Source organism: Triturus cristatus, chromosome 2_2, assembly GCF_964204655.1.
Source record: "Triturus cristatus chromosome 2_2, aTriCri1.1, whole genome shotgun sequence".
Classification (NCBI taxonomy): domain Eukaryota; kingdom Metazoa; phylum Chordata; class Amphibia; order Caudata; family Salamandridae; genus Triturus; species Triturus cristatus.
The window spans coordinates 1,262,120,272-1,262,264,450 of record NC_140582.1 but is presented as its reverse complement, the minus strand read 5'-3'; the positions used below and the strand labels follow the sequence as shown (position 1 = coordinate 1,262,264,450).

Sequence of the window (144,179 nt, the reverse complement as noted above, 5' to 3'; positions counted from 1 at the left end):
CTCATTTTAGGAATTGTGGTATGTTCTAAGGTGATTTCACCATGTGAAAAAGCCTTCTGCTGGGATATCATGATTGAGAGAAAAATATTTTCTCATGCTTTTACCACAGAGGTTTGGAAGGTGATCTATAAGCTAAACTGAGAGCTTATTTTCTGTAAATTCACATTATCTTTCTCAGTCATGTGAGAATGAAGTCTGACATTCTCAGTAAAACATGTACATCCAACAAGGGCAGAGACTGTCAGTTGATTCCTTTGTGTTCTACTGCAGCTTTCCAGAGTGTTCCAAAGAACTACTAGAGCGCTAACCGTCCTACTTATGATAAATGTATGGCACACCTGAAGCCATCTTGCTTGGATTAAAGTGGTAACTCTTAAAACATTTAATTTAAAAAGGAACAAAATGAGGGGGTTCATTTTTCCATAAAAAGTATGATTAGTGCTGCAGAAAGAAAAATTAGGGCACATTTTGAGTGACTTCTCAAATCCTCTTCTATTTCATTAAAAAATTCTGACATGCAGACTGAAACATGCACTTTCAATACCAGCAGCAGTTTTCCCTGGTGAGCAGTAGCTTTACTACAGTGATCTAATGAGCAAAAGAGTGCTAACATTCTGATTTTATGGCAAATGTGTGACACATTTGAATGCCTTCTTGATGGAATCAAAGTAAAAAACTGAAAGTATTTCCTACTGAGGAGACTGCAGTAAATGAGGAAATTAGGAAACTTCATAACAAATAAGTCTCCCAAGATGGCCACCAGAGACAAAAGAGCCCAAATGTAGCCCAAATATCACCCAGATGTAGCCCAAGTATAGCCCAATGACAGAATGTCCAAGAATGTTCTTAAAAACAACTAGAGCACTTACTGTCTTCATTATGACAAAAGTATGGCACACCTGAAGCCATCTTGATTGGAATAAACTGGTAACACTTAAAACATTTAATTTAAAAAGGAACACAATGAGGGGGTTCATTTTGCCATAGAAATTATGATTAATGCTGAAGAAAGAAAATGAGGGCACATTTTGAGTGACTTCTCAAATCCTCTTCTATCTCATTAAAAAATTCTGACATGCAGACTGAAACATGCACTTTTAATACCAGGAGTAGACTTCCATGGTGAACAGTAGTTTTACTACAGTGATCTAATGAGCAACTAGAGTGCTAACATTCAGAATTTATTGCAAATGTGTGACATATCTGAATACCTTCATGATGGAATCAAAGTAAAAAACTGAAAGCATTTCCGACTGAGGAGACTGCAGTACATGAGGAAATTAGGAAACTTCATAACAAATAAATCTCCCAAGATGGCCACCGGAGACAAAAGAGCCCAAATGTAGCCCAAAATCACCCAGATATAGCCCAAATATAGCCCAATGACAGAAGTGTGCAAAACACTTATTATTTTGTGTTTTTGCAGTGTTATATAGTGCAGACTTGTCAGGTATTGGAGTGCTTTACATGAGCATTGGTTACATCACACAAGAACAAATTCATTTTGGTTGTAGACATGGGGAGACTAAGTGATTTGACCAGAATCACAGAATGTCGAGCTGAAGCAGAAACTTCAACCTGGTTCCCCAGTTGCAAAGTCTGCAGTTCTGGAAGTAACACCACATCCTCTCCCCTAAGTGCAACATTTAATCAAGTTGTCAACTAGATAAAAAAACATAAAGATAACAAATAATTTAAAAGTGCTTTGTCGCTATTTGAAAACTCAGAAAATATGTCCTTATTTTAGTCTTTTAGAGCACTAACCATAATTTTGAAGCCAATAAGACCCTCTCATATATGTAATTTCTAAAGGAATGCTCTAGGTATTACAGTTTTGATTACATTAAGATGATGTCAGGTGTTCCACACTTTTGTAATAAATATAGAATGTTAGCAATCTAGTTGTTCATTAGGATACTGTTGAGAGGCAGAGGCCAGGGGCACGGACTCTGAAAATTGAAGGCAGGTAGGAGGGTGCAAAGGCAACAATTTAACCACACTGAGCAGGCAGGAAGGGCCGTGGAAGCACAACAGACTATGGAGGGCAGTGGAAAGGGGGGCAGGGGCAACAAACCAACAATACAGGACTTGCAAGAGAGGCTGTTGGAGGGAAGATCTATTACGGGTCAAGGAAGCTAGGGGCGGTCCCCAGAGCCCCGGGAGCCACCACAGAACTGAGCAGGAGAGTGAGTCAGGGACAAAAGGGGCACCTTAATTTGAGCCGGGGTGCCTAGGAACGCTTGCTCCAAAAATGAAGAAAACAGACATATGAGACATGGAATTGGAGGCAGAATACAATGGCAGTTTAATGAGAAGATGCAACTTCAAAGAAACCGCAGAATAGAGACATAAAGTACAAAATACAGAATCCAGATAATCATACAGCTGTCATGATATTCTCTGTATCTCAATTAATGGACTGACAGAGAGAGAGAGAAAACACATCTATAAATGCATCATGAGAAACAAGTTACACCAAGGAAAATGTTACCTAGGGACACTCACATTTACTCTTAGAGCAAGCATTCCTGCAATTACAATACAACATCTTTTAAATGCAAAAGTAAAGAGAACAATGGTTAAAAAATAACATGACATTTCATATAGGTAAAATAGAATAAGATACTTCAAGCAAAGCAGAGCAAGACATTTTAAGCAAAGGAAGACAAGAGCTCCCAGTTCTTGGGGAAAACCTGCACAGCCTGTTAACCTACATACAGACGGCGAGGTTGTCCGTCGATATCTGTGGGTGCTCCCTTTTTATATCATTTTGTGGGCTCCTTTGCACGCTACATCTACCTACGTATGCTACCCAAAAGCTTCATCTGCAGATTTTACCAGACATTTCGTCATTTACCCACTTAATGCTGACAATGGACTGGGTGAAAAGGTCAGTCTCTCAGGCCAATCGCTTATCGTAAGTTCCATAGAGCAAGCAGAAAATAATGGGTATTCTACAGGAATTCAATATATTCATGTATAAAATCTCCTCAGTTCTCCTAACTTGACGCTCTGCGGTTGCCACTTCCTTAAAAGCGGGAAACCTGCCCAGGAAGCAAGTACCAGTCCAGGATGCAGCCTACTGTATGTCGACAGCTTCAGGGGGATGTTGAACTTTGATACCGAGCACGGAGCACTCGGGTAGGGTGGGGGCTACTAGTTTGGAGCAGAAGGCCTCGCAGACCTGCCTTCAGACTGCTATACACTAAAATTGCAGAGCTATGGTCAATTTAACAAAGAGGCCTACATATTGAACAGAAGGGCCTACACAGGGGTTTTATGCTGGCTGAGTGGTAAGGATGTCTCAGGATAATTATATAGCAACACAGGACCCGCTGGTCAATTTAATACGGCCTACAAATGCGGCTGGCAGGGCAAGGACAAGGGTCTCATACTTCAGGTGTGGACAGAACGGGCCAGGGGCCCCCTGTGATACAAAATCTACCCTCCTTCAAGGCTGTGGCAATTTAATAGACCATTGTGGGCAGAAGGAAGAGGCAATGGTAGTACAACCATACATGCCAACAGACCCGATACAGCCAGGAAACGTCCAATGTTTTTAAGCTCAAATGGGCTTTATTTGATCTGTCTCCTGTCTACAATCTCCTCTTTTTCAATGTAACTCAAAGGGGAAAATCAATACCCCAGTTTTTTTTCAAAATCTCCCTCTTACCAAGTTCAAAATGTTCGCAAGTATGGTACATTGGATCATGAAAGGAAATTGGATAGGGACATGGACTTGGATAACAGAGGACAGGAGAGACATGGAGAGGTGCACCAAACTGACCCTGCAGGGCAGGCATCAGGGTTTGCAGCAGCACAATACACCACACAGGGCATGCAGGACGGGAGTGCAGCACAACAATCCATAGAAAGCAAGAGGGAGGGGACAGGACCATGCACATGGACAACAGAGAACAGAGGGGCAAGAGGCAATGGTAGCTAGCTGACCATAATGGACAGACAGGAGAGAAGGCTGCAGCATAAGAGACCATAAAGGGCAGGAGGGACGGATCAGGGGCATTACAATGGAACAGACAAGCCAGGAGGGAGGGAGTAGGGGTCTGCACATGTAAACAGAGGGCTGGGGGCAAGGGGGCAGGGCAGGAGCAGCAAGATAGCCATGGAGGTCAGGCAGGATGGGCACTAGAAGCAAGACACAACATGAAGAGCAACAGTGAGACTGTGATGGCATACACACAGACCATGGAGGGAAGGTGGGAGGGGGTCAGGGGCAGCTAACCGACCACACAGGGAAGGTGGGAGGGGCCATGGCAGCACAGAAGACCATGCATGGCAAGTGGGAGGGTTAGTGGCAGCACAATGGCTATGATGGGCAAGAAGGAGGGTGCAGGGGCATGCACAAAGGACGATGGAGGATAGAAGGGAGGGTCAGGACCTGTGCACAGACAAGAAAGTTCAGGGGAAGGGGCCTCACAACAGACCACACGGGGCAGGCAGGAGGAGCAGTTGCAGCACAACAGACCAGGGAGGGCAGAAGGGTGTGGCAGTACAATGGACCATGTAGGACAGGAGGAAGAGGATAGAGGCATGGCATGTGGACAGGCAGGGTGGAGGTGGCAGGGACAGGTTACAGTCATCTGACAATGCTAGGCAGGTGGGAGGGGAGTGGCAGCTCAACAGAACACTCAGAGTAGATAGGAGTGGCAGGTCCATGGGACATGGTGGGCAAAAAGGATGGAGCAGGGGCATGCACAAAGACATCGGAGGGCAGGGGGAAGGAGAATAGGGGCAGCAAGCTAAGCACAGAGTTTAAGCAGGAGGTCAATGATGGGGCATAGAATTGGGCAATGGAGGGCAGGAGGAGTGGACTGGTACATCATACTAAATTGAGGGCAGTGGCAGCACATCAGACCATGCATGGCAGGAGGGAGGAGGCTAGTCCATGGATTCACACAACAGAGGATAGGGAGGAGGGGGATGGGGCAGCAAGCTAACTGTTCAGAGAAGGCGGGTATTAGAAACTTTATTGTTTTTAAAACATTTTGTCTGTGCAAACTACTTAAAATATGAACAAGTATGCAGCATAATCTCACTTTTATTCAGGAAGAAGAAGACGTTAGTGACTGTGACTCCGGGCTCACTTGGCAAAAACACCCCCTGACCCTCCACCCCCTATCGCAAAATGTAATGCCCGTGAAAAGGGTAGGTGAACACAGTGTTATATAGAACATAGTCCTGAGAGCACGATTGAAAATGAAAACTAGATATAGTGTATGGTATAAACTATGCACCAAAAAGTGTGACATAAGATGAACCAGGCGTGAAATATAATATGCAATACATTGTGCGCAATGACAGATTCATTGGAGAGCGCGAGATAGCACAGGCACTAGCGCGTGCTATGCGATATGCGCCTTGGAGTGTAATATGCACAGGGCAGTGCTGTGTAACCTAACTAGTCTCTAAAGTTGTAATATAAAATATGTGCTGGGGAGTGTAACGTTGCATATGCACTGTGACAAAGATATGGATCCCAAATTGTAATATGTATGGCATAGCACTGTGCGTTATAACATAGGCATCGAGGAAGGCACGTTAGATGGGGCAATATAACCCGTGCGAAGACAAGTGTGGCATGACATTTTCACGGGGTGGTGTTACAGTGCACATGGGCTAGAGAGTGTCATAGCATATGCACTAGCTAGTGGAATACAATACAGAGGTGTGTGGCACTCGGCAGGCAATGGTGGGTGTAACACAGCATTGGGCTCTGTCAGGAGCGCGCTGTGACTCGCAAGTGATGTTCGTCCCCTTTCCAGAGAGTAAAATAAAAAGTATTACACATCCGGCAGTGGATGTGTGTTTTATTAACTGTGAGGGGGGTTTCTTGCATAGTTTTGGTCGAATTTTTGTCGAATCCCCTTTGAATGGCTTGGTGTGCATGTGTATTAAATGTGCCCGTCAATAGCTACCCATGTTTGTATAAATAAACGACAAGGGTGTCTACCGGGATTAGGCACGGTAGAGCATCAGACATGTCAGAGCTTCACTAGTGGTGTAAATACATTCCACGTGGATTAATTGCATGCATAGTCGCCTTTTAATGAATATCACGCAAATCGTCATGGTGATAGGTACGTACGGTTTGTCCAGCATGTCCTAGGTGTGTCTATAAATATATATTTTTTAAAAATAATAAAAAACAGTGGCCGGCCCTGGGGATTGGGGTCAAAAAAATATAATTAGGAGACAGGCCCTGGGGGATGGGGTCATCAGGGCCAATAAATTAGAATAAGAAGGGGAACCACACAGACCCCCTTCTTAAAAAAATAAAATAAATAAAAGACTGGCATCGTCCCGGAGGCCATGCCCCCTCCATGCAGCACTCTGCAAACGCGCCCCCAACAGGCATCTCCAGTATGCGCCAGGGAGCTGCGCTGCAGACAGGTGTTCTGAGGCCAAGCCCCTTTTTACACCTCTCTACAACGCAGCTCTGTGGCGCTTACTGGAGGTACCTAGTGGTCTAGTGTGACCCTAGGGACCCTTAGGATTCAAGGGGACTTAATCTCTCAACTTAGAACAGCCACAGGGCGCGTTTACACAGTGGTGAAGGGAGGGGACGGGGCCTGAGGTGACGTGTGCAAACACGCACCATGGCACGTTTTAAATTGGGGATATAATTTCCCTTCAATACTGAGGGCCCCTGGGGGCTAACTAGCCCACCAAGTGCTTCCAGTAAGCGCCACTGAGCTGCATTGCAGAGAGGTGGTCCAGGCCGTGCCACTTTTTACACCTCTCTGCAACGCAGCTCTGTGGCACTTACTGGAGGTACCTAGTGGGCTAGTTGGACCCTAGGGACCCTCAGGATTCAAATGAACTTAATCTCCCAACTAAAAATGGACACAGGGCGTGTTTACACAGTGGTGAAGGGAGGGGACGGGGTCTGAGTTAACGTGTGCAAAAACGCCCTGTGGCCTGTTTTAAGAGGTAGTTTTAATCCCCATGCCCTATTATATACTAGGGGCTTATAGAGGAGGTAAGGCTAATCACAGGGGGACCCCAACGCATAATGTTCCCTAGTGTATGTAGGTGTTTTCACTGTATTCTAAGTGTCTTTTAACATAGCACTGGCTCTAGGACTGGTTAGTCAGACTCAGTTACCACCAGTATCCGTCTGAAAAAGTTGAGGGTACAGGATGATTTTGCAACAAGGCTTCTTTCTGCTCTTCTTTTTGTTCTTTCTGCACGTTATCCTTCTTCCTGCACTTATCTTCGTATTTGAGGACTTCTGTTGCTTCTTTCTGCACTTCTTTTGTTTCTTTCTGTGCATTTTTTCTTCTTTCTTCACATGTCCTATCTCTGTAGGCATAGTTAGAAATTAGCATTTAAAAAACCTTTGAAATTAACAGAAAAAACCATAGGTTTCAGGCACGTTATAGTTAGGAATTAGCATTTAAAAAACCTCAGAAATTCACTGAAAAAACCATAGGTTTCAGGGGTGTTATAGTTAGCTGGACTTTTCACTTGTACAAAACCATTGAAATTCCCCCGTTATAGTTAGTTCAGCTAACTATAACTCGCGCGCCCGCAATGCACTGCTGATGACGTCACATATTACATCACTCATGACATGGTCAGTGACATCACTCATGACATCACTGATGACATCTCAAATGACATCACTGATGACATCACTGATGACATCATCCTTGTGATAGAGTGGCAGACCTCCACTCACCCTAATATAACCTTGATACACACATTCAAAAATAGAGACTAAAATTTTCAAAACAATGGACATACCAATACCAGTTACAACAACCTCTTCAGTAATTCTAAGATCCACATACACATCCACTCATTCACCAACAGTCCAATACAGTCACTCATACATGTACTCACTCATCATATGTACTCATACACCTATACATCCTGTTACACAATGCCACTCATCCATAGAGTTACTCACACACATAGTCACTCATGCTAATAAAGAATCAAACATACATTTACTTGCATATACAGTTATACACACACCACCACACTTACTTCTACGGAAACTTACACATACTTAGTCTTTTAAACAATCACTTATAGAAACACATACTTATTCATACAGGAACTCTTTCAATCTCTCACTCTCACATATACTCACATATATACACCAATAGACACATATACTAGTTTAAAACATATGTAGTTACTCATAAAGACACTATTGAGACAGTCATTCACTCACTAACACACCCATACACACACTCATCCACCCATACAGTCCTGCACACATACTGTGTTCAACACATACAAACAGTGAGTCACTCATTCATGCACCTATGCACTACGTAATACCCCCCACCGAACCGTGCAGACACTCAGACTGATACTCAAAAAACCAACTAATAACCTATATAGACACCCATGTAGCTACTCACCAACCCATGCAGCCACTTATACACAAAGTGAGAGACTGATACAGATATTTACATATTTAAACATTACTCACTAAGCCATGTATTCACTATGATACACTTAATCAGTCAGTTACACAAACAATTTTTCAAAAACAAATCATCTATTTAGACACTTATATACCCATTTATTCTTCCATCGACCTTGAGATATACATATATAAAACATATTTAATTTTCAGAATAACACACATTCACTGGATGATGTCATCAGTGATGTCATCAGTGATGTCATTTGAGATGTCATCAGTGATGTCATGAGTGATGTCACTGACCATGTCATGAGTGATGTAATATGTGACGTCATCAGCAGTGCATTGCGGGCGCGCGAGTTATAGTTAGCTGAACTAACTATAACGGGGGAATTTCAATGGTTTTGTACAAGTGAAAAGTCCAGCTAACTATAACACCCCTGAAACCTATGGTTTTTTCAGTGAATATATACTGGGTTTACAGAGTTCAACTCTGGGGAACTCCACCAAGTGCCGCAAAACGTTCAGCAAGCGGTGGAGTCTATTGAGTTGTGCTGCTTGCACTGATTTTAAGCACCAATAGTTTGTCTTATGCTGTACAATCAGCACGATTGGCACTCCAAGTCGTTCCGGAGGGCGCTGATGTTTTTGCTGCTCAAGTAGATATTCTACTCGAGCTGCAGCTTCCTCAACGTGAGGGCAACATTTCTAAATGCAAGTGGTCACGACCTGCTGCTACCACCTGCATTGAGAAATCGTGCCTTAAGGAGGTCTAACGTGCAATTTTTTCTTGTGAACACTTGCCAACTTAATGTTGGTGAACTGTGCAAGAGAAAAAATGTCGCTCCACGTCACTTCACAGAGATTTGTGGAACTCAGCCAGAGTGCAGAGTGAGCAAAACTCTGCAAACTCCGCCAGCGTAGAGGAATTATTTGCCCACCCCTACATATAAGGTATACCTGGACTCTTTACACAGCATATCTCTTTTTGGTGTACAATATAAAGAGCCAGCTTCATACACTGTAGCGGTGGGGCACAGGACTTGGCATTAGCTGTACCACTCTGTTAATGAGTGATTCCACTAAGGAATCCACAATGGTCTTTAGCTAAAAATATTTTTTCGAATTTACATTTTTTCTAAATTGTAAAAACAAACTGTTTTGGGCTTGTTTTAAGTCCCCATTCAAACATGTTTATGAAGTTAAAAAGCATACTACTAATTAGGCCTCAAAGTCTACTTTGGAATTTCTGGTCATTTTTCTAAAAAGGTCCCAACTTTAGTAACAATGACCTTTAGATTTGATTCAGTTCAGGAGCTCAGCCAGACCCCGTATCTGCAGTTTAAAATCCAAATTTTAATGTTCCTCTGTAGGAAATTTAAAATAAAAATTGGTTCAAATCCTACGAAAGTAAAGCTTCAAAAGCTTTTAGCAGAGTATAGATTAACCCATGTCATAGATGACACTGATCACCTGAGGGTCAGGGTGGAGACAGTGGGAGTAAGGATGAGCTTGGTCCTCCTCCCCTAGATCGAGAGGTTCTTGTACGTGTACACTTCAATATTGAGACTGGGAACCCCGGGGCAAGTGAAGAACACACAGAGGATGAGATCTCTCTCTCGCTCTCTCTCTCTCTCTCTATCTCTCTCTCTCTCTCTCTCTCTCTCTCTCGTAGCCGGGAGAGCAGCTCTGGAGGCCAAAATCCTGGCCATAGAAAGAGAAAGGGCTGAGATGGGTATATAAACCACTGATGGTGGCAGCAGACACATAAGGGTAGAGAGAAAACAGGATATCACCAAGTGGTACACAGCGTTTGAGAGGGCTTGTTAAGGAGAAGGCTTAGCCAAACATATTGGCACTCTCTACTTTGGGAGCTGGTCTCGGGAAAGTGCAGGGATAGACTACCGACACTTAATGGGTCCCATGGCCTCATGAAGGATAGCCTGATTGAGGGCTTTGGACTCACCACTGAAGAGTACAGGATAAAGTTCAGGGAGACTCACAAAACCTTGAGTCAGTCCTGGGTAGACATTGTTGACTTTTCAGTCAAATCATTAGGTGGGTCATTGTAAGTGAGTCAGGTGCAATGCTATGATGGGCTTCATAATTTAATTATGAAAGAACATCTGTTAAGTAACTGTGTTTATGAAAAATTGCATCAGATCTTGTTGGACATAGGTTTGGTCTCTCCCCAAGAATTGGGTATGAAGGCCGGCCATTGGATCAAGACTGCCGTGGCCTTAAAGTCTCATGGAGGGGGCGACCAAAAGAACGGGGTTAGTAATCCCCTCCAAGGGGAATATAAAGGCAAAAAATAGAGTCTTCTAAAGGCCCCTAAAAGCCTGTTCAGGACGGTGGTCCCAGAGACACTACACAGTCCAAGGGTGGGCACCAGGGTAAGAACTGGAATCCCAAGAAGGCTTGGTGCTTTTATTGTACCAACAATGGGCGCTAAACTAGAGACCCTATTGGTACCAAAAAGGCCCCCCTTGTGCACCTGAAAATTCCTATTCAGTGGTAAGTCTCCAGATGGGATACTTGGTGGACCCAGACCAGGTCAGGAAGTACACTGAAGCCACTTTAATCTCAGAGAAGTGGAGTAGATGTAGCTGACCCGGCTACCTCGTCTAGTAATCTGGAAACATTCAAAACAACAGCCACATATTAATGGAATTAGATTGGAAGCACTGAGGGATACAGGTGCAAGTGTCACTATGGTGACTGAGGAGAAACTGATATCCCCAGAGCAGTATTTGACTGGCAAAACCTCTCCAGTCTAGGCCTGGGCGAAGCACTACGCTACGCTCGCGTAGTTTGCGAAGTTCGCGCTACTTCGCACTACGCGAACTGCACGTAGCACAGTGCGAACACGCGTAGCGTAGTGTTGCGTAGTGCTGCGGTCATTTTTTGCTTGCTCGCGGTCCTCAACGTCAAGTTGGCGACCGCGAGCAAGCAAAATGACATCCTGGCGAGACTTTTTCCTTGTTCGCGATCGCGAGCATGGAAAATAAACCTCCCGGCGAGATTCCCAACGCGAGAAGGTCAGGTTTCTCATTGCGAGGGGTCGCGTAAGCTCGCGACCGCTCGCGATGAGAAACTACCAGTTCGCGTTGAGAAAGCTGCAGTTCGAGGAAAAATCTACTCGAGCAGCAGAAAACTACAGCTCGCACTGTGCAAGATGCCATTTTCAATGATTGCACAGTGCCGGTTGCTTGTCCGCACTGTGCAATCATTGAAAACAACATCTTGCACAGTGCGAACATGTTACTTCGCAGTTCGCGAAGTGCTACGCGTAGCTCGCGTAGTGCGAACTTCACTTTGCGTAGCTTCGCGAAGTGCTACTTCGCGAACTACGCCCACCCTTACTCCAGTCATCAATGCTAATAACCAAACTAAGGGGTATATTTACAAGAACTGCAGCTATCTTAACATGGACTATCACCAAAAGCTATCGTCCTGTTAGCGATTATTTACAAAACGTCGCCACATGGCAATAGCTTCAGGTAGCCGCAGTGAAAACTGCTACCAACACTAGCGTGAAAGCGATACACAGTCTGGCATTAGCGGGCAAAAACTGACGATAGGCCCATTAGCGGCAAAAAAACTCACGTTAGTCAGCCCAATGTGACTTTTTTTGCCCTAGAGGCAAAAATAGCCTATAAGTCCACCTCCAATGAAAAATAAGAAACAAAACCAATGGAATGTAGAATGGAGCAGCCAGGGCCAAGTGCAGCACAGAACAATAACCCCTCAAGACCCCCAACAGCCAGGATGACCAGCCAGAGTCCAAGGGGAAGAGGACATTCAGGGCTGCAATCATGAAAAGAGATGCATCGCTGGGCAAAACCAGTGATGCATCACTTATCATTGTGCACATCTTGCAACACCATGGCATCCTACACAAAAAGCCTACACAACACCGGACTCCAATACCTAAACGACAGAATTGCCTTCCACGTACCCAAAAGGAACCTCTGATCCACCAACCTCGCCCTCGCCAAAACCCCACTAATCCGCAGAGTCAAAACAGGGGGAAGAGCCTTCTCCCACATCGTGGCAAAGACCTGGAACGAGCTCCCGATTGACATCAGATGTGCCCCCTCTCTGAAAACCTTCAAGAAGGCACTCAAGACCTGGCTCTTTGGGTAAATGGAACTGTGCCCCCCCCAGCACTTTGAGACCCTCACTGGTGAGTAGCACGCTTACAATTCCCTGATTGATTGATTATTGATTAATCCAAAACCTTGCAAGAGCAGACAGTTCCCAGGCCCAGAGGCCTCCCTGGGCCTGAGTCTGGGATCCGAAGTGGGATGCAAAGGTGCTGTGGAGTTGCTGGGCCGTGGTAGTATACATTGAGGAGTTGGCGATCACCCTTGCATGGTGGTGAAGTCTGCCAGGTCGCAAGGATACACATTGCTGACCTGTGTAAGAAGACCGCCTGGTGCCCCTTGGAGCTGTGAATTGTAGAGGTGTTTCTGCGCACCATTGTAGGGAGGTCTGCATTGCATACAACACGCCACCACTACACCGGGCTGCACAGAGGAGATTACCAATGGTGAGGCACGCCTCTCTGCATCACAGGCTGTAGGATGCTGTGCTGGCTGGACGCTAAGGAGGGTGATGCCCCAGAGCTGCACTGAACTTGTGAGGTTGGAGCGCTGCAACTTCACGCCTAAGAGAGCCCTGTTGCATCACCTGCATCGGGAGGTTCCCCTGTGGACTTGGCAGCGACTGCTGTAGCCAGGCTTGTGACATTCTGCCTGGCTGAGGCTCCTGCTGGCTGAGTCACAGATTTGGAGATAGTGCATAGGATTGCGCCATGGTGTCAATGTCCAGGTGAGGAGAAGGTGGGACGCATAGCGGAGGAGGCCCGGGGTCGAGTCAGGGCCAAGCCTAGCACCTGTGGGTGATGCACCCCCAGTGGAGGCTCATCTGCTATGGCAGAAGAGCATCACCCCACTGCTTTCAAGCAGTGCAAGAAGAGGAAAATTAACATGAAAATAACTTTCTGATGTACTCATGCTATGTTTCCTTTGCAGATGGGAGGGTGGGTGGGGCTGTTCTACTCACGGGGCAGGGGCGGAGTGGTATGCATACTCAAGTGCGCAATGACAGTTTGGCCAGCCCTCTCAGCCCACCCAAAGCAGTCATGCGCACATCCCTATTCTCAGCCTGCATGGAGAACAAACCCACCCCTCTAGCCCTGGGTTAAATGCATTGTCACGGCGCTCAAGAACAATCACAATGCTGCATTGCAGCATTGACATTGGCTTAGGGGAGGGAGCCTGGCTGCCTGCTTCCTGTTCCTGGAAGCAGACTCAGGAGAGCAGGAGCACAGAAGACGTGGGGCCCGACCTTGAGGTAAAAATGTAAAGATATTCACAACCCCAGCCCCCCTGCTTCCTCACCCCCTCCAGTGTCCTTTCCTATGTTTCCCGCCTCCCAGCTGAACAGTCCCCCCCGCAGCACTAAACATTGGTAGCTGCTGTGTGGCCATGCGCAGCGGGCATACCTCTGGTGCGCCAAAGGCAAGCCCGTCTGCATTCGTCCGCACCTGGACCACACCTAGCACCAAGGACCCTTCCTCTTGGACACTCCACCTCTACGATGCAACTACCCTCCTGGCCATCAACCCTGAACGCCACACCTCCTGTCACATAGCAACACTGTAGAAGTCTCTTGCACCCTGCTCCTGTTGAAACTGCAAACGTACCTTCTGCCACATCAGCACACCAGTGCCTCCTGCCGCCCAGCCAATAAACAGCGCAGCCGACTGGCTCAACTGCATCCTCCTCATCGTGCAGTCCCTCCACAAACATGCAACAGAAATCTGGGACCTCCTCGACTCCACCTCTTCAGACAACGCCTTCTCCACGGAAACCTGGACCAACCTCTGCTCCTAACCGGACATCGCCATCGCCATTCCTGCCAGCTACTAAATCACCCGCACGCACCACCCCAAGCGGCCAGGAGGAGTCATTGCCATTGTCTAAAAAAGGGCACACTCTAACTGACCATGCACACTAATGACCCGACGTTGACCATGGAACAACTCCACTTCCATATCTGGACCAACCCCAATACCACCCTCCTCGGCACCCTCATCTACAGGCCCCCTGGGCCATGATCCCCCATTCACCGATGCCATTGTAGACCTCATCGCACACCAGGTTCTCCCATCCACCGACTACATGCTAGTTGGAGACCTCAAGTTCTACCTGGACAACCCCAGTGACCAGAACCCCACCCCCCTCCTGGGAAACCTCATCTACATCAAACTTAAGCAGCTAGTCACTGCACCAGCCCACATAGCCTGACACACTCTCGAGCCCATCTTCTCCACCAGCGGAAACATCAACTACAGCCACACCACAGGACTCTCCTGTACTGACCATTCTTGTTTACATCACGCCGTCACCATGTCCACCATACACCATCACCATCATTTTCCCCCATCACAGCTGGCTCAAGGCCACTGAAGAACTTCCTGTCAACTCCCTCAGCACCACCACTCTGCCAACTTTTACAAACACCAACACCACAGCACACAACCTCCACTGATGCATCTCCAACTGCGCCGACACCCTGGCACCCCTCAAGAAAAGACCAAGCAAACAACACTCCAAGAAGGTCAACTGGTTCACTCCCACCCTCCACTAGTCCAGCCCCACCTTCAGACATCTCAAGAAGGGATAGAGGCACAACATCAATCAACTATGCAACACAGTCACCCTTGCACCATAGCGCAGGGGTGTCTGAGTTGGCGCATGGCAGCCATTGTGCACCAACGTAGGGGATAAAGACAGGGGGGGCTTATTCATGAGCCCCTTCTGACAGTTTCACCCCACTGATGCCTCATTTTCTTTACGTACTTGCAGAGTGATTCTTGCACCACGTTGCGCCGTATTTGCAAAGTGGCGCATCTAGGCATATGTGTGACCTTATGAAGCCCTGTGCCACATTAAACCTGCATCAGGTATGATGTATGCAAGGTGGGCGTTCCCACGCAACAAAGCCTCATAGGAGTGGTGCAGTGAAATCCATATGATTTCACTGCAACAATTGAAGGATGCCACTGCGTCAGTACCTTATGCCTGCATTGCTGGAGTTGCGTCATGCTTGTGACACAACTGCAGCAATGCGTGACTTTAGCGCTGACAGACATGTCAGGATTCCAGAAGTATCTGTCATTAAGTGCGACATGGAGCACCGTACAGTGAATACAGCGCATCAATGGTGTTGCAAGAAGGGCGTAGTGAAAAGTTCTGCAATGCTGTTTTGTCGCAGTGATGCAAAACTTTTCCTGAATGAGAACCAGAAATGCGCCCTATAATATTGATGGTGCGCATTCCTGCTTTGTAGTTTTGTCGCAGGGCAGTGGAGCAACATTCCTTGCAGCGTTGTCCAGCACCAAAACCTTCTGAAATGAGGCCCCTAGTTTTGGCACCATGTTTAAGACCAGCTATTTTCTGGTCTTCAATCAATCAATCACTGCATTTGTAAAGCGCGCTACATACCCGAGAGGGTCTCAAGGCGCTGGGGGTGGGGGGGGGCGCTACTGATCGAAGAGCCAGGTCTTGAGGAGTCTTCTGAAGGCCAGCAGGTCCTGGGTCTGTCGTAGGATGGTAGGGAGAGTGTTCCAGGTCTTGGTGGCGAAGTAGGAGAAGGATCTGCCACCGGCGGTGGTTTTCCAGATGCGAGGGACTGTGGCGAGGGCGAGGTTGGCTGAGCGGAGGCTTCGGGTGGGGGTGTGGAAGCTGAGTCGGTTGTTGAGGTAAGTGGGTCCGGTGTTGTATAGTGCTTTGTGTGCATGGATGAGGAGTTTGAAGGTGATCCTTTTGTTGACGGGGAGCCAGTGCAGGCCTCTCAGGTGCGGTGTGATGTGGCTGCGGCGGGGGACGTTGAGGATGAGTCGGCCAAGGCGTTCTGGATTTGTTGTAGTCGTCTCAGGAGCTTGTTTGTTGTTCCTGAGTAGAGGGCGTTCCCATAGTCGAGTCTGCTGGTGATGAGGGCCTGGGTGACGGTTTTTCTCATGTCGAGGGGGATCCATTTGAAGATCCTGTGGAGCATAAGGAGGGTGTTGAAGCAGGACGCGGAGACGGCGTTGACTTGCCTGGTCATGGAGAGAGTGGAGTCGAGGATGACCCCCAGGTTGCGTGCGTGGTCCGTGGGTTCCCGGGCTGTGCCTATCAATATGGGCCACCAAGAGTCGTCCCAGGCTGTTGGGGTGGGTCCGAGAATGAGGACCTCCGTCTTGTCTGAGTTCAGCTTCAGTCTGCTGTCCTTCATCCAGTCGGCTTCGGCCTTCATTCCTATGTGGAGGTTGGCTTTGGCGGTGTATGGGTATTCGGTGAGGGATATGATCAGCTGGGTGTCGTCGGTGTAGGAGATGATGTTGAGGTTATGTTGTCGTGCGACGTGGGCGAGAGGTGCCATGTAGATATTGAACAGCGTCGGGCTGAGGGAGGATCCCTGTGGGACGCCGCAGATGATCTCTGTGGTTTTGGAGCGGAAGGGTGGGAGGCGGACGCTCTGGTTTCTGCCGGAGAGGAAGGATGTGGTCCAGGGCAGGGCCTTCTCTTGGATACCGGCGTCATGGAGGCGTGCTGATAGGGTGCGGTGGCAGACTGTGTCAAAGGCTGCTGATAGGTTCAGGAGGATGAGGGCGGCTGTTTCTCCTTTGTCCATCAGGGTCCTGATGTCGTCAGTGGCGGCGATGAGGGCGGTCTCGGTGCTGTGGTTGCTGCGAAAACCGGATTGGGAAGGGTTCAGGATGTTGTTGTCTTCGAGGTAGCGGGTCAGCTGTTTGTTGACAATCTTCTCAGTCACTTTCACCAGGAATGGGAGCAGGGAGATGGGCCGGAAGTTCTTGAGGTCCTTGGGGTCTGCCTTGGGCTTCTTCAGAAGGGCATTGATCTCGGCGTGCTTCCAGCTTTCTGGGAAGGTTGCTGTCTTGAAGGAACAGTTGATTGTTTTCCGGAGGTGGGACGCGATGGTTGTGCTGGCTTTGTTGAAGATGTGGTGAGGGCAGGGGTCCGATGGGATTCCGGAGTGGATGGAGTTCATGGTTTTGATGGTGTCTTCATTGCTGACGCTGGACCAGGCGGTCAGGCGACTGGTGCGGGTGGTAGTCGCAGGGGTGGTGGACTCGGTGGTGGGTGCGGGGGGGTCGGAGTTGAAGCTGTCGTGGATGTCGCTGATCTTGCGGTGAAAGAAGGTGGCCAGGGAGTCGCACAGGTCTTGTGATGGCGGGATGTCGTTGGTGTTGGAGCTGGGGTTGGAGAGTTCTTTCACGATGCTGAAGAGCTCTTTGGTGTTGTGTGCGTTGTTGTCTAGGCAGTCCTTGAAGGCAGTCTTCTTGGCGGTCCTGATGAGTTGGTGGTGTCTGCGGGTGGTGCTCTTGAGGGCTGTGTGGTTGTCTGGTGTTCGGTCGTGGAGCCATTTCTTCTCCAGCTTCCGACAGGTGTGCTTGGAGATCCGGAGGTCTTCGGTGAACCAGGCGGCTTTCTTGTTGGTGTGGTTGGTTGTGGAGGTCTTGAGAGGGGCGAGGGTGTTGGCGCAGTCATTGATCCACTGTGTGAGGTTGGTCGCGGTGGTGTCTGGGTCGGTGGGGTTGGTGGGTTGTCTCAGGGCAAGGGCGGTAGTCAGTTGGTCCTCGGTGACCTTGCCCCAGCAGCGGCGTGGTAGCTGTTGGGTGCGGTGGTGTGTGGTGAGTTTCCTGAAGGTGAAGTGGACGCATCTGTGGTCGGTCCACTGGGGTTCGGTGGTGTGGTTGAAGGAGACGTGGGGGCTTGCGGAGAAGATGGGGTCGAGCGTGTGTCCAGCGGCTTGGGTGGGTGTCGTTACGAGCTGTTTGAGTCTGAGGTTGGCGAGGTTGTCGATCAGGGCGGTGGAGTTGGCGTCGTTGTTGTTCTCAAGGTGGAAGTTCAGGTCCCCGAGGAGGATGTAGTCCGTGGAGGGGAGGGCGTGGGTGCTCATGAGGTCGGCGATGGTGTCGCTGAACTGTGGGCGGGGTCCGTGAGGTCTGTAGATAAGTGTTCCTCTGAGGGTGGTGTTGGGGTCGGTGTGGATCTGGAAGTGCATGTGCTCGGCGGTGGTGAAGGTGTTGTCGGTGTTCGTTGAGATTTTGATGGAGTCTTTGTGGATGATGACGATTCCTCCTCCCACTCCGTTGGTGCGGTCTCTGCGGGAGATCTTGGAGCCCTGTGGGATGGCTATGGCGATGTCTGGTGATGAGGTGGCGTTCAGCCAGGTCTCCGTCAGGAAGGCGACGTCGGGGGCGGTGAAGTCTAGGAGGTCCCAGAGTTCGATGGCGTGCTTGCGAGTGGAGCGGGTGTTGAGGAGGATGCAGCGGAGGTGGTTGGGTTCTCTGGCTGGTGGTTTGGAGGGATGGATGCTGGTGAATCTGCAGTTCCGGCAGGTGAAGGGCCCTTGGGTGCGCTTCGGGGTGGCCCGGTAGCAGGGTGGTCTCATTCGGTGTTGATTGCGTGGAGGGTGCTGGCGTCGTAGTGCAGTCTGGCGTTGCGGGGGGTGCAGGGTCCAGGGGTTCTGGCGCTGGGCGCGGTCCAGGCGCGGACGGGCTTGCATTAGGCATGCCTTCGGCGCGTCAGCGGCGTGCCCGCTGCGCGCTTCTGCTGCGTAGCCGCTTTGCGGCCTCCATATGAGGGGCAGAGGGAGGGAGAAGCAGCTGGGAGGTGGCAGCGGGGCGGCCAATGGGAGTGAAGGGGGCGGGGCCGCAGGGGCTCAGCGGCGGGAGAAAACGGCAGGAAAAGACGGCGGGAGAAAGCGGCGAGGGTCACGGAGGGAGGGGGATAACAGAAGAAAAGGGGGCACAAAGAAGGGTGAGAGCACAGGGGTACAGAAAGTAAAAAGGGATTAGGGGTACAACAAAATACAATCAAGTAGAGGCAAAAGCGGCAAAACAGAGGTGACCGGCAACACCGCACACAGCCGGGATGCAGGCGGCTGACACGGGTGTAGGCAGCGGGTCCAATCACACAGGGGGCTGCGTGGCGGTTGGGGGAGCGACCTGCCTGGTGACAGGGTCTGTGATTGAAGGACCGCCCCAACCGCCTAGGAGGAGGACTCGCCATGGCAAACAAGAGCTTCCTCCGCCTCACCACCTCTAGCACGAGCGACTCCATGTCTACCACCAAACACCTCCATTTCCAGATACAGACCAGCCCCAGAACCACCCTACGTGGCACCCTCGCCTACAGGTCTCCAATCCTCAAACCGTGTTCACCGCTACCATCGATGACCTTGTCGCACCCCATGCCATCACCTCCATGGACTAAATACTCAGAGACCTTAACTTCCACCTCGACAACCTCAATGACCCCAACTCCGCCACCCTCCTGGACAACCTTGCCTACCTCGGACTGAAACAGCTCATCACCACCCCTACCCACAAGGTAGGACACACCCACAACACCATCTTCACAGGAGGTAATAACATCCACTCAGCCACACCACGCAACCTGGACTGACCACCACTGCGTACACTTCCACATCAACAAACTCACTACCCCCAAACCGGCACTGTGTCGACCGCGAAGGAAGTGGAGCAAGGTTGCAGAGGAGTACCTCAATTATACCCTCAACAGCGATGCCCCCTCCACATTGAACAACGCCAACCTCACAGTCAAAGAACTTCACAGATGGATCACCAACTGTGCAGACGAGCTCTCACCCCTCACAACCCCAACAGCTGGTTCACCCCCGACCTCCAAGAATCCAGACACACCTGCAGACGTCTTGAGAAGAACTGGAGAAACACCAAAGCTTCAGAAGACTGCACCACATACAAGAATGCCATGACAGAATACCACCAACGCATCCGATCCACCAAAAGGACCTTCATCCAGAACCTGATCATCCCCAACTCCAGCAACTTAAACAAACTCTTCAGCATCATCCAGGAATTCACCAAAGCACCCAGCAAAACCACAGACATCACCCCCTCCCAGGACCTGTGCAACAAGCTTGGCTCCTACTTCTATCTGAAAATCAAGTCCCTCTAGAACAACTTCAATGAACAGACACCTGACTCCGAAACCACTCCTTCCTCCAGCAACGACAGCCAGCCTACTATCTCTGCCTGTACCCCGGTCAACACTGGAGACACCACCACAACCATGAAAAGCATTCACTCAGGAGCCCCCATGGACCCCTGCCCGCCGCACATCTTCCACAGAGCCGCAACCGCCATCACACCGGAACTACGACACGTCATCTAAAGCACCTTCAAAACCGGCACTTTTCCTGATGACTGGAAATGTGTAGAAGTCCAGCCCCTACTCAAGAAGCACTCGGTAGATCCTACGTACCTCAAAAATTATGTCCCTCCTCTCCTTCACGGCCAAATTCACCCAGAAGACTGTCAACATCCAGCTAACAAAATGAATTGAAGAGAACGTCATCCTCAACCTCTCCCAATCCGGATTCCGTAGCAACCACAGCACCAAGACAGCTCTACTTGCTGCTACAGATGACATCCACACCCACCGCGACCAAGGCCACACTGCAGCCCGGATCCTTCTCGACCTCTCCGCAGCCTTCAACACCGTCTCCCACTGCACACTCACCGCCAGACTCCATGAGTTGGCATACAGGGACCGCCCTCGAATGGCTCCACTCATTCCTCACAGACAGAAACCAAAGATTCAGACAACCACCTTTCCCCTGAACCCTCAGAGATCAACTGCAGAGTACCTCAAGGATCATTGCTCAGTCCTACGCTCTTCAACATCTACATGGCCCCCCTCGCCGCCATCGTCAGATTGCACAGACTCAGTCTCCTACACCAACAACACCCAGCTAATCCTTTCCCTCACCAAGGACCCTGTCACCACCAGACTCAGCTTCCAGGAAGGAATGAAGGACATCATATCCTGGATGAGCAACAGCTGCCTGAAGCTCATCTCGGAGAAGACAGAGGTTCTTGTCCTCGGACCCTCCCCCTCTGCCTTGGGACAACACCTGGTGGCGCACTGCCCTGGGCAGCCTCCCCACGGTCCACTCCCAGAACCTCGGCATCGTACTCAAATCCTCCTTCTCCATGACCCAACAGATCAACACCGCCACCTGCTTGAACACCCTCCACATCCTTCGGAAGACCTTCAAATGGATCCCCCCTGAATCAAGAAAGACTGTCACCCATGCACTCATAAGCAGCAGACTTGACTACAGAAATGCCCTCTACGCTGTAATCAACAAGTCTTTGCTCCACAAACTCCAGACCATACAGAACACCGCAGCTAGACTTGTCCTCTGCATCACTCCAGTGGTGTTGGAACAGATCAAAGAGACTACTGGGTGTCACTACGATAATGTCCTTGCAGAAATCCTACAGGGCTTGTTTAAGAGGTAGAAGCTTTCAAGGCTTGAGAATAGATTTGCAGAATAGGTCTGGCTTCTGACCAATCAACAGATAGGCATGTGTTGGAAAAAAAACCCACACCTCTATGAGAGAATTGTTGAATGGAGAGTGGCAGAGGGGGACACTTTGGCCATCTTTCAGAAACAAACAAAGGAAGGCTGAATCTGACCAGATGGGGAAAGATGAATATCATCTTGAAAGTCAAGACGGAAGACAGATTGTCTTATGAAGATTTGGAATTAGGTGGGAGTAACAAAGCACATCAGGGAAGAGTGTATGGCCCTGGATTAGTTGTAAAGGAGGTGTGTCTAGATGGAAATGTGGTGCCTTTCTGCCAATAGAATCGCTCTAATATTACTAAATAGATAGATATATGGGACCTGTCCTGAACTTTATAATAGGTGTGTTTTCCTAACCCTGACTAGAAATATGTGTTAATGCTATGCCGTTCATTACAGATTGGGGCAACATTTATAGTTCTAGCTATAAGGTTTTGAGAGCTGATGATTGTATAGTATTGCCTTACATGTAAATAGCAGGATAATGTGATGTTGAAATTGTCATGAAGGAAATTCAATATATAAATACATTTGAAAAAAGTATGTAATGTTGTACCAGGCATGTAACCTACCACACCACAGCTCAACCAGCATTTACATAAAAATAGCAGATTTACCTAAATCCACCCGAATGTCCCCATTCCCCTTAGCTAGGCCTAACATTTTGATCAAAAGTTTGCCTTTTGGGCCATGTAGTTTTGCTTTTAACAATGCATACGTAGGTATGAAAAGATGTTATGTTATGTTATCTGGATTTATAGAATGCATGGCTGCCCAGGCAACAAGGCATCCCAGCTCTAAAGCTGGTAGAGAGAGCAAGGGAGTTAGTGACTGGAAAATAGCCACTTCTTGATCATTTTGGTAAAAAGAAAAACTAGATCAGGCTAACGATTTTATCTCGGATATTGCTTAAGGCTACTTGACATCTTGGATTTTTCATGTATTACTATAGATCAGTGGTCTTCAAAGTTTTAAATGCCGTGCCCCACAGTCAATAATAATAATTGGGCCCTCTCTCAGAATTTTTCACAATTATTGCAATAAATTGGCAATGGTTAAATATGTCTCAACTTATTTAAACATTGCAGTTACATTCTGTTATTGTTTTAAAAATGCAACCAAATACATGATAAAACATATTATTCTGGTCAGGCAGGCCTTACTAACTTTTAAAAGTATCCACATAGCGATTACTAGAAATGGGGGTGGGGGTTTTGTAAAATATTTGGAGTCCCTTCCCTTTCGACACATTTTTCCAGCCAGGATATAAATGGCAAAAGATGTTACTGATGGCCCATTACAGAGCCGCTTACTGCTGCCTATTCTTTTCCCTGCTTAAAAAAAAGCGTTGTTATCAGCATGATGGTTCTTTTGGCCACCGCCTGGTGCCCCGCTGGTATCACTTGAGGTCCTCTAGTGGGCCTGACCCCCAGTTTGAATACCTCTGCTATAGATGAACCTTCCTGATACGCCCTGCTTCAGGTGCAAATTTGAATGTACTCAAAAAGAATCACATAAAAGAACCAAATTGCAGTTCTAACATTAATCCCTGGAGAAAAAGGGTGTGCACAACCTAATGTGTTTATTCCTCTAGCCCGGTTCCTATGCAACAGCTCAATAACAACATTTGAAAATTTCCTGCTCCGAAGCTTCAAACTCAAGCACTAAAAGTAACAAAGTTAATATTATAAATACGAGACAATCTTAGTGTACTGCAAGAAACAGCTTACATGAAATAAAATAACCATTCTGGCTTGAAAGTGTCGAACTAAGAAGGTGAAAGTTATTTTTCAAACTATTGAGTTACTTTAAATAAGGAGGCTAGAAGGTGGAGTTGTTTCTACAGTGCCGTGTAGTTTCCACTAATCAGCAGAAACTGAGCAGTTGTGGATGACATAAACTTAGGATGGTGCAGACCGATGACATGCAAACCCCATAGGATATGTTACCCTTGGACCAGCTAGCTCGCATTGCTACCTTTGGACCCAAAAACCTTAGCAGGGAGCAAACAGTTCTGGCAACCACTGAACATGACAACTACGTTCCCTCACGAACCATGGTGACATACTCCAAACTGGTGCCTTCTTGGGCTCAGAGAAATATACAAGAAATACCCAGAGGGGCGTTTTCAATATTTATTGAACCATAGTGATTCTTCTATAGATGATACAGGCTGCGATGACCTGCAATACAGAACCCTAACCTACGTATCGAGGGTGCAGTTGTATGTTTTGCAAAGAAACCCCCTTCTGGATGATCTAACCTCAATACCTGGTGGGTAAGAGTGTAACACCCCATCTTGGTCATTGACTGGACACCCCTCATGGAAATGTCAGTCAGCTGCTAGGTGAAAGCTTGAGCATTCAGGGACCCCTCGAAGTCAGGAGAAGTTTCTCCTCTGATTAAGTTAGGAAACAAGAGGTTCCATATAGAAAATGGTGTCCTTGCCCTGGGCTCAGAATTTGATCGGACTGCCATTATTTCTATTTCACAGATAGCTGTGTCTCCATATGGACGTGATAATAACAACATTTGTGTAAAACATGTGAAGGCCGTTTCGCTAATGCCAAGGCAGTATGATATTATTCTCACCAAGTGTTCCATGTCAGCAAGGTCAATAGTTTCCAAGCAACTAGTCCAAAAGTCGATGTGCCAAAGAGAAAGGGTACATGACACCCACTCCTGGTACAACTGTTGGCTAAGAAGAAAACTAATGTCATTACCTAAAACCACAATAGCATATATATAAAATGCTAAAACTGTACATGGTGAAGGATGATATGGAAATCTCATTTAAAAATCAAGCACTCATGCTATTTGAAGGCTCAAAGCATAAAGAAAGTCAAACGAGTTAAAAGATAAAAGCATTAAAAATGAGAGCCAATTTAAAACAAATTTGGAAGTTAAAAACAGGCCGAATAAAATGTTGCCACCACAAAGAGAAACATATGTTTACATGTTCCGAGTGGCACATGAAACATTACTGTTCTTTGCATCAACAGATTACGTTCCCAGAGGCACACCTCAGAAAAACTGAATAGAGCATGTATGTTCCCATCCAACCCCCACAACAGCAGCTGAGGGAGTGTGTACAGCCAACTGATGTTCAGTTGAAACACAGCTTAAATCTAAACCACTAGGTGTGGAGGCAACCCAGGGTAGCTGATAGAGCATAGCCAGGAGCAGAGTTATCTGCAGGGGACAGCTGTATTATTGGGCCTTCAGTGGGTCCACGCGAAAGTGTATGCTCGAAGGTTCAACCAACTGCGACCTCGAGCACAAGTCAAGGGTACACTCATAAGTGCCCAAGAGACAGTGAAACACAGGCTGTTAGCAATGAGGCCATACACGCTGGAAAGACAGAAACCAATGCTTATCCAGATATTAAAGCAAAGGTACGTCAAATAAATACACCATGCATTTATTGGCAAAGTTGGACATGAAGGAGTGCCAGCTCCATTTGAACTCATCCTGGGACATCCATTGCAGAGAAATAATGCTAAAAGCAATATCCCTGCAACTAGAAACAGGACCAACAGAAGATCTCCAAAGATGCTTCAGAGGACGAAGTGGCTGAAGGATGGAATAATTCCAAACACCATCTGGAAGGTGCTGACCAACCCAGATCCTATGCTCCCAAAAAACCCTGCAATTCCAGATGTACTAGACATATTAAAAATACGATGGACCAGCTCCACAAAATGTCACGGGAAGTTAGTCCGGAGGAGCGCCTGTATCTCTTAAGAGCAGCATGCCACCCGAAATCAAACCTTTCCTTGGCCAAAGTTAAGGCCACATCTTTTTGAAACCATAAGGCTTTCAGTTTGATTAGGGCTTCAAAGCACACATTGGCAAGACTAATCGAAGGCCACTGGGTATCCTTCCTAACAACATGAACAGGAAGAAACAGGACTTGTGTGCAACATGTCACAATAGAAGAGGCTGTCATCACATATGTGACCCCTGGTTTCATCGCACAGCAACCTTGGCTGTTCAGTGTCAGCTAACTCCCATTCAAAAGCAATCTGAAAATCGGATGTTTCTTGGCCACAGGAGACTCTATCAAGTACCGAGACAGGTTCACTATTGACCATTGCATTCCCCGAACAACAAATCCAACAACATTCTAGACACCTCCCAATCTGCATTCAGCAGCAACCACAGCACTGAGACCGCCCTCCACACCGCCACAGATGACATCCGCACCCTCCTCGATCAAGGCCAAAAGGAAGCCCTCATCCACCTGGACCTATCAGCAGCCTTTGACACTGTCTCCAAGTGCACACTAGCCACCAGACTCCACGTCACTGGAATCCTTTGCCTGGATACTCTCATTTCTCACAGGCAGGACACAAAGAATAAGACTCAGACCCTTCCTCTCAGGACTGACAGAGACCAGATGTGGATTACCCCAAGGATCCTTCCTAAGCCCCACCCTCTTCAATGTCAACATGGCCCCCTCACAGCCATCGTCAGAAACTATGGGCTCAACATCGTCTCCTATGCCAATGACACCCAACTCATCCTCTACCTCAACAAGGAACCCAACATCACCAGGACCAACTTCCAAGAAGGGATGAAAGCTGTTGCAACCTGGATGAAGAACAGCTGCCTGCAACTCAAATCGGAGAAAACAGAAGTCCTCATCCTCGACTCCACCCCCTCCGCATGGGATGATACTTGATGGCCTCCGCCCTCGGAAACCCACCCACCCCGACAGACCGTGCACATAGCCTCGGCATCAGTGCGAACTGTCGCCTTTGTAGCTTCATCTGCCAATGAGTTCTCTTCAACTTGCACACCAACACGTTGATGACTCAATGTATGAATGATGTGAGCCCATGGCAAGCAATCTTTCGCTTTGACAACTGTTCCCAAAACAACTGTCTTTTCACTGTGCAGCCTTTTGAATCCCTGAATCAATTCTGGCTCCAATACAGAAGATACTCATTATATGACTGCACAAAATATTATGAATCACACACAATGAGTGTGGAGAATCCAGCATCCGTATTCTGTAGAGCCAGTACTAGAGCCTTCAGTTCTGCCAGCTGTGCAATCACCAAGTGACTCTGTGTATGTTTTGTCAGGATGGAATGTACCCTTATGCATATGGCCTTTTATGACTGCACAAGCGACTGAATATTGGTGTTTTGTCCCTACGGCAGGTTGTGCAGAACCATCAGTGTAATCATATAGTCAAAGTGATCTAGAGGTATAATTTCATTAGGATATTTTTTCTCATACTGGAAAAATGATTGTGTTTATAGTGTAGAGTCAAATCTGTAATCTACAACTGTTGCAGTGAAGGTGTTTTCCAATTGTATCTATCTTGGATGTAGAGGTTTTGCGTTTGGTACACTTGCTCTTGTAACTGCCTCTTAGGTTGGTACCTGGGTCCAAAAGCCAATACCTAGGATTTATCTACTCAGCTGAGGGCGATGTTGCCTACCACCATGGACGTCTCCCCGTTAATTGATTTGTAAGATCTCTGAAGAAGCACGATTGAACTACTCAGTTGATCCGTACTAAACAAGAAACCAACCAATGTCATGTAGTTTCCACCAATCAGCAGGAACTGCATGTTTGTGGATGACATAAACTTAGGATGGTGCCAGGCTGATTCCATGCACCCTCATAGGATATGTTATCCCTTGCACCAGCTAGCTTGCAATGCCACCGTTAGCCCACCTACACCTGTGCAAGGAGGAAACAGTTCTGGCAACCACTGAACATGACAAATTTGTTCCAACAGGTACCATGGTGATAGACTCAAAACTTTTTGCTCAGTCAATCATGCCATCTTGTGCTCAGAAAAAATATACAAAGAATACAAAGAGGGGTGTTTTCAAAATGTATTGAACCATAGGGATTCTTATATAGATAATATGGGCTGCAATGATTGATAGACAGAAGCAGATAAAAGTTATTATGAATGTCATAACTGAATAAATGAATAGTTCCATGATCTTTTTGAGACAATGTATACATGCATACATACTCAATAATATAACTATGTATATACTCCTACAATACAGAGCCATAACCTATATGTCTGGGGTGCAGATGTATGTTTTCCCAAGAAGTCCCTTTCTGGATAATCTAAACCCATTACCTGGTGGTTAAGAGTGTAAGAACCCATCTTGTTCGTGAACTGGACACACTTCAAGGAGATGTCAGTGAGCTACTAGGCGAAAGCTTCAGCCAACAGGGACCCCTCAACGTGTCTCCTCTGATTATGTTAGGAAATAAAAGGCTATATATAGAAAATGGTATCCTTGCCCTGGGCTCAGATTTTGATCAGGATGCCATTGTTTGTATTTCACATATAGGTGCGTTGCCATATGGATGTAATGATAAACACATTTGTGTCATGCATATGAGGGCCTTGTCCCTAATGCCAAGGCAGTATGAAAGTATTCTCCTGAAGTGTTCCACGCTAGCAAGGTCTTGTTTCCAAGAAACAAGTCCAAGAGTCACAAATGCAAATGATTGTCAAAAGTCGATGTGGAAAAGAGAAGGCATAAAATGGCACTGATTCCTACCGGGCCAAACTCGGGCACATGACACCAGTGAGTCTCCTATCTTTGTTTATAACTCCTGCAAATCTTCTTCTGCAGAGGAAAATCCCAAATAGATTCATGCAGCCGGGTTTGTAGGCACACTGATTTAGGTGTTTTGCCTTGCACAATAAGCATCCACTGGTCATGCTGGGTGTCCGACTGATGCTTCTTCTTTGACAGCATCTTGTGTCCAAGCTGTGCAGCTCCACAATTCACAAAAAGAAAAGAGAAAATCGAAGCTTGGCGTCAAATTATACTAAGTACAGCTGCTGCTGGGTTGGGAATTATGGATCAAAGCCACAACGAAACTCAGTGCAAAGCGTACATCAAATGTCACAGATGTCTTATGTCCCATCTGTGGCATGTACGGTTATAAAATAGCATTGCCACTGCATATGAATGATGTAAACGAACATACTCAATGTTTAACAGACCTGCCATCTGGCTGTTCCTCCCCCACTGTACACTTGCATTGACATGGCACAGTACTTTAATTTTGGGAACCAAAACCAAAACTTGAATTCCATCTAATACCACTAAATAAGCTTTTGCACATGATCTGAATGGCATACGTGATCTGAATAGCAGTCGTTGCTTTTCTACTGTATCAGATCATGCTATTAGGGGCTGTCAGGAAGTCGATTGCTTGCCTCTCTTCTCTCCCTGCTGCCAAAAAGCATCATCAGATGTATCCTGCACTGTATCCACACTGGTTTAGAAGACGCCCTCGTCTTTTTAGGTTATTGCAGTACTTCATGCGCTATGTAAGGAGCAGGTACATGCACCATGGCGGCCACCATGTTGTTTAAGGTTGGCATTCTAGTCTCTACCTCACGCTGTTGCTTGTTTTAGCAACTGTGAGCAAGGCATTTGAAGCGGCGCACTTCAACCGTATTCCCTCGAATGAGCAAAAAGCCTTGTATAACTACAGAAATAGACACAATTGTACCAAGTCTGCTCTGTGTTGATGGACACACTTGAAGAGCAATTAAAGGTTTAAGATAACATTGTTACCACATCAGCCTGTAATCAACGAGGCGCGATAGAAGACTGTTTCCAGTTGGACGTGTTCTCCGTGTGAGAGCACAACCGTGAAGGATGCAATTGATTGGACATTTAGATGCCTGCCCAGTGTAGAGACGTTATTCAGAGTTCATGCCTTCGAGCCTGCTCAGAGGATTCTGAGTCAGGTTAATTCATTTGTGGGCTTCGCGCAGTGTGGAGTGGTAATACATAGAAATACATAAAATTCAAGATGATTTTAAGAAGCTTCAAGTGCAGATTGCAGAGAAGATTACCGACTTCTGAGGAGCTTCAGACTTCCGTTGTCAAGGGACAGTAAGAGTGAGAGTGAAGATTTTTTTTTCATGAACTATTATTTTTAAAGACTTAAGTTGCCAACAGTTTTTCCAAGAGCTAAAGAAGAAAAAGAAGAAAAGTTAAAAGTGACAAGATACTTAAAATTTTTTTGCAAGAGAGAGGCAAGCCAATTCAACGTCCAAGTAGTTACCAGTGTGGCTGGTTGATTGTTCTGATAGACATCAGTTAGAGTAGTTAGGAATGTGTTATTGAACATTTTCTCTGCAGGTAGCCACAAAGAATCCTTCTATAGTATTCCAGTGTACAGCAAGATCTTCAGTGAGTTGATAGAGGGATAGTTTTGGCAGAAATCCAGGACCGAAAGGCAATCGTTCTTTCTTCCCATTCCCCTTTCCCCCTTGTGGATGTTAGGCATAGGTCTTCTGAAAATACTCAGATCTGTGTCGCAATCACCGGAGGGATTTTGGGGGTTAAGCTTCTGCTCCTGTGGAAATTTTGATATCAAGTTAGGTTCTGACAGGGGCACAAAAACAAGCTGTGTGACAGTGTGTGCTTCCACTGCAGTTTATAAAGGATAATGCTGCCTGGTTACTTTTGCGACTACGGTTAGAGGTTGTGGCATACCGGCCAGAGATGCCAACTGGGAAACCAGGTTCCAGTCTTGGAGTCGGTTCAACATCCTGTGGTTATGGACACTCACTTCATCTACCTGTGCCTAAAAAACACAAGCTGAGAGCAGTGCCGAAGACACGAGCAGGAGCAGCTGGGAGCTGTGCGATCAGGACGACCAGGAGGATCTGTGAACGTGGAGGGGGATTGGCAAAGAGTGATGACAGGGGAAGAACCAAAAACAAAAGAGACATGAGTGCCCAAGAGCGAAGCCTGGCTCCTGCACTGCACCCTCCAGCCAGGCACTGCCTCCTCCTGCAGAACAACTGATATGAACCATTAGTGAAGTCACCAAAGGAGAGAACGAGACACACAAAGGAGGGACTATTGCAGTATTAGACCAATAAAAAGCAATCATTTCAGAATACAACAGAATACAACCAATAGCAGTCAATGGGTGTGCCAAATGCCCACAGAAGAGATACAGCATGTCTCAACCAAAAACCTCATCCTAAAAAGGGGCACTTTCCCACAAGTGTCACACATTCGGTTGTTGAATGTCACTCATAAGTACACTGAAACTATGAAAATGGCACACATAAGCAATCTCAAACCTTGGCAGCTATGCTATCCATGTCATAAACCTAGACATATTTAGCACTGTGCTGAATTCCTTTAAAGAGAGGACTGTTGCCAGGCTGTTTCAGTGATTGGGAGATGGATTGTTGCTATGTTTTAGGTGATAGAGGTAAGATTGCTTTTCTGTTGTGTGGGTGAGGATGGAGAGAGGAAGGGTGAATGGCCTCTCGGCAGACAGGGAAGGATGTATCAATGGACAACATTTTGAGAGAGCGGTTGCCCCCCTCTGCTCCTCAGTCTTTAACTGGAGAAGGAAGCCCCTCTCCATCATGATGAGTACATTATCCAAGAGCCTCTGCTTGTGCACTGGTATGGGAATGTGCACTATCTGTGGTACGAGGGGAGCATGGCTAAATGTTCCTAACTGCCCTGCACATGCTGACACTTGTACAACCAGTGCACTCTCAGCTATAAGATATCTAGAGGTTATTTAGAGGTGCAGGAACTGCTTGGTTTCTTTTAATGGAATCTCTGATGGTTCTGCCAACAGTAACCTTTGACCCAGAGCTCCGGCTTCTACTTAAGCACTGGGTCATAGAGGTAGGAGAGACTTGTTTGTGTTTACATGGTTTCCTTGATAATTCTGCTGGTCAAGAAGGCTTATATTGCAGAACTGCTCACCGAGCTAAAACTTCCAACCAAATAAATATTATTAATCACAAATGTGAAACCTATTACATTTACCAATGATAGTTCCTATGTGGGGCCACTCAGCTTTTACTTGTGGTCTGGAAAAAGAAAATATGTGTTTCAGAACATCTGTTCCAAATAGGACTGAAAGTCGTAGGCAGCCTATTATTGCTGGAGTTTGTCCTGGTTAAACCAGGTGAGGCTTCACTGATGGAAAAAAGAGAACGCTCCTGACTCTAGCCAGAGCAAGTAAACATTTGTGGCATAGCACACTGTCTACTAAAGCCCAAATAATGTCAAACTCCTAGCACAATTGCCTACACATTACATTATCCAGCCCAGTAAGTATTTTCTTCCTCCCATGTCCACCTCCCAGTTCAATGATCAGCCGCCACCTCCAGAAGGCGGGGTCTAATACTATAGATGTTGATGCAGCCAAAGCTTTCTTATGGCACTTGTTTTTGACTCTCTTGAATTCAAAGGGTGATTCTAAGGTCAGTGCTGACAAGCAGCACAGGGTGACAGGTCTGCCTTACCTCTAATGCTTTTCCTGAAGATCTTATGGAACAGACTAGAGTGTTCCTGGATGCCACGGTGTTGCTAGGACAGATTTTCCAGTTAAGATGCAAGCATTACCCACTGGTACAGTTGTCCACATATCTGTTGTCACAGCTACGGTGAAGGAGACATGTTTCCCAAAAGTGCAGAATCTGCATTTGTGAGTTAGTAATGATTAAATCATTCCCTCAATACTATCCGTGCAAGGATGTCTGCAGCACTGTAGATCAGTCGAATTCTTCTCAGGGACCACAATGCTATCTGCATCACGCTCACTCTCAAACCCCCTACCAATGGTCAAACAGGTATTTTGAACACTTGAAGCATAAAACAAAAACATTCCGTGCTGGAAAGCCATGAGATGCTGCAGAGACTTTGGATGGACCCCACAGACATAGAGTAGAAAGAATTGGCATTGATGTATGGCCATGTTTTAATCTACTTGAGGCTTTGATTCTCCAGGGAGCCTGCCCACTGCTGCCCATCTGGAGCTAAGCCTAGGGGGAAGCATGGCGATGCTGCTCTAGGGACACTTCCTTCAAAGTCAACCATGGTTCACCGTGTCACATCCAGGGATGCGGTCTGTGAAATAGGTAGTGGACACTTGAGATCAGGTACAATAGTCTGCTTTGGGTTTACCAAGTACAAAAGGACCCCGGCTAGACTCTACCACACACCTCAGCACAAAAGTCTCAAATGTTATTAACCAAGAGGCGGGGACTCCTTGGGCCATTCTTAAATTGCCTTCACCATCAATTCTGTCCTGAAGGGTTTGTGTTGGATGAACAATGGAGGGTATAACCAAGCTCACCACTGCAGTGAATTTACTTTATAGCTGAGCTGGGAGGACTCAGGCTCTGGAGCTGTCCTTACTTGAGCAGACACTCAATTACCTCAAAGGATACTTCTAATTGAGGGGCATATCAGCAACAACCGGCGATAATTACCGCTAAGCGCACTTAGCGCTAGGATAATTATCGCCGGCTAGCATGGATTTTTATCGCTGAGATAGCGTGCTATTAGCAACGCTTATCTAAAAAGCGATAAAAACCCTAGCGCTAACTGCAAACCATGAGATTATCGTTGGAAATCCAGCGATAATCTCACAAAGTTTGGCGTTAGCTTGCTGATAGGGCCTCACATACTTAGCCATGATATCCACCTTACATAGGATATCATGGCTAAGTCAGTTTCAAAGCAGGCGTAAAGAAAGTAGCGATAACAGAGGTTATTGCTACTTTTCTAGTCGCTATGCTGCTTTGCGTGAGGCTTGATAATAGGAGAAATGTCGCTTAGCGACATTTCTCCCGTTATCCTGGGGAGGAACGCCTACTTTGCATCCCATTAGAGATGCAAAGATGAGCGTTAGGAATTTAGGCGCTAAGGCAAGGTTTCACGCGATAGCATGACCTTGCTGATATAGCCATAAAATTATCGCCGCTTTTCGTCCGAAGACGGCCGCAAAAGTGGCGGTAATTTTATATCGCCGCCTTGTAGATATGCCCCTAAGTGAGATCACAATTGTAGGTACAACTCGGAATATTTGATACAGAATTGTTTATTTCCTCGGCTCTACATAACTGGTCAGACATTCTCCATTGATAAATATTTGTACATTCTGCAAAAAGTACTGTAGCAATGTTTTTTTCTCAGACCAATCTCTGAAATCTGCAATCTACACCATCATCAGATAACCTGGTAATTGCAGGAACCACTTTCCTTTTTTAATTGTAAATGTGATAAATTTCCCTTTTGAAGGGGATCCATGATTACCTTCCATGGTTCCTTCCTGGAGCTCCAACCAATGAGGTCAGCTCCTGGTCCAGGATCAGATGAGTACATGTCATGTAAAGCATGAGCCAATGTGTAGACAGCCTTATAAACACTGTATGTCTCTCTGTAGTTCATGTGCTGATATTCAATCAACATCTCAAACTTCTTGCTTCCTGAGCAAAAATATTTAGATTTAATGGTTCCATCATTTACGTCACACCTGAAATCCAACTCCCACAGAAGTTTCAGGGCTGCATCATCTGGAAACTTTGATGGAGTAACTTCATCGAGAAAATCTGGAAATCCCAAAATGACTCCTTTTTGGATACAAAATGCTAGACATCCATTGAATATTTTGGAGAGTAGATAAGAGCCTAAACTGTTACAGGTAGACACTGACACAATCCAGATTTTCTGAGGCAGCCCTTCCCAAACTCTGCTAGTGAAATAACTCAGTAGGGCCGTGGGGGTGCTGTAGAGGATGATCACCTTGGCAGTGGATATCCTGATGGTGTCCATGACAGTATAAATGCTCACAGTTTCAGTGGCAGTAACAGATGAGGGAATCATATAGGAGAACTCGATGCAGCCTCCAGCCTGGACAACCACCGCCCGCAGTTCTCGCAGCGCTCTCTCCCCACCGTCATCATCCGTTGTCAGAAGACCCACCCACATCCACCCAAAATATTCTAACAACTGAGCAACTCCAATAAAGAAGGAGAGCTCATTTGGGGCAATCCGGTAAAAGGTTGGAAATCTTGATCTGTCACTGAGTACAGGGGTCTGAGCGCCGTCGCTGATCTGCAAGGAAGAAAGGGATGAAATAAACAATAAATACAATCTGGCAACATCCTAAGCAAGAGGCAGCGAATACCACAAATATTCAACTCTAAAAGCACCAGCAAATGTATCATGAGTTTGTGCCGTTTGTGCCGTTTTCAGCTCTCATTAAAAACCACAGCAGACTGTGCCGAAGAAAAATTATTACAATGTCATAAGATGTTTCACAGCTTAGGTCCAGACGTAGAGTTCGTGTGACGTGTCACCCTGTTACAAACATGATATGGGACGCGCTTGGAGCAGTTGGGGACGCGCTTGGAGCAGTTTGAATCCTGCCGTGAGGGGAACGGCTGATTTCCTGTTGGTTACACTCACCTCCACTTTGTCAGCAAGCCGTGAGGGGAACGGCGGTGTTTTGCATCGAACTACCATACCCAGCGACCCTCTGGGTTGGACACGCCCACATCGCCAGCTGAGGCGGGTTAGCCTTTTTAAGGCCGGTGCGCCTCCCGCAGCGCGGGACGCGCTTGGAGCAGTTTGAATCCTGCCGTGAGGGGAACGGCTGATTTCCTGTTGGTTACACTCACCTCCACTTTGTCAGCAAGCCGTGAGGGGAACGGCGGTGTTTTGCATCGAACTACCATACCCAGCGACCCTCTGGGTTGGACACGCCCACATCGCCAGCTGAGGCGGGTTAGCCTTTTTAAGGCCGGTGCGCCTCCCGCAGCGCGGGACGCGCTTGGAGCAGTTTGAATCCTGCCGTGAGGGGAACGGCTGATTTCCTGTTGGTTACACTCACCTCCACTTTGTCAGCAAGCCGTGAGGGGAACGGCGGTGTTTTGCATCGAACTACCATACCCAGCGACCCTCTGGGTTGGACACGCCCACATCGCCAGCTGAGGCGGGTTAGCCTTTTTAAGGCCGGTGCGCCTCCCGCAGCGCGGGACGCGCGCGGGCAGCGCCCGGGCCAAGCCCGGGCCAAGGGCGGGCCCGTCCTTGCCCGGATAAGGCTGGGCTGGGCATCCCCCTATCATCTGTGGTAGGGCTTCAAGTAGTAAGTATTGGTATCTCATTTTGTGGATGTAAACCTTTCCCTGAGACTGTTTGTTTGTGGACCTTACCTTGCCGGGAGCTGGGTGGAGTGGTGTCGCTTCAATACCACCACGTAGGCGGAGACCTAACGCCCGGCCAATTGTGGTTCTTGTACAATAAGAGGAATTCAAGACATTTGCGTCGGGAGAGCAAAAGGAGGAGTAGTAGGCTTATCTCCCTGTGGGACACTGAACTTGTTTGCGGGCCAATTAAATGCATTACCTGTGAGCCCGCATTGGAATCGCATGCTAAACAAACCTCACTATTATATCGCTTATCATGAATACCAGGCCTAGTACGAGAAGAAAATCGGCGGTGGGGGGATCCGTTAGAGGCACCCTAGATCAGTTCATTACAAGGGCTGCCTCACTGTTAGAACGAGAAATTGTGCACACTGAACGGCGATTGTCATCTGAGCTACTGAGGAAACGTTCCTCGTTGGGGGCTATCCAACTAGCTACTACCCCCTCATATCACAACACACATACTGACGATCTAGAATTAAATGCTGATATAGGTATCCCCCTGCAACTACAAGATATGACAGATTCGCAGTTAGCATCTAGGGAACCAGTTAATCTAGTTAACAGTATAAGTTCACAAAATGAACTTTCCCTCGAGGAGCAGTTAGCAACCCCAGTAAATAAACATTTCATCAAAAAGAAAAGCACAATTAAAATAAAAGATCCAGTACCTGGTCCTGCAAAACAAATTAAGAAACGTGGCTCAAATAAGGGAAAACGAGGCCACGCTAAACCCTCAAATAGTGCCACAAGTGCTGTGAATATAATTGATTCACCAGAATGTAATACTGGATTATGTAATACGCCAGCGCACCCATATAAAGATCTAATGAGGGACATAGAACAATTAGTTAAGTCCCTATTATCTCCCTTAGTGGAAAGGGTTAAGAGACTAACAGAGCAGGTGGGGTCTTTGCAAGACATCGGCACAACTAACATGAATCTGTTGAGGGAACTGTCATCGAAAACCTGTACGTTGAACCCCCCAGGCCCAACACCTGAAACAACAAGGAATACTACAATCCCCGTAAAAGGCGCTGAGACGCTCTCCTCTTCTAATAAAAATAGCAAAGTCTCACAGAATAAGCACACAGATATAACGAAGCCAAAACGTAGCAGTGTTTCAAATAGTCAGACCCATGAACCCAGTAAAGGTGATGAGAGAGCACACATAGATAAAAATCCTAGGGGCTCTTCGGCACACATTGATCTCCCGCCAGAGGCAGCTCCATATGTCATTGCACTTACTGGGGTCCCTGTGATAGATTGTGAGAAATTTGAAGCTTATCAAACTCTTAAGAACAAAGTAATGCACTGGTTAAGAGTGAATAGACCATTACCCCCTAACTTAGACGGAGAGATTCTTCATGTGAGAAGGCTGAACTGGGTGGGACAAAGACCCAAAAATGTACAAGGAGACGTTATAATCGTCAATTTTAGAGACCGTAGAGTGGTAAACTACATCAGAGACTGGCTATCAGAGGGTTATGAGGGTGGCATATCCACCCACGATTTAAGCTATTTTTACCCAAGACCTCTGATAGGTAACTATGTGAGCCCAACAGATCAGAGTGCCCAGCGGAGGGTTGTTTCCACTTTTAATATCCCCACTTCAAACCGTTTTACTTCACTCTCTGGATTGGAGGGGGTTGATTGACTGCATACTCCTTCCCCTATCATTGCTGCTCCCATAGAAAAGCCAAGGCAGGGTGACATTGGTCTAGTATCCTGGAATATAGCTGGCCTGTCCTCCAAATTTGAGAACAATGAATGGAGGGAATACGTGACCAGGTTTCATGTTATTTGTCTCCAGGAAACGTGGGTGGTGGACCATAACCCCTTCCAGTTAGAAGGATATGGCTGCTTTGCTGTCCCCGCACAAAAACTAGCTCCAGGTAGGCCCTCTGGGGGGTTAATTGTATATGTGGACTTGCAACTGGAAGGAGTGTGGTCCAGTTTGAACTGGAAATCCAACTACTTCCTGGGTTTAAGGTACCAAAGAAATAAAATGAGTTTCATCCTTGTTAGTTTCTATAATGCCATAGCATCGAGCAAGGAAGGTTCTATATTACATGATTTGCAGATTCACCTGTCTGCCGTTATAGAGCAGAGTAAATCTACAGTGGCTCCCTATATAATCTTGGTGGGTGACCTAAACTGCCATTTGTGCCAAAATCTAAAGTTTTGCATGGGGGGTTGGTCCGGTTGCACCTTGACAAAAGGTTTGCACTTTGAACACACGAAAGGGGGGAGGGAGCTAGAGAAAATGATGAAAACTCACTCACTAAAACATACACTGGATTTAGTGAGTGTAGAGGAAGGCTCCGGTCCTCCAACAACTTTTAAAGGGAGGGGGTGTAATTCCACAATAGATTTCATATTAGTTTCCAACTTATTTTGGGAATGGATAAAAGAGGCCACAGTCGATTGGAGTATATTCAGTGACCATAACCCACTTGCACTATGGATTAAAAATTGGTCTCCCAATAAAGAAACAAGAAGCACGCTGGATGGCAGTCTTGAGAAGGTCACAGATCAGGGGAGGCGCCTAAAGTGGTCTCGTATTGATGGAGACGCCTTTTTTAAGAACTTAATTATGGAAGGGGGCAAAGAGTTTGAAATTTGCTCTGATCCCCTGGCTGATGGTTGTACAGTGACTAAAGCTTTTGAATCTTTGGCCACTCGCATAGAGAGCCTATTAAAAACCTCCCGGCCGCCGAAACAAACTAATGTGCCTAGATGGTTTAATAAAGATTGCTCACGAGCACAGAAAGACCTCAAGGAAAGTTTGAAATTAAGACCTAGAAACAAACCACATGTAGCACATTGTAGGTCTGTCTATAAAAAGGCCATTAAGTGCAGGAGACTTGCCTTACAGTCCCAAACTTGGGAAACTTTAAGGGAAGCCGCGGAGAGGAGGGATTTAAGTACCTTCTGGAGAACCATAAATAATCCATGCTTTCAGGATTCTGCAGCACCAGTAATTGGTACAACTATCTTACCAGAGCGCTGGTTTAATCATTTAAAAAAATTATATAACTTTTTAGATGCATACCCGGAGGCTGAAGAGAAAATGTGCCCGTGGAGGACAGTGATCGATTTCACCCTTGATGAAACTAAAGCGGGTATTCAGGGACTGTCACATAACAAGGCCCCAGGCCCTGATGGGATACCACCAGACCTCTTTTTATCCAACACAGAATTCTGGGTCCCAATATTGACACGGGTGATCAATGCAGCTGTGGCCACTGGTATGCCACGCTCTTGGTCAACAGCCACTATAGTGCCTATCTTTAAAAAAGGCAAAAAGGATGACCCGCAGTGCTATCGCCCTATCTCTTTAATTGACGTAACCGCAAAAATCTTAAGGAGAATGGTATTAAACCGCCTACTGGACTGGGCAGAGGAGTACCATATAATCTCGGATTTACAATATGGGTTCAGGACCGGTAGATCAACTACGGATCAATGCCTGAATCTTTATTTACTGGTGTCAAAATATACTATAGCCAGTGATCAATCAATATATCTGGGATTTATGGACCTCTCGGCCGCATTCGACCGAGTGAACAGAGAAAAATTATGGAATCTCTTGATCAGATTAGGAGTAGAGCCAGGCCTTGTAAACATTATGAGAGCACTCCATTGGAATACCTCAGCCAATGTACGATTCAACTTGGCGGGAAATACAACTGCACCTTTCAATTGCACGAGTGGAGTAAGACAGGGTTGTATTCTGGCACCCTTCTTATTCTCCCTGTATATAAACGAATTGGAACAGGCATTGTGCAAATTGAACGTTGACACCCCAAGGGCAGGGTCACGCCCAATTCCAGTATTGTTATACGCAGACGATGCGGTCCTTCTGGCACGCACCCCAAGAGGTCTGCAATGCTTAATAAATGGCTTTGTTGATTTTATGAACACTTTAGACCTGGCAGCCAATCTAACTAAGTCCTATGTTTTAATAGCCGGGACAAAACCGTGTAAAAAATTCACATACCGGATAGGCACTCACACACTTGAACAGGTAAAAACATTTTCGTACCTGGGGCTTTTATTTGATGGGCTTTTAAATTTTAAATTTTTAATTGAAGAACGGTGTACAAAATTGATCTCATCAACAGGAGCAATAATGAATTATGGCCGTAGGCTGGGTCGGTGGTCGCCGGAGCAGGTTATGCATCTTTATGGCGCTATTTGCTGCCCCAAAGTTATGTATGGCGCAGAAGTCTGGGGCTTCGCAGGGGTACGGCAAATACAAGTTGAGGAAAATAAATTCCTGCGGAGAATACTCAAAACGCCCCAGAGCTCCCCAGCCTACATCACCCACGCCGAATTAGGGAGGCCTTACATTGAAGATCTTATCAAGGCCAGGCCCGTTATGGCTTGGCTGAGGATCTGGTCCAATCCGGATGCGGAATTGGGGAGACAAATCATCAGAGATTGCATCAGTAGGGATAAAGGGATGCGCATCCAGTGGTTTAAATATGTAAAATTGACACTAGAAGGAATAGATTGTCTAGACCTTTTTACTAACCCAACCACAATCATACCCCAAGATAAGGGCAGAATTAAGAGCTTGCTCCTGAGGAAAGCTGCAGACTGTAGATTGGATTCTGAGGGTAGGAAGACTTTAGCTTGCGCTTATAGCACCACCAAAACAGTAGGTGGCATGGAACCATATCTCAGTCTGATATATAATGCAGAAATTAGGTTTTTATTTACTCGTTTTAGGCTCAACCAAATACATCATTTGTTGGCAGATCCCGTGGGTTATACCGCCACAGTTGAGCAGAAAGGACCCTGCGGTTGCGATAGTAAATCTCCGCAGGACTCCCTTCATTTTGTACTGTTATGCCCTTTTTATTCACTTCCCAGGCGTCATTATTTAGTAAGAATTTTAAAAAATGGCAAGTTTAGACAAGCCAGGGCCGCTCTATTATGTTGACAAAGGGCTGAAGACCCATTGACCTTGTCATGTATAACTAGTTTTTTGAAAGTTGCACTGAAAATAAGAAACACTAGAGGGCAACCAGGATTGAATAATGGTTGAAGACACTGTATTGAGGTGCTTTAGACCCTAACGCTCTGACCTGTATGTGGATTACCTTGTTAGACCGATATATGTGTTTTGTTTTAACCATAATTTTAAAGGATATGATACCAGCACTCTTGTGAGCTGTCTCATAGTTGTATTTGTTAAAAATTATATCTGCAGGATAGTATGCTCTGGTCATCGTACCTGTAAATATGCACTTTATGATCTGCATAGAAATTACAAATGTATTTTTTATATTGTGTAAATGATGTGGTATGCATGCTTTTTTTATAATAATTGTCTTGCTTTTATGGTGACATGTATTGCACCGAATAAAGCTGATTAAAGGATATGTATCCTGTCTGCGGTAATACAAGTGCATTATATCCAATGACACATTTGTGACGGAGTAACCCATCTACTGTTCTCTAAGGGCATGATTACGATGGCGGAGAAACTTTGTATCCGACAGCACACCGCCCGCCATCGTAATATGGTGGGCGGAGAAGTGCTTTGCGATGGCGGCGTAACAACTATAGTAATCAGCCCATAAGTCAGGGCCTTTGTCCATAAGACTCCACCATTCAGCCAAATCATCAAATATATTTAACTCATTCATTTTTCGAAGATTTTTTTGGAACAGCTTTTAAAAAATGTGCTAACATTTTTTTAACAGTTGCATTTGTCATTGTATGCAATAACGTCATTCCCTGTAACCACAAATTGGATCTCATTACAATTAAACAAATTTAAAACATAGTTGTCATTGTTATTTTTAAGTCTGAACCTATTTAAAAATACTAAGGATTTGTATGCGTAAAAGACATACTACGTTAACATGCACTACATCCTAAGACCTTACTTTTCCAGTTCAACAATCTGTACATTATTTTATGACTTAACTCAACAATCTGGAGACAGAGGGCTTAACAGAAAATAACTTGTCCCGTCTCAGCTTTTGCAGCCAGCTCCAAGGGGAAGCATCCGGCTGCTTCCATCACCTCCTTGACTGTAAATCCAATGGTCCATTCAGTGTTGACGTCACTCCATTGAATTGATAGTTAACAGGTTGATCAAGCAATCTCAGGGATCACTATGCAAATGTAACCTTTTTTAATACTAATTAAACTTTCCCTTTTTATGGCCCAATTCAGATGCAGTTTCGAGAGCTTCCTGACCGAATGGGTTTGGGAATGGGTTCCGACCAAATCGGATTGGGAGAGTCCAAGTACGATGCATCCAGAATATTCCAGATAAGATTTGGGGCCCGATTACGATGCGGTTAGGAAGGCTTCTTAATGGGATTTACTCTGTCCGAACCGGATCGGGAAAGTGTGTTTCCAACCGAATCAGAAAGGTTTCCGACCATCCGATTACAATGCGAGTTAGGCGTTAAGAATATCCTAATATGAAGCCAACGGCATTTGGAAAGACCGAGCCGTACGGAGCAAACGTCTCTATGGGCCGTGTAGGAGAGTATGATCTGCTTCTTATGGGCACCCCCACTTTATGCTGATGTTTCACTGTTTTTCAACTTTAGTCTGGCTGTGGCCCTGCTATCCAGGACCCCAGCCTAGCTACTTCCTCTTAGATTGATTCCATGTACTTTAGGTACACTCCAGTTTGGTTACTGGGGTACTCTTCTGAGACCCTAGTATAGGGTACCTTAGGCACCAAGGGCATAGGTACCCCAGAGACCTACCAGGGGCTGCAGCATGTATTATGCCACCCCTGGGAAGCCTTCCAAAATGACACCACAGGACTGCTACTGCAGCCTGGGTAAGGTGGTGCATGCATCCCTTACTTAGATATAGGTTACCTAACACTACTTTAAATCACTACACATGTAAACCTATCAGTCACCCCTACGGCAGGCCTTAGCAATCCTGAAGGCAGGGTGCTGCGTTTTGTGTGTGAGGGTGCCCATGTATAAGCAGAGCCCCTCTGCAGCCTTCAAAATCTATTCTCTGGGGTTGTTCTGTGATGCAGCCAGACCTTATAACCTCGTGGTAAATGCTAACTTTGGAATGGCTGCACGGAAACATGTCGTGTTTGGTGTCAAACACTTTGGAATCATACTCCCCCGCCAGTCCTGGCAGCGGGGGTATGATTCCACCCTTATAGAGGGAAAGACATGTACACACCGGTACACCCAGTACCAGTTTAAAAAAGCCCTGGCATCACAAAATGGATGCTGCAGCCACAGACACAAATCTGGCCTCCTGCTGCTGGACGAAACTCCGGCAGGGGAGGTCTGGACAATAGGTTTCCTGTCACAGGGAGGTGTCACCACCTCCCAGACAGGCTTTAGTGTATTGGGACTGGGTGGGTGCACCCCGAGAGTGCTATGAAGTCTGCACTGGGGGCACATTTGGTATTCCTGTGCATAGCCCAGTTCAAACCAGTTGCAGGGGCAACCAGCCTCTGCTCTGGCATGAAACTGGACAAAGGAAATGGGTATAGCCACCACTCTTTCCAAACCCTCCCATTGGTGGGTCCCAAGAGTTAGTCCAACCCCTTACTTGGGTATAAGAAAGGAACCCCTGACTACAGGACTTTAGATTACACCTGGACAAAACTCTGCTACAGAAATCCTGAAACTTCGACGATCTACAAGACTAAATGACTGAAGAATCTCACTTGGAGTAAAGGAGTTATTCCCCTGCTTGGCAGGCACCAAAGAGGCATCTGCCTGGTTTGCATCTCTGAAGCTCCCGCCAGACTCTGAAGCATTTGAAACACAGGTGGTGGGTTTTCAGACTTCCCAGAGGCTGAAGCGAGTCCCCAGCAAAGCTGAAACCTGTTGCCCTCATGGGTACTGTGGAACCGGAACCCCTGGACACAGTGCACATTTGCAAGTGCATTAGCTTATCGACGTTCCTTGAGGCTGTGCATTAGGTTATGTGTAGCCCAGACCCCGAGGACCTTTTCCTCCGAAGAATGCTGGCCTACACTCCATGAGTGTTCCGTGAGCCGGCCCTTTGTGTTTCTGTTGGAGGTACCTTCGCGATCCCTGATCCATTGACTGGTGGGTCTCTGAGAAGGCAACTTTGACTTTCCTTGGGCTTCTCTGGCTGCTCTTGATGTGACTCCCCCGGACCTTGCTGGTCCACACCACAGCATATTTTCTCTTCCTGCGTTGGTTATTGTGCCAAGGCTTTTTGGGTCCAATCCGGGCACCGACACCGCAGCACTCAACAGCCTTTGTGGTACAGCTTGAATCCAGCTCCTGGTCATAGTCGACGCCTCCTGGTCCTCGTGGCTGCAGAGCCAATCTTCACCTCCTCACACCTGAATCACCCGACATCAGTGGGCATTTGTCTGTTGTGCCCCTGGTCACTGGCAAGTGACTCAGACTCTGTCCCCTCTGCTTTCAGGTTATTCTCATCTTTGATCCAGGCTTTGATCCCTCCGGACACTTTCCTCTTCGATGGCAGCAGCACTTTGCAGCAGATCGCCATTGAAAGCAACAACGATTCCCGACACCAAAAGACACCTATGCACCCGGCTTCCCTGGGTGAGGTAACTCGAGTACTCCGGTGCTCCAGTGGGTGTTGGCCCTAGAATCCCTTAAGTCTAAAGGGGTGTGCCCAAAGTCCTCTCCTAAGTGTCCTTAATCTTTACATTTCCAACCGCAACTTTCCCCATAGGAGCTATCTGCGATTCGCAGCTGTGTCCCCTGTGTCACTACCTTGGGTGGTTCCTTGTGGTCCCAGCAATTCTACAGGCTCTAGGCACTGTGTCTAGTCAAGTCGTGGTTCTCATGCCACTTTCTTAAGATATGGTTTGGTTCGCACCTAGGGCCTCACATATATTGTGCCAATTTACTGTGATATATTAAGTGTAACATATGTGCTTTGACCTCTAGCCTCATAAAGAGAATAGTAGGGTGTGTTTAGGAATAAATACATATATTTTATATTGATAGCTGGCGTGGTCTCCTTTCATTTAGCCATTCAAGAGATTATGGACTGGTAAAACAAGCTGCTTTATATTCCTTCAAGACTTAGCCGGGAGGCTGCTCTCCATAGCTACCACTAGGATAGCTTTCAAATAAGGTTGTCTTTAACCTATCACCTCTAAGGGGTTATTTGGACTGATACAAGGTGCCCACTATATCTAGTGGACAGCATATGACAGGCCAACTTCCCACATTAGTGTGCAGCGGTTGGTATTCAAGCTTGCCATTGTTTTACCAGATAATCTCAAGTGAGTGACTAACTGAAAACCACTAAAGGTACCTGAGGTACATATAATTTAAGCTTAAACTACAGTAAGTTCTACTGAACTTAGAGTTGTGTGTCAAGGGCTTAGCACACCCTTTCTACAACTCAAGAGAGTTTAGTAGACCACACTAGATTAGGTAGGTGCATACACCACACCACACTAGTGATTTCTTCAAGGCCAGGAACCAGTGGGTCCCTGCCAGATGTCAGTAGGATTCTGACAAACTCCCTTTCTTGGAATTGAGGGCATTGTGTACTACTAGGAGATTGAAGACAGGAAATAATGCAAACACCCAACGACTCTTAGAGGTACTGCTGTTGAATGATCTCGGAAAGACCTCTGGGTGGAACAGTAGATGAGGAAAGGCCCAGGGGTGAAAATACCCAGGAACTGTCTTCTGAAGCTGGCCATGAAGATGATAATGATCTTAACCTGGTAGAGACAACTCCTCCTGGATATGAGAAAGAGAGCAATGATGGCCCTCTCTTTACTCCACCTAGGAGAGTTGGAGGTGTGCCTAGAAGGTCAAGATCTACTTCTCAGGAGTCTATCCATTCTGACACATCTATAGGGACCTCTGTTTCTTCTCACATGAGGGAATCCTCCCATGAGAGGAAAAAAAGGCTGCTCATGTATGAGGAACCTGAGCTTAGAATCAGAAGAGAGCAGATAGCCTTAGAAATGGAGTCCCCAGAGCCTCAGAGAACTAGAAAGAAGCTGGGGCCCCATGGTGGTAGCAACTTCCCTAGTGGTAGAGAAAGATCTCATGACCATAGGAACCTAAGCAAGATTGTCCCTCCCTACCAGAGTGGGGATGACATCCACATATGGATTACTGCACTGGAAAGGGCCTGCAAAGTTCAGAGGGTCCCCCAGGAGCAGTGGGCAGCAATCATGTGGCTCTCCTTTGCAGACAAAGGTAGAGATAAGCTCCTCACTGTAAGAGAAGAGTATGCTGATGATTACAAAGTCTTGAAAAGTGCACTGATAGATGGGTTTGGCCTAACCACTGAACAATACAGGTTAAAGTTCAGAGACACCCAAAACGCACAAAATCAGTGAAGGAGAGTAGGCTGTGATGCACTTGGCGCAAACCTCCCTAGACCATTCCCCCATGCTCATGAGACCATATCCTCCGGACAATGAGTCCCCATATTGTTCCTGGCGACTCCAGCCCACAACCTTGCTAGATAGAGCCTTCTGTGAAGAAATACGTCAGGAAATTCTTTAATTCTTCCCTCGCAATAAAAACAGTATCTCAACACTTGCATGTGTATGGGAAAGCTTCAAAGTCACCATTCGGGGGCTATGTATAGCAAAAAATGGAGGGATCCTTCGTTCCCTCAAGGGAACACTAAATAGACTAGAAAGCGACATCAAAAAAACAGAGGAGCTTCTAGATTCTTCCCCTAGCCCACAGAGAAGGGTTCAGCTTAAAGAACTACGAATTGAATATTCCAATGAGGCGGAACGTGAATCTAAATTCCAGTCTAAATATCATGGGCCAGATCATACGGCGAAGGCAAGCGTCCCGGCAGAATCTGTCCGAGGCAACCAGACCCCCCAGATTCGCTAATCAGTTCTGGAAATAATAGACGAGGAAGGCACTAGGCATATAGAATCGCAGGAGATCCTTAATATTTTGACTGCCTATTATGCAAATCGCACGCATAGAAAAGTCCCTCCTGACATAGCGTCCTACTTATAGGGCACTGCTCTTGGGTGGACCAATGACTCTCGCAGAGAGTTTCTGTTTGCCGAGGACGAAATCCGGGCCGCAATAATGGGCCTGCATTCCGGCAAGGCCCCAGGACCCGATGGGCTCCCAGTGGACTTTTATAAATGTTACGTAGACAAGCTAGCCCCCTTCCATAAGGTCTTCAAGGAGGCCAGAGAGATTGGGACTCTTCCCATGACATTGCGGCAAGCTATGATTACATCCCTGCTCAAACCAGGCAGAAAGGCCTACAGACTCCTGTCACTCATCAACTGTGACACCAAGATCCTAGCTAAAGTCTTTGCAAATAGGTTGACATTGCTGATGGGGACCTTGTCCTCCCAGACCAGGCAGCTTTCATACCTGGCAGGGCCACCTCCCATAATCTGCGCACAACATTCACATTACAGCACGACATTGACCCGGAGATCAGCGCAGCAGATATCTGCTTAGATGCCAATAAAGCCTTTGATTCCCTGGAATGGGATTACATGTTCATAATATTGGGTAGAATGGGTCTTCCCCAGCCAGTCCTGGCATGGATAAAGCTGCTGTATGGCCGGCCTGAGGCCATTAAACAGAATAACGGTCTATAGTCCAATCCTACCCCTATTATGCAAGGCACACGCCAGGGCTACCCTCTGTGCCCGTTGCTTTTTGCTCTCGCCATCGAACCCCTTGTGGTCAAGATATGGCAACATCATAGAGAGCATGCTATACCATACCCATCATGTCAGATACTAATATCATTATAAGCCGACGATGTCACCCTTTATTTACGGGACCCACAGATTAGCCTCAAACCGATCCTAAGACAGTTCATCAGATTTGGTTCCCTCTCCAGGATAGGGATCAACTGGAGTAAATCGCAGATTTTCCCGCTCACGCCCAGCACTGTTCAGTTCCCATTGAAATTGTGCGAAATGGAAATAAAATATCTAGGCGTGATAATAACAAGAAATAAAGAATAAATGCTTTGCTCAAACTATGGCACTGCTATTGAAACCATCACTAACTGGGTGTCTCGATGGATCACGATGCCATTCTCATTGGCTGTCACAGTGATCTTGATCAAAATGGTCTTATTACCTAAATTATTGCATCTATTCATTAATATACCCTATAACCCGGGACGCCCCTTCTTCGACACCCTCCGATCATTACTCATCAGAACTAGCATGGGGTGAGAAACAACCCCGAGTGGGATCGCGGACCATGACGCAACCATGCCTCAGTGGGGATTTTAATGCCCCAGATATAGAGCTATATTTTCTGGCTGCTCAAGCCCACTACACAATATATTGGCTCCGTCTAACACCCTTTATGCCACACCTGGCCATCGAGCAGGGATATATGGCTCTGACGCCCATTACCTCCTTTCTGGGAGCGTGCATCCCTGGAGTAGCCTTTCACACAGTAACCTTCACTAACCAAGCCTGGTAGCGCCTATCTAAAATAGTGGCCAAACCGACACTGTACTCCCCACTAGTGCCTCTCCTGTACCTCTCATGTGAGCCAGTCACACATGAGGCTGTATGCCACGAGATGCTCCGTAGGAGAGACATAAACTGCTGGGGCAACCTTTACGGGGGGGTGCGTTCGTGGTAAGGCAAGATTTATTGACTGGGGATAATGTCACTCCATTGGAGATATTTCTTTATATAAGACTGAAACACAAATTTAGGGCCAATGACATGGGATTCTCTCAGGAACCCCAAACTCTATAAACACTACACACCCTATTCAAAATGGCTGAGCCAGAGCACGCGGTTGCCAGCATATACCAGGCGGCACTGCTCGAGAAGACACAGCCGAAACACAGGGTTAGGGAGGCGTGGGATCAAGACCTGTAGCTGCCCTTGATAGACATATTGCTGCACACAGAAGTAAGCTAGCAGTCGCTTATGAATCACACACTTAAAATACTTGCATCAAACTTTCTATACACCCACGTGGCTCTACAAATACAAATTGAGAAGTGACGACCTATTTGAGAGATGTCTTCAAGCGGGGGCCGGCTTCTCACATCTTGCATGGCAGTGTTGCGAAGTTCATGGGTATTGGCTTGAGGTGATTGCTGCTCTGTCCCAAATGATAGACACCCCTCTTGCCGTGTCCCCCCTACTGTCACTTCTTTGCTACACAGCTGTAATACAAACATAATACAGAAAATTTGTAGCAATGGGTCTTTTGCGGGCCAAACGGAGGGTGGCGTGCAGATGGGGCAGAGGGCGGCCCCCAAATTTAAGGAATGGCTTGCAGATCTTATTTATTGTAAGGATCAGTTAATTAACTATGCGGAACTCCTGCCAGCCTTGTCTCGCCCAAAAGACATCTGGGAGCCCCTGATGGATTATCTGAGGGAACACTCGATCTGAACCTGTGTGCTTTGGGTTTGGGTGTGCTAACTGGACATTCAGCTGGGGGCCCTGCGGGTGGGGAGGAACGTACGATAAGTGTATTTCATTTGTCTGCCTATGTCTCCTTATGAACACTGGAAGTGTGGAATCATTTCATAACGTTGTGCCCGTATCATAGTGAAGGTCTGTGCTTAATTAACCAATGCCTGTTAAAATGCTATTGCGATCCGCTGTAGATACTACATTGCAGAATTACCTCTAGCAGTAGGTATGCTTATTGTCCGTGATGTGTATACATTGCATTGATGTATGTTATGTTTCTGTGTAAGTTAAAAAACCAAATAAACACATGTAAAAAAAGGATTGTCATAACTTAGTAAGCCACACATTTTTCAATGCCAGGAAAGTAATAAAGAATTTAATAAATAGATGAGAGGCTAGGATCCTGGTCAAAAAGCATAACGGCAAACTGAGGGCCCCCGTGATAAAATAGAGAGAGAAACAAGGGGAAATGACACAAGAAGGTCAAAACAAATCTCAGATCTTCCTCGGAGGGTCAAACAGTTTCATTTTATATTGGATTTTTCTTAAATGAGCAGTTTTATAATGATTACATTCTGGCAAAATGTACTTAAACAGACCGTAGTATCTTGTGAGTTAATAGTGACGGAACCCTTTTGGGTCCTGATTGTCTCCCTAGAAACGTGAAGTAAGTGTCAGATCATAATGCATCAATTGCTGCTTCAGTGTGGTGAGTTGCAGTTGCATGTACATGAATAAAGTCTCCCTGTGTGGCATAGTCATTGGCGAGTAACTGGGCTGGGAAGACACTGCAAAGACCATATTTCATGATTTCTACTTCTCTTACTATGTTAATTTTGTCCTATATTTCACAAATTCTCAAGTATTTTTAGACTTCAAAGAGAACTAACCAGTCATTTCACACTACTCAAGTGCATGTAAAATATATCTGACATGCTTTCTTGCATCTGATCTTGTAATAAACCTCTCACACTGTGCCAGTTAGTGATTTCCAAGGGCATCACTTTCACATGGGTGATACAAGGGTTAGAAGAATAAGCAATGAATGGGTTATCCCTGGACACAATATATCACGTATTAGTATGTTTGCCATTGTAGTGTTCTGCTGAACACAGAACTTAACTACCGTTCCTTAGCAGCTTTATTGACACCCATCCATCACATGCATCACCAGGTAGGTGACACCGCTAAACACAGGGGCTGGGTGCCCGAGTCTGGGGCAAGTTCCATGATGTGACCTGCGTCACTTTATTTACTAGCATATGGGCTGAGTGTCGGCAACACCATCAGTGGCGGCTCCTCCATGGGGGCGTTGCCCCACTGCTTTCTCGCAGTGCGAGAAGCAGAAACATAATATGGTAAAACTTCAATTTCATGTTTCTGCTCCTCGCACTGCGAGAGAGCAGAAGTGCCTGGAGTGCCTGGTTGTGGGCCGGCGGGTGGGCAGTCCTGCTCGAGGGCAGGGGGGAGTGGCTAGCCCAATGCTTTGGGCCCTGACTGCTTTGGTCGGCCTGGGGCCAGCCAAAACAGTCATGCACACTCTCCCCTTTCTCTATGTAGGCTGCTGCATGCAGCCTACATTTATTTATTTTATTTACTCACTTGTATTGTGCAAGCGAATCATCCCCAGGGGGATCTCTCGGCGCATGGGAGAGGAGCACTCATTATTAAAAAGACGGGCAGCTTAAAATAACCAGGTTTTAAGAAGCTTCCTAAAGCTACAGTGATTCATACAGGCACGAAGCTCATCTGGCAGGGAGCTCCCATCCTGACCTTCCTAATTCTCGAGACACAAAGCAGATTTTGTTGCTTAATCTCAGCAATCGAGTGGGGTGGTACCACTTGAGCTTCTTGGCCAAGTAGGAGGGACCCAGCCCATGAAGAGACTTATGGACCAGGCATAGTAGTTTAAAAATGGATCTCTTTTTCATAGAAAGCCAGTGAAGTTGGTGCAGAAGAGGTGATGAAGGGGTCTGGGCCGGTTTATTGAGGATGAGGCAAGCCGCCGTGTTCTGGACCACCTGTAATTTGGTGGCCAGATCTTCTCTCAGCCCGACCAGCAATGAGTTCCCATAGTCCAGTCGACTAATCAAGAGTGACTGGACAAGGGTCTGTCTGGCCGTGAGCGGGATCCAGGGTAAGATCTTACTAAGCATTTGCATGGTTCCAAAGCAGGCCCCAGCCACAGATTGTACCTGCTCATCCATAGCAAGATTATTATCAATTTTTATGCCCAAATTCTTCGCCCATGCTGTGGGGGAGGGGGCATCTCCCAATTCGGATGGCCACCATTCCGGGGTCCATAACTCCTTTGCCTTCCCATATAGAATAATCTCAGTCTTTGAGGAATTAAGTTGAAGAACATTTTTCCTCATCCACTCTGCTATGGTGATCATGCATTTACGAAATTTGGACCTGGTTGCCGCAGGGCTTTCTTCGATGGGGACTATTATCTGGGTGTCATCTGCATATGATATGCATTCGAACCCGGACTCGCGTATGATGGTGGCCAGGGGGGCCACGTATAGATTAAACAAGGTAGGGCTCAAGACTATTGTCAATAATAGTGGTCTGAGAGCTAAAAGGTCCAAGCTGGACACTTTGAGATCTTTCCACCAAGAAGTTCAGGAGCCATTTAAAGGCCCTGCCTCCGACACCAATCTCTCGCAACCGGGCTAAAAGTATTTGGTGGGAGATGGTGTCGAAGGCGGCAGACAAATCCAATAAAACCAGTATCACCGGGACGTCCCTATCCAGGGACATCCGTATGGTGTCTGTTACCTCCAACAATGCAGCCTCAGTGCTGTGCGAGACACGAAAACCCGACTGGGAAGCATCCAGTATATTATTCTGCTCTAGATATTGGTAGAGGTGCCGGTTTACCCAAGTCTCCAAGATTTTCGCACAGCAAGGCAGGAGAGAGATGGGTCGAAAATTCTGAAGGTTACTAGGGTCAGCCAGCGCCTTCTTCAAAAGGGGTTTTATACGCGCCTCCTTCCACTTACGCGGAACAGTAGAGGATCTTAGCGAGATATTAAAAACATATGTAAGAGACTCGGCAAGAGCTGTGGACAATACTGACATAACGGCGGGAGCATTAGGTCAGATGGCGAGCCAGATTTGACTCTGGCTATTAGAGAGCACATTTCTTCCCTCGTTATATTGGGGATTAATTCTAAGGAAGGCTTGCTCGGGGACTCTAAGAGCGAAAAATTGTCATATAAACCCTCTTCGGGGTCAAAAGAACTATAGATCTTATCAATTTTATTTATGAAGTGACTACCTAAGTCGTCACAGAGTTCCTGGGTGGGCGGGGGCAGAGGGTTGTTAGCTCTAGGATTTGGAAACTCCTTTACTATAGTAAAGAGCTCCTGGTAAGAATTTTTAGCATTCATAATGCGGGCACCCAGATGCATTCTTCTGGTGGAGTTACAGCTGTTCAAATATGCCCTGTGAGCGCCTCGGTAGAGCAATTCATCCTGTTTCAGCTTGGTTTGTCTCCATCTTCTCTCCTTGGACCTACAAATAGCTTTCTCCTTTCTGAGGTCGTCTGAGTATCAGGGAGCGGGAATGGCCCTGGTCTGGATGTTTACCATCTTAGGAGGGGCTATGAAATCTAAGGCTTTGGTTATAGCAGCTTCAAAGCGGTCCAAGGCCGAGTCGCCATCGTCCGCCTCATTAAAGATAGGAGAGATAAAGGCCCTGCTGAAGGAGTCCAAAGTTACCTTTTTCCAAGTTCTACGGAACTCTCTATGATGGCGAAGGGGGCTAGAAGATTTTGTGGGGGCCCAAGAGAAGCTAAGAGCAGAATGGTCGGTCCAGCCCATGCTCCGCGGAGGTTCTACCACCACCTCCTGAATGTTGGTGAAGATGGTGTCTAGCGTATGACCCGCCACATTGGTGGACCCTGTGATTCTAGAAAAAAGATCCAGAGTCTCCATAGCCGCTATCAGGCATGCAGAGTCAGTACTGACTGGTGCCTCCAAGTGGTGGTTAAAATCCCCCACAAGCAGAAACCCAGCAGCCTGAAATGTGTGTGGGGCAAGCCGTTCCAATAAGACGGAACAAAATTCCTTCTTATTGCTTCCAGGGGGATGGTACACTAATGCCCCTGTCCATTTAGAAGCCGGGGCCCGGATAACCCTAAATATCAGCAACTCCAAGTATGGGGAGGAGAAGGTGTCTAGGAGCTTAACATGGTATGGGGGTGCGATGCAATGGCCAGCCCTCCACCCCGTTTGCCCTGTCTGTCCAACCGGACGACAGTGTAATCTGATGGGAATGCTATGGCCAGTGCGGGGGTGGCCTCATGGTTAAGGCACGTCTCAGTAAAAAAGGCAATGTCAGGTCTAACTTCATCCAGTAGATCCCATATTTCGGCCTCATGTTTGGGAATGGATCTAACGTTTAGGTAAAGCCCCTTGGGGGGCACTCCCGGCCTTTCTTCTGAGCTCCTAATGACCCCCCGTGTGGGATTAGTAGATAAGGTCTTAGGAATCTTAAAGGGGGTATAAGTATGTAAATTGTCATTACAGGTCCTGCCACATCCTTTACAGCTCCTCGTCAACACGGCAGTCCGTGAAGGGCATGTGGTTAGGCCGCCAACACACGAGCCAGCCCAAATGCCTAAGTTCCACTAACCTGTCGGCGGAATAAATCAGCCTAGGCCTGGGAAGGATCTGCAGGGTCTGCTGAGGGAAGGGCGGCGTTTCCTGGCAGCTGGCAGTGTCCGGTCGCGGACGGGCGCAGACGGGCTTGCCTTGTGCGCGCCATTGGTGTGCCCGCGGCGCGCCCGCTGCGCGGCTGGGAATGAGTGACTTTTATGCCCGGCTGTGCTGATTCACTAGAGCGCTAACAGCTACACACCCGTCTGCGTGGTGGACGAGCTGGAAGACGGACTCTCTCCACATCAATCAATCGGGGAACCGATTGCGGTGGAACGGAGAGCCGTCTATACAGAGGAGCCTTCTGCCCCGAGTCAGGTAGGAAAGTAGATAAAATAAAAGCCAGGCAATATTAAAATTTTGGTACCCCACAACAATAGTGCAATTCAAATTTTAAAAACACAACAGTTCCCAATTCTGTCACAGTACTAATAGTTTCCTACAATTCTCAACGAATGCCTTCAGCAGCGACTTAGTAAAGAGTGGTGCCTACTAGAGAAAAGGGCCTCCGATTAGGCTCCCGGCTGGGGCGCTGTGTGCCTACTCCCCACCAATCACAACGCTGCCATTGCAGCGTTGTGATTGGTGGAGGGGAGGGAGGCTGCCTGTGGGTTGCAGCTTCCTGTCTGAGTGAGGAGAGCTGCGGTAGCAGGAAAACAGGGGACACGGGGGAAGGTAAATTTTGTTTTATTTTCTTAAACCCCTACTGCTTCCCCCCTACCCCCACCACACACAACACCCCCACACGATCCCCCCACTCACCCGTCATGCTGCCCGCGACTGCATGTAAAGCATGCTTTGAATCTATTCCTAGGGGGGAATACTCCGTCCTCCTAGTCCTTTAAAATGCGTTACCGTAACTTACCAATGGGGCAGCATTATACACACATGTGCAGAGGCGCGGGGACTAAGTAGATTGAAGACTGTGCCTAGTTTACAAATGGCCCCCGCTTTCGCAGAGGGGTCCCGCCACGAGGGGTCCCGCACTCGTGGCGGGACCTCCGTAATGGAAACTGCTCTACGGAGGCCCCATAACCATATAACGAGTGCGGGAGAGACTCCAGCCTCGACTGCGAGGCCATTTGTGAATTAGGCCCAGAGTCAGTCTGCAATTCCTGGTGCAATAGGAGGAGGCCTACCTTTACATATTCCATATCATCTGACTGGAACTAGGTAGGCAAATAAACTGCAAAATAAAGCAATAAGAAATACATGTTGCATGAATCTAGCTTTTTCTAGTGGGATGCAGCTGAAAATTACCAAAACTGAAAAGTTTTAAAAAATGCAGCGCTTTCTCTAGAACTTAACGTTGAGGCCACTTTTTGGAGCAGCCACAATTCAAAATGATATTTGAGATTTAGAAAGCCACTCAAGGACCAATTTGTGTCTCCTTGCGTGGTTCTGTAAGAAAACAAAAAGTCAATCACGATGGTTACACTGCGTCGGGTGGACCATGAGCATTGACATACACCCACCCTTGTACTGTAATGCATTCAAGATTTACTGAAGGTAGTAAACCTGATTTAATGTGAAAATCGTGCACCTCCTTGAGAGAGCAGTAACAGGGAGAAATAGCTTAATTTAGCTTTTTTACTTCCTCTTTACATTTGTGCTTTATTCTGCAGCTCACATATTCAATCAACCAATCAATCAGGGATTTGTGATGCATGCTATTCACACGTGCACGGGCGGAGAAACGTGCAGCTACGTCTTACCCAAATATCCAGGTCTTGAGGCTCTTCCTGAAGGCAAGCAGAATGTGGGAATGTCTGATTCTGAGCGGGAGTTTGTTCCAGGTCTTTGCCGTGATGTAGGAGTAGGCTCTCCCACTCGTTCTGGCTCTGCGAATTCAAGGGGTTTCAGCAAGGGCGAGGTCTGCGTAGCGGTGGTTTCTCTTGAGTGCGTAGAAGGAGATTCTTTTGTTGAGGTACTGAGAGCCTGTGTTATGGAGGTATTTGTAGGCGTGAGTGAGTAGCTTGAAGGTCACTCTCTTCTCGACAGGGAGCCAGTGGATGTTTCGTAGGTGCTGGGTGATGTGGCCTTTTCGTGGGATGCCGAGGATGAGTCTGGCAGCGGTGTTCTGGATGGTCTGGAGTTTTCAGAGCAGGATTTTGTTGATTGTGGCATAGAGGGACCCAGAGTCAACAGGGCAAAGCGGAGGTGCCCGGCAGGACAGACCGCAGTTCAGCACGGCTTGTAGAATCGGATCGCCGCGGGGAGCAAGTGGTGTTCAGGGGCGTGCATTCTCCATGGCGCAGGTATGTCCCCCGTCCAACATTGGCCTCGAGAATGCAACCGTGTGTCATCATGAAATCTGTACATTAAACTGAAAAGCAGCATGGACACCCTTATCTCTATCGCTGCCCTTCAGAGGGTGTCAGATTGTTGGGCTATGGGAAAGGTTCGAATCTGCGGCTGCCAAGCACAGGAGATCCAGTTGGAGGCGTTCTTCAGAAATGCTGCCAGTCGAAAGATTGGCGAGATGGGGAGCCCGGGAGGCTGGGAGAGCCCCGGGCCTGCGGGAGGTCAGGCTCAGGGATCTAGATGCCTTTCTATGGGACTGACGTCCCTTGCGGGACTGAGTACACCTCTGGCGCTGCTGTCTGGGGGATCGAGGTGAAGAGCTCCGCCGGCACCCAAGGGGGCGCTCCTCCATCAGCCAAGTCCAGGCAGCCTGTGGCAATTCAAAGAATTGTGTTTTTCCCTGGAAGATGACGCAGAGGCGAGCCGGAAACAGGAGTCGGTATTGAAGGCCAAGAGTTTGCATTTTCTTCTTTACTTCTATGTAGGAACGTCATTGGTCTTGGACCTCCTTGGTGTAGTCGGGAAACACCATAATGATGTTGTTTTTGAATTTTAGGGGTCCCAAGGACCGTGCCTCATGCAGGATCGCATCCCGGTCTTTAAAGTTGAGGATCTGGGCGATGATGGTCCAGCACGAAGTGCTATAACCCCTACAGCAAAACCATAGATCTTCCAACATTCATACACTCATTCATTGGTGGGGCCCATAACACCAACATTCACTCCGTATAGATCTATAGTCACACACACAAGAAGGGATAATCACTCCGTACGCTGGAAATGGGAGGAAAATCCACATAAACCCTGACGAGCAATGATCTTCCCTACCTCACCAGAATCTAGACATCACTTAATAAATCCTCCCATGAATAGGCCATGGATCTGCTGAGTTGCAGGGTAATGCGATACACAACTTTTCTATACAATCTAGAAATAAATCATCACTCAAATAATAATACCCGACACAGTTCTAGTAATAATAATGAAATATTTTATCTAAGAGAAAGCATGGAAAAAACGTCATAATACATTTCAATATCCCTGTCCATGATACATACGTGCCATGGTAGACAACATGCTATCTGGCATAACTGGTCTTCCATCTCGATAGACCCATACCTGGTCTGTTTTTCTTGGTGTACATCCTGCCTTTATCCACTGCCTAGTTTCCTCCTCACCTGCCTCTTCCTGCAATTGCCTCACTTCTTCCCATGTTCCTATAGCGTTAATAAACATCAAGGAACAAGAAGCCATCTCCTTCTCTTTTCCCCTGTTGACAGAATTCTGATTTCTTGCACAATACTGTGCCATGTCATTGGCGAATTTATTGCCAGTTGTGACGTAGTCACCACCTTGACCATGTGCTGCACATTTTACCACAGCTAATTGTTTAGGCAGCTGTATCGCATCAATCAATCTTCCAACCGCTTCAGCATTTTTAATTGGAGTTCCACCGGAGGTCAGGAAACCTCTTTGCAGCCAAAGTTGGCCGAAATCGTGGACAACTCCGAAGCCATACTGGCAATCAGTTATCACAGTCACTCTCTCGTTTTTCCCAATCTTACATGCTCTAGTCAGGGCCATTAATTCTTTCACCTGAGCAGATTTCACCCATTTAGATAAGATGCTTCCAACACTTCTGAAACTGTGCATACTGCATAGGCCGCACTCAACACCCCTTCTCAAGCATGACCCATCCACAAACATCACATAGTCACTTTCAGGCAAAGGAATGTCTTTTATGTCTGGACGGGGTTTTGTGCTGTAGTCGAGAACATCCAAACAATCATGATCTGCTTCATTTCTGACTTCCACATCCACACCATCAGGCAAAAGTGTTGCAGGATTCACATTCACACATCGTGCCAAACTCACATTTGATGCTCCTAAGATAACCTTTTCATACTTAGTCAGCCGACTGTGTGTCATGTACTGAGTACGACTTCTTGTTAAAAGAATCGCCACATCATGAGGTACATACACTTTCAAAGGATATCCCATCACAATCCCTTCACTCTGCTCCAAGCTTCGACATGTAGCAGCCACTGCTTTCAGACAACCAGGCAGACCTGCAGCCACTGAATCAAGCATTGACGAATAGTATGCAATCGGTCTCCTCAGACTCCCATGTTTTTGGATCAACACAGACAATGCACACCCATTTCTCTCACTGCAATACAATTCAAACTCTTTCTCGTAATCAGGCATTCCTAGGGCTGGGGCTTCAGTTTCTTAAATGCCGCCACTTCTTCTTTGTCCAATTCAATGGGGTCTTTTACATCACTTCTTGTTAACCTTACCAAAGGTTTTGCTATCAGAGAAAAATTGCTGATCCACTGGCGGCAGTAGCCTACCATCCCTAGAAACATTCTCACTTCTCTTTGTGTCATGGGAGCTCTCATTCCTCTTATGATCCTGATTCTGTCTATTGTTATTTTCCTCAGTCATTCTCAATATTGTGTCCCAAATACTGCACTTCTTTCTTGCAGCATTGTAACTTGGTTGGGGATACTTTCAATCCTCCATCTGCCAAGTGATTCAACAATGCTATGGTATCCACTTCACAAGCTTCACGTGTTTTTGATGCCACAAGGAGGTCATCAATATATTGCACTAACACCGAGCTTTCAGGCATTCGTAAACTCTCTAATGACTTTTTCAATAGCTGATTAAATACCGAGGGGCTTTCTGTATACCCCTGTGGAATTCGGCACCATGCCAAAATACGGTCTCCAAACCGAAATGCAAAAATCTGCTGGCTGTCATGATGCAACGGGATTGAAAAGAACGCATGGCACAAATCAATCACTGTGTACCATTCTGCATCATGGGGAATCTGATACAAGATCACTGATGGATTTGGTACGATGGGACAGCAAGGCACAACAATTTTGTTTACCTTTCTCAGGTCTTGTACTATCCTGAACTTCCCATTAGGTTTCTTCAGGCCCATTATGGGTGAATTACATGGACTGCTCAATATCTCTCTCAAAATTCCCTGTTTGATCATTTTCTCAATTATTGGAGTGATTCCTTCATTATGTCAGGTGTCAATCTGTACTGGGGAATGTTTGGGTAACTTACTCCTTCCTTTATAGTAATTTTTACTGGGTCTACATTTCTCATTAGACCTACATCTTCTCCTGTGAAATCCCATACCTCTGCTTTTACTGACTTTTTCAACTCTGGGGGTAGTTCGTCTGGATTAAACACTGCATATGTCCCAACATTTTCACACTCTCTGTTGGCTATGGTCATTTTATACAAAACATCTTCATCTGGGGTCTCAAAGGCAATTCCATCAGGCGTACAAAATATGGTGCAATTCATCTTGCACAACAAATCCCTTCCTAGCAAATTAACGGGACTTGTATCACATACCACAAATCTATGCATTTCTGAAAATGTCCCTATACTAACCTTCACTGGTTCAGTAAAGTATGTCTTCAATTGTTGGTTAGATACCCCAACTACTTGGATTGTTTCATCCGAAAGAGGAAGGTTTTTCACATCAGCTGTTCTAACAGTTGATCGAGTAGCACCAGTGTCCACTAAAAAGGTAATGTTTTCATCATTGACCTTCCCATCTACAAAAGGTCCTGTCTGGTCTACTTCTAGAGTGGCGCCAAGTATGCACTCCTCTTCCTCCCTTTGGCACCGTCAATATCCTACCTCTGAGTCACTTCCATCCTGCTGCAGCCAATACTGTGACGCTGCGCGAGCGCGTGAAGGTTTATTTACCTGTTCTTCATTGTAGAATCCCGATTCAGTATTGTATTTCTGTGTGTTTCTGCTCTGCGGAAAAGGCGGCTTTGGCACCTGATTCCGTGGGGCATTCACCTGCTGCTGCTGCTGCAGTTGACCACCAACCTCTTTCTGCACCTGTGGATTTAATGATTGATTTTCATGATTAGCATTCGGAGGATTTTTACACTCAGATTTCCAATGTCCTAGCTCGCCGCAATTATGGCACGGGAACTTCTTTTTGGCTTCTTCTAAATTACCTTTCCCTTTCCCGAATCTGGGTTTCATACCTGGGTTATTTGCTTGCTCTACTAACTGAGCTTCCTGTCGTTCGGCTACCTTTACTTGTGCCCACATTGCCTTTTCTTTCAATTTTCGCTGATTTGCCTCAATCTCATCACTGAAGTACTTAGCATGTCTCAAAACCTCATCTATTTTCTTGTTCTGCCAGTCCACTGTGTGCTGTTTAATCATGTCACCTATTTCTGGGCGTAAACCATATACAAACCTGTACACAAAATGGCTTAAATCTTTTTCACTGAGATTCTCATCCCCACTGAACTGTTTAAATGCCTGAATTAATCTTTCATAGTACGCATGTACTGACTCCTTACTTTCCTGATGGGTTCTGTCAATCTTTACCCAGTCGGTTTCTTTGGGGGGTACCTTATTCTTCAGGAAGACTATGACTTGCTCATACTTCTTCATTACTTCTGGATCGGGAGCTCCTGTCTTTGGATCTCTAGGATACTGTTTAGTTGGCCAGTTAATCATCAACTTACACTCTGACCACAAATCAGCAGGTACAATTATATCGAAAAAACTATTCAGATCTATCCTCAATACTTTTGACAATTTTACGAATCTGTCTACTTGCCGGTACCACTCGACGGGCTTTTCGCGTAGTCGAGGGAAATAATTTGTGAAAGACAAAATATCCTGTCTTGTCCACGGGACATGCACATACCCTCCACCTGGAATCTCTCTCATGGGATATTCTGTCGTTATCTTCTCCTTTTCCCTTACAGGAAATGCTGGAGTTGCTTTTTCTGAAGCATCATCCCGTCTTTTGCACCACTTACTCCTCCATTTGTCCACATCTCCCCACTTTCTTAGTATATCAACAATCTCTTTAATTTGACCTATTCGTCCCGTAGTGTTCAGATTTTCAATGTCTTTTTCCGTAAAATCAACTCTGTAAGGTTTTTGTAAAGCTTTTACTTTGTCAAAATCTATTCCCCTCTCATTTGCAATCTCCCCCAATTTTTCATGCAGGTTTCTTGCTCTCCAGGTTGCACTTTTACAGAGGAACAATATTTCCTCATCCTGGTAGTTTTTCAATTTCTCTACTGGAATAGTTCAGAGTATCAATTCTTCCAGTATCATTCGCAATTTTGCCACATCTAATGACTGGGATTCCTGATCTGTTTTCTGTAACCCCTTAAGCCATTCATTTAATTCTTCCACCGAGGGTCCTATCAAACTGTCTATATTTACTTGTTCTTGTGTCTTTTGTGGTTCTAATACAGTTCCTCTTGTCATACCATTCGGATTCACAAAGGAGTTATTTGGAACATTTGGTTCAAACATATTTACTGTCGGTCCCCACGGATTGTCCATTTGAATCCGTTCTGGGTTCATGGTCACATTTTGATTACTATACGGTACTGTCAAGCAATGTTCGCTGTCTTTTTGTCTCTCAAATATGGGCATTACTGGACCTATTGTCACGGGAACAGTTACTGCTTCTAGATTTTTAGTCAATTCCCTTATTTTATCAGTTAATTCCAGGGTAGTTTTAGCTAATTATGCTGAATTCTCACTATTTCCTTTATTTTCTACTTGTTTTTCCGCTTCTTTTGTAGAGCTACATTTCCCTACTCCTGGTGACACAATCTCTGTCTTAATTGTTCTTAGTGTTTCTCTCATTGGGGCACTTGGAGTCGATGTCTCTGGTTCAGGTCGATACGGGGGTGGATTTTTATAAAATACTTCATCTAGCACATCATCCTCTGATTCATTTGCCTCGTACCCACTTGATTCTACATTTCGCTTTTTCTCTGTACATTTTCGTCCTTCATTCTCTCCTGACATTCTCACAGGATACATGCCATCTGTCATACTTGCATCTCGCCATCGTTTCATTCGATCGTCATGTGTCTCATGTCCATAGGGTCTACCAAACATATACCGATAGTTTCTACCACTTCTCTGTTTTTCTCGCTCATGCATTTCATCCTCCCATTCCGCCAGTGCCTCATACTGTGTAGGTCTAGGTCTTGGTTCTAAGTCATTCATCTTGTCTCGTAAATTTCTCAAAACTGCCAAATTAAAGGAACCATGTTCTGGAAATGCCAAGACTCCGTCGTCCTTGGTATATTTTACCCAATTATCTAGCCAAATGCATGTATGATAGCCATACTTTGCAATCATCATAGACGCAGGGGTTTTCGGCGGCGGAAGTAACTGTCCTTCCCTCGTCTTAACCTGTTTGTCCTTTTTAAACCACTTTTTAACTTTCCCAAACCACGTTTTCTTCTTTTCTGGTGGTTGGTAATACATTTTCATATTTTTCGCGTACCTCCTAGTTCTTTTACAATGGTACCGCGATTCTGTCCAGTCCCAGCGCGACTCACACCAACGCACCAATCAGGAGTGTCTACGTCACTGTTACAATCCTCCAGTCCCAGCGTGACTCACACTAGCGCACCAATAGGAAGCATTTACGTCTCACTGTCTTTCTCCACTCCCAGCGCGGCTTTACACTAACGCACCAGTCAGGAGCGTTCACTCCTCTGCCTTACTGTCCAATCCTAGCGCGGTCGTTCTGACGTCAGCAGCCGCTGCGGCAGCTCTGCTCTAGCTCCTGCTCTCGCTGACTGACCCCTCCTTTACAAAATCCGCTCAGAAAATGTATTTTTCGTGCCAATTTCTACAATTTTGTTAGTAACAACATTAAAACATCTCCATTGTCTGCTTCGCTAACCCAGAGACAGTAAATAGACCTTTTTCACAAGAATTCTGTTTTTCTCGAAAACAGAGCTTACCTCTGTCCTACTACGGAATCAATACATTCGTCGATAAAGTAGCACATCCCTCTACTCTACCCTTCTGACAAGCATCAACTAACCCTCTTCTCTAGATCTTGATCGATACTAGAGTTTTGCAATTAGTCAGAATGCCTTTTCATTTACACACTTGCACACGGAAAATGGAGTACATTCACACAGATTCTGTCCTTCCCAAGAGCAGCGCTTGCCTCTGCCCTATTACAGAATATAACATTCGTTAACAAAGCAGCGCTTCCCTCTACTTTGTCCTTCTAACAAGCTCAGAATATACCTGCTAGCTTTTCAGTAATAAGCGTTATCGGTATGCCAATTGGTTTCCTGGTACTTAAGACCAAAATTTCACAGATAACCCTTCGCTATCATTCATACTCCTCTTACACCGAGAATTTTACTAGTGGCAACACACGACGATGCTACTGAATCGAACCCAGACAATGCGCCGTGCAACTTCACTTGTCACACGTTTTTCCCGTGTACCTACGGGTAACCACAATTCCGTTTTTCCCGAGAGCAGCGCTTACCTCTGCTCTACTACAGAACTGTTACTTCCGACTTCCTACATCCCAGAAGTCGTGCAAACAACATATAACTCGACGCAACTCCACATAGAGTGTTAGTACATGAATCAATACCAATCAATAATCAATGAGCTATTTACAAGCAACCGTCGCAAAACCCAAGACAATAGCAAACCATCATTCTGCTACCAGGAAAACTGATCCAGCGCAAAGTGCTATAACCCCTGCAGCAAAACCATAGATCTTCCAACATTCATACACTCCTTCATTGGTGGGGCCCATAACACCAACATTCACTCCGTATAGATCTATAGTCACACACACAAGAAGGGATAATCACTCCGTACGCTGGAAATGGGAGGAAAATACACATAAACCCTGACAAGCAATGATCTTCCCTACCTCACCAGAATCTAGACATCACTTAATAAATCCTCCCATGAATAGGCCATGGATCTGCTGAGTTGCAGGGTAATGCGATACACAACTTTTCTATACAATCTAGAAATAAATCATCACTCAAATAATAATACCCGACACAGTTCTAGTAATAATAATGACATTTTTTATCTAAGAGAAAGCATGGAAAATACGTCATAATACATTTCAATATCCCTGTCAGTATATTTACCTATTCTGGCTCAATGTCGTCCTCTAAGTCAGACCCAAGTCGTTCGTCTCTATGCCCATAAGATAGGAAAGTTCGTAGGAAAATTGGGCATTCAGATCAGTCCATCCGAGTCTCTGGCAGGCCCCGTCCAGCAGAGTCACCGTCCTCTCCGTCAGAGCGGTGTCAGGAATCAATCAAATAGGAGAGGCAAAGAGTTCCCTTCAAGAAGATCTCCTCGAACCCTCACTAGTCGAACATTTTTATAATGAAATAGTCGGAAGCATTGGAAACATTGCATGCTTTAGGCTAAACCTGATTGGTTCACTGGGATCGACCCTTCCATTTCCCAGCGCAAAATGTTGCACTTAATATAATACAATTTTAATATTTATCAGAAACAAGTTCTGCTCGTCCATCCTGCCAATCTTGCTAGGTCATCCGCTCGCAGCATCTTGTTTTACAGATGGTCTCTTTTTATTAATATCGAGTTTGCAACAGTTGCATTCCATGATCCTCGCAGAGTAATTTAGCTGGTAATATCATCACGAGAAGTGTGGCTCAATGATTAGAGCGGCAGACCCTGATGCAGAGGTCTGGCCTGGGACCAGGGTTCAATTCCCGCCTCGGTGGGTCTTGGGCTCAAAAATTCCATGGACCTGATAATTCTCGCCTCGGTGCCTATTCTAATCATGGGGTCCCACTCTGCAACTCTGGGCAATAGCTTGCTTAATCTCCACAACGGCCCCCACAACGCTAAGGATGCCTGTCCTCCACCTTGGGGGTGCCCAGGAGTGGACACCTCACAGGGAAAGCCAGGAGGGGTTCCACAGCGGTATTCGTACAAGCGCCTTGAGACCCTTGCGGGTGAGTAGTGCGCTATACAAGTATCAATTTTTATCAATTTACAATTTCATTTTTCCCAATTGGTCTTTTGTTTAGAATCTTTTACTCCAGTCCGTCTGGGATTGTAAGTAGGTTGGCCTTAAATGTATCCTTCACTTGGTAACTTTCTCTTTGTTGGCAGGCAGCCCGGACTGGCTGTCCTTGGTGTGGTCACCATACGAGTTCAATTGCAGGCCACTGCAGCAACGCATGCGTACATCGCCCATTTGTGCTTTCAGTTAAACATCTTGTCAGGGGTGTTGTAGTCCTTCTTTTGTTAATGTAGTTTGATGCCAAGTTTGGTTGCACCACGCAAGCAACCTTGCTGTTACCTGTGACGTGGCCATAGAATCCTCGTATTGTATTTAGCTGACGTCATGAAATGCCTGGCATTCCTTCGCCAGCTGTCCGTGTGTCAGCACACGCTTCTTACTGCCGCTGTGGGCTTTATTATTGGTAATTTAATAAATACAATTTAATAACTTTAATTGTTGTGTAATACCTTCATTACAACAATTTGGCGACGAGCGTGTTTTGTAAAAGAAAAATCGGGCCCGCATCGGACTTCAAAGAAAAATACCTGCGGTGAAATTCTATGAGGATTTTGTTATTCTTCAAGGCAAGTTGCTACAAACCTTTTTATTTTAATCGCTTGCCAGTTTTCTAACCAAAGAATGCAATTTGCATTCAATCTTGTGTATTCTAGTCTACGTGAGGAGCTTGTGACGGTTGAAGGTTGACAGTTGAAGTCTGTCAACGCAACGGCATTCTCAGCTGTAACTGTCAACAGCTGTTTCTAGTGTTCGGCAACGGAATTTCGTGACGCGCATCACGTGATCTGACGTAACGTGCGTGACTCCATTTTAGATTTGGCAAAATACATGTAAGTTACTCGTATTTCAGTTATTTTTGCCAGCAGTTACACGCAAATGGATTTTCATGTGTGTTCAAGGTATTGAAGAAGCAATTATTATAATTTTCATTTATAAACATTTGTTGCTTTTAGTAATTCGTTCGTTTTGGGAATATTGAAGATTTTATTTACAACTAAATTCTAAAGAAAGTATTTATAGTTGAAACTCAATTCAGCATTGACTATTCCTATTCTATTTTAAAGCTGCAAAATATTTTTGTGTTTCATCAGCCATCTTCAAAAATTGCGTTAAAAATAAAAATAGAGGAAGACTTTTGTGAAAGTGACAGCATGGCTCAAAATTCTAACATAAATGCGCCTGTGGCATTTTTGGCTGAACCGGGCAAACCATCTATGAAGTGGAGGAACTGGCTACGTGCATTCGAGAACTATTTAGTAGCAATAGATGGAAAAAAATACGAGCCTGAAAGAAAAAAAGCTATTATGTTTGGGTTACTTGGTACGGCTGGTCAAGAAATATTTGATAGCTTACCTGAATACGAAGTACAACCTGGTCAATTCATACCATTAGATGAATTTCAGGAAGCAGTAAAGAGATTAGAAAAGCAATTTGGTGAGGAACCAAATATTATGGTTGGCAGGCACCGTTTCGCTATGCGCAAGCAACAAGAAACTGAGACTGTGGAGGAATACATTGCCAGTCTGAGAGTGTTAGCCACCAAATGTGAATATAATGAAATGGTAGATGTATATATTCGTGATCAGTTTGTTTTCCATTGTTTTGAAAAAAAGATTCAAGAACGACTTTTAGCGTGTAGAAACCCTTCTCTACAGGAAGTAATAGATATTGCTAAAGGGATAGAACGTTCTTTGGAAAGCACAAAGGAACTTTCAGCAGATAAGAATTCAAATGCAAATGTTTTTTCAATTCAGGATAAAAAGAAAAATTTTGTGAAAAATGTACAGAAAAACAAACAAAGTAATGTTGTAGATTCTAAAACATTTGTTTGTTTAAGATGCGGTTCTAAAAACCATATTGCAGATTTTCCAGGATGCCCAGCGCTGGGTAAGAAATGTACAAATTGTGGTAAAATTGGGCATTTCGCAGGAGTCTGCAGAAATTTTAGATCTAATTCAACGCAAAATGTAAGAGTTAGTTATGTCGATGAGTTTAATGAAGAAATGTGTGCTAACATTGTTTTGTGGGATTATTAGTTTCCGATGTAAACCCAAAAGCTTACGGTGATTATGACATTAACATGTTAGGTTATTTTCAAGATAATTTAAATGTAAAAGGAAGATCAATTTTGACAAAAATTTATGTTGCAGAACGTGGCAAAAACAGTGTTGGGTGGAAAGACCTAGCAAGGTTAGGCATTTTGTTGAAACCTGGTGCAGATGATCCTATTGTTCTTAGTGATGTTTTGGTTGCTTCTGTCCAGTATTCTTGTGTCCCTTCTTCATCTCACAATAGTTTAGATGCTGTTCCGTGCAAATATGAATCGGTTTTTGAAGACCGCATCGGATGTGTTAAAGGTTACGAGCATTCTATCAAGTTAAAGAAGAATGCGATACCTATCAAACACAAGGTAAGAGCTGTTCCCTTATCCATTAGAAAGGATTTCCAAAATTACTTGATAGGTTAGTCAAAGAGGAAGTAATAGAACCAACGGATTCCTCTGAGTGGATTTCCGCTATTGTTATTATTAAGAAAAAGAATGGCGATTTACGCTTATGTGCCGACTTGAGGTCACTTAACAAAAATATTTTGGTGGATTGCCATCCTTTGCCGAAAATTCAGGAAATATTGGCATCCACATCTGGATCTACATATTTTTCATTAATTGATCTCAAATCGGCCTATCATCAGGTGAAGCTTGCTGATGACTCTAAAGATTACACTACATTTGTTACCCCTTTGGGAGCTTTCAGATTTATTAGACTTCCTTTTGGTTTAGCGTCAACTGCAAGTGTTTTCCAGAAACTTATGGAAAGTATTCTCAAAGATGTTAAGGGAGTTGAAAAGTTTCAAGATGATGTTTTGATTCATGCCGCTACTGCAGAAGAGCATAACAGCATTCTTGACACAGTTCTGCACAAGTTTAATGAAAGAGGTATGACTGTCTCTAAAGATAAGTGTGCATTTTTTCAAAAAGAAATTGAATATTTAGGCCATTTTATCAGTGGTAATGGTATTAGACCAAAATTGGATCTTGTGAAAGCCATTTCTGAGGCACCGAGACCGGAAGATAAAGATGCTCTACGGTCCTTCTTGGGTCTCAGTGAATATTATTCACGGTTCATAGAAAGCTATGCGGAGAAAGTAGAACCTTTACGTAGCCTTCTTCGTAAGGGAGAAAAATTTGTTTGGTCAAGTAACCAAGATTCAGCGTTTTCAGTAATCAAACATGCTATTGTTAATGCACCAACTCTACATCCTTATGATTCGGAAGGTAAAAATATAGTAACTGTTGATGCTAGCTCAGTAGGCATTGGTGCAATTTTTACTCAAAAAATTAAGAATGCTGTTCACACTGTAGCTTTCATTTCCAGGCGCTTGCTTGATTCCGAGCTTCATTACAGCACTATTGAAAGAGAAACTCTAGCCTGTGTTTGGGCAGTAGAAAAACTGAAAATGTATCTTTGGGGCAAAGAGTTTGAATTGGTCACTGACCACAAACCATTAACTTATATGTTTGATGGTTATGGCAGGGGTAATGGTAAGGCCTCTGCCAGACTGGTAAGACTTATTGCAAGATTACAAGAGTACAATTTTACCATTAAACACATTCCAGGCAAGGAAAATATCCGTGCAGATTTTCTATCCAGGTTACCTTTAGAATCTTCAGAACCACAAATGGAAGAAGACACTGAATGTGTAGTAGCTTCGGTAGATATTCTTTTGAACTCTGAACAGTCTTGCACTGAGACTGAATGGTTAGAGCTCAGCAGCAGCGATTATATATTGAACAAAGTTAAGGAATTTGTTAAAGGAAACTGGCCGCCTATGAGAAATTTAACTTCAGAGTTTAAAACGTATTGTCAAGTGGAAAATGAACTAAGCATTGTAAATAATTTACTTTTTCGTGGTGATCTGTTGATTCCTCCTACAAAATTGAGGAAAAGGTTAATTGATATAGCACATAGGAGCCATCCTGGCTCAACACTTACTAAGAAAATGTTGAAAATGCATTATTGGTGGCCAGGAATGGATGCTGATGTGGATTTATTGATTGATACTTGTGTAGTTTGCTTGAAATCTGATAAGCACTGGAAGACAAGAGTTAATGAAATGCAATTAGTGTCCATTCCCAACACATCTTGGAGCAAAATAGCAATTGATTTTGCAGGTCCTTTTAATCTTTTAGAACCTGACTGCAGATTCATGATAGTGGTTACTGACTACTACAGCAAGTGGATTTATGTTGAATTTGTTACAGTGATAGACACTAATGCGGTAATCACATTTCTTGAAAAATGTTTTGCTGTTGAAGGATTACCTTGTATTCTAGTGTCTGACAATGGCAAGCAATTTATCTCAGGAAAGATGTTGTCATTTTGCAGCACTATAGTATTGAACAGGAAAAGACTCCTTTTTATTCACCAAAATCCAATGGACAAGTAGAAAGAGTCAATAGATTCTTGAAGGAAGGCATTCAACTTGCCATTGCTTCCAAATTTCCAGTGAAAGAATTCATTCAAGAGAAGGTGAACGCATACAACAACACGACTAATTCGGTTACTGGTTTTTCCCCTTTTTTCCTAATGAGAGGCAGAAAAGGTAAAACATTGCTGACACCTATGTTTATTGAACTCAAGAAAAATCCTACAAGCTTTAACGAAGTCAATGATGGACTAATAAAAGTCAAAGAAAGAATCCAAGAACATCAAATCAAATCTAAAGCTTACCATGATAAAATACATAGAGCTATCAACAAAAGCTTTGAAAAAGAAGATTGGGTTATTCTTCAAAAACCATCCAAAGTACAAAAAGGAGAATCCAAGTTCACAGCTCCATCTAAGTTATTGAAGTTACTCAGAGTTCGGTTCTCTTGGACAAATTTGGATGGAGAAGCAAGAGTGATGTGGTTAAACTCAAACCAGGTCAAAGAGAACTCATTGAAGAGTCTAACAAAAATAACTTAGAATCAGAGAACGATTATCTATGGTTACCTTCAGAGTCATGTGATGTTAATCATAACGTGACGACAAATGCAAGATGTGTTATCAATTCATCAGAGGCAAACGAGTGTGATGGCAGTAGTTCTTCCTTACCTGTTCACCTTTCAGCTGGAAGACATCAGGAATCTGAGTGTGGATTAGTTAGGCAAAGTCCACAGTTTACAGATGAATCTACTTCAGAAACGAATGCGCCATCAGATGTTGCAGTTTCTAGTCAAAATGTATTTGAAGGTACATGTACCACCTCTGGTAGAATGTCATGCATTCCCAACAAGTATAAGGACTATGTTTTGTTTTAACTTACTCTTGTATCTCTTTTCTTAGCAAAGGGAGATGTTGTAGTCGTTCTTTTGTTAATGTAGTTTGATGCCAAGTTTGGTTGCACCACGCAAGCAACCTTGCTGTTACCTGTGACGTGGCCATAGAATCCTCGTATTGTATTTAGCTGACGTCATGAAATGCCTGACATTCCTTCGCCAGCTGTCCGTGTGTCAGCACACGCTTCTTACTGCCGCTGTGGGCTTTATTATTGGTAATTTAATAAATACAATTTAATAACTTTAATTGTTGTGTAATACCTTCATTACTACAAGGGGAAAGGACCGGCAGCCATCTTGCGGGCCAAATCATGTCAACTTTAGATGAAAAAGAGCGTAAATATAATTAATACATGGAAAAGGCTAATACAGTGTTAACCCCTCACTAAACCCTTTATGTGTATGTATTTATCTAGCCATAAGCAAACATTTAATGCACAAAATCACCATTTACGTCACATAAGCAACATATAACATGCAATATTTTATCATTTATCACTAATATGCGTACGCAAATCAGTTCACATATTAATTAGGCCATGCCAATGCAGTTCCCACATATAATTCTATATTAGTAAGGTTGGTTAGTCTCCAAAAATACACACGGTTAATATAATTAATATTAAATTCTAGTCACTTTAGTTATAGATCCCAATAATAAGGGGATACTCAAAAATATAAGAAAACCCCGCTCCATCACGTCATTGGTCTTGGACCTCCTTGGTGTAGTCGGGAAACACCATAATGATGTGGTTTTGGAATTTTAGGGGTCCCAAGGACCGTGCCTCATGCAGGATCGCATCCGGTCTTTAAAGTTGAGGATCTGGGCGATGATGGGATGGTGCGGGGCTCCGGGCGGTGGTTTGGGTGCAAGAGACCGGTGGGGTCTCTCCACCGCGAACCATGTTGAGAGTGTGTCCTTGGACATCCAAGAGGAGAGTCGGGTTTCGAATGAAGGTGGCCATCTGCTTCTTTTCGGCCTCCTCAGAAAATCCCACCACGCGGATGTTGTTGCGGCACAAGTGGTTTTCGGCATCCTCCACGTGTCTGTGGCGCTCCTTGGTGTGGCACTGCAATTGGGCAACTTGTTCTTTTAGTTGATGGACATCATCCTCCACCATGGGGAGGCGAGATTCAGCCTCCGTGATGCGGGCCTTGGCATTGCGCAGGTCCTGTTGGATAAGGGACATGTCGACCCTGACCTCACTGATCTTCCCTTCCACCAAGGCCTGGGACATGCTGATCGCCTGCAGGATAGTGGCCAAGTCCTTGCCCTGGAGAGAAGGCCGGCCTCAGTGTGCTCTGGGGGATCTTAGTCAACCGTGGTAAATTGGTTGATCTTCGCTTGCATATGGGTGGCAGAGGATTTAGGGCCCCAGTCTTTCCCCATGGCAAGTATTGGAAAGAGCACTGGTGGAGGTCCGGGGTCAGGGTGGGTCTGATGCAGGTCCCCACATGCCGAGGCCAGGTGGGTGCCCCTGGCTTCAAATGAAAGGTCTGTAGGGCCTGAGATCCAGTCCCCGGAGCGTGCGTCCTCCCAAAAGCTGTATATGTGTGCTCCACTGTGGGCGGGAACCCCCCAGGGCGTGTGCCAATGTCCGGATCCTATGGGGAGCAGGGGGAACTCCACTTCGTCAATGCGCCAAGGTGCGGGCTGGGGCTGCGCCCGCTACACTGTGTTAGAGATCCTGTGATCACTCAGGAGCACAACCAAGTCAGTGGTGGGGTAGGATGAATTGTGGATCCAGCTCGCACCTTGCTCCCACCCAAGCAGGAGGCCTAAACTCCCCTTATGGTCAGCAATGCAGGGAAGGACTCCAGGCAGGCACCACTAGCACCTTATTGCAGTTCCAAAGGCCCACAAGAATCACTACATGGGGCCCAGGTCACTCAGTCCAGGCGGAGCACCATCCCAGAGGCCCTCTTCCTCACCCCCTTGTTAGATGGGAGCAAAGTGGCCCAGGAGCAACAGTGGAATGATCAGGATGCAGCAGGCCCTGGTCAAGAGGACCGCCGAGACATCCACCGCAAGCCTCTGTGCGTCCGGGGTGAGGCGGAGTACAACAGTGCAGTCTTTCAGATCAGGGACCCCCCCAGGGGGATCCGAGGCCCTGTTTGAACCCGAGGTTCAAATTCTCTCAGCCGCGGGATGGAAGGGGGCCACTCACTGCCTCAGCAGGGCCCAGCAGGTCTGGGCAGGCCTCCGCTCCACTCGTCATGGCCCAGTGCGGCCCGGCCTCTCAGTCCACTGAGTCGTCAGTTGGCCGCGGTTCCCCGGGTCCACAGCCAGGATCTGGAGCGTTAGCGGGCAGGGTCTGGTGCTGTGGTGAGGGGCCTCGTCCCCATGAGACCCCAGCAAACCGCTGCGGGAAGTCCCTAGCCCCTCGTAGCCAATTAGAAGGAGCCCGGGTCCGCATCGTGGCTGCTGCTTTTGCAGCCGCTGGTGAAAGGTGGCCTTTGGGTGGACTTAGGCGGCCCACCGGACCCCACAAGGCTGCGGCACCGTCTCAAGGAGAGAAGTCCTTTGCGTTCAGGTGCAGGCAGCGTGCTGATGGCAGCGGATCCTGGAGCAGGTGACAGAGTGGTTCAGAGCACTCATAGAGTGCGACCGTCATCTTGACGCTACAAGCCGCACACCCCTCCATTATATTATAATAACGCTACAATAACCTTTTTTCCAAGTTTCGAAATGAAAGTCCAGAGGATGAGGAGCTCCTTCCTGGAAGTTAAAAAATTGTTTTGTGAAAAAAAACAAAGTACGCAATGCTGTTTCCACCAGGCTCGGGGTGGTAGCGGATGGGAAAACATGGTTTTTCGACTCCCCTGAAGATGCTTGGGATGGGGTGGATGGCTGGAGAAAGCCTGGAAACAATAGGAGCAACCCCCACCAACAAAAAAGTGAGGAGGAATGGTGACAGCCAGGGAGGCAATGAAACGGGGAGCCAGCGACAGGCAACAAACGATCCAGCCGTCACAGGGTCTTCAAACCCCTCCAATGACAGATATAAGCTGAGACTGAGACCGTTTATAAAAACCGCTCACCACAATAGCCAGAAAGTAGGGGCTTGATAGTTACCCAAGAGACTACTTGCAGAGGAGAACTACCTGGACTGGAGCGAATGGTAGCTCCAGAGGTGACCAGATGGACAACAGTGGAGAAGATCTAAGACCCTGCTGGACTGAACTATAACCGATACAAAGTGGTAAACTGACTGAATGCATGGGGGAAGGAACCCCGGTGGGTGGGAGGCCGACTGGGTCACGCTCCCCATCATCAAGAAATGAGTGACAGGGTACAGAGGCACTCTACATGGTTGGGGGCGGGCAGTTCTAAGTCCACATTGCAGGGGAGCAGAGAAGGGGAGACAAGGGGTAGTTTCTTTAGCAAGGTTGTTAAGATTTGTAAGAATATTATATGCCGATTAAGGACAGTAAAGCACGATAAATGTCTCACATACAAAAATGTTGCAACACAAGACGCTCCCCAGACTTCTCCAGGGAAGCCTGTTGGAATTCCTGTTGACATACCACCCTCAAACAGGCGGCAAAGGAACTATGGGTTAACACAACATTTTTATACCCTGGGCCGCATTTTTAGATATTGTAGAAGGTAAATTAGACAGGCACAGACCCCACACTCGCGTCACAATCCTTTCCTGGAATGTCAATGGTCTAGGAGATAAAATTAAGCGAGGAGTGGTACTACAATACCTCAAGCAGCAGGCACCTGACATCGCCCTGTTGCAGGAAACTCATATGCAAGGGACCTCCTACTGTGCACTTAATAGATGGGGCTATAAATTAGTAGCTCACACAAGCTATACTAGAGACTCGAGAGGTGTGGGTACCTTGTTACGTTTCCATTCACTATATTGAAAGTAACGCATGACCCTCTTGGATGTTTTGTGACACTGTCCTGGCACCGGAAAGGCCAACTTGTAAATATTGCGTCTCTCTACATCCCCCAAGATTACATGTTCCCACACTCGCTGACATTGGTGCACATATAGTCAATCTGCCACAGGGGCAGCTGCTTATCGGAGGCGACTGTAATCTGCCCCTGAATGCAGTAATGGATCGTTGGCCAGCCAGACAGAGAGATAACCCTGGGAAATCACTGGCGGAGTTTCTTTCAGTAATTGGCCTAGTAGATGTCTGGTGAATACACAATCCGACAGCCCGCATTATACCTTCCGCTCCAGGGTCCATGGGAGCTTATCTTGCAAAGACTATCCATGTTTGGAGAGATGACCCACCTCCCAAGAGGTATTTCTGACCACTCTTGGCTTAGTGCCTCCTGTGGTGAAACGCTTCAAATAGGAGAAATCAAATGTCGCTTAATCCATGGTACCTCAAAATACCAGGTATTAACCCCTTCAATGCGCATGACTTAGCGGTTCCATCATGAGCGTCGGTTGCACTGTGCGCATGACGGAACCGCTCCGTCATGGCCCCGCCCGCGCACGCAACCTTCAGCACGGCGCGGTAATCCGTGCCGCGCTGAAGGGGTTAAGGAAGACCTATTGAGAATGACAATAATTTATTTTGAAGAGAATAATGGGTTGGTAGAATCAGATCAAACTATTTGGGAAGCCTACAAGGCATTAATTAGAGGTCAGAGAGTCTCTCTAATATCCATGTCTTAAAAAAGAGAGGAGGAAGCAGCTGACAGTGGTGGAAGAGGAGATTCGAAATCTGATCTAATGCTATCGGACACCCCAGAGGGGAAACATGGGCTACAAATCAAGCAAAATGAATATAGGGACATAGCTGGGGAGAAAGCCAGAGAAGAAAACCGGGCGACACTCAATCGGCTATATGAGGTGGGGGAAACAGCAGGCAAGCTGCAGGCGTGGCTAGATAGGAGAGGCTTCTAGATGGGTGTTCGAGATTACTTCAGAAAAGGGAGAACCTATTAGAGGCCGGCAGGGAATAGAAGATGCCTTTGTAACATACAATGAACAACTGTACGCGTCGTCCACACAGATCATCCAGGTGGAGGCTAGGGATCTGCTATCCGCCCTTAGTGTTCCCTCCCTTGATGAGACTGATAGAGATAGCTTAGAATTATAACTTACTGATAGTGAAGTGCTGCAGGCCATCAAGGCATTAAAAGCCAGGAAAGCAATGGGACCAAATGGCCTGCCAATTGAGCTATACAAATTAACAGCATTCATAACGGCCCCATATCTGCTAAGGATGTTTCGGGAAATCGTCAAAGCAGGGAAGCTGCCAAAAAATCAAAGATTGGCCAACAGGGTAGTCTTATACAAAGACGGTAAACCACCAGAGGACTGCGCATCATACAGACCAATAATGCAGAAGTGAAGATTTTAGTGAAAATTCTGGCGACCTACATGGTCCTGTTGATGCATACGTTGGTCCACCCCGATCAGTCAGGATTAGGGGTGGGCGGAATTTGCGTAATTGCGTTACGCAAATCTCCGCGAAACGGTAAAAAATCTCCGCGAACACGCAGAAATTCCGCGAACACGCGGAATTGCTTGTTCGCGATGCTTTTTTCCTGTTCGCAATTGCTGTTTGCGTGCTCGAGGAGAAATATCTCGCGAACATGCATTTTGAGAACGCGAACAAGCAAAAATTTCGCGAAATCGCGGAAAGCAGACTTCTGAGCAATTTCGCGCTCTCCGCGGTACGCGAAATTACGCAAATTTCGCAAATTCCGCGAGCGGAACGGAATTTGCCGCCCAGGCCTAGTCAGGATTCATGCCGAGTAGAAATACCTCATATAACCTAAGGGGCCTTCATGGAGTGCTAGGAAGAGTTCAGAGTATTAGGGAAGCGGTGGTTGTAATGTCACTAGTTGCTAGAAAAGCGTTCCACATGATAAAATGGCCCTTTTTATTTTCGGTGTGTGAGAGGCTGCGATTCAGAAACACATTTTTGGCATGGGTCTGACTCCTATTCTCAGAACCCCTAGCGCAAGTGACAGAATGGGGGACGATAGACAGTTTTCACACTTCAGAGGGTAACAAGGCAGGGATGCCTCTTGTCCCCTTTGATATTTGCCCTAGTTTTGGAACCCCTGGTGGTGTGTATATGAGGTGACTCACTTATCAGAGGACTCAAATGGACAGTGGAGTGGGAGGACAGAATCTCCCTCTTTGCCGATAATATCCTCTTGTATCTGGCCAGCCATTATTCTTCCCTGCACAGAGTGCTTCACATATTCACCATGTACCAGAAGTATTCAGGGTATAGTATAAACTGGGATAAATCGTTGATATACATCCTCCGGGCCGCGAATCCGAGGCTTCCTAGAACCTGCACAGCTTGTGTGATGAGAGAAGGATTTAAATACCTGGGAATCTATATAACCAAAGACCTGGTGGTGGTTTACAACCATAATCTAGACCCTCCCTGCACCGCCTATGGGAAGACGTACGACATTGGAGGACTCCACCCCTGTCATTATTAGGCAAGGCTTCCCTATATAAAATGATGGCTCTTCCCTGCTTCATATACATTTTGCAAAACACACCATTTTTGGTCCCTCCTCAATACTTTCGGGAAGTAGAAGCAGAGATAAGGGTACTCCTCTAGGATGGGGGAACTCCACACATAGCGGTGAACAACCTGACTAAAAGTGGTATGATGGTGGGATTGCGCTTCCAGTGTTGCTGTACTACTATTGGGCAGCAAACCTTATGGTGATTAATCGATGGGTCCATGTAGCCAAATACGAACTAGCATATAAAATGGACAGACATAATATGGGATTGGGAGGCTACCTTAGAGCTCTCTATGGCGGGGAAACAGGAGACACAAGTGAATACCCAAATGTCCACAACGGTCAATCTATGGCACGAAGCGTCAGATGCGCTGGGGTGGAAAGATAAGATCACTCTGGCCACACCACTATGGGACTCGAGCCGCCTAGGGCTACTGGCTGCCCCACTGGGCTTTGGTGAGTGGGACCTCATCGGCCTCTCCAGGGGGGGCAATTGGTGGGTGGGGGGGAAGATCAGATCCTTAGCTGTCCTTCAAAAAGAGTATGAGCTGGCCTCTGCTGAGACTTTCCGATACCTCCAGATACGACATGTTTGAAACGAGCCATCCCTCTGGAAATAGGCCCCGAGCCTCTTCCCCAGTAGAGGATAGGCTTCTAGATGACTATCTGCATGAAAAAGGCAATTTCATTAACCTACTGAAAAATATTAAACAACTCCCCCAGAACTCTGGAGAGAGCACATACCAGATGGGAAGTGGACCTAGGGAGTTTAAGTGATGAGGAGTGGCAGGAGGCACTTCCCCAGGAGGGGGCTATATGGCTGATCCAATTGAAAATACTCCACAGAACATACCACACATGCACTACACTAGTTAAAATGAGTATTTGGACTCAGCACTATGCCCTAAGAACTGTGGCCAAGACGATACGTTTCTGCAACTGTGGTGGGATTGCCCCATGATCCGGGAATACCTGAATAAGATTGTTACCTTCATGCAGAGGATATCTGGGAAAGAGATGGAGGCATCTCCTCAATGGTGCCTATTAAACATCTGCGGGAAAACTGAATTAGCGATGGGAGAAAGACAATGGGTTACACTGGCCTTTATAGGGGCCAAACACAACATAGCACGCAAATGGGGGGCTGGGTCCGGGCCAGTGTTTTACAGACTGGGAAACCGACATGGATTGAAGTATGCAAGTGGAGAGGGTGACCTACGAGAGAAGGGCTGTCCACAAAAATGAAAAACCAAAGGGGATGATGGACGGAGTGTTGAACAATGCAAGCACTCACCCCAGTCAACTGATCTGGGTTTAATCCATCATCATTCTTTAGCTCACTCCGCCACCTCAGTTCAGACATGGCCATATGCAAATCAGTCTGACCCTGTGCCTCATGGGAACAGTCCAGCCCGAACTGCAAAGCCATGTCTTGACTGGAAACAAACATCCTGGGACCGGTTTCTGGCTAATCAGCCGTCATCAGCCAAGCTAGCTTGAATCCAGTGGCAAAGTGAGCAAGGGACTCACGTCTAGGCATACGGTGCCAACTTAGGGCGAACAAAGCAAAACCAAAGGGGATGACTGGGGGTGAGTGCTTGCATTGTTCAACACTCTGTCCATCATCCCCTTTGGTTTTGCTTTGTCCACAAAAATGGACAAAGATTTGCGGAAGGTGGAATTAGAGCAGAGGGATGCTCTGCCTACCGGTTAACAGCAATTCCCTATTTGACCAGATATTAGGGCGAAATACGATAGCAACTTGATGGAGCCATTCGGGAATGGCCTGATAAATATGCAACATGTAACTCGGAACCATATGCTGAGCAAGATGAGTGTTACTGTCTTTTGTTTTGGTGTAGATTACAATAAAAAGAATTTCAAAATGAAAAAAACCAACAAACACAAAACCTGTTGTAAAAAATTGAACTTGATGAATTAAAGTGGATCTATGTGATTCTGTAGCTACTGCATTTACTGCTACATTCTGGAATCTTCTCATATCTCACATAATTTCTGATGTAATTTGCTAAATTTACAAAAAAGATTCCCAGAAAACAATTATGGATATATTGCTGTTAATAAAGGTGCTCTGTCTTTTATTCTTTTGGCACAGTAATTACGCAGATCTTGCCACCTAATTTTGTCCTCCATGCTGCATTCTCCTTTTTGTTTGGTCTGAGGCATTCTCCTTAAAAGCATGACACTGATAAAACTCTCTACATATGCATCAAACATGACAATACCTTCAAATCCAGTAGTAGAATGAGTTGCCCATTTCCAGTGCTTAGTAATAAGATGACGCTCTGTTCATTTTAATTCATTTGGGTAATACGGACAAAAATCACTTTTACCGTAGTTGAGGAGAAAATCATGTTTACTGGAAAATTCAAACTTCTTGTCTGTTAAGTTATTCTTTGAAAACAGATAATAATAAAAGAGATCATTACTATTTATCTCTCTACCGTCCTTATAACAAATAGCCATGAGAATCAGAACTGGAAAGCTAGAGTGCTGGTTAGAAATAAAAGAGAAAAACAAAATACAGAATGAAAACATTTGATAATAAAATTTTACATCAAGACCTGGAGGCCAATGTTATGCAGTACATCTTTAGTTGCAACCACTCAGACGCAGCTAAAGTCAGGACCCCACGACCAATACAAATTGAACTGCTTCAAACATGCAACACAGCAATATGAGACAAAAACATACTACTCGTCGGGGAGGCCCAGTTTGTTGTGTGCGATCAAGTTTGAACAGCCTGGGTTAACTGAAAGCAGTTTTTTACAAACTTATCCTCCACTTTCTGCAAAGCACCCACTTCAGCTGTACCCCAAACTCCTGCGCTGTAGGTAGCTACGGCAACAGATTTTGCCTGGTATATTTCAACCTTTTCCCTGATTGATTTTTTGCCTAATTTAGAGGCAGATTTCCACAGGGCGACTATGCTTTTTGTAACATATTTATTCTATTTGTAATCATGGGGGGCCAGTTCAATTTAGAGTACAAAAAGATGCCTCAATACATAAAGGACTCTACTCATTCCAGAGTGCCCCCATCTAAGTTAAATAAAATAGACCTTTTCCTTCCCATTTCTGTGGTTAAAAATGTTTTCGATTTGTTGACAAACAAACCCAATTCGGCCATAAAAGATGAATAGGGGTTCATCAGGCTCTCTAGGGCCGTAGGTGTCCTGGCCATCAAGACCGCATCATCTGCATAGAAAAGAGCTGGTAACGATATGCCGCCATCCAAGCACTGTGCGGTCAAGACTCTGTTGCATTTGTTGGTATATAAGGAGAACAGAAAGGGGACGAGAACGCAACCTCGTTCACCCCCTTTTTGATTTTAAATGTCTCTGTGCTTTCTCCCTGATTTCCAAATCTAACTACTGCTCCGGCCTCTCTATAAAGTTCCCTGATTAAAACAATTATGGATTTGTCTACGCCCATAGACTCCAGAAGTACCCATAATTTTGAGTGGTCCACGCAGTCGAAGGCCGTGGACAGATCCACAAACGCCCTATAAAACTGGCCCTTCTACGCACAGACACACTTTGCTGCTAGTAGGGCCAGATGTAGCCCTTCGTCAATAGTTCCCCTCCCCTTTCTGAACCCATATTGAGTTTCTGCTAAAATGTTGTCGGAGGGTGCCCATTCCTCCAACCTATTTAGGAGCAATCGGCCCATTCATTTTGCAGTGCTGTCTAGCAAAGAAATTGGGCGATAATTTGCAGGATTCATGGGGTCACCTTTCTTCTATATTGGAATGATCACCAATTGTTTCCAGGATACTGGCGGTCCCATTTTAGAAACTGCATTCCAGAATAAATAGGCATTATTTGCCGGAGTGGCGTCCTTTAAGTTCTGCCAATATAATTCTTCCCAGTTTAGTTTTGCGACGCAAGGGACATTTTTGCTTTTAATAGCCAAGGCTAGGGCTTTCCTTTTTTGCCTGCAGATTTTAGAGAACCAGGCCTGGCTACATTTTGGATGTGCTTTTTAAGTTCTATGGCCAGCAGTGGTCATGAACAAAGATCCCAACTGTTCTACAGATCTTATATAGATGTCCAGAGCTTTCTCTGTGGCATCAGGCTTAAGGGATACTTCTTCTAAGTCTGTTAGGTTCTTAGCCAATACTTGGTTAATTTCAGCCATTTTTAATTCATTACAGACTACTTTAGACCACTTGAGGTGTCTTCTGCTATTTGAGGGAACCACTTCCTTGGTCATCAAGTTGTTAAGTACCTCGGGGATAGAGCTGAAAGACGACCAAATAGCTTTTGTGGTCATACAGAGAGGATTATGGTCACTGTCGATAGTGGGGATGACTTCCATATAAATTATACTTCTCCACTATCTAACATCGATTAAAATATAATCGATGCGAGATGGGCAGCTAATTCTATTATACGTACAAGCCCCTTCAGGATCTGATGGTGTTCTGCCATATGCATCCCTTAACCCGTATTCCAGGAAAAGCGCATTTAGCTGTATTGCGACCCGTGACCATTTTAGGGGGGGAATACCCCATCTAGTATCATCTTCCTCCAACCCCAGCATATCTCCCGAGATAAGGGGCTCAAATGTGCAATTATGATCTCCCGCTATCATAAGATGCGAGTCGGAGTGGCATTTAGAGAGCTCTTGCTCCAAAGATGATACAATAGGTGAGAAAGCACCCCCTTTCGTCCCTCTCACATATACATTAAACAACTCAAGGGATATGGTTCCTTTATTCCCTGTTATAGTAAGCTTCATTATATTGGGGTTGACACAGTTATGGTCAATAATTCTGCATCCCAGAGCGATGTTAACCCAAGCCATCAGGCCTCCTGAAGGGCGGCCTTTCCCTAAGGAGACAGCTGGCAAAAAAAAGCAAGTGTACCCAGATTTATAAAGAGGAACTAAGCTCCAAGTTTCCTGGAAGAGGCAGATGTCTTGGCCTTCGATTAGTTTGTTCCAATCGGGTACTGGCAGTTTGCTGCTAAATTCAGCTATATTCCAAGAAATAATCTTGAGGTGCGGATGTGGAATTGCGAGAGCTGCCTCTCGTAGGGGTATCACTTGAGGGTGCGGTGGTAAAACAGAACTAGGAATAGTGGTTACCCTATCTGTAGCCATATTTCGTAGTATAATCTGACTCCTCGAGGCGTCGGTATAACATCCAATATTAGCATTGTTAGTTAAGTTTATCGGTAATTGACCATGGTCACTTGAAGGGTTTGTATTTGATATCTTTCTTGGGATACTATTATGACAGGTTTCTGAGAGCTCTAAATAAGAAACAGGAGCAGATCTCAGTCAGTCGTTGACATCTAGTGTAGACCCACCCTCAACACTTTGCTCAACTACTTTGCCCTGTGCGCCGGTATCAATGATTATTGGAGATCTTCTGAATTGAATAGCTGAAGACCCTGGGGGGGGGCAAGTCTGATATTCTAGTGCTAGCAAATTTGCTGCCAAATCGGGCTTTGTCAAGGTGAGTTCAATATAGTCAAGGGATCGGTTATGAGATATACATCTCCGGGCCCTGGCTATGTCGTCCCGTATCAACGACCGACAATACCTGACATGACGGATCCAGTGTATGGTCTTATTTTTTAAGGAGTCTTCGTTTTCATAGTCATGACGTGATTTAAGCTTTGGAACATTGACCATGTAGACTATGCGCATCTGTCCTGGGGGGCAATTCGAAGAATTTTCTGGATGAGAATGATCTTTAGGACGCTGACAAGGATCTACTGGAATAATAAAAGATGCAATTTTCTTGCGGTAAATTGTAGAGGTGAATGTGCTACCTGGCCAGTGAGTGAGGAAATTTGGGGAGAAGCTGTCTATTGGCAATGGGGTGTCTTAATGGCCTGGGGGCAGATGGTTTGAGGGAAGAGAGAAAGCCATTGTGTTCGAAAGATCGTTCTTTTTGTACATTTGAGTGTGCCCTATGGGGGTGTGAGTTAGATGTACTACTAGCAGCCGGCTGATGTAAAGTGTGACATGAAGTTATTGATTTAACTACTTCAACTAGCTCCTCAATCAACACCCTCATCGCACCTATTTCTGCCCTAAGCTCATTGACAAGCTGCAGAGGGTCTTCAAGTACTGGGGCATCAGTCCCTACTGACTCAAGCAAACCTACAATGGTATTAGGGCTTGGAATTAGGGATTGTTGAGCTATATCTTCCTGAAGATCAGGAGCCTCGGCCAACGCCACGTACCGGTTAGAGCAGAGAATGACAGAGGGCTCTAGATTGGTTACAGAATCTCTAGTCAGTTGGTTATTCTTACACTGTGTAAGGGCAATTTCCCCCTGCCCCAGCACAGTATGGTCGGCCTCACTACTAAGTGAAGCACAGCTTTGAGAAGGTTTCTGGAACATAAGCGGGATGGTGGTTCGACAAAGTTGCCCCTGGCCACTCCCTAGTGGGGATTTCACGACACCAGCGGCCACAGGCAACTCGGCTACGAGAATCCCTTCACATTCTGTGATTAGGGTCTCGATTCTGTCGATCACACAATTATTAGCACTATGCTTTGCAGTTTTCCTTGCCCTTTTCACCTTACCCACCCCGCAAGACACTCTGTTTCCCCCCTAAAGCCTTCCATTGCTTTCCTTTTGCCCATGGTTACTCTAGCAGTAAGCTAATCAGGTGCTGTGGGGTTAAATAAGGGTCTTGGAAGCAATGTTTGACAAATAAAACAGTGATACAACAGGTTCTGACCCAAATATCAGTTCTTAAGTGTCTTTGAACCAGAGTGTCACTCTAGGGAATGGTGCGCAACACACATCGGCACAGTACCTTATTTTGTATCACGTGGATCCCTTAGATGGAAGATGGGCAGCATAAGGGGGGGTGGCCCTGCCCTGCCTCTTCCTGGCGTTGATGGGTGAAGGATGGGCCCGCCCTTGGCCAAGGCTTTGCCCGGGCACCACCCGCACGCGTCCCGCGCTGCGGGAGGTTGTGGTAGTATTTGAGCACCTCGAGGCGCGATTACCGCATCACAGCGGTCGCCAGAGCCGGGAATGCTGGGAAAAGTGGTCCAGCGTATGCCGTTCCCCTCACGGCTGGTGTCCGCGATGTCCCTCTGCACTGACCGTTGCCCTCATGGCGGAGGTATGCAGATTCTGGCCCCCAATTGAAGTATCCCAGGGGATGTAGCCTTGGTGCCCAACCCTGCGATGTTCCATGACAAAACTGCTAGCCTACGTGTTGTTAATCCACGTAAAATCCCCCCAACACCCACATTGGTAGATAATGTACCACTTTCCCTCCCTCCCACTATTGGCAGGGTAGTGTCAACTGTTTGCCTTGATTCAGTAGATGTTAGATTTAATGTCACACTCGCTGGGGGATAGTTGTATTATGTTCTCTGAAAAGTCACCAGCGAGTGGGAGTAACCTTCAATCTACCTCCTTTAGTGTGATGTGCTAGAAATCGGAACCAACTCTGGCGGATTATACTTTAGTCTAATATAAAAATGGGTAAGATTTTGTGTACGTCTCATAACCCCAAGTGATTATATGTATGCTTATAGAACCTTTATCTAGAGTATTCTCAATTACAGCAATGACACCCTAGATACCCAACTTTCTGTGGTGCTCTTTTACAAGGACATGTTTTCCCACCTTGAAAATACAGATGGATGGTGACACATAGGGTTTTGCACAGAGAGACAGCTTCACATCCGGAAGCAAACAGTTTGACTTTCTGTGTCGTGTACATTTGAATCTCTTTTTTCAAGATAAACAACTTATCAATGGGGCTGATATTAGGGTAAAACTTTCCCGCAGCAAAGATGCATTTTGCCTCATCAGTGGAGATGCTGAGCAATATAAATTGGAGATACCTTCAGCCAGTTTATTCATAAAGCGAGTGAAAGTGTCGGCCACTGTCTGATTGGCAAACACTGATGCTTTGCAGCTATCAAACGTCAAGTACGCTATTGAGAGAGTGGCTTTGAAAGTATTCAGCATACCTGTCTGAGTACCAAGTACGGTCACACTCCATCAGTTTCCACTCAAAAGACTGGTGGCGAGAAGAATAGCTACACCCAATAAAGACCCTATAAATCCTCCAGGTTGCTTTACTAATTTCTTTTAAGAAACCAGGGATGTTCTTTTCTTACTAAGCATTTTAATTAGATATTGCTTCTTTAGAGCTTTGAAATCATAATCTAATATTAGGACATTACCTTTTAGAGTGTTTATGGCAAACTCTGAAATAGCAGCCACTAAATCATCAGAAGCGGAACACAAGATAGCCTTTCTTTGCTGTGAGTTCACTGTGAGATACATTTTTAGGAGGGTTAGATTTCTAAGTCGACGTGTTAACATAGTGACCTTTAGTACAGGGTTTATATTATAATGTGTCTTATAGGGGGTCATTAGTGAATCTTTTCATAGGGTTTGGATTTATTTTTGAGTGTGGAAGCAACCAGCAGATCAGGTGGAAAAATATCAGTAAAAAGTCTGAAGTCTTCTAGGCTTGTTGTTTTTAAATCTATCAGTGAGTAACAATGGGGTTTCTCTGTAAAATCATTAAAATCTTCGAAGAAACAATTGGTGTTTCTGGTATACATTTGTTTGTCTATAACTGTTTTGTGTTGTTTATCTCTAGGGTTTTTAAACAGTGCTAGGTAAGATGCACTAATAGTCATTGAACGGCTACTCCTTTCCTTGTAAAACAAATTCTGCACTATATCCCAAATGTTTAGATTTTTGTGGTGTGAATATTGAGTAAAGGCTTTCTCCATTTCTGGGCTATCACCAGCTTCACTCATTAGATCGTCCATAATAACCATGTTTACATGACCTGGAGGCAGCATATTAGCATCTTTGAGAGTATCAGGTATTCCTTCAATACATTTTATATGTGGAGATTCATGTGCTTGCTCGGTATGTAGATGCTGCCAGGATGAATAAAGCCATACATTATTGGGTGGGGTTTGGCTTAAAACACTAGAAGCATTTTTTATAAAATAACTTTTACCACAATTTGAAGGACATGCTAAAACTTACAAAAATGGATACTGCAGTCTAGTGTCCATTGTGTGAGTAAAGGCACTTATGTCTGTCAATACCCATAGGCAGTGTTTTGTACTCTTCGGTCAGTACCCGTTTATCAAACACTATGCGTAGGTTTTTATGCAGCGGCCTGGTTGTAATTTGCCACCGTGTTTTGGACCTGACAATACTAGGCGGTTCCACCAGTATAGTTGTATTGAATTTGTTTGTGTGCTCTTCAATACAATCACTGATCAAATCCTTTAGGCTGTTAAAATTGATTTTGATGCTATTGTTTACATTCAGTGCAATGCCTTTCATGTTCATGCACTCTACATTATGGATGTACAATAGCAATAAGTCTTAGGACCAGCTGACATGTTCACCAGGATATAACTCGCTTGTTGAATCTCCCAAGTAATCACCGAGCTGAGGGTCGTCATCCCCTGGTCTACGCACAATAATCACAGAGTCAGTGTCAAGGTTCAAACATCTGTCCAGAAGTGGATCCAGCACCTTGTAAAGCTCTAATTGAGTTTGAGCAGCCGTAAAGCAAAGCTATAAAAATAGTTATGTTGTTAAAGTAGTTTTGTATTCTTTTGTATATTTCCAACACAGAGAAGCTGATTCATTATCTATGAAGTCACAACGGGAGATCTTATAACATAGTCCGAAAAGCTATTTATACAGCTCATCTGTATCTGTGATCATTTTAGTGTTTGGCAAGTTTTTCCGCTGTGTGAATTTGCTCCATACATACCGGAGGCAGAGTTTAGTTAACTGTTATCTAACGGGTGTTTACTTCAATGTACTCCAGTCTTAAGTGAATACCTTCAGGCATGAAGTAATAGTCAATTTATTGTTGCTTTTTAGTCTTGTTGATACACCAGACAGTTAATCCTGAAGCCTCTTGCTTGTCTCTGAGAAATATTATAATATACTCAGAAAAAAGTTTGGGGCAGATTTATGTTCCTTGGCGCATCCCTGCAAATCAGCAGTGATGCGCCAGGGAAGATGCATCACGCAAGTTTGCCCTTGCGCCACCGCAGATGCGCCGCATTTACAATGCGGTGCATCATGGCGCAAGGACAAGCAGATGCGTGACGCATCTGTCGGCGTAAGGTTGGCGCAGTGCGGAAGTTGTGTCGCAAGCGCGACGCAACTCCAGCACTGTTCCAACCTGCCCTATCCCTAACATGGTGCGTCACGCCTTACGCCTGCTTGAAGCAGGCGTAAGGATTTGAAGCACCAGCGTCGGAAAAGTGACTCAGTGAAATTTTATGGATTTCACTGCGTTACTTTTCCGAGGCTTTTTCCGACGTAACGCCCACCCTGCATACATTAAACCTGACGCAGGTATAATGTGACGCAGGGATTTACAACGTGACGCATCTCCCTAGATGCGTCACGTTGTAAATCTGTCGCAGCATGGAGCTAGCTTTGCGCTGCCGCTGCATCACGAAAGTGACGCAACGGCGGCGCAAAAGTGGCACACGGGCCTTGTAAATCTGCCCCTACATTCATAGTCTGCTCACAGTGTCATATCCCATGCAGCCTTCCAATCTTGTAACCTTTCTCTATGGCAGCCTGTACCTCTACGCTATACCAGGTGCCTGTGATTGGCCTATCTTCACTAATGTGTCTGCATTCGCTGGTCTGTTTGCTTTCAGTACATGTCCTGCATAGGAGGAACCTTAGCTTTCACCCAACTCTGTGCGGGAGAATAGGAAAATGAAGCCTGCACAGAGGGTACACCTGACATTTAATGAAGCCAAAGTACTCTCTGAGGTCTTTAAATTCCTGATAAATGATGCGAGGGTATCCTAGCGGTAAATGTTTCATACTGTTCACATAAGGATACAGACTTGGGAAATCATAGTAGTGCATTGTTTTGCCATCAACCCCTTCTTCTCCGACTAAATATTATTAGTACGACCACTAAATAAATCATCACAGGGCTCAAGAGGCTCAGGAAATTCCTTGTTTTTAATTAGACAAACAGAATTTCTTCATTTGATTTGATCATATCTAGCCACTTGTTCTCCCAGAAGGATCTTGCAACCATAGCTCAGTTCTCAACATAATGTACCTTTAACATTATCCCGCGGTACAGCTGCTCAAAATGAGTACCCGGCAGACTATTAAACTCATGTGGTTTGAAGCGCTGGGGGCAACTGTGATAAAAGCAACTTTTATATTCAAAGCGGTTGGGACACCATTAACTACAACAGATCCATGTAGGAAATATGGGCCCAGCTGATATTCACCACCCATTAAAGAGTTCTGAGTAAGGATGATTTCTTTTTCAGAGACAAACATAAGCCTTTAAATTGAGGCTATAGGTGATCTCTACTGTTTGCCATTATACAAATCAGGCGGCAGCAGCGCTATGCTTTCAGGCTGTATAAACATGTGCTTATCGGTAGCCATACACATTACCGCAAGAGTCACATATTGAAAAGGGACTATTGACTCAAAGCATTTTACCGTGTCAGGACTGTTTGGCTGTAGAATCGCTTCTTGTTTTGTCATCTGCAGGATACTATCTCTAAAGAGATTACAAGCCTTCCTCAACTCTGCCTGAAAAGCAAATGCCTTGTCAAGGTTTTCAGGGTACCATTTCAAAAAGCATTCTTTCTCACCCGGCATCATAAAGTCGACACCAAAATATTCAGGTGGAAGAATAGGCCACCCATGATTTTGGTTTGATGAGATGTTGAGAAGGTTTGGAAAATAACCCTTAGAACCTGGAAAACCAAAGGCTTTTGGTAAATTGCTGAGCTTCGAAGCATCAATGAATCTTATTTTTAGCTGCACCACCATGAGCAGCAATTTGGAGCATTAAGTGATAAGTTTCACCTCTTTTTTTAGTAATTATCTGACGTAGGATAACGAATAAGTCATAAGCTTTTGAGGTAAGGGTTATCATTGTATAAGCTGTACATTTCTTTTGTAAGAATGTGTTAAAAAAATCATTCACGCAGGATGGGCCTGCAAACTCCCATTTTGCATTGGAAGTTAAATGGTGTGCAAAGAAATAGTTAGGTTTGTGCACAGTGTTCTCTTGTGCGCATTCTATGTCAAATATGATGTCATTTTCTGTTTTTGTTTGAGTGGGGGCTTTAGACACATAACACGTATGTTCTTTTCTTACAGCATAAATATTTTATTCCTTTACACTTGTGGTTGATGCTGATGTATCGCCCGCATTGCAAACAATCTACTTTGGGATACACTGTATTAGGCCACGGTTTGCAAACTGGTTGTGTTTTATTAAACACTTTTTTGAGTGACAGACAAATTATATCATGAACATTTCACTTTGTGACGGGGGTCTGCTGTAGAGCCGCCAGGCTGACACATTTCACAGTGCATTTCACACTGAAGATTAAACTTTGTGTTATATATATGGTCACAATGTGCACACACACACATTTCACCCCAAGAAAACCTTTTAAGTTTAATATGCCATAGAAATGCTTGTCATGATGTAGAGTATACACAGTCTTAGTTCTTCTACGCTCTCCAGACATGAAGTACTTGCACAACTCATTATAGTAGAGAACTTTAATAGTTACATCAAAGTACTTTTCAGACAAACCCAATTCCCAAAATCCTCCCATACAACCGTGTGTTATTTCAAGATCTGCATGGGTGTGTAATGCCCGAGATAATATAAGCAAAAGACACACAGATGATGGACGGAATGCAGAGCAAATCAAACATTCTCCCCCAGTCAAGAGATCTGGGTTAAATCCATCATTGTTTTGCTCCCCATGCCATTCCAGTTTGAACCCAGCCATATGCAAATCAGTCTTGACTCTGAGCCTCATGGGAACAGTCCAGCCCGAACTGCCAAGCCAGGTCCTCCCTCCCTTTTACCAGGACTGCAAATGTTTCCTTGGCTCGTGCAATTGTTTGGATGTATCTCCTCCTCTTTCTTTTGGATGCTGGTGAACTCTTGCTTTTATGAGACTGTTGGGCACTAATTCCTAGACTACTGCCAACTATTTCCAACTAGTTTTAAAGCATGTGGACTGGGACTTTGAATGTTTTAAGAGACGTTCAAAACTGTTTTGTAGTAAAATATGGGCTTTAGAAATTGCTTTGTGTACCTTTTTTGAGTAGCTTGTTTTTTTCTTTAAATATGGCTAATAACCAGACTATTACATGTTGTTATTAGAGGATTGTATTATTGGCATCATGTCAAGCTACCTTTCAAAGTGAGCACAGCACATTCGGTAACTTTTAAAGACGCGGTGTTAACAATGCAGAATATTTGCACCAATTCATCTGTTTTTAAGGGCAAACTTAATGTTGCCATCTTTCTTTTAATTGTTTTAATTTTAAAGAGATGTAATGCGCTCTGTTTTTTCTTTCTGACAATCTCTTTAAAGCTTGCAGCAAGCACATTTACTAACGGCGAAAGAGTGTCTTCCTGGCTAGAGCGACTAGGACAAGTTAAACTTGTAGAAGAAGAATCTACGGAAATGGGGGGGATTGCTTGTTTGTATTTAGGTGGTTCCTTAGCAAGAGTGCCAGTGGTTTCATAACCCCTATAGTCTGAAGTCTGAGGAAAAGCTGTTGAATGAGTATGCAGGACACAGATAGTGGTTTCTGCTCTTATTCCAGAACCATCAACCATAGGGCCCTCGGGGATGATGCTTGAGTGGGGCTGAAATTGCAGCCTCTTTCACTTACTGGAATTGTGGGGGAGTGGTGTGTGGCTTCTGAATTACAGGCCAAAATCATGGGGTGTAGGCTACATGTTGTGGGAGCTTCTCCAGAGTTTGTTTTGTTTAGATGAGGTCTATAATCTCTGTAGAGTTAGAGGATATATCCACCGTCTCCTCAAGTTCTGTCTCTTTGGAGCACCTTGCTTGGATACAACGTAAATCTGCGTATGATTTGCAAGGTTGCTGTGAGCAAGTGAGGTCAATTATTTCCACAATTTCAGAGCCTTTTTGCCATTTTTTCAGATGCGATATAAAAAAATTGAATCTCACAATTGTAGGCTTTTTGGCTAGACAATGGATCACTGTGGTTTGTCTTTTTGCCGTTTAGGAATATTCAAAAGCATTTTAAAAATGATTGCTTCTGGTTCAACACACGCTTCAGAAGGTAAGGATTAAACAAACAGAAAAGCATACATGCATGAGTAGTAAAAATAGAGTACATCTTGTAGTTCATTAAAACCACAATTCATACCCAGCAGATTTTGAAAAGCAGAAAAGTAAATCACAATTTTTTTTGACACATCTGTTTTCAATTCAAGGACAAGGTCTGCTTAAAAAGAAGATACTATTCTTAAAAAGGCAGATTTTTTTTCAAAGTTCACCCTTGCCCTCCCGTTCCCCTTATGCCCATGCCCCCCTCCCATCCCCACACCTGTTTTAAAGTGTGGTGATATAAGTTGTCTTTTTAATGGTCCCCTGGCTTTGGTCTGTCAAGTTTTCCATTTCTTTACAACAGAAACCTCTCAATCTCTGTCATGGTGTCTGGAAATGTCTTTTTCGTTGTAACAATGATCCTCCGGAGTGATGTGTACTGGTACATACAGAAAGGGATTATACACAGATATATAAATATATCAATTGCAACCTAAGCAGAGGAAAGAAAAGGAGAATCTGACTATTAAGCACTTTTATTGTGGGGTCAACTCTTCAATAGTTTTGCATTTTTCAGATTGGCCAAGAATGTTAAAAGAATCAGCATCAAGAATAGTATCACATGCGCATGTCATGTCCGCAAAAATAAAAAACAAGATAGTTAATTGAACACAATCAAAACAGAAAGTAGAAACAGTTTTCCTGTTTATTTTGTGCTAAAAAAAAAAAGTTACTGCTCATTTTGTTTTCTGAGCAATGAGGTCATCCAAGGGAGCTTTTAAAAATAGACCGACCATTTTTAAAGTTGAACCAGAGGATGTAGCCTTACGGCTAGAGCGGTCGACCTCGAAGCCGGGGAACCGGGTTCGAGTCTCTGCAACGACGCTCAACATCCTGTGATTCTGGGCAAATCACTTAATCTCCCCATGCCTCACAAAAATGAATGAGTCCTCATGTAACGAAACTGGTGCTGGTGTAAAGTGCTCTGATACCCAATGTCTCTGCTCTAGTTCCCCTACATAGAACTCTAAAATGAAAGCAAAAACATAAAAACATGTCAGCCTTTTGTGTGTTAAGAAAAAAAATGGTTTTGCTCTTTTCATTTTTTGTGACCAATGAGGTCATCGTAGCCGGGTCTGGTTGCTCAGTGGACTCATGCGTCCACTGCAGGGGCCTGTGTTCGATCTCATGGTCACAGGTTCACCTCCCCGCGGGTCCACTCTGCCTTTCATCTTTCTGAGGTTGATAAAATGAGTAGCATACAGTTGGGTAACAATAAACATCTGTTATTCAGCACCAAGATACCTGTGTGGGTGAATGTGAACTTTACAAGTACACATGGTATAATATTTAATTCAAGGCAGCTTTTTGATGAAAAAACAATAAGGCCTTGCAGTTTTAAAATTCGCGCTGGATACATTTATACTCCTTCCTTCTTAAAAAGTGCCTAATGTGTGAAAATGTGTGCAGTTTTTAAAAATAGCCCAAAATTCTTTTCAACTCCTTTAGGAAAGGCATCTTTTAATCAGTCTAAAAAGTGAATTAAATTTCTCTTTTTGTTGCAATGTTACAGAAAACATCATGGTGTGTATTATTTTTTCAAGGCTCTATAAAAGAGCCTGTTACGGATGTAATGCTACCTAGACAGACGCTGGCAGACACCCACACACACTACACGCACAAGCAAATACACTGACACCCATATGCCCTGGCATACACACGCACGCACACACACACACACACACACACGTGTGCACGCACACACACACACAGACGCACGCACCCACATGCATGCACGCACGCACACACACACATACACAGACACACACGCACACACACACACTTGTAAATTGTTACTAACTCGCTTCACTCTAGGGGCCCGATTCACAGAACTAACTTAAGACAAAATCCTAAACTTACTACCATTTTGGTATTCACAGAAGGCACTTACTCATTTTGGTATTCACAGAAGGCACTTACTCATTTCGGTATTCACAGTAGTTAGGACTCCTAACTTTAGGACTCCTAAATGCCTTCTGTGACTCCCGAAAGCCTTAAAATTAGTATTTTTCTCAGTTTAGTAGTAGTATAGTTAGGACTCCTAACTTTAGGACTCCTAAATGCCTTCTGTGAATACCGAAAGTCTTAAAATAAGGATTTTTCTCAATTTAGTAGTCCTAAAGTTAGGACTCCTAACTTTAGGACTCCTAAATGCCTTCTGTGACTCCCGAAAGCCTTAAAATTAGGATTTTTCTCAGTTTATGTCAAGAATTCCTGTCATACGAGGGGAGGAAAACGGTAACCAGCGAAAACGAACTACATCTCCCAGGATGCTTAGCGGTTGAGAGGTTATGTAAACAGGAGAGCTGTTACATAACTCAAGGGAAACACGCCCTTATGTAAACAGGAGAGCTGTTACATAACTCAAGGGAAACACGCCCTTATGTAAACAGGAGAGCTGTTACATAACTCAAGGGAAACACGCCCTTATGTAAACAGGAGAGCTGTTACATAACTCAAGGAAAACACGCCCTATAAAGGGAGGAACCGGGAGGTACAAGGCTGTCGGATATTGTGTTTACACCGACGTACCTGCTTCGTGAAGAGCAGTGTTCCGGAGTGGTGCTCCAGTAAGGCAAGAACGGAGGTAGGTTGAGTCGTTACTCCCTGGGCCGTGTCTTGCCCCATCGTCACCTGTGAAGGACCCGGAAGCTCTACCGGTCAACCATTGAGCTTCGCTTTTTGACTCGGCTGAGTCCAAGCGCAGTGGCGCTTTTGCTGGTTGGAGTCGTAACTCCCAGCCCGACCAGAGACACAGGGACTGCCAGCTGTAACGCACACCAGGAGGTGTTTGCCGCGTTACAGACTCGGAAGTCCACAGGATCGATCGAGCGGCTGCTCTCGGTTCAGTCTTCTTGCTTGTGATTGGGGTATCGGTGACGCATCACCAGGAGGTGACTCCGCGTCCCGGTGCAGTCTGAGGAAGAGGTTGAGCGGCTGCTCCCTTCAGGTAGAGACCCCGGCTGGGTGTTTCCCTGACTCCTCGATTCTCCCCAACACTCTTCGTGCCCCTCACAGCCTACCGATTGGCATTGTCGGCCATTTCATTTCTGCCCTCTGTTGGCATACGCCGGGATCGGCGTATATGCAGAGGACGGTTAGGACCATCCGTGCTGTGGGCTGGTAACGTACTTAGCCTGGAGGATTCCAGTGACTATAACTTTTGTTTGTTCTTTGTATTTTATTTGCCTTCATTAAAAGAACTAACCCTTCACAAGTGGTTGCGTCCTCATTGTCGTGTCTGTTAAACGATCCTGAGACGTTCAGGGCGTTACAAAATATCCGACCTTAATAACACTAACTGTCTCCCGGTCGATAACAGACATGGCAACCCTTGATGATGTGCTGGCTGCTTTAGCGGCCATGCAAGTTGAAGTGGCTGCCTCTAGGCAAGAAGCAGCCGATGTAAAAGCCAGACTGGATGCTATCCAATTGGACCCGCTCACGCCCAGCACCTCCCTCACGAACCAGACCCCTGCGGTAGTAGTGGAAATGCCGGTAGCCATCCCCTTGGCAACACCAGAGAGGTACAGTGGGGATCCTAACACAGTGCAGGTATTCCTCACACAAGTGGCGCTACATTTATCGTGCAAACCAAAGGCGTTCCCCACGAGTCAGGCTCGTGTGGCTTTCCTTATATCCTATTTGGCTGGAAACGCGGCACAATGGGCCGTACCTCTGGTGAGCAGGGACGACCCCCTCTTATGTGATTGGGGTGCTTTTCGCGAGGAATTCCTGAAGGTATTCGACAGAAGGGCTGACTCGTACACGGCGGACCGTGAAATGCTTGAGTTAAGACAGGGATCCAACGACCTGGTGCAGTATCTCAACGCGTTCCGAAGGCTGGTTGCGGAAACCAAGTGGCCTGTTGCTAAACAGACGGCGCTCTTCCATCAAGGGCTGTGCAATGAGCTCAAGGACGCCGTGGCTCATATTGACCCTCAACCCAAGACATGTGAGGGCCTTATCAACCTGGTATTACGGCTGGAACATAGGCTAAGTGAAAGAAAGGGGGATCATGGGAGAAAAGGAAAATCCCTTCCATCCTATGTGACGGTGGGAAGTCCTGAAACTTCCACCGCATCCAAGGGAGAACCCATGGACATCAGCGCAATACGAGCGAGCCTCACAGCCACGGAGAAAGAGTCACGCCGTAAACAAGGATTGTGCCTATATTGTGGCAAAAAAGGCCACTACGTACGTGAATGCCCTGCCAAACCGAAGACGTCACGTTATCGGGCCAACCGGTCGGTAACAGCCGTGGTGGACATACCGGCGGAAAACTAGAGGACTCCAAGACCAGAGAAGGGGCATCTCGGAGTCACTCATCCATCCCTTCACTTTCCAACTCGGTCACTAAGGGACAACGACACCTGTTTATCACGGTGCACGTGGGAGTGCATGACCAGTGGATACCCGTTGTGGCCATGGTGGATTCAGGGGCCACTGGCATGTTTATGGACCACAACGAGGCATGCAGGCTAGGGCTAGTGCTTCTTCCCAAAGCAGTACCCGAAGACGTCTATGCGGTAGACGGAAGGCGATTGGTGACGGGGCCCATCGGACAGCACACGGGGGTCCTTCCGATGAGATATGGGAGGAACCATTTGGAACAAATCGATTTTAACATCATCCGAGCTCCCCAATATGGCGTCATATTGGGATTGCCGTGGCTACAGAAACACAACCCCTTTGTGGATTGGCCAACACATCGCATCGAAATGACGTCACCGTATTGCATCCTGCATTGTGGAATAAGAACGGAATCCCTTGACGCAGATGAGAGCGGGAGTCAGACGGTGGCTACAGCGGCAGAAAAAGATGTGGCTCTCCCCCAGGCTTATCACTGTTTTGAGGATGTATTTGATGAGGTGAAGGCGGAAGTGCTACCACCACATAGACAGTTTGACTGCCAGATCGACCTGGTGCCAGGGGCCAGCGTTCCCAGCGGCAGGCTGTATGCCCTGACGGAGCCTGAAAACGTGCATCTCCGGGGGTACCTGGATAAACTCCTCAAGCTAGGATTCATCCGCCCGTCCAAGTCTCCGGCCGCCTCGCCACTCTTCTTCATCCCGAAGGCTAATGGGGAGCTGAGAGCCTGTGTGGACTTTAGGGCATTGAATGCGATAACCATAAAAAATCGGTACCCCTTGCCTCTCATCAGTGTACTTCTGGAACAGGTCAAGAAAGCTCGTATCTACACCAAGTTGGATTTGAAAGGGGCATACCATCTGGTGCGCATGAGGGACGGAGACGAGTGGAAGACCGCCTTTAAGACCAGGTTCGGCCTTTTTGAGTACCTCGTCATGCCGTTCGGTCTGTGCAACGCCCCGGCAGCCTTTCAGTACTTTTTGAATGAGGTATTCAGAGAGGAGTTGGATATCTACGTGGTCGTATATATCGACGACATCCTCATCTATTCGTCCAGTGTGGAGGAGCACGTACACCACGTCAAAGCTGTGCTCCAAAAGCTGAGGGAAAACATGCTGTTTTGTAAACTCAGCAAGTGTGACTTCCACGTCCCATCCGTGGAATTCCTCGGAGTGATGCTGAGTCCAGAGGGACAGGAGATGGCAGAACGAAAGATCAAGGCGGTGAAAGAATGGCCGGTGCCCCAAAGCGTGAAGGACGTCCAAAGTTTCATTGGCTTCGCCAACTTTTACAGGCGGTTTATAGATGGATTTTCAGGAGTGGTGGCCCCAATCACACAGCTACTGAGGAAGTCCAAGGAGTTTGTCTGGTCCCCTGAAGCGAACAAAGCCTTTGAGGCCCTGAAAAGCGCCTTTGGTATGGCGCCGGTGTTGGCTCACCCCGATCCGGATCTCCCCTACGTGGTGGAAGCGGACGCGTCGGATGTGGCGCTGGGGGCTATCTTGTCCCAACGCAACCACGACACAGGGGTGCTTCATCCCGTTGCGTACATGTCCCGCAAACTCAACGACGCCGAACGCAACTACCATATTGCGGAGACGGAGCTTCTCGCAATCAAGGACGCCTTCACCGAATGGAGGCATTGGTTGATGGGGGCAAGACATGTGGTATCGGTGTACACGGACCATCGGAACCTACAGTTCATGACGGCCACTAGACACCTTTCTCCCAGGCAGCTGCGGTGGATGATCTTCTTTGCGGGGTTCAACTTCCGCATCACATATCGGCCGGGGACGGAAAACCGGAAGGCGGACGCCCTGTCCCGTCAATCTGCAGTTAAGGAACCATTGCCTGCAACCGAGCGTTCCATCATTTCCCCGAGGATGGTATTGGGGGTTATCCAACCGGATACTTTCCTGAGGGGAATAAAGAGAGGGATCAGGTCATTCGCATGGCGGAGGTGGCTCCTCAGTCACAGAGAATGGCAGCTGAAGGACGGGATACCCCTGAAGGGCAGGTGCCTATTGATACCCACGCCTAGGCTAAGGAAACAAGCATTCATCTGGTGCCATGACTCTCCATGCGCAGGTCATTTGGGCTTTGAAAAAACGGTGGCTAGCATGGGACGGCATTTCTGGTGGCCAACCATGAGAGTGGATGTCAGGAGGTGGGGACAGGAGTGTCCTACGTGTGCTACCATGAAGGCCGACCATGGCCGAACCCAAGGGCTCTTACATCCACTTCCGACCCCGGATAGACCATGGGATAGCATATCACTGGACTTCGTGGTGGGCCTACCGGTAGACCAGGGGATGACGGCAATACTGGTGGTGGTGGATTACTTGACGAAAATGGGGCACTTCATCCCCTGCAAGAGAGTCCCTACGGCCGGGGAATTGGCGTCACTACTCCTAAAGAATGTGGTACGACTGCATGGATTACCTGGGGTGATCGTGTCGGACCGGGGGTCGCAGTTTACTGCGCAATTCTGGAAGACTTGGTGCACTGCGCTGCATGTTAAGACCGCCCTGTCCACCAGCTACCACCCTCAAACGGACGGCCAAACCGAGCGCCTGAACCAAACGCTCAAACAGTATCTGCGATGTTTTGTGGACCAGGGCAGGGAAGAATGGGTCGACTTGCTATGGGTTGCAGAGATAGCCTATAACAACGCCACTCACAGCTCCACACAGTCATCTCCGTTCTATAGCAACTATGGCCAACATCCCAGGTTCTTGCCATTTCTACATCCGTTCAGAGAGGACAGGATTCCCGCCACAGCGGACAGGGTGGCACACATAAAAGACACGTTGATGCGCTCAAGGGCTGTCCTAATAGAGGCCAAGAGAAGATACAAGGCTGCGGCAGATAGGAAGAGAAGGCCCGGGCCACTGTACCGCACTGGAGACTACGTCTGGATATCCACAAGAAACATGAGGTTTCGAAAGAACAGTGTGTTCCATCCCAAGTACATGGGCCCCTATCGAATTACCAAGTGTATGGGTCCCGTGAATGTGAAGGTGTGCTTGCCCCAGTCATTGCGGATACACCCTGTCTTTCATGTATCATTGCTCAAACCAGCACCCTCCAAGCCGTCTGGGACACCTAGGCCGGTATGCGTGGAGTCGGAGGTGGAGTATGAAGTGTCGGGCATACGGGCGTCCAAATGGCGCAGGGGGAAGCTGTGGTACCTGGTTGCGTGGAAAGGCTATGGCCCGGAGGAGCATTCATGGGAACCGGCTGAAGGGGTTCATGCTCCGCGCTTGGTCTCCTTGTTCCATCGGCGTTTTCCTGCCAGCGCTGGACCCGTGGGGAGCCGCTGAGAGGGAGGATGTACTGTCAAGAATTCCTGTCATACGAGGGGAGGAAAACGGTAACCAGCGAAAACGAACTACATCTCCCAGGATGCTTAGCGGTTGAGAGGTTATGTAAACAGGAGAGCTGTTACATAACTCAAGGGAAACACGCCCTTATGTAAACAGGAGAGCTGTTACATAACTCAAGGGAAACACGCCCTTATGTAAACAGGAGAGCTGTTACATAACTCAAGGGAAACACGCCCTTATGTAAACAGGAGAGCTGTTACATAACTCAAGGAAAACACGCCCTATAAAGGGAGGAACCGGGAGGTACAAGGCTGTCGGATATTGTGTTTACACCGACGTACCTGCTTCGTGAAGAGCAGTGTTCCGGAGTGGTGCTCCAGTAAGGCAAGAACGGAGGTAGGTTGAGTCGTTACTCCCTGGGCCGTGTCTTGCCCCATCGTCACCTGTGAAGGACCCGGAAGCTCTACCGGTCAACCATTGAGCTTCGCTTTTTGACTCGGCTGAGTCCAAGCGCAGTGGCGCTTTTGCTGGTTGGAGTCGTAACTCCCAGCCCGACCAGAGACACAGGGACTGCCAGCTGTAACGCACACCAGGAGGTGTTTGCCGCGTTACAGACTCGGAAGTCCACAGGATCGATCGAGCGGCTGCTCTCGGTTCAGTCTTCTTGCTTGTGATTGGGGTATCGGTGACGCATCACCAGGAGGTGACTCCGCGTCCCGGTGCAGTCTGAGGAAGAGGTTGAGCGGCTGCTCCCTTCAGGTAGAGACCCCGGCTGGGTGTTTCCCTGACTCCTCGATTCTCCCCAACACTCTTCGTGCCCCTCACAGCCTACCGATTGGCATTGTCGGCCATTTCATTTCTGCCCTCTGTTGGCATACGCCGGGATCGGCGTATATGCAGAGGACGGTTAGGACCATCCGTGCTGTGGGCTGGTAACGTACTTAGCCTGGAGGATTCCAGTGACTATAACTTTTGTTTGTTCTTTGTATTTTATTTGCCTTCATTAAAAGAACTAACCCTTCACAAGTGGTTGCGTCCTCATTGTCGTGTCTGTTAAACGATCCTGAGACGTTCAGGGCGTTACAGTTTAGTAGTAGTAAAGTTAGGAGTCCTAACTTTAGGACTCCTAAACTGAGAAAAATCCTAATTTTAAGACTTTCGGTATTCACAGAAGGCATTTAGGAGTCCTAAAGTTAGGACTCCTAACTTCTGTGAATACCGAAGTGAGTAAGTGTCTTCTGTGAATACCAAAATGAGTAAGTGCCTCTGTGAATACGAAAATGGTAGTAAGTTTAGGATTTTGTCTTAAGTTAGTTCTGTGAATCGGGCCCTAGGTATCTACACAAAGGTCAATCGGATGTACTCTGATCTCCACTTCCAAATGCGCCCCTGCAATATGGCCCTTTCGATGAAACAGGATCTTCAAGACGAGCAGCAGAACTTGGTGAATTTGCTGAATCCGGCCCAAGGTTACAGGAGATAGGTTTGTCTAATTGGATTCTTCTCAGTATCTTGGCAGGTTTTGCATCTTGACCATAATTTCATATGCAAATATCAAAGCTCTGATGTCTGTGGCAGGTGAGGTTCGACTCCCTCCTCATCAGCGGATGTTTCTCCGCTAAGGCTTCTCAGCGGTGCAGAAAAGGAAAAATAAAATGATAATAACACAATGTTCATTTCATTTTATTCCTCAGTGCGAGCCAGGTTAGGGGCGTAGGACTGGGCTGTCAGAGCAGGGGGAGGAGGAAATATGTGCACTTAAGTGAGTATGACGGTTTGGCTGGCAGTTTTGGGCAGGCAAAACAGTCATGCGCACTTAGCATGTTCTCCATATGGCTGTATTGCATAGCCTGGGTGGAGAACATTCACAGGCTCCCACTCCCTGCCTGAGCGCCGAACCAGGCTGTTGACACCAATCACGGCACTGCTGTCATGCTGGTGACATCAGCATCAAGACTGGCTTAGAGGAGTCCATGTTCTTTCTGCTTCTGGGAGTCAGGAAGAGAAACGGAGGAGAGACGACGAAAGAGAGAAGATGGCCATGCAGAGGTAAGTGCACATATTTTTTTCTACCCCTCACCCAGCACCCCATTCCTTACCAACCGCCACTGCTCCTCATATCGAAAAGCTTGTATAGTCATCCAAAAAAAAACATATTAAAAGAGGTAAAGTAAAGCATCCTCCTACCTGCGGGTACTTGTAGAGTGCCAGAAGTTGGGCCATGGAGTGGGTCGTTGATGAGAACGTGTCTCCGATGAAACCGACGAGGGCACCTTTGCTCCCACACCTGTAGTTTGGAACTGGCTCACTTTGCTGGGACATGATGCTCAAGATGCTTTGAAGAGCTTTTATCTCACTAGCACAGGAGTCAAATAAATGGTACCCCAGCGTGAGGTTTGGTAAGAGAGTAGGGTTTCTGTTAATCTCCTCAACGGCGTAGATGAAGACCAGGCCATTCACAACAAGAGGCAAAGTAGCCCTAAAGAGTGCATAACATAGAACAAAATTATTGCTTTTTCACCCCGAAATCCACATAAAATTTACCACTTTGAAAAATAAGGATAGAAACAATAAAAAACGGCTGTATATAGGAGAGGTATTTGTTTGTATGTCATAATAAGTTTGCTTTCAAGTCTAGTGCAGCTTCACTTTTAATTTTCTGTCTAGTTCTAGGATAGGCTGAGCAAAATGCGTCAGTGTCTGTCTATAGTATGCAGATGTGAACAACCTAGAAAATAGGCCTACTCTGGCACATTTCAGATGACAGGAAAGTCATGGAAGGAATCTCTCTGCAATCCAGGGACTGCTGCAATAGTAGGGAATAGTCCCATTTCATCTATCCAATCACAGGCAGCCCATGTGCAAGGGCCAGCAGCCAATCAGAAAGGTCTTAACAAAGAAGCAACCCTGAGTGAATCAACAATCCAAATTCTCTAAAACATTTAGAGTCATCTTTACTTTCCAACCAATCCAATTGGCTTTTTGGCAACCAATCTGAATAGCTGTTGACGATAGTTACGCTCCCTAGCACCGTTAGTTTTCCGATCATAGGAAAGAAATTAACCACGTTTATTTTACCTTCTGAGGACTGAACTGTGTGTTGTCAGCTGGCAAGCTCTCAACTACACTGTGATTATATGCTCGCTGCCTCGAGGTTAAATACATTGGACTATATTTATAATTTGCTCCCCCCAGCGCATTGCAACAGGCCACCTTGCTGAACTGTACTGCACTGCACAAGTTAGTGTATCTTGGTTTGAGAAATCTCCCTTTTTTCCATCACTATTGCACCCCCTTGCATGGTATAAGAGTGATGCAAAACCAGTTCAAAAATGAACCTCTTGCTCAACCTTTGGTAGCTGACTGCGAGCAGGCAGGCTTAACTTAGAAGACAGGTGTGTAAACCATTTAAGAACAGAAATACATTAATCAAGTAAGACACAAAACACTATAAAAATCCAACACCAATTTATAGAAATAGATTATATTTGTATGAATAAATATACATGAAAAAAACAAATATCTAAGATAGGGAACCGTAAATATGAATTTTCAAAGAGTAAACCCTTTCTAGTGCTTAAAACATATAGTGCACTTTGGGACATCTGGTCGCACTTGACCGGGACAAAGTCAAAGTTTGAGGCTGAACGTGATGGAGCCCTGGTCGAATACACTAAGTGGAAGGCGGCCTCGGTCAAAACTTTGCCTGTGAACTTAGAAACTTTTCTTGAGCTTTTCCCCTCGACATTGAGCAAGGAACTTCAACCGGCTGGATTTGGGTGGATGTCGCCAGCTTGGCTTTTTGTAAGGCCTCGGTGAAGCCCTGGATCTCTGGAGCTCCTTAGGTTCCAGCAGGATGAACCAGAAATTGAGGCTGAGTGGCAGTAGACATTCGCCGGCTTGATTCACGACATCGAGTCAGTCACCTTATGGAGCTTTTTCACAAAAGTTCTCAAAACTTCATCAAACTTTTGGATCTTCTTTCAGAAGTTCTACTTGAGTGTTCAACGTGTCCAACACACAAATCCAATTGTTTGGAATTTCCTAGATGGCCCTTGGGATGTCTGGACTACAATTGTGACAATGCACCTGGCCAAATCCTTAGTAGTCCACTGGATGCACCTTTGGATAGGGAGGGACTCTGGTTGGAGATGATGAAGGTGGTCTCTATTAACCAGTAGCTTGCAGGAAGTCCACTCATTAGAATTTCAGAGTCAGGACAAGTCCATCTAGTGCTGAGTCCCACAGTGTGCAGCAGGTGCAGTTCTTGTGGATGTAGTCCTGTTGGTGAAGGCCAGGGAGAGAGCAGGGCAGTCCTTCTTCTTATTTTCTCTTCAGGCAGAAGATCTGAGGAGCTATACAGCTCTCTCATATTTGTTCACAGTTTCTGGGCTTTAAGCAGGGGCCAAAGTGATGTAGGGTACCACCCATGTGTGGCATATTCTTGACCCACAAAGCACTATTCACTCAAAATCCACAATGGAAAATAGTCTGTCCAGAGGAGCTGAATCAGGCTAACCCAGCCTACTGTTGTGGCTACGTTTCCTAACCTCTCCCCTTCAAACCCTCTCCTTAAGCTAAATACAGGGGCTCCTGCGTGGCTGGCGCGACGGGATGTGGGGCTTTCCCGAACAGTCATTCTCCCTTTGAAGACCAGTTTGTGCACTCCACCCCCTTCCTGTTCTCTGTTCTGCAGCTTGTACTTCTCTACCCACAGGGACCCATTGTCTTTCTAGCAGGGCTTTTAACTTCTCATTAGAGCATGCTGGCCAGGCTTGGCAAAGACTGGCCAATCAGGAGAGAGCAGCTGAAAGGCTGGATTTTGGCTCACAGAAAAGAAGGTTTAATAACTTATTTTCTGTAATGTTTATTATAAATCTAACAGTGACAAGTCGTTGGTTTTATCATAATGTTACCCTATTGAGCTATTCACTACAATAAGAAAAACACAATTAGCAGTTTACCCCTCACCAGGGCTTATAAAACATATGTTATCGTCCCTTGCTTATAATTATAAGGCAACCTACTCCTGGGGCACCTAGGGGAGACTTCAGGGGTGAAGTATATGTAAATATAAGGTAGTTTGAGACTTTGGAACTACCTCTAAACCCAAAGTTGAATTTGGCATACATTTAGGTTACAGGCAGCCTGAATGGTAGTGCTGCCTTTGCAAATGACAGCAGGCACCATAATACTACACGCTGAAGTGTTTTAAGTCTACTGGGCCTGGACATGTCCTATTATATACCAGGGACATACAGCTAGGCGGTCAGTACCAATTAAAATTGCAGCTAATGTGCATAGCCTGGAATGCAGATCACTGGCCCTGAGTCTGGTAATCAGAGCCAGGGGCACAACCAGAATTAGTTACCGCCAGTACCCAGCAGACAAAGGGAGTGATCAGGCCAAAAAGGATCTCTTTCCCACATCCATCAAAGTGGAAGGGAGTAACGTTCACTGGAAGGATGTCCTTTCAAGTGGATCAAAAATAGGAGTGTGTCGCTTGCCCTGCGATTGGCAACTCAAGATAAGTGGGTTTTGAACATAGGGGTTTATTTGTATAATTACATTTAGCTTGTTGTGAGACTCTAATCTTCTCTTCCCTCTAGGATGGCTGGAGGCCTCATCCACTGTCTCCCTTAGAACAAGGAAACAAGCAGCAGGTACGTTTCTTGTGATTTTTCTCCCAGATTAAGGTTTAATAAATGTGCCCTTCTTTCTCTTTATATACAACCTTTTGTGATGTTTGTTGGGGTGAGGGGTGAGGGGTCTCTCTAGCCTTGACAACGAAATAAAAAGATAGTGCCCAAAATAAAGTAAGAAAAGTAAACAGAAATGTGAAAATAAGATTTCCTCTTCTTTTAGCTCTCACCCTGTCTTTGGTTTGAAATACGCGGTCCCTTCAGTTTCAAGACCCACCTCCTTGTACAATCAGGCCGAGTTCCGAAGCAGGTTGTTAAGTGGCTGTGCTTCAAGCCGGAGTGTCTCAGAAGGGCCATATTATATTTGAAGCGCTTCCCGGTCTTACGAGACTTGCGGGTTTAGGGAGTGAAGTATTGTCATGCAGGAAGTGAAATCAATAAACATTAGAGTTTGTAATGCTCGCATATCTCCCCCTCAGTAAATATTTAATATACTTTAATTTGTACTGTTTAAGTTTGCGAGGTCCGTTTTATCACGAGCCCCAGTTAGACCCTGGCATTGCCCCCTCTCTGCCTGTGCCCGAACAGCAGCTGGTCACATGCCAGGGCGAACCACCCTCCTCCTGAAGAGTGGCTGGGCGAAGCGTCCTGCCGGCGACCCTATTGCATCTCGGCTCTCCTGGGTTCTGTGAAGGTCGCCCGTCTAGTGTTGTCTCCTGCCCTGTGTAATCCTCGGCAGCCACACCCCTCTGGTCTCCTGAGCTGGAATTAAAGGGCCGTTGATGCGCCATATTGGAGAGACTCCTCCTCCCTCTGATTTGTTTTACCAATCAGGCAGGACTGCTGGTTGCCCCCTCATGCCACGCCTTCTTTTCTTGCGACCTTTTCCCGAAAGCCTGAAAAACCAAAAGGGGCTTTTGGTTTATTTCCGGGTCAGCGCCAGCCACAAGGCAGGGCATCAGGCGAGCCCTCATTGTTCACCCCTTTCACTCAGAGTGAAACATGACATTTCCAAGAATCACAAATTAATTGAACCTCATACTCTGGAGAAGGCTCAGACAGAGGCCAAAGATGTGGGTCAGGAACATGTTGATTCATTTGAAATAAATGTATTACAGTGTGAATCTTCCAAGTATGAGTTAACCACACCTTCTTTCCAGGAACTTGAACTCTAGTTGTCAGCATATTCCTTCACAATGATCTTTGAATCATGCAAGCTGTCCATGCTTCTGCAACTGATTAAAATAATCTATAGCTGCAGGAACCATATGATCGACAGAAAGAAAGGTAAACCTTATCCATGCTTTCAAAGCCCTCCACAACATCGGACCAGCATACCTAAATGACCGCCTCTCCTTCCACGCACCCAAGAGACACCTCCGATCAGCTGACCTCTCCCTGGCCACTATCCCACGTATCTACAAGATCAGAACGGGAAGAAAGTCCTGCTCCTACCTTGCAGCAAAATCCTGGCACGAGCATGTGATGCATTGTTCCAAAAGCGTCTGCAGCTGACAAGTAGGAGGCCCAGATACCTTGGGAAACATGACAGTGGTATTCCAGATATTGCTGAAGACTTTGATTTGTTCCTTCCATTTGCTCATTTGATTGAGGGTGGTAACCAGGAGAAAGATCTTGTCTGGATAACACCGAATGCTTTTCATGATGTTCGCCAAAGGTGCAAAAGATACTCATTCCCTCCATTGGAAATAATTGTTTGTTAATATATATGAAGTCAAAAAATATCAGTCAACAAACATTGAGCCATATTTTCAGATGTTGATAATTTGAGGAAAGGACAACAATGAGGCATTTTTTTGGACAATTTGCTATTATCTCAGAATATCCTTATCAAGTCTGTAAAGATCCTGTAACAGGGGTCGGGAGCTTCTGGTAATGGTTATAAACATAAACTGGTTTAGAATATAAAGATTTATGCTGAGCAGAGCCTGGATATGGAAGGACACATTTCTAAACTCCAGAACGAACCGTCAACCACCATAAAGATCATAGAGCCTGTTAGAATCCGGGGTCTCTGGTTGGCACAGGTATGCACTTGCGAAAAGCAGGGACCCTCTCCTCTAAGTCAGGGCGAAGGATTACTCTGTGAAAATAACCCCTGCTCACCCTCTAGGTAACGTGGCGCGAGCAGTCAGGCTAGATTCCAGAGGGCATTAGGTTAAGCATTCACGATGTCCCACACAATAACCACCAACCCACCACACAGAGACACAAGGCTGTATTTATGTAAAAATAAAGTTCTTTATATCAAAGATTTCTTTAAGCAGGCTTTCCAAAATACAGATCTTCACTTAAATAAGGTTCCAGTTACTTGTATTACTTTTAGGCAGTCCACAGTTATCAAAATGGCAATTTTCTGCTCAAAATATACTTCCTTGGGGGTCCGTGCGCTTCGTAGCGCCTCCGGTACGCTTTGTACCGCTGTTTGGACCCGTCGTGCCATTTCCCACGCTTCTCGCGTGAGTACGCATACACTGGACTGAAGCTGTACGGACCGTCCCCTCGTAGGTACGCGTCGTACAAGTCCGATACGCCTCTTGCCGAACCTCACGCTTCACGCGTGAGCAACGCCTAGGGGTTTGACGGGGAACGGGCTTTTCTGAAGCTTGCGCCTCACTCGTGAACAGTGTAGTGCGACGCTGACACCGTACAAAGCCCGCACAAAGCGAAGGAAGCTTCGTACAGGGGCGCTTCAGCACACAGTACCTGGTTCGTTGGGGGCAATGTTCGTGGCGGCTTCAGGAGTCCACAGAGGAGTGTCCCACGTCGCGTTGTCGTCCCTCGTGGTCCGTGGGCGGCGATGCTTCGTGGGGCGCTTCAGGACGTTCCCAGGCACACAACGAGGTTGAAAGCAGGAGGGGCAGCACGGGGGTGATTTCTAGCGCGTTGCAGCGCGATCGGCTTCACTCAGATGGTGAACGGTGCATCTCAGGTCCTTGCATGGATCTCCACGGCCAGGGGTCGCAGAGGCTCGGCCCTTGGAGCCTTGTCAGTCTCTTCCTTACTTTGCGAGCTACGGCTCGGGGGGCAGTTTCTTGCTGTGCTCAGGCCAGGTAGGCAGGCCTTTACTGTGCTCACAGCAGCCCCGGTGGCAGACGTCGCGGTGCTCAGTGAGATGAGGGGCACAAGGTTCTCTGGGGTCAGCGTTTGCGGAATCACCTCCAGCAGCTCTCTTCTTCCGGGGGAAAAGGTAGCGCCCACTGTTCCTGGGGTGCAGTTCAGGGGGCAAGTTCACCAGCGAGCCCTTGGAGATTGTTTGTAAAGCACAAGTGGATTTAAAAGTCTCTTCCAGTCTTTTCCTCTCCTTCCAGCAGCAAGGCACCCACCACAGGCCAGTCTCTCAGGCTTAGCGACAGTACTCCTCCATGCAGCTTTTCCAGGTCCTTCTCTTCAGGCAGAGTTTCTTCTTGGCGCAAACAGGATCTGATTTCTTAGGAGCAGGGCTCCTTCTTTTATACAGTTTCTTTTGTTATTTGTCTCCAGGGGGTCTGGGCCTGGCTCAGTCCGGTTTTGGAGCACTTTGTTGTGGTGACTCTGCTCTTTCCTTTCAGTGCACAGGGCAGAGACATCAGCCGCTCCACAGGGGGCGGCGCCGGCTTTGTGGTGGCAGAGCATAGGTCTATTCAGAGTCAAGGTGTACTCCTCCCACCCATCCTGGTGTAATCTCTCTACCCACCACCTGGCAGCCAGCCTGTCTCCTGGGATTCCCCAGCCCTGCTCCCCACTGAAACTAGGCAGCACACACACACAGCAGAGGCGGACTGAAATGGCCAGGTCAGTAAATACTAACTTTCTAAAAGTAGTATTTACAAACACAGGATATTAAAATAAACTTTACTAAAAGAAGTATTTTATTATTCTGAGTTCAGGCATACTAAACTTGACTTTCTACCATGCTCTATGAGTCCACTGGGATTACAGCGTGTAGTGACTCCAGCAGCCCATTCTGGCCTATGGAGAGCAGGTAGCCTTCAATAGTGAAAAACGAAAATGGCTGTAGTTCACTATTAGGACATGCCACACACATCAGTGCATGTCCTACCTTATGCCTACAATGCACCCTGCCCTTGGGCCTACCAGAGGGGTGGCTAATATGTAGTTAAGGGAAGGTTTAGGGACTGGCAAGTGGGTGCACTTGCGCAGTCAGCGCGACAGTACCAGACTGCACGCAGGTTCTGCAATGGCAGACCCTAGACACATTTTACTAGGCCGCTTCTGTGGGTGGCACAACCAGTGCGGCAAGCCCACCAGCAGCATTTGTATTTTCCAGCCCTGGCACTCCTGGTGCACTTTACTGGGGTCTGACAGTAAACCAAATAAGCCAAACATGGACACCAATCAATGTATACATTTTTCATAGGGAGAGCATATGCACCTTAGCACTGATCAGCAGTGGTATGGTGCCCAGAGTCATAAAACAGCCAACAACAGGTCAGGAAAAATACCGGAGGAAGGCAAAAAGTTTAGGGATGACCCTGCAAAAAGGGCCAAGTCCAACAGAGCCGAATGTAGAGTAGTCTTAACTCTTCTAGGACAATAAATTGCTGCATCGTGATATATCTTCAATTGTACTCAGTCAGTCAGTCAGATGACTTCATTCAATTCAAATGAATCATAAAAGTACACAAAAAAGAAAACATACATATAAGAATAAAAAGTTTCTACACCAAGATTTTGAATATACAGGACAAAGACAGACTGCGGCCTGATCACACGACCCCTGTAAATTACTTTTACATTGCATAACGTTTCCTTATTATAAAAACTATTTTGATAAAACTAAGCACAGAGCTGCAGATAGAAACAGTTGATAATGACCATAAATAATTAAAACCCTCCTTATAGGAGCAGGGAAGAATTGTATTTAAAATTGGTTTAAGGGGGGAGGAGCCAAGATGGCGGAGTGAGCAGACTTACTGCTCTCGAGCTCCCGCCAACGATCGAAAAGGCACGGGCCAGCGGGCTGTTCTAGGCATAAGCAGCACACCCCAGGAGGCGGGAGCGGTTCCGGTGTCAGCGGAGACCATCTGGGGCATAGGCGATGCCGGCGCAGGCCGCTGCTTGATTGCAAACCGTGCGGCGAATGGCGGGCGTGCTGGAGTGACGGGCCGCGCTGAGGGGCCAGAGCGCCAAGCGAAGCAGCGAGACCCTGAACTGTCAAGAGACGGGACCCTGTAATCTCCGAGACAGACGGCAGCTGTGGCGGGATTGCCGGCATGGCGACCGCCGCTGAAGAGGTGAGCGGACGGCCACATGATTCTGACGTGGAGCCGTGGAAGGAGGCGACCCGCCATTTTAGGAGTGTGCTGTGCCACAGCTGGGGCCTATGTAGCGGCGGCTGCGGGTCTGGTGAGTGGGCCTTGCACCACCTTTCTTCTTCTCCTTCCCCCCCACACTGGGACTTTCATTGAGGAGCAGGCGTTACCCTCGGGGGGGTCGGACTGTCTGGTGTGCGGGGAGGCAGCGGCTGGATGCCCCGACCCGGAGGAGCTTGGACTGGGCCTCGCCTCCAACAGGGCCGGTCTGAGCTTGCGGGGCGGCAGGGGCCCGAGGAGTTTGAGCTTCATATGCCCCAGTTGCAGGGAGCGCATTAGCACAAGAGACCTGCTGCTGTTGGAGGTGTGATTGTCGACTAGATGTCTGCATTGATTGGAGGGGGGGCCTGATCATTGAACGTCTGCGGGATGGTGCAGGAGCCCAACGCAATGGTCCCCGTTGTGACTCAACGACGGGGCTGGCTGTTGTCCCGGATTTCTGAGCAATGCTGGAGGTAGGCCCCGCCTGAGAGGGCAGGACTGATTTGTCATCGGGGCCTTCGGGGTGATTCCACGGCATGAGGAGCTGGGCCTAACACTTTGAGGCAGAGAGGTGGCTGGCACTGGCACCACGCACTGGGGCGACTGCTATGGCGAAGTAGCTGATTGACAGCGTGGTAAACCTCGGGAGGCACTAGCGGTGGAGAGAGTTGCGCAGCTCAAACAACCTTCCAGCCCCCTTGGGTGCCCTGCGACCCTCATCCTGAGCTGGAGGCTCCGACTGGCACTATCCTCCGACAAAGAGCTGGAGACGGTGACACTGAGACCCGCGCACAGTTCCTTGGGCCCATTTGGGGTGGGCTATGTCCACCTCCAGGAAATGACAAGACAGGACCCTCAAGGACCTATTTGCCAAGGCGCCGGCTGGACAAATGGCTTCCGGCACAGATGTGGGTGCCTCCGGGGGGGCATCAGCGGGGGCGTGGAGCCCATTACTAAGGCATTCCTCGAATCTATGTTTGTCGTGCTGAGGGAAGACATCCACACACTCAAGCAGGAGTTCACCTCAGAGATAAAAGAGGTCCGGCGCGACATGGATTGCATAGGAGAGCGGGTCGCCGACCTGGAGGGCAAGAGTGACGGAAGGGACATGGAGATTTCGGCGCTACAGCAACAGATCCTCTGGCTCCATGATCAGCAAGTTGACCTTCAAACCCACCTTGAAGACTTGGAAAACCGCCCCGTCGCCATAATATCAGGATCAGAGGTGTAAAAGTGGATGACGCCTCGAAAGACCTTTTCACCTACACGAGGGAGCTCTTTAATCACATTCTGGGCAAGCCACCGGAGGCAGAATTGCATGTAGATTGTGCGCATAGAGTGGGGCCTCCTATAGCGCCAACGGCTCCTCCATCAGACATTTTAGTGTGTGTACAGGATTATCGCACCAAAGAAACTATTCTCCAAAAAGCGCGTCAAATGCATCCTCTGAAGTTTCGTGACCAGACGCCAGTGCTGTATCAGGACTTATCCGCTCTCACGCTGCAAAAAAGACGAATCTTCAAGTCTATCACTATGCACCTCCAGCAGCACAATATCCCCTACAGCTGGAGCCATCCATTTCGGTTAACGCTTCGCAAAGATAACAAACTGTACCAACTACGCTCTTTGTCTGAAGCTTGCAAACTACTGGGTGTGGATCTCCCGGAGGAGGAGGGTGGAGGGGAGGATCCCAAAGCAGAGACTGTGGACTCCAGGCCCCGTTGGCACCAACAGGGCTGCAGACATCGCCCCAGGAAGACCCCGGCTGCAGAAATCACGAAAGGCCAGAGGTCGGCTCTCGACAGAACTATCTAGCTCCAACCCTGGCTGACTTTAGTTGCTATTCAGTAGCTGATTGCCTGTTTTACTAATGTCCAGATCGTTGGCGGGAGGGGGGCTTCCTCTTCACCGTTGGTGAACATACCCCAATGCTTTCTCAACGATCACTGACGAGTGATGGACTATGGATTCTTAGTTATTGTTAGGGATTGTTCTTTATGCTGAGTTTTTGGGGGATTGTTTTGGGGGGGACTTCGGTGCTCCACATCCACTTTTCCTCTAGAATTAGAATGACCCCTTGCGCCCGCACGAACCCTAGTTGGCTGACCACCACACAGGCTAGCGACGCCACATGTGTCACCTCCTTGACGCACCAGATCCTACCAGATCACAAACATGCCTCCCACCACACTTAGGGTCCTAACCCTTAATGTACGGGGTCTCAATAACCCAGTGAAGCGTAGAGCAGTTTTGTCATATCTACAAAATTCACAAGCAGACCTCTGCCTTCTACAGAAAACTCACCTCCTGCCGAGAGATTGCCACCGTCTTCGGTCCCAGAAATGTCCCACTCAATTCTTCTCTCTTGGCCCTACTAAAACTGCTGGGGTGGCGATCTTAGTGGCTCAGAAGTTTCGGGGGGAGGTTCTACATAGGGTGGCCGAGATTAAGGGGAGGCTCTTGGCATACCGCTTCGCCTTGGGAGGGCTGACATTCACTTTTGTTTCCCTCTATGCCCCGAATGAAGGCCAGGAACGGTTCTTGCACTCTGCTCTTGTCGAAGCCACTGCCACGACGGATTGTAATATCATTCTAGGGGCGACCTGAACCTGGTCTTTGATAACAGTAAAGACAGATCCAGCCAACGCACTCAACAATCGGGGGCACTCTCAACCGAGGGGCTTACGCATTTACATGACCTGGGGCTGTGCAACCTCTGGCGTAGCTTTCATCCTCTTGCCAGGGAATACTCATTTTGTCAAACGCATACAGCACTCCATTGGCGACTACCTTTTACATAACGCAAATCCAGACACCACACTTGCTACGCAATGGGCGGCTTTGAAAGCAGTCATTAGGGGGGAGTTCATTGCAGTCTCGGTGGCTGACAATAGGGTGCGCGGGCGCCAACCGGATGAGCTCACACAACAGACACGAGAGGTGGAGCAGATGCACCAGAGGACGGGAGCTACGAGGGTGTGGTGACAGCTTCAAGCCGTGCGCCACCAGCTAGCAGCGCTTGATCAAGATAGGGCGGAATTTGCGGCACTACGATTGAAGCATGCATACTATGCTGGAGGGGACAGATACGGAAGGCTCCTCGCTCATAAATTAAGGGAGGTCAGTCAACGACACGGGGTCAAGGAGATCGCCCGAGTGGATAGCACATGCGTGTCTGAAGATGACGCTATAGCGGAAACATTTTGCGACTTTTATGCCACTCTTTACGCGGGGGCCTTGTTAGAAAGTTCCGAGGGAATGGCCTTCTGGATTCTGTTACCCTGCCAGCTCTGACTAAGGCCCAGGCAGACCACCTTGACAGAGACATTCAGACGGAGGAGGTCATAGCCGCTATATCTCGTCTCAAGCTGGGGAAAGCCCCCGGTCCGGACTGCTTCTCCACTATTTTTTACAAGAAGTTTTGCACCTTGCTCGCCCCGATTCTCACCCAGTTATTTAACTCCTTTGCCGACAAGGGGGCGATACCAAGTGATCTCTTAGAGGCCTCTATAGCGGTGATCCCCAAACCCGGGAAGGATAGATCTCGTTGCAGAGCATATCGCCCAATATCCCTCCTCAACATAGATTTTAAACTGTACACGGGGATTCTAGCTACTCATCTTGGCCCCCATATGCCCGGCCTCATTGATCCGGACCAAGCAGGGTTCATCCCTGAACGGCAAACGTCGGATAATACTAAATGGATTTTACACCTTATCGAGAAAGCTACCCAAGTTCCGGGAGAATACATGATGCTAGCCATCGATGCTGAAAAAGCATTCGACCGTGTGCACTGGCCCTATTTAGAACAGGTGTTAGAAAGAGTGGGGATGGGGGAACGATTCCGCACGTATTTACTTAATTGCTATAAGTTTCCCTCAGCAACGGTCCAAGTGAATGGCTACACATCCTCCTGATTCCATATTGAAAGAGGCACGAGACAGGGGTGCCCGCTGTCAACCCTCCTCTTTGCCCTCTACATGGAGCCTCTAGCTCAGAGAATGCGGCAGAATCCGGAGGTCAGGGGGATCAAATTTGGGGGCTATGTCCACACGATTAGCTTATACGCAGATGATGTGTTAATATGGCTTGCTGAGCTGAGGAACGCAGTGCCGGCTTGTTTAGCAGAGCTGGACGCCTTTGCCCGAGCTGTGGGATTTAAGGTGAATGCTGATAAATCCATGGCCCTAGACCTATCTTTGTCACGCCCCACCCGGGAATATCTGCAAACCCTGCTTCCCATCCAATGGGCGACGGACACAATCCCATACCTGGGGATCCAGCTGGCTCCCTCCCTCCCTGCAGTGGTTAATATTAATTATGCAATATTGCGCCGGAAGATCCGCCGAGAGCTTGGCCGGTGGAAACACTACCCCTTATCATGGCTATGCAAAATTGCAGCGGTCAAAATGACCATTCTACCACAGATCCTCTATCTTTTTCACACCACACCTCTGAGACCGCCTGCTGGGTGGATTCAACAGACACAATCCAACTTAGCCCAGTTTATCTGGAGTGGTCGGAAACCACGAATGCGACGGGCACTGGTAACGCTTGCTCCGGAATATGGAGGGCTAGGAGTCCCAGATCTCCAACTCTACTTCCAGGCGGCTCATTTGCAGTACCTGGTGGAATGGTGCAGATGGGAATCTGAAAAACACTGGTTGTTTCAGGATCAGGCGGTGGCGGCGTGACCCTTGCAGGAAATTCCCTTCCTGTGCAAGCCCCATAGGCCTCCTAATCTATACGCCTCGTATATCACACGGGTCCCCCTGGAAGTGTGGGATGCCACTAACATCAAGCACAAACTTACAACCTTCCCGTCTCCGCTCACTCGGTTGGCCGATAACCCTGATTTTAACCCTGGGATGGATAAGGCAGCTTTTGCAGGTTGGAGGTCGGCTGGTTGCCGATTCCTGTACCACATCTATGGCACTGATGGGGTCAACTCGTTTGCTCAGTTGAGGCAGGAATTTGGGCTCCCGGAGACAGAGAGACTAAGATACCTACAAGTAAGGCATTGGGCGCTTCAAACACAGGTCCGCTCCGAGGCAGATAGGCGCTTCTCCCCTTACGAAAGATGGCTCATCACCTGCACGCCAGATAAAAAACTCATCTCCGACCTCTACAAGAGATTGCAGATCAACCACACATACAAGCACAATCCCAGCAGAGAGTGGTGGGAGCGGGAGTTGGGCAGGACAATCAACCACAAAGAGTGGGAGGGAATATATTATGGGGCCAGGCTTTCCGTGTATCACATGGGGCTCACGGAGACACTCACGAATATTGTGACATATTGGTACAATACTCCAGAATGCTTGCATGCAATGGACTGCACCTGAGAGGCGAAGTGCTGGAGGGGCTGCGTCCAAGTGGGCAACCTAGTACTTTTACTTTGGGTGTGTGAACACGTTTAACCTTACTGGACCCAGGTGCTGGATGAGGTGGATAAGCACTTTGAGACTAAGATACCACACTTCCCAGCCTATGTTCTACTGGGTCTCCCCAATTCTTTGGCCTGCCCATTAAAATCTCACAGAGGTAGACAGATGGCTATTGCACTAGGGTCAGCGATACAAAACATACTTATGCACTGGTGCACCCCCAACACCCCAACATTCACAGGTTGGCTGCACTGTCTGTGGCATGTCCTTGGTATGGAGAAACTGGCACTCACTATGGCAGGGGAGAGAACCAAATATGACGAGCTGTGGCAAACATTTCTGTCGCTATTAGCTACTGAATTTCTAGAGGTCACATGCCCCCGGTATCTCCGGTTGTTGCGCCTTACGGACTGCTGATAGGGTAGATGGGGATTTAGCATGGCTTGGGTGAGGGACGTGGAGTACAAAAAGGGGAGGGGGCAGAGGGAAGGGAGGGGGGATCCAGGGGTTTTTCCCTTTTTTTTTTCCTTTTTCTTTCTCTTCATTTAATTGTTAGTTCCTGTACATGCTATTTTTCAACTGGGCACACACAGTTGGGGTTGCGCTTTACAGTCACTGGGACCAGTGGTAACATTACAGAACTATATGATGATAACTATATGTACATGGTTATATCTTAAAATTGTAAATCAATAAAAACACTTAAACCATAATATCGGTTTAAGGAAACGCACCCTGGGGTCTTAGTATAAGGTGCAAAATAGCATAATCTGCATTGTACTTTGTTGTGCTAAGTTATTACACGGACAGTGGGGTAGTCTCTCACATCACCAAGCCTGATTCGGAAAAGCTACAAGAAAGTACAGAGGGCCCGATTCACAGAACTAACTTAAGACAAAATCCTAAACTTACTGCTTTTGGTATTCACAGAAGTTAGGATTTTGTCTTAAGTGTGTCTTAAGACAAACTTAAGACAGACTTAAGACAGACTTAAGACAGAAATAAGCTAGGATTTTGTCTTAAGTTTATCTTAAGTCTGTCTTAAGTCTGTCTTAAGTCTGTCTTAAATTTGTATTAAGTTTGTCTTAAGTCTGTCTTAAGTCTGTCTTAAGTCTGTCTTAAATTTGTCTTAAGACAAACTTAAGACAAAATCCTAACTTCTGTGAATAGCAAAAGTAGTACGTTTAGGATTTTATCTTAAGTTAGTTCTGTGAATTGGCTCCAGAGTGCCTAGGCGAAATCTGGTCATTAAAAAACGTGTATGAGCTTGTCGGGCGAAAGACAAATAAAATTGTTGCCGATTTGGAGGAAAACAGTCCAATCTTTCCGTAGCCCGGTGTGATATTCTCAAATCAGATCGATATGCATCTTTTATAACCATTTTCATATTAGATCGTATGGTCACTGGCTTGTCATAAAGGTTTTCTAGTCCTATCTTATAAAAGGTTTGTTTGACATAGCGTAACCACGGGACTGCCATTGCATTATCTAGATTCATACAATCTCTTAAGATGCATCGTGAGAAGGAAAGTTCTTCTGTAATCCAAATTTTCCCCCAAGAAAACAGGGGGGCATATGTGTGCTATCTACAATATAGTCCATTCCCACCTCAGAATGGCAAAATGAGATAGAGGAGCTATCAAGGATAAGTGAAAGTCTCTTTAGAAATGTATTCTCTAATGTTTGAATTTGCAGGCTCTTATGGTAACCCCATACTCCGGCACCATAAGTGGCCCTGGCAAACATTTGGATTTATACAAAGTTATCAACTCAGCTACAGGCTTATGGCCAAGTTTGGCAGCAAAACGAAAGAACCCCTAAATGGCTCTACTCGTTTTGTACCCTGGATACCATAAGTTGGTCCCAATTTAAGCTAAAGTTAAAAACATTCCCCAAATAGGAAATAAAATTCACTTTGTCAATAACTTTACCTTTAACTGTATATTTTCATGTTTTCGTTAATTTTGGCCCACAAACCATAATAAAAGATTTCTTAAAATTCACCTTTAAATCTAATGATAACATATACTCAGTAACAGCGTCCAGGCACCCCTGAAGGCCATTGGCTGTCAGGGCCATCAAGACTGTGTCGTCAGCATAAGGCAGCAGAGGTACCTGTTTGCCTTTCTATTTTCGGAAAATCCAAATGTTGATTTAGCAGAAACTGTTCAAGGACATTGGTGTATACCAAAAACAGAAAAGGAGCCAATATGCAGCCTTGTCGTACTCCCTCTGTTGATGCAATGTGTTTGGTCTTTTCTCCCCCTGGCCCGTAACGAATAACTACAGAGGTGGAAGCATGTAGTCTATGTAGGAGGATAACGAGTGGTTCCTCAAAGCCCAGATCTTCCATTAATGACCACAGCTTCCCCGACACAGTGTCGAAGGCGCTGGATAAGTCCATGAAGGCCAAGTGGATCGATGCCCCCCTGGCCTTCATGTGCTGACCCATGATCATAGACAGATTGAGACACTGCTCAGTTGTTCCCATTCTCTTCCTAAACCCGTACTGGGTATGTGATATTAGGTCAGAAGTATTTGCCCATGACTCTAAACGTGCAAGGATTACCCTTCCCATCACCTTGCACGTGGCATCTATTAGAGAGATCGGCCTATAGCATGTTGGGTCATTTCTGATTCCCTTTTTAAAAATTGGCACCACCACTGCTTTTTTACAAGATAGTGGGATTTGGCCCATTATGACTGCCCTAAAAACATTTAGCATCAAAGGGCCCCACATCACTGGATTTCTTTTAAAGAAGTCCAAGGGTGCCCATCTGGCCCTGGGGCTTTGGAATCAATACCTTTGCGCAGGGCCTCCTCCACTTCACCTAAAGACAGGGGTTCACTTAGCTGCTGAGCAGATTCAGGATTAAAACATATATCTGTCAGATAATCCTGGGGAATAATATCCTTTGGGTTAAAAATCTTAGAGTAATGAGACTCCCAGGCTGTCCCCGTTATGTTAGTTTCCCGCTCCTAGTCTCATTTGTAAAAAGTGAATGGTTTATCACCTCCCAGAAGCTCCTGGAATCCCTTAGGGCACTTGGTTTTTCTAGATCATCCAACGCCTGGCATCTTAGTTCATCCATTCTGCATTCTATTGTCTTCCTATAGGACTGTCTGTCTTCCTTTATCAAAGCCCTATCACGGGGAACTACACTTAATGCTTTCTTTAGAGCTTTATTTGCCGCTGAGCACTCAGTGTTGAAACCATTTGAGTTTGGGACAGTTATGTTTTTTCACTGAACTCAACAGGTTTTTGGCCACGTCTTTGCAGATGGTTTCAAAACTCTATATAATGGAGTCTGGCGGGGCTCGATGAGTTAGACAGGTCATCACTTGAGTTAGGTTTGTCCTGATAATGCTCTCCTCGAAATTGACATGGTCAATCATACTCCACTTTAACCTTACCCCTTTTTTACGATTATATTTTATTGGGCAATCCACAGCCCTCCCCTTCTGTGCCGTAGCTTTTAAAGAGGCTATTAGAGGATTGTCTTCACTGGCCGGGTTATGTTCGAACATGAAACTATCTATGAGTTACGAGTACCTACTAGAGATCAACATGAAGTCAATTGTACTGGTTCTGCCCACGCCACCACGAAATGTCGGAGGAGACGCCTCAGGGCTATCAACTAAATTGTTAGCCAGACATAAATCATTTACTACAATGATTGAATTGAATGCATCACCCTGGGGAGTATTTGTGTAATGGATCGGATAGGCACCATAATAAATGAGTGCAAGGGCATCCTGGAGTACACACCTATGACACAAACAACTAGCAGCAAAAAAAAGAACCCTAGGCAGAGTAAAGTAGCAAAACCGGCTATTCCGGATATGTTCTGCAAATCAAAAAACAGAAGACTGGCTACCAACAACGGGGCTAGGGAAAGGATACTGTGGGTGTACCCACTTCAAACACCGGGCCGACTGCGCCACTGCCAGACACGGACCATATAGACCCTATACTTACTTGTACCGACAGATTCCAGCCCTTGTTAGACATAGATAATATAAACAATGGCGGCGGTTGGCACATTCCCCTCCGAGAATAGTAGCCAAAAATCAAGATGTAGCGTCAGGATCCTGCATGCACTGCCAGCCCCTGATCCAAATCCTCACCTCACTACGATCTGAAGTGGGGTCCATGAGAGACATCATAGTGGAGTTATCCTCAATGGATAAATCGTAAGCGTTAGATCCAGCAAATCCTCACCTCACTACGATCTGAAGTGGGGTCCATGAGAGACATCATAGTGGAGTTATCCTCAATGGATAAATCGTAAGCATTAGATCCAGCACGAGGAGAGAACAATAGCGCACAGGAAAGGGCTCATACGCTAGGTCCTCCTGATGCCAAGACTGCCTCTACTCAGATCGTTGTGACCACTTCTAACATTGATAGTAATACAGTTAATAATAACACTGCTGGTAGGACGTCATTTCCCCCGGACAAAATAAAGTCCACCATGGAAAAAACAACGCTACAGATGATTAATCACTTACCACAATTTGCAGCTAGCAATTGTATTAACACTAAGAAGACAGCAGCAACGAGAGCACAGTCACCATTTAGTAGAAAACACCTATCTCATTTGAACCAACCAGAGATAGGTCGCCTGGCAGGGCCCAGAGATAAGAATATAACCAACACACATAGCTCTCATAGAATATTTATGGCAAACGTACCAAAATACGACGCACGCAGAGGCACAGAGAACGGGGTCTCCTTAACTAATAAAGCAATTCATTGGATTAGGCATCTTCGAGGATGCCGCTCTGTAATAAGGGAAGATATAGTAGCCACCCGAAGGTTAACAACACCAAACCATGGCTACGACTGTATCAAACTTACCATGAAAAATGCTGACCTAGTGGAAAATCTTTTCACACTGGAGTTTCACACTACCTCACCAGATCACTCATCAATTCAATTTAGACGTCCTCCTCCTAGCAGTAGAATTGAAAATCGGTCCAGATATAGGTCAAATAGCATGCAGGAGAGCTCCACCCTTGATAATAATGATTGACTAAGGAAAGTTTTGCCCCTTAGTCACCAAGGGGCATATGTATCAAACTCCCGTTTAGCGAATCCTAATTTGCGATATTTTGCGATTCGCAAATTCAGATTCGTTAAACGGGATGTAAAAAATAAATCGCAAATCATTAGCGAATCCTTAAAAATCGCAAATAAAACTCAGACACCCGCTTTGCGATTTCTTAATAGCGAAATTCGCAAATTAAGAAATTGCAAAAACGGGAATCTGCAAGCCAGGTGCAGCCTGATGACATCACAAACAGGAAACTGCAGTGATTTCCTGCACCTGCTCACCTGAGCCACACCCAGAGGCTGCTTGTGGAGTGTGAGGAGGCATCTCTGGAGAGTGCAACCAGCAATGGATCCCACCCAAAAACAGCAGGGCAAGGATGCAGAGAAGAGGAAGCGAAAACATAAGTTTTCTGAAAAGGAGCAGGAGGTCCTCATTGAGGAGATGGTCTGCAGCCATGAGCTCCTCTTCGTAAAGAAGGCACTGCGTGTCCCAGAGGCCAGGAAGAGGAAGATCTTTCTAGAAATACAGAGTAAGGTGAATGCTGTGGGAGTCATCACACGTAACATCGAAGAGCTGCGCAAGCGGTGGTACGACATGCGCCAGAGGTCCAAGGAGAGGGTGGCAGCCAGACTGAAGGACGCCAATCAGACTGGAGGAGGACCATCCACGGCAGAGCAGCCAACCCCCCATGAGGAGCTTGTGGAGTCTACCCTCCTGCCTGAGAGCGTTGGTGGTGTGGCTGCAATAGACAGCTCCGACCCTGCATCCAGCAGCCAAGGTAAGATGCATGCCAAATCACCCTGCACTCCTCCCCATCCCTTGCACACTCCCCCAAATGCGCATAGTAAACACCCAAAATGTCAATCCAGGCCAGGTCTTACAGCACACCCAACAATGCATCATGGGACTGTGGAAATGTGGATTTTCCTGGTCAGTTATGTCCCCTATCTTGGACCCCAACGGTTCTATGTGCATGTCACAAGTACATGTATGTTTCCCTCCAGTTCCAGTTATGAAGACGCAAATACATGTGCGTCCACCGTCAACATGTCCTCTGTCAGATCCGCCATGAATGGGCTGGATATTCGATTCCTAAGTATGAAAGGCCACCGACTTTTTATGGCTAAGTTACTCCATTTTTGCAGTTCAGGCAGAGTAGGCCCGATTCTGTCCTCAAAGCCTTTCCCTGCTCTCTGCCTCTGACAGCATCAGTTTGAGCCCGCATCTGTATCCATGAACTTTGTCCTACTCCCTGTGCGGCTAACGGTGCCTGCCTCGGCCAGTTTTGCCTGCCTGCCAAGAAACCGTATTTCACCTTCGAATTATCTACTTTGCTCCTCAGCCGATGCATTCCTGTCTAGTAGTTTAAGTAAACATTCTTCCAGCTACCGAGCAAAAGGGCCCGGCCTCGCTGTCTTCATGCAAGTAATTCATAGCCCTGTTACCATGGAAAGTTTCTGCCCCTTGCATCTCATATAGACACTTAGACGCTTGTGCAAAGACTCACAGTCAGTATAGAATAGATTTTGTCCGAGAGCCCTTCCCTTGTGGATAACATAGTTCTTTAAACATAGGATGTTAGATATGATTTGGGATTAGGTTGACTTGACCCCCCAGACTTTTTGTCTCCACATGTAGAGCTAAATGTCAAGTCCCCTCCACCCTCTAGTTGCGCGTCAATCACACGTCATGCTGCTGCGCGCGCATCTCTGCCAAGTATTTCTGCTGACATTGCGAAATCATCTCCAGGTATCCACCCACACATGACAAATTACCCATTATCATCAAGTGGACGCCCACATGGACGCCCACCTTCACGCCTACTTACACGCCCACATGCTCTTATCTCATTCTCTCTTGCTCTTTTGCTTACGTACAATTGAGAAATGTATATATACTGTACTCTGTGAATAATGTTTTGAGAATATTGAGAATACTTTTGAGCCCCTTTCCAGATCCAATTTTGGTGATGGAAATATTCTCCCTTTGACTCGAGTTATTGGAATAAATCCCATTATGAATCTGATACCACAGACTCAGCCTCTTGCTTTATGCATGATCTTATTGATATCTGAAAAATTATGACAGCGTGATATTTTATTTACCACATAATGGCGCCCGAACAGTTTAATCTCTTTCCCCACACGCCGGAGATGAAGGTCCAGTTTTGCCCCCTTCCATAGCCGTGATGGACTTCAAGCGCGCACGTCGCGGGTTTTCCCGCCAACTCCCTCAGGCCAATGAAGGGGACAGACTGCGACCAGGCATCCATACGAGGCGGTGAGGAACGCAGATTGTCTACCCAGAGCCCACCTGCGAGAGAGCTGTGTCCGAGGTATACAGAGGCCCACCAGGTTTTCGAAGTCCCGATGTCCAGAGGGTCCGATGTCCGCAGTCGTCGAGTCCAGTCCATTCTCCGAGGCCTTCCGTTTCAAGGAGCTACCCGGTGAGTACCATCGCCGGGGAGGCGTGTTGACGCGCACATAGGTTGTGCCGGTCAAGACGGATTTGGGTACACAAATCCGGTCTGCACTGTTTAGCAGTGTATATGTACTGTTTAGCAGTATATCAAGTATTCCGAGGTATCTAGTTATGGTCAAGAATTATGCTTGGTGATTTAGTCATGCAGACGATCATCACTGTTGGTCATTTTAGGACACAAAATGTTTAATGTTTAATGTCTAATGTGTTAAAAAAACGTCCTGCATGTTGTGGTATGAATGACTGTTCATTATTGTGCCTTTTGTACCAAGTGTGTTCAAGACAAAGTGTTCAAGATTAAGTATCAGATCAGTTGTCAATATGCCGCTCTTTTCGAAATTAAGACAGATCACTACTAGAAAAGGGGTACTTGAAGAAGCAGTCCCTATTCCTCCTAGGGACACTCCAGGGCACTTCATGTATCACAAACATGGCTTAGATGCCATACTATTTCTTGATTTATGGGTGGACTACACCAAAGAATTACCAGAAAGTCAGAGGTGGCCCGTAGCTGGGACCTGGGATGCAGAATGCATTATGAAAGTAGAAGAAGAGTTATGGAAAAGGAAGGCCAGACAGTAACAAAAATATGTCATTGAATTATGGCATAAGGAATTGCATAGACGCTCAGAGAAAGCGCTCAGAAAAGAAGAGAAAAGTAGGGAGGTTTCAGACAAAGCCCGAGAAAGCGTATTAGTTGAGGAAGGTATCCGAGTAAAAGCAGAACAAGTAGACAGACAACGAAACGCTCTTATGAAAGAGGAAATGTAGACCAGCTTGGAAGGATGCCATTGAGTTTTTGGCGCAAGGCGTCACATAGAAGGTCAGAGTAAGTGTTTCACGAAGCAGAGAGGAGTGGACTGGAGTCTGGAAAAGCCAAGGATGAGATGTTACAGGAGGAATTTGAGCTGGTAAAATGAGCGCAGGCTGACAGAAAAAGAAATACTGACGTTGCTGGTATTTATCCCGTCCTTTCAGAGGACCTAGCAAGAGTGGCCCCAGTAGAAGGTCCAGTTAGAGTGTAACAGCAAGTACAGCGATACAAATAATAATGATATAGTAGCCCAAAGGTTCTTGAGCCACCCACCAAATGAACAGCGCATAGCTGGTGTTTACATGGTCCAACATTTGACTACGTTGTCAATAGGAAATTGAGAGGGGTGCAGCTAGAGAAGGAGCAACTCCTGTGATTTGATGACACCCCTAATGTACAAAGTGTTAACGAAAAATAATTAGTGAAAAGTTTAGCTTGGAAAAAGAATTGTGGGTATTTCGAATTTGCAAATTGTTCATGAATACAGGTTTGTGTTCTTGATGGTCCAGTGAGCCAATGTGCTGGGTCAAGACGGTAAGATTATGACCCCCTGAGAGCAAATTGTATATAAAAATAATTTTTCAATTCGGCGAATTATTGCAGTTTTTATGGAATTGAGTAGTCTTTTTGTCTTTGACAGCTTCAGAGTGAGGAGAAGGTGGGGGCCGTGTAGAGCAGAATGTGATACAGAAATCGGAGTCAGATTCTGACCTTGTAGCCAGTGTAGGTGGGGGCCGGTGAGAGGAGCAGAACAGAGGCACTGCTTAGAAGGCTTCTCTGACATCGCATCTGTGTAATGCCTGCAGCTGGAGAGCCTTGGGGCCAGGAGTAGGAAAAACAAAAAAAAGATGGCTGGCAGCCCAGGCTCAGGCCGCGCTGAGGGGCTATTTTTAACTTCTCTGATAAGACAGGGCAGCTGAGAAATGTAAGTCGAGAAAGATTCCCTTGTTCTATTCTGTGCAAAACAAGTGCCCCGAGGAAATGTCTATGGAGAAGATTTGTTTTATTTTTTAGCAATTGTTATATTGCTTCTGGCCAGAAAGTAAAATGTTGCTCTTGCTTGGAATTTTAAGGGCTATGTGCCTATATAAAAACGATTTTCAAATTCAGACATTTTTGAATTGTGGCCACAAGCTGCCACCAGTTGCATTGGATAAATGATCCAGTGGTTACGGGTCTGTGAGGAAAGATGTGAGATGCATCTTCGACTAGGACATGAGGGTACATTGTGTACAAAGAAGCATAGCACATTTTTATAAAAAAAAAAAAAAAAAAAAAAGAGACAGGTTCGTGTGTTCGTCATTTTTTGATTATTGTTGCTGATCCTGTGTGTCAGACTTGACGCGGTCATCATTGGGATGACCCACTGCCAGATGGGGTTGTATAGGGCAGGTAAATAAGTTATTGATTATAAGCCTGACAAATTAAGCAGGCCAGAATGTTCGCATCTGAGCTGTAGGTACTGTAATTACGCATCGCTGCTCATTTATATATGTTAGTGTAATTATCTATGCTTTCTGTGCCTGGTATACTGATGGCTTGGCATATGTATTTTATATATGTTTCGTTTTTGTGTTGTATTGACCAGTCTGTTTAGCGTTTAATACCAAGTTCTCCTGTGCAAGTACAGAGATAGTCGTGACGACGGCGATCTTTGCACAGCGCTTGGCTGGAACTTGTTCACAATTACTAAATTTCACAGACGTGATATTACCTTTATCATGCTGTCAAAATAGCAGACAACACGTTATCAGTGTATGTCTAATTGGTATTGGAGATGAATAAAAGAAGGAAAAGTTATGCAAGACTAAAATATGTATCACATGACTGCCTTTCTCTTATAGACAGGCAGCCTCGGTCATATGTTTCCAGATTGGACATTAAGGAACAATTATGATCTGTGCACTTGCATCTTAACTCTTGAAGGCCTGTTTTAAATAAGGACTGCCACCACAGAGTGACAAATGAGGCCCGGTATTTAGGGTAATGAGAAAATATCTGACAGGATTTCCTTTTTAAAGTTTGCTTTAGTAAGCTCATTCTTGTGAGTGGTGGCCCCAAAAGTTGACTTGTTTTTGAATTAGGCTATTTATTGTATAGGTGGAAATTATTGCACATTGACTGATTTCTTTAGCAGATAAATTATTAATTATCAACATTAACAACTGTTCTTAAACTTGGTTTTCCGAATATTTAGGTAATTTAGCATTCCTATTAGGGCCTCCTAGCATTAATATTGACTTCAGGTTGGTGTAGGTTCATGTAATAGGGACATTTGCATATGAGATGTCATTTGGCCAGCTTATGAGCTAACACAATGAGGTTTGTACATTAATTTGAAGGATTTCTCGCCGTTTCACATACGCTGTGTATCTCCTATAATTTTGCTTACGCCCAGTAGCTACACACAGGGATTAATAGTATTGTCAAGACACAGGGTTTGATAGTGTTTGACAGCAGTGAAATCTGTTTCAGATTTCCTCCTGTCAAAAAGGGGGGGAAGGAGGAGAATATTGGCTTTCTGCTGGCCCCTGAGGAGGTTCGCTTCCCGCTAGCCCCTTAAGAAATTAAGCCCCTTAGAAATTAGCCCCCTTAGAAATTAAGACGAGGAAATAGGTATGGTGCTTTCCCCTTTTTCTCATGTTTTATTGTGATCTTTCAGGGGAATTAGTTGTGGGCACCGGAACGTATTCAATTGATTTCTGGTTTTTCACAGCCCAAGACACAAAAAGACTAAAGTCCTCAAGAACACACTGTGGCATTTGAAGAATTAAAGAGAGCTTTATGCCAAGCACCAGTTTTAGCAAACCCTGATTACAACAAATCGTTTATGCTTTTTGTGACAGAGCGGGATGGAACAGCACTATCTGTCCTAACACAAGATCATGCAGGAAAACACGAGCCCTGTGCTTATCTTTCTAGTACATTAGACCCAGTAGCACAGGCTTTGCCTGCGTGCCTAAATCAGTTGCAGTAACGGCCTTAGCCATAAGACAAAGTGACTCGATAGTGCTGGGCCACCCTCTGACAGTACAAGTACCACACGCAGTAGAGGTTCTCTTGAACCGGACACAAACACAACACCTGACTGTAGCTAGACTGACGGATTATGAGCTGACATTATTTCAACCACACATAGAGAGCAGACGATGCAACATACTGAATCCCGCTACCCTTTTGCCCTCCAGTACAGAAAGCGTTTCACCACACAACTGTGTTGAAGTAATACATACCGTGACTAAACCAAGACAAGACTTGACAGATGTTGCACTCCCAGACCCCGACCTAACACTATAAGTTGACGGCTCATGCATGAGGACAGGGGCGGGAGAATTAGTGACAGCATATGCAGTGACTACTGATACTGTAATAATAGAGACTAAAAGAATAGACATATTGTCAGCACAAGCAGCAGAGCTCATCGCCCTGACACAAGCGTGCATAAGAGCTAAGCACCTGAGAGTAAACATTTACACCGATTCTCTGGCGAGAAAGAGGTTTCTTGACCTCTCATGGGGCCAAGATACAGCATGGCCCCCTTATTCAAGCCCTACTGGAAGCAATACATTTACCAACAGCCATAGCTATCCTAAAATGTAAAGCACATACTAGAGCCACAGATACCATTTCCCAAGGCAATGATCTGGCAGACCGAACTGCTAAACAGACAGCTCAGACCCCACTAGACATGACAAAGTTACAGGTTCAATAAGTGTCCAAAGCCATGACAGTTAGGGATCCTTCCAAGGATGTACAAGACATACAGACACATGCTACTGTAGACGAATTAAAGAAATGATCGGAACAAGGAGGGGTACTGACTGATCAAGGTTGGATGACAAAGGGCAAATCCACATGGTTTCTTTCTGATTCAAGGGTACAAGTGATTATAAATACCGCACATAGTCCTGCACACTTAGGAGAGAAAGCAATGATAGATAGCTTACAGAATATATGGTTCAACAAGCACCTGCGTGCAGCAGCGAAACAAAAGGTCAGAACATGTATGATCTGTTGCCAATTCAATGCAGGTAAAGGCATTCCGATGGAACAAGGTGGATTCCATCCACCTGACCACCCTTTTGAAGTGCTCCAAATGGATTATATCCAAATAAACAGATGTAGAGGTTACAAATATGTCCTGGTACTAATGAAGCAGGTGTCCCTTCTGTTAGGGTATACCTGGAAATTCCATTGTGTGCGACATCCTGAAGCAGCAGGCCTTGTAGAAAGACATAATCAGACATTAAAAATTTGCGCAGACAAAGGCAAGTAGGATGGTAGCCCTGCCGGTTGCCCTCTTTTTCATGCGAATGGTAGCTCATTCTAGAACAGGCTTATCTCCCTATGAAGTGGTCTTTGGTAGACCACCAAATATGTGGGCACTACAATGCCTAAAAGATTACTTATGTTGACAGTAACATGCTGACAGATTACCTGGCTTCCTTGATGTCTGCACTACTCTCTTGTTGTTCGCAGGTTGCTGCCGCCTTCCCTGACAACACCCAGGTCAAAGAATACTCCATCGCTCCTGGATGGAAGGCGCCAAAGTCAGTGCTCTGGACCACGGGGACGGCCGTTAAAGTCAAAAGGCGGAAAGGATGATTGCACCTTCACCACTCTTTTACAAAGGAAAAAGACTTTGAACTTGTATTTTGGATTTTGAACACCATTTTCTAGAGGGGACTCCCTAGAAGTACCCACAAAGCTAAACCTTGATTCAAAAAGTCAGAACCCGTTTGATCAATTAAGTCCACTAGGTGGTGAAGCGGTTGAACATGTATTCTGGCTCGCATAAGATCTTGGACAATAACATAAAGCAAAAATAAGAGAGCTAGATAAGAAGCAAATAGATGTATAGTGACTGTAATTTTTCAATCTCTTATGTGCATCACGATAATGTGTATCAGCTTAATACTACATGCTATTTTTCCTCCTATTGCCTCACTCTTATACTCCTCCACTAATGATACCATAAAGCACACATTTAGTGATCTGCCATCCTATGAGCTATCATATCGACTTGCCTTACGCAACAATACCTTTATTCAGATGCTGCACCATTCACATCAGACTAGCAATGCTACAGACTGCTGGGTCTGTGGCCGACTCCCCCCCTATCAGAACTATAAGGGAGTTTTGCCCCTTTTTCTCTATCCGTTCACACACAATGGCTCCTGTGGAGCATGGTTTAGTTTGATTAATTCCCTAGATTCGAATTCCGCAGTTTATCAAGACAACTGGGTATGGGGAAACCTGAACTTAGTTTTGCTTAAAGTCTGCTACCCTAACAAGGAGGGACTTCCCAAAAGAACAGGAACTGATCTAAGAAATGAAGTATATGGATTAGGTAATTTTACACTTAACCTCATGATCCTGAACGTTGAATGTGAAGCTACACCAATCTTGCCCGCCATGTCCGTATTCCCAGTAAAAGGGGAATTATGTATAAGAAAGAATGGCTCCATACACATGGGCCATAGTAAATGCACCACTGTAATAAAATTCAGTGATCAAGGCAAGTCTACATTTAGAGCTTCTCGTCATTCCTACTTTATATGTGGCCAGACCGCATATATACGCCTACCTCTAGATTGGGACGGTACCTGTTACATAGCATTCCTCCTACCACCTGTTTTCCTAGCTCCTCCTGATTATCATAAAAATACTCATTTAGTACACAATAGACAGCAGAGAGATCTCCCAATTGTCGATTACACTGAAACAGCATGGGAAAAATACACAGATTTCAATAAAGGTTTCTTTCCCTATATAGGTACAGTTACCAATAGTAAGCTGATACGTAGATTAACCAGAACCCTTGAAGCAGTAGTGAACGAAACTATTTCCGCCTTAGGCAATTTAACAGAAGAGCAGTCTGCTATGCGGATTGTTGTGCTTCAAAATAGTCTTGTCCTTGACGTTATCCTGGCCGATAGGGGCGGAGCTTGTAGGGTCATCGGATCAAGCTATTGCATTTTTCATACCAGAAAATTCGCCATCTGTATATAAAGCCATAACTCGCCTTCATAAGATTGTAAGCCAGATACACCAGAATCCAGGCACCTGGACTTGGTCCGGTTGGTTTTGGAGTGTATTATCTACCTTTGGATGGAGGGTCCTATCCTTCCTAGGTATTGGCCTTCTCATACTATCCAGTTGCTGTCTATGTCTACAATGTGGACCAGCGATCTGTGGTCTGTGTGCCACATCGTGTATTCCACCACCAAGATTTCATTCAAGATCACGGAAGAAGAAAGAAGAACAAATGATGCTATATGAACAGATCAATGGATTGATGAAGATTGATATCTCTTGAAGGGCAAGTAGGGGACAAGGAGGGAATGTGGAAATGTGGATTTTCCTGGTCAGTTATGTCCCCTATCTTGGACCCCAACGGTTCTATGTGCATGTCACAAGTACATGTATGTTTCCCTCCAGTTCCAGTTATGAAGACGCAAATACATGTGCGTCCACCGTCAACATGTCCTCTGTCAGATCCGCCATGAATGGGCTGGATATTCGATTCCTAAGTATGAAAGGCCACCGACTTTTTATGGCTAAGTTACTCCATTTTTGCAGTTCAGGCAGAGTAGGCCCGATTCTGTCCTCAAAGCCTTTCCCTGCTCTCTGCCTCTGACAGCATCAGTTTGAGCCCGCATCTGTATCCATGAACTTTGTCCTACTCCCTGTGCGGCTAACGGTGCCTGCCTCGGCCAGTTTTGCCTGCCTGCCAAGAAACCGTATTTCACCTTCGAATTATCTACTTTGCTCCTCAGCCGATGCATTCCTGTCTAGTAGTTTAAGTAAACATTCTTCCAGCTACCGAGCAAAAGGGCCCGGCCTCGCTGTCTTCATGCAAGTAATTCATAGCCCTGTTACCATGGAAAGTTTCTGCCCCTTGCATCTCATATAGACACTTAGACGCTTGTGCAAAGACTCACAGTCAGTATAGAATAGATTTTGTCCGAGAGCCCTTCCCTTGTGGATAACATAGTTCTTTAAACATAGGATGTTAGATATGATTTGGGATTAGGTTGACTTGACCCCCCAGACTTTTTGTCTCCACATGTAGAGCTAAATGTCAAGTCCCCTCCACCCTCTAGTTGCGCGTCAATCACACGTCATGCTGCTGCGCGCGCATCTCTGCCAAGTATTTCTGCTGACATTGCGAAATCATCTCCAGGTATCCACCCACACATGACAAATTACCCATTATCATCAAGTGGACGCCCACATGGACGCCCACCTTCACGCCTACTTACACGCCCACATGCTCTTATCTCATTCTCTCTTGCTCTTTTGCTTACGTACAATTGAGAAATGTATATATACTGTACTCTGTGAATAATGTTTTGAGAATATTGAGAATACTTTTGAGCCCCTTTCCAGATCCAATTTTGGTGATGGAAATATTCTCCCTTTGACTCGAGTTATTGGAATAAATCCCATTATGAATCTGATACCACAGACTCAGCCTCTTGCTTTATGCATGATCTTATTGATATCTGAAAAATTATGACAGCGTGATATTTTATTTACCACAGGACTCGTAGTACTGTGTCTTACTGTGTGTCCATGACACTAACAAAATTAAATGCAACATGTGTGTTGGGGATAAGTGAATGAAACTGTGTCAGAGGTTAGCCAAAAAAAAATAGTAACTTTATTGACTGCCACATGCAGACAGTAACACAAACTCATGTAGTCCCCTTTACATCCACATCACATGGCATGCCACAAGAAGACAGCGCAGAGGGAGAGGAGCCTGCACACCCTGCGGACTCCAGCGATGAGACAGAGCAGCAGCCAATTCAGCGCAGGAAGCGCGCACATGTGCCCCCACTGCCTCCATTTGAGGACGAATTCCCTGCAACAGGGGATGACACCGACAGGAGAGAGGGGAGTCAGGGTGTGACACAAATGCCTTGTCATGACACACAAACACCAAGGCGAAGAGCACATGAGACATCCAGATCAAGGCCCAGGAGCAGCACTGCGACAGAAGCAGAAGGGTCCGTGTTCTCCGGCCTGGAAGAGAGCATGCTGCAGGAACAGCGCCTGCAAAGTAAGGCACTGCGGTCAATTAATCGCCAGCTATGCCGCATACATAAGGACCAGAGGAACATGGCAGCGGCAATCCATGAGCTCTGTGCCACTTTGGGGTACACCCAAGCTGCCAATGACAGGGCTGGGCGACGTGCCAATGCATGCCTACACAATTACACTAAGGCAGTCAACCGCCTCTGCACCACCACCAGCACCCTCACACGCAGAAGCGTAACAATGCAGGTCGACATGGCACATTGCTGCCAGGATATTGCCCGAGGGCTTGCACAGGTAACCACTGCTGTGGAGCAGCTGCAGACAGCCAATGCTGGTAGCAGCGCACTAATGGCCTCTGCCGAGAGTGAGGACACCTCAAGTCGCAGCAGCATCACTCCCACCTTGCCAGGGGAAAGACGCCGCAGTGCCAGACAGGGTGCAGGCCAAGGGAACACCATGGGGGGCACTCAGCCTGGACGGCACCAAAGGAAGTGATCATCTGCGGGACACTCACTGCAACACGGGTGCATTAACCCGAAAATGCTGTTTGCACAATTACTTGTGTCTTATCTGCACTGTGTGCACAACATGTGCTGGGGACAGCTACTATTTCTTGCATGTGAAGTGTGATTAAACACTTGACACATCATCAAGCTTTGTTGTCTCATTTCATCATTACTCACCTAGAAGTAGTTTTGTGTGATCTCTGTCCGTCTCTGGCGTCCAGCAGCTGCCCCAACTCCTGCTGCAGGTCTGGCAGGGGGAGCAGGGCGCTCGTCATCCGATGTGTCTGTATCGGTCACATCAATTGTGGTGCCTTTCCTCATTGCCATGTTATGTAGCATTGCACAGCTTGCCACGATTTTACAGCAGGTCTCAGGGCTGTATTGCAGTGCGCCTCCGCTTTTATGCAGGCACCTGAAGCGGCTCTTCAGGATTCCAAAGGTACGCTCAATGACGCAGCGTGTAGATCTGTGTGCCCTGTTGTAGCTCCTCTCACTTGCATTTGCAGGATCCAGGTATGGGGTCAGGATGAAGTCGCGCACTGCATAGGCACTGTCACCTGCATGGACAAACACAATAGGTAAGTCAATGTCCCCCCCCTCAAGTGATGTAGTGGATGTATTGATGTGTGCAATGTATTTACCAAGCAGGTACCCCTCCCCAAACTCTCCAGCACTCAGATGTCTGTGTATTCCACTGTGTCGGAAGATGAAAGAGTCATGTGTACTGCCGGGGTATTTGGGTACGATGTCTGTGATGAGATACTTAGCGTTGCACACAATCTGTATGTTGAGGGAATGGTAGCATTTCCGATTCCTGTAGACAAATTCAGTTGCTGCTGGGGGTGTGATGGCCACATGGGTCCCGTCAATGCAGCCAATGACTTGGGGGAAACGTGCAATCTGGTAGAAGTCCAGTATTGTTTGCTGTAATGCCTGTTGGGTGGTGGGGAAGTAAATGTGATGTGAGAGCCTCAGTAGCATTGCATCTAGGAAGGCATGGAAGAAACGCGAAAGTGCACTCTGTGACACCCCACCAACCTCTGCTATGACCCGTTGAAAACTCCCTGACGCCAGGAGGTGCAGGGAGCACAGGACCTGCACATGTGTGGGAATTGTTTGTGTCCTGCGTGTAGGGTGCTCCAAGTAGGGTTTCAGCTCCTCAATCAGGTCCATTATGGTCTGTGGGTGCAGTCTGTACTTGTCATAGATGTCCTCTTCAGTGTGCTGGAACAGGGTGATGCGCAGCCTGAATATACGTTCCTGTCTCATTCTCCTCTGAGCAAGGGCCCGAATACGCAGCCTCCTGGCTATCACGTACATTGCTGCCATTGTGGGTGGGACTGTTGCATTGTGGGGTGGTTTATGTACCTTGCACCAGTTTACCACCTGCAAGCAATTGGTGTTAATAGCGATTTCTTAAATAGCGAATTCTGTAAAATCGCAATTTGCGACTTTTTCATACATGCGATTGCGATTTCTTAGTTTGCGATTTCTTGTTTGCGAGTTTCGCTAAGCTAAGAAATCGCAAATTAGGTATTCGCAAGATATTTCGCAGTTTTGATGTTTCGCAGCCAAATAAATCGCTAATTTAGCGATTTCTTAATTTTCAAAGTGGAAGTGTGTCATACATGTGGAATAGCGAAAAATCAGTCGCAAACGCTGTTTTTAGCGATTCGCAGCATTTGCGACTAATTTTTCCTTTCATACATATGCCCCCAAGAGTGCTCAATAGCTAGTCCAACTACCGGGGATAGTCTTTTTTGCCCCACAGCTCTAAATGATGATCAGTCACAACCCCCTACGACAAATCTGGCCCTTTCTACCCAGACAGACTACTTGGTGGAAGTGGATAGCTACCCTCCCTTTATAGATATGGAGCGGATGTCTTCGTGTCCAGCCTTATCCAAGAACTCCATACTGTCGTGGAACATTGCAGGACATTGCAGGATTGGGCACGAAGATGGGCTCTCCGGAGTGGCACGCTGTTATAGAGGAATTTGACATCTGCCAAGAATCCTGGGCAGAGGCTCCTATTTTTTGTGTAGGGTATTTAAACTTTCATATCCCAGCAAGCAAGGGTACAAAAGGGAGGCCATCGGGGGTTTGACTATCTGGGTGCGATAAGAACTAGAGTTAAACATAAGTTTCTCCCAACCCAGAGTCATGACATCCAAACAGTCAAAGTAGTTAAGTGTGACCACTGGAACATAGACATATATAATGTCTATGTGAGAGGGATTAGAGGGAAAAAGTCAGGAGTTTTGGTGGCTCTCGACAATCTCCTCGACTCACAACAAGTAGTTTCACACATTATAGTTGCGGGGGATTTTAACATGACATTCGAGCCCCTAACTAAAGATGGAGGAGACCTTACTGATGAAGTAGACAACAAGTGGGGCATCCCAAAGCTGGAGCTAGACCCCATAAGGAAGTGCTCAGATGTTGTTATCCAAACAAATAATATTTGTATGGAAAAGGGCTTGCAGGCCGCAAACGGTCGTACACATTCTGATAGCTCTGGGGCTAACATCTATAATAATGGCTATAGTTCTAGCAGAATAGACTACGTCCTGATAAGTTTGGATCTATGGTACGCCCTTAGGGACATGGTAGTAAAAACAAGACTCGAGAGCGACCACAACCCCCTGTGTGTGACATTGGATTTGTGCGGTCAAAAAATTAAACCCCTGGGGGGAGGAGCCAAGATGGCGACCGGGACGGCAGCGTAGACTCCCGGCTCCGTGAACCTCCGCATCCCGCACGGATATCCTGCACGAGATCCTCAACCTGTGCTACGCGGTCGTGTTTCGGAAGGAGAGTGGCACCCGACTGTGTGACTCCGAGGTTTCTGGCTGCGGTACCGCCGGAGAAATGTGCATTTGAACTTTGCGGCCTGTGCGGCCCCGGAGCCGGGACCTCGAGTGGACGCCATGGCCGGGTGGCAGTTCAACAACAGCGGACTGTTGTGACTGGGTGGAGTCGGTCCACCGGAGCGGTGCCAAACTCGGCCTACATTTCGTCGTGGTCGTTTCTATTGTCAAGCGTAGCGGACCGGGTGCATGCCCGGGGGTGCAATTCTCAGATCCTCCGGTGGCTGCCCCTGCCTTTGATGGTGAGCTGCCCGGCCGCCGCCCGTATCCTGCCCGGATCATTGTGGGCCGCCCCCGGATTTTTACGGGAGCTGGTCCGTAGGGGGGACGACTGTTGCCCGTGACCACGCAACGGATAACTTTTTGCCTGCCCCCGGAACCCGGTCACCAGCGACGTGGACATCGAGACGCTTGTCCCAGGGTCCCGGCCCCGGTGAGGGTCGGGCATACTTGGCGGCCATCTTGTTGTGATGAAGCCTACCATCCCGTCCGCTGGGTCGCAGCGGGCTTGTGAGAGTGCGACTTTTGGGAGTGTGGCGGCGCGATCCCAGAGAGCTGTGCTGGGGTACGGCGACCTCCTCGAGGCCCTTGGTGCTCTTCACTCCTCCTTGATTCATGGTGTCGGGGTCTTGGGGAGTAAGCTCAATGGTGTGGCGTCGGCGTTGGGGCAATGGCGACCCGCCTGTCCGCACGTACACAGGGACTACTCACACTGCGCACAGGAGGACACTTTGGCGGCCACCCCTGAGGTTAGTGCACAGCTGGACACTCCGGCCAGTATGCTACAGTGTGTTCGTCCAGTTGAGGGCCTGATCTGTCCCGGAGGCATTGGCCCTGAGTGGGATGTGGTAACCTCGTCCCGTACGTGCCCTCCTGCGACCCAAGGACAACTCCAGCAACTATTGTCTGCTTTGGCTGCTTCTGCCTTCCTGGACCTTGAGTGCGGTGCATATCCTGGGGCAGCACTGGGAAGCCTGTTTCTCCACGCTGCGGACTGTGTTGATGCTCAGAGACTTCCATCCCACCTGTGTGCGTCGCTTCTCGGACGTTTTTGGACAATCCTCTACCTTGGAACATCGGATATGGTGCTGGGTCGAGGGGTAGGCATGGGCAGAATTCCAAAGAGTGGTCAGGGATAAGGCTGATCCTTCAGGGGTGGTCATCTAGTGGACGGGCGGGCTCAGGGGTTGCGTGCTCTCCTGGCATAGCTAACAGCATAATAGGTGCATAATGCTCCCCATCTTTCTTTGAGAAGATCGATTTTGTGCTGTTTATTGTTCACTTTGGGGGAAACTTACCGTGCGGGAGGGAGAAGCCGGGGGTATGTTTTGAAGGCCCTCCTCCAGTTTATTAATACTTTCTCTACCCCCCCGTCTGGTGGGGTTCTTTTCCTACTTCTTTTTCCCTATTCTCCTATATTTCGGGTCTGGTTCCAGGGCGACAGGCACACTGCTGGGGAAGGGGCCGTACTCATCTGCAGAGGTGCAGGGTGGGGGGTTGGGGGAGGGGATTCTTTAGTCTTTTCTCTCTTTTTCCATGGCCTCCTTTTTCTTCTCTGATTCTTTTTGTTTTTCTTTTTCTGGGATCAGCGTGATACACTTCCTTTGCTATGACTCGTTGCCGCTCCATGTGTACCACAATTTCCGGGGTGCTCCCCGGGAGGTCTGGCGGGGGACTGCAGGCGCCACTGCTTACGATATTCTTCCCCATCCTGATGTTCTTGTGTTTGCGCCATTGACCTAACAGATTGCTGTAAATCGTTTCTGTCTATTACTCTGCATACCTGTAATTGCTGTTTGAAAATTGTCTGGCACCTGATCCTTCTGCCTTGTTTCATTATAAAATGAAAACCTTATTCTCCTGGTGCCCTACCTACGCTGTTCACAGTATTAGCATTACGATTCTCCTCCCCGAAGTGCTGCCTGTGTTTACATTTGCCGGTTTTTGCTCTGATTGCTTAGCGGCCGGCCCCGGGGGGTTGTAGGCCCATACCTGTTCTTGATTGAACTGTCAATAAAGGTTTTCAAAAAAAAATAAAAAATTAAACCCCTAAAAAGAAATGGAGACGCCCCAAGTGACCTCATTCTATCAAATGATATGAGACGTCTTAAATGAGCAAAATAATAGAAATGTCTTATCTGCTAGATAATATTAAGAAGACTGTGGATAGCTCCATAAATCAATTAGAAGCTAGTGTAGCAAACCCTGTGGCCCTAGCGCAAACAATAATTATACACAACAAATTTTTCGCAAATCTGCGCACACACTTTTTTAAGCAGAACAGAGGTAAGATGGTCCCAAAACAGGAACCTGGGCAGTGGTACAATAAAGAATGTTGAGAGGCATGTCTAGTTTTAGGTTTAGCCCTTAAAGCAAGCAACCTGATGGCGGTTCGCAAAGCTAGATTTAACTATACGTGTACCCAGCTAAAAGCAAAGTAAACTTGGGATGACCAAAGGTGGCAGGAATTAAAGGAAGCCTGCGCCATGAAGAATTCCAAATATTTTTGGGATGCATATAAATGGGACAGCGGAGGACAGGCTCAGCAGCCCCATAACCATGTTTCACAGAAGGATTTGGTGAATCATTTTAAACCCCAATATGCGTCAAACCTGGCTGAAGATGTGGGTGATATTGATTGAACTCCCTACCAGGTTAGGGCCCTTAGTAGGGCCAAAGTAGAAACAGCACTGAAGTCAATAATGATTGGAAAGGCACCCGGGCCAGATGGCATCCCTGGGGATGTCTTTCTACGTGATAAGGACAGATGGTGCCGATACATCTTTCTGCTGACCAATGCTATCGCTCAAGGAGCCCCAGTCCCGGACTCCTGGAAAGGAGCAGAAATCATACCTGTTTTTAAGATGGAGGCTAAGTCATGCCCAGGGAGCTACAGGCCAATTAGTTTAAGTGACTGTATTTAAAAGATAATGGGGAGACTGGTGCTCAGCAAAGGACAGGAGTGCATTGATGAGTTTAAGGTTTTGTCACCATTGCAAGCAGGGTTCCGCGCTTTTACTGGCACCATAGATCAGGGGTTCAGGTTTGTTTCGATTCACTGGAAGACGGTGACCCTGGGCAAGGGTAGTTTATACAACGCTTTCGTTGATCTTAAGTTGGCATTTGACCTCGTACCCCGCACCAAACTATGGATAATCCTAAAAGAACTGGGGATGCCACCTGATTTATTGTCAATCATTATTAGACTACATGAAGACAACAGTGCCAAAATCAGATGGGGCGGGCATGGAGAAGTCACTGAATCATTGCCGTCGAAAGAGGTGTGCGACAAGGGTGCGTTATGGCCCGACACTATTCTCACTTTATATTAACGGAATAGTGAACTACATGAGCTCCAATCCATCTGATGCCCCAGTGTTAACAGGAGAAAAAATTCCCCTACTGTTGTTTTTAGGACGACGCATTGATTGTCTCCAATAACCCAAGTGGCCTTCAGAAGGCCCTAAAAACCTTTGAGGAGTTTTGTCTACAGCGGGGCTTGGAGGTCAATGTGTCGAAAACAAAACTAATGGCCTTTAACACACATAGAGCCTATAAGGGGGGCATCCAAATGAATAATAGGCCGCTAGATCACGTCAAAGAGTTCACCTATCTGGGGGTTAACATTCAGGACAACGTAAAATGGAATCACCAGATCGACCTGCCATCCCTTAAACACAGGCAATTGCTGGGGGTGCTTCACACGGAACATAATACATCACACACTAAGCCCATCAGCCCAGTACTTGAGATTTATAATATGAAAGCCATCAGCTCAGCCCTTTATGGATCGTAACTCTGGGGGTGCGAGAACCTAGCCACACTTACATTGTCAGAAAATAGGTTCCTGAAGAATATTACCAGGCTACCACAAAGTACCCCAACGTGTCCATTACTATACGACCTTGGAAGAAAACCCATTGAGCTATAGCTAAGCTTCGACCCCTACTGTACTGGCAAAGACTCTGGGCTAGACCTGAACTCGCAGGATATGCAGTAGGGTTCCAAGATGTAATAAGGGCTGACACTTCACAGCGCATAAAATGGTTATGGGTGGTTAGAGATATGTTATCCAGTCTCGGTATGATTTCACTTTGGAATGACCCAATAAACTCCATCTTTCCATCAAAGAAGATCCTAAAGGATAAATATTGGGATTGGATCCAGCTAAATACACTTAGAAATAGCGAGCCATCTTCTTTTGCTTGCCTATTTCTAGAACATAAAGTTACCCAGAGGCTGGAACCTTACTGGAATCTAATTACAAAACCGCTTGATCGGAAATTGTATTTCCAGTTTAGGGTAGGCACACTGCCAGTAGGGGTCACTTATTGATAGATGGCATAAACCCAGCGATGATGCGAGCCTGGTATGCAAGTCCAGCATCGAATCTATGGGTCATGTACTTTTTGTTTGTGCTGGCTATGCCGCTCCACGTCGTGTCTGGTTATCACCAATTTGTAAGCTTTTGAGCACAAGCAGAGAAGAATCTTACGGTCTAACGCATCAGCACTTTACCTACTGTTGCACTCACTGGAGTTAAAATAGTAATATTTATTCTTTACCCCTCCGCTATCCAACACTTTCCCTACTGTTGCACTAACTGGATTGGGAATAATAATGTTTACCCCTCCGCTATCCAACACTTTCCCTACTGTTGCACTCACTGGAGGTGTAATAGTAAATTTAATTCTTCCGCTATCCAACACTTACCCTACTTTTGCACTCAATGGAGTGGGAATAGTAATTTTCCCCCTCTGTTATCCAATACTTTCCCTACTGTTGCACTCAGTGGAGTGGGAATAGTAATTTTTGCCCCTCCGCTATCCAACACTTTCCCGACTGTTGCACTCACTGGAGTGGGAAAAGTATTTTTTACCCCTCCGCTATCCAGCATTTTCCCTACTGTTGCACTCACCGGAGTTGTAATTGTAAATTTAATTATTCCGCTATCCAACATTTTCCCTACTGTTACATTTATTGTATTGTGACATGTAATTTTACATATTTTTAATAGTTTAATGTTTACATTCCTAATAGAATGTCTTCTTTATTTAAAATTATTGATGTATGTATATATTTTGTTTTTGTATAATATAAATGTAAAAATTAAATAAAGATAATAGTTAATACATTATTTTAAAGTAAAAATATGTATTTGTATAAATTATTATGTTTGTATGTATATATTTATTAAATTAAGTTAAAAAAAATTATATTTAGTTAAAATGTACATCACATTTAATTTGTTTTGTTAAAGATAATATTTATGTTATATATTTAATACACATTATTTTATTTTATTTATATTTGTAATCAATATTTTTTATATCTATATTTTTTTTAAAATATTTTTGTACTTTCCTCTTTAAGTATAGGGAGTCGATATTTTTGTAGTCGATATTTTTAATCGATATTTAGAACATCGATTTTTGTTACATCGATATTCTATCAGTGGACCATTTATAACCATGCAGCCATAATGCTATTTCTAAGGCGTCTGATTTCACACTTCATTTATGTGAGATATTTGGGTGCCATAAAAAAATTCCCTGAGTAAACCTCTATTTAAGCGCATTCGAAGCTTTTTCAGCTCGATCACCCCAACAAAATTCTGTCTTCATAGTTTCATTTTTCAAGACACAAGTGTTATCATCAGTTACATGTGCATAACTATTAATAAACTGATGACAAAGGCTTGCTCTTGGTGTCCTGCAATAATCTTAATAACACCAAAATATCGTCCAAATAAAGTAATGCAACCTGAGACAAATGTCAGAAAAAATGTAATACATAAAATACAACAAATTGTTCAAGTATTTCACAACCCAAGTAGCATCACATGATATTAAAAGTGCCAAATTTCCTACAGAAATCTCTTCCCAAGCGTGTTGTGAATCTAGTCTTGAAGACTCGTGCTCCATTCATGTGCTCCAGTATATCCTTAGAAAAGGGCAAAGGGTGTTTATCCTCCATGTTTATCTGATTCATGCCTCTAATCAATATAATCAATACAAGCTCATCACAACAGATGCTGAACAGGTGATGAAGATGGAACAATCAATCCATGATGTCGTTCTTCAGTATTTTTGAGCGTAGTAGTGAATATTGACAGGAAGAAATATCGACATACAAGAATATAGAGAACAGAATTTACATGGGACTTGGGTGCCGATTCCGATCCGGTAAATATATTCCCCGTACGACTCGTATCTGGATTTTTTTCCGTACGAATCGTACAAGTCTCGTACAAACTGGCAAGTACTATTTGTATGTGAAAAACTCCATACGAATCGCATTGGGAATATTCCCCAACACGTCCTCGTGTCGGAAAAAGTGTCCGACACGTCCCCGGACGGTTTTACGTACTACTCGGTAAACCGACGTCCGAACGCGCAAGTACGATCCGGCTCGTCCGTCCGAATGCACAACCGTATGGTAAAATCACTGTACGGAGCGAACCACCATAGCAACCATGGAGACGTCCAAACATGTGCCCGCGTAAGCGCCATACCCCCAGCCCCCCCACCCGAGTATGTACGGTACGAACCCCCACCCGTGGATGTATGGTGCAAACCCCCACCCGTGTACATACAGTGCGAACCCCCACCCGTGTATGTACGGTGCGAACCCCCACCCGTGTATGTACGGTGCAAACCCCCACCTGTGTATGTACTGTGCGGACCCCCACCTCCGTATGTACGGTGCGAACCCCCACCCGTGTATGTACGGTGCGAACCCCCACCCCCCCGTATGTACGGTGCGAACCCCCGCCCCCCGTATGTATTTACAAGGGACAAAATGTTGAAAGTTAAGTGGATATAGGAAAGTATACAGGTAGTGTTCCTAAAACTACATCTACACCTTTAAAATATATGCACTGTATTGGCACATACGCAGATTTAGGTATAGATAATCGAGACTTACTTACCTGTCAATATGTTTTTAGGTATTTTGTTCTCAATATTTAGCATGCACTCTGTATTTACTTCACTTTCTCAGACAAATTATGCATTTTTTCAAAAAGAGCAACAGCGCCAGGACCAATCAGCATAGCAGCTTATTCTCTATGAGGCTGTAGGGACCAACCTTTGACTTAGCAAAACTGGATTAAAAAAACATGGAGTGGCTTTGAAGATAAATAGGCACCTGTTCAAATAGATTAATTATTCAATCAATCACCTGTCTGTAAAGCGCAACTACTCACCCGTGAAGGTCTGAAGGTGCTGAGGGGGGTGCTGATCCATCTGGGCACTGGGGTTCAGTCAGCGAGCCAGGTCTTGAGATCCTTCTTGAATTGGGTCAGCAACAGGGATTGTCTGCGGTGGAGAGGCAGAGTGTTCCAGGTCTTGGTGGCGAGGTAGGAGAAGGACTTGTGGATCCATGGGAAGGTGGCCAAGGTAGGCCTGGGCAGTAAACTTTACTCTGTTCATGGAGTTCGAGGAGTTTTCTGCACTTCGCACTCTGCAGAGCTCACAGAGTGCAAAAAACTCCACTTTGCGATGTGCAGCGGAGTTTTTTCCCCGCTCGTGAACGGTAAGTTTGCAATCGCGAACGGTAAGTTCATGATTGCGAATGGTAAGTTTGCAAGTGTGCAAGCTGCAGCTCGGGTAGAATTTCTACCCGAGCTGCTGGAATACCAGCACAAACTGCAGTTCGCACTGAACTCTGCCACTCGCAGAACTTTGCTGAGTTTTTGTGTAACTTCGCAAAGTTCCACATAGCAAAACTCCCGAACTATGCCCAGCCCTACTCCAGGGCTATTTGGGTGGAGTGGAATTGTCTGGTGGGTACGTGGAATGAGTGGCAGTGGTTCAGATATGCTGGCCCTGCATTGTGGAGGGTTTTGTAGGCATGTGTGATGAGCTTGAAAGCGATTTATTTATTGATTTGAAGCCTCTAGAGTTCTCGAAGGTGTTCAGTGATATGACTGTGGCGGGGGAGGTTGAGGACGAGTCTGGCTGCAGCATTTTGAATATTCTGTAGTTTCTGAGGATTTTCTGGTTGACATCGTCATAGAGTGCAATGCAGTAGTCGAGTCTGCTGCTAATGAGAGCATGGGTGACCGTCTTTATGGATTCAGTGGGGATCCATCTGAATGTCTTATGAAGTAGGCGAAGCATATGGAATCAAGATGAGGATACAGCATTGATCTGGCAGTTCACTGTGAGCAAGGATTTCAGTATGATGCGTGATCTGTGGGTGGAGGTGTGGGGGTTCCCAATGTGGTGGGCCACAAGGAGTTGTCCCAAGCTAAGAGGGTGGGTCCCAGGATGAGGGTTTCGGTTTTGTCTAAGTTGATTTTGAGACAACTGTCTTTCATTTAGGTGGCAATGGCCTTCATCCAGCTGTGGAAGTTGTTTCTGGTGGATATGGGTTCGATGGTGAGGGAGAGGATCAGCTGAGTGTCGTCAGCATAGGACACAATGTTGAGTCCATGGCTCCTGGTGATTGCTGTGAGCGGAACCATGTAGATGTTGAAGAGAGTGAGGCTCAGGGAAGAGCCCTGGCACACTCGGCAGCTGATCTCTATGCGTTCAGGGAGGTATGGTGGTAGTCTGACTCGCTGTTTTAGACTGGTGAGGAAGGAGTGCTCCTACCTTCAGTTCACCTCAGTGACCAGAGCCAGTCCATGGCTGGGGCAGCTGCAATGAGAAGGTTAGACGTCAGTGCCCCCTGCTTTGAGGCAGGCTGCAGCACAGCCCTCCTTCCTGTCTGCCTGGCTCTGCTGCTTAGTGAGACAGGCCAGGCTGGACCCTGATGACAGTTGAGAGGGGGAGGAAGAGCAGAGAGAGTCGGATAGAGGAGCAGGTAAAATAAAAAATAAAAAATCCTGGATAAATATTAAGGCATCTGATTTGTGGGAAAACCTCTGAGCGGTTGGCATGTTTGCTCAAGGTAACTGTGACAGTATGGAGGCACAAACCTGGCAGGTCCAATTTCTGCCGAACCAGGTCAGAGGCCACGGTGCCGCCGGACAACACAGGGTCTACCGTAGCAATATGCGATCTAATCCCAAACAGGCCTGGGAACAAATCTTAGAGCGATGGTGCATTAGTTAGGAAAGTGAAAGCGCATATGGTGCGCTGAAAATAAAAACAAGTACTGAAGACAGGAGCAGGAAATAACAAATACAAGTGAGCTGCAAGAGAGGCTGGGAACAAAAAGCAGTGCATTTAAAGAAAACATATGGCAACTTGTGAAAGGAGCCATGTAGCAGGGTCAGCAGCAAGGGTGGTAACAAACCAGCCACAAGGCAGGACAAATGCACACTGTTCACCAATAAAAGCAATGGATTTCTAAAGGCATAGCAAGCGACCAATGAAAGAGT

General features: G+C 46.1%; 1 protein-coding gene across 2 annotated transcripts; it reads right to left on the bottom strand.

The window, feature by feature from the left end:
* Positions 1 to 33,708: 33,708 nt before the first annotated feature.
* On the bottom strand, positions 33,709 to 101,200 carry LOC146863556 (extracellular calcium-sensing receptor-like). Of its 2 annotated transcripts, XM_085643021.1 has the most exons (3): positions 100,915 to 101,200; positions 59,928 to 60,068; positions 33,709 to 34,737 (listed from the first exon to the last, which is right to left on the bottom strand). In XM_085643021.1, exons 1-3 carry the CDS (start codon positions 101,047 to 101,049, stop codon positions 33,850 to 33,852), a joined length of 1,164 nt encoding a protein of 387 aa, XP_085499147.1. In that variant the 5' UTR covers positions 101,050 to 101,200; the 3' UTR covers positions 33,709 to 33,849. The 2 variants fall into 2 exon arrangements, 1 of the variants encoding a protein (XP_085499147.1); XR_014978280.1 differs by lacking the exon at positions 59,928 to 60,068 and having other exon boundaries at positions 34,611 to 34,737; positions 100,915 to 100,992.
* Between the last annotated feature and the right edge of the window lie 42,979 nt (positions 101,201 to 144,179).

Excerpts from the sequence above, each read along its gene's own strand:
- LOC146863556 (XM_085643021.1), bottom strand. The coding sequence starts at position 101,049 with ATGTCCCAGCAAAGTGAGCCAGTTCCAAACTACAGGTGTGGGAGCAAA. Across the intron at positions 60,069-100,914 it reads CACTCTACAAGTACCCGCAG|GTGCAGAAAGAGGTTGGTGG; the intron begins GTAGGAGGATGC and ends TTAAATCCACAG. Across the intron at positions 34,738-59,927 it reads GATTCTACAATGAAGAACAG|ATCAGCGACGGCGCTCAGAC; the intron begins GTAAATAAACCT and ends TCTTCCTTGCAG.